Source organism: Anser brachyrhynchus (assembly GCF_964034855.1).
Source record: "Anser brachyrhynchus genome assembly, chromosome: 2".
Lineage (NCBI taxonomy): Eukaryota > Metazoa > Chordata > Aves > Anseriformes > Anatidae > Anser > Anser brachyrhynchus.
In genome coordinates, this window is record NC_137695.1 from 130,874,981 (window position 1) to 131,019,159 (window position 144,179).

Below are 144,179 nucleotides of genomic sequence, written 5' to 3' on the forward strand. Positions count from 1 at the left end.
CACCCATCTAGTTGGTCAAGGGAAACCAGCTGATGTGATTTTTTTGTACTTCAGCAAAGCTTTTGACACGGTTTCCCATAGGATCCTATTGGACAAAATGTCCACCACACAGCTAAACAAAACCATCATACAATGGGTGAGCAATTGGCTGATGAGCAGGGCTCAAAGGGTTGTGGTAAATGGGGCCACATCTGGCTGGCGGATGGTCACTAGTGGGGTCCCTCAAGGCTCCATTTTAGGGCCAGTCCTCTTCAGTGTTTTTATAAATGATTTGGATGTAGGACTAGAAGGTGTTTTGAGCAAATTTGCCGACGACACCAAACTTGGAGGAGTTGTGGACTCGGATGAGGGTGGAAAGGCCTTGCAGAGAGATCTGGACAGATTGGAGAGCTGGGCGAACACCAACCACATGAAGTTTAACAAAAGCAAGTGTCGGGTCCTGCACCTGGGACGGGGCAACCCTGGCTATACGTACAGACTGGGTGACGAGATGCTGGAGAGCAGCCCCGCAGAGAGGGATCTGGGGGTTGTGATTGACAGCAAGTTGAATATGAGCCAGCAGTGTGCCCTGGCAGCCAGGAGGGCCAACCGTATCCTGGAATGCATCAAATACGGCATTGCTAGTTGGTCAAGGGAAGTGATTGTCCTACTCTGCGCTGGTGCGGCCTCACCTTGAGTACTGTGTGCAGTTCTGGGCACCACAGTACAAAAAGGACATTAAACTGTTGGAGAGTGTCCAGAGGAGGGTGACGAAGATGGTGAAGGGCCTAGAGGGGAAGACGTATGAGGAGTGGCTGAGGTCACTGGGCCTGTTCAGCCTGGAGAAGAGGAGCCTGAGGGGGGACCTCATCGCAGTCTACAACTTCCTCGGGAGGGGGAGTGGAGAGGCAGGTGACCTATTCTCCGTTATCACCAGTGACAGGACCTGCGGGAACGGTGTGAAGCTGAGGCAGGGGAAGTTTAGGCTGGACATCAGGAAGAGGTTCTTCACCGAGAGGGTGGTCGCACATTGGAACAGTTTCCCCAGTGAAGTAGTCACTGCACCAAACCTGTCTGAATTTAAGAAGTGATTGGACTGTGCACTTAGTCACATGGTCTAAACTTTTGGGTAGACCTGTGTGATGCCATAAGTTGGACTAGATGATCCTTATGGGTCCCTTCCAACTCGGGATATTCTATGATTCTATGATTCTGTGATATGCAAGCATGGTACTTGACCAGAGCACCTTCACTAAAGTTGAAGTAGTTCACCTTCACATGGCTAGCAGTCTGTAATGGGGAAGATAAGGAAAATATAAAAATCTAATACTAAAATGTTTCCTAGAGATGGCAACACACCCTATTGATCAAGAATTATAGTACCTGCAGCACTGAAGATATTTGTTTGGTATCTGAGGAAGATCTCAAAGCACACTTTTACGTGGCAATCCTACATTTCATCTCCTTCAGAGATTTCTGTGAAGCTGAAGATCAGTGACCAGCTCCCACTGCAGTCATTGACAGACTAGCATGCAACCTTGAAATACCTGGAGAGGTCTCAATGGGCTCCAAGCAAAAGGATTAATTGGGATTTTCAGGATAAGTATCATTTTACCCTGATTAATTTCTGTAAATCCCTAAAGCGGGGCTACACTAAAGCCCACTTGAAGTCCAGGTGTACTTTGTATCAGAATATTACCAGGACTTAGCTATTGTCTGTATGGCAACACATACAGTTTTACATAGCCACTTACATGGAACAGGAGTCACCTCATCACTCACTGATAGTCATCGCTTTAGAATGTCGTATGGCAATGTTGTCTAAAGATGCATCTGAGGCCAGTGCAAACAACATTAATTGAAGACAAAACTTTCCATGGGCCAAAGCACTTACAACCCAAATAAATATGGTAATAAGAGGGGTGAGAAAGTTAATTTGATTAATATTGTCAAGTTCACATTAATTAACAAAGAAAGGACAGTAACCTATGTCTGAATATACACACAGTCCTCTAGGTGCTGTTGCCTGGTCCTGTTAGTCCACAGAGGATGTGAGTTGTTACAACATCTGAATTCCCACTTTCTGTTTGTTGGTACAAGCTCCTGCAACTCATGTCCTTAGTTAGGGAAGTTTCCTGGCTTAACCTGCTGCATACCAGCAACAGAGAATGTAATGATATCAAGTGTTCAGGAAATAAATGGATTAAATTTTTGCCTTAGTTCATGTGATGAGCCTTGGCAATTAAATCTTGAGCATAGTAGCTAAGTAAAATTCATTAGTTTTAAGCCACCAACACATTTACATTGACAGTTGTGCATAAACAGAGCTGATTTGCTAAGCTGTAGTAATTCTTTCTCTTCCAAATGGCTGTTCATAGCACTCTCACCTAACAAAAGCTTAACAACAAATATTAAAAAAAAATAATAATAATAATTAAATTTATTGGCAGTAACCTTTGACAGTAAGCTCATTCTCTGTTTTACTTGCTTATATGTCACATCCCTTCGGAACAAATACTCCAAATACCCATTGGTCAAACACACCAGATATGATATCTACCACTGGTGACCAGGATATGGATGCACTGTTCTTGTATTTAGCACCTGAGGTCGCAGTCAAGGTGTTGATCCTGCAGACAGCCAGAGGTACAGCAGAATAATAGTCAGGACAGGCGGGAGGCTGGAGACAGATTTGTGCCTGAAGCCACAGTCTTGAACTACGGCAGGACAGCCCCAGAGCAGTGGGTCAGCAATCTATCAAGGTGGGATTTGTCCCACATGGGAAAGTGACTCGTCATCACCAGGATGCTGATAGTGAAATATTTCTCAGGTTGCCTGAAAAAAAAATAACAACTTGCAAGGCTTCACTGATGTATCAGGTCTTCTGTCTGCTTTTGTCCACTTTTGTCCTGTGTAAAGTTAACACTGGAGATGGAAAGACAGGAGAAAGCCCCCAAAATAAAGAGAATGTATAGTCAATCCTAAGGGAAGACCTGTACCTCAGGTAGGTACAGAAAAATGTTGACTGTGAGGTATCCTAAGTTTCTTTCCCTGTGCTGACATGTAACTCACCCTTAACTTCCTGACACTTAAATTATACTTCTGAGGTCTTTTTCCCTTAAAAAGTAGAAACGGTAGCATTACTAGCTTGTTGTTATTTTTTTTAAGCTTTCCACAGTTTTTTAAACTTGGATACAGTCTCCAAACCAAGTCAGACATGAGCACAAACTTCGAGTACTCTCAGATTTAAAAAATTGCCAGCATACAATTGGACTCTTACTCCAAATTCAGAATTGCAAAATGAATGACCTGATTTTCTGAAGTTCTTACACACAGCAATTCCCACAGATATCAGCAAAAAACCTTAATTCAGAGTTTGACTTCAGTAGTTTGGAAATCAGGTCAGTTGTTCAGGTAGCTAAATATAGCTTTGTAAGAGTAGCGACAGCCTTTGTTTATTTTTGAAATGCTTAGATTCAGTGTTCTAAGCAGGTTATTGCTTCAGTTCATGCAAGAGTGTTTTGCAAAACTTAGGCCAGGATCCCAGTTTGGTAAGGAAACAAAGTCCAGAGGTATACAGACAGGGCTTCAGTCTTTTACACCAACTCATAGGTTCCTTGTCCACTTGTAGGAGGAATCTCCTACAACTTTTGCTCCAGTGACCCTGTAAATGACCCTGATAGTTTAACAACAGACTCTTCCCCAGCTGCTTCTTATTCTCCTTTTCAACTAATATTTCCTAAAACAGTGAATTAAGTAAATGGTAAATGGATGGCCAGATACAAGAAGCTCAGGCAAGTAGTACAGAGCCATAGTTACGTGTTAAAAAAAAAAAAAAAGCACAAGTGATGTAGAAATGATTAATTACGTGGTTTCAACTGTTTATAATGGTATAATGTACATAAACATAACAATAAATGGGAAGTGGCCGATTTTTCTCTATTTGTCTTCAGTTTTCCTAAAAATGATGTATGTTTGTGCATGTGTCTAATTTGCTGCCAGAAAATAGAGAGATTAACAGAGGAACAACTTTCATGTATAACAGACCTGGAATCACTAAGGGAAAACCCTCTAGAGGGACAACTAGATGTGAATCCCCACATTTTCAGGATGTATCCACTGCATATGAAATGGCACTGAAACTATATTTATTTTTAGGGTTCATTTTTTTGTTGCTTTATGTATGCTCAGCACAATAGATCCAACTACATGAGAAGTGATTTCTTACCCTTCACCCATAGCTCTCAAGTGAAAGATTTCTCGTCTCCCTGCTTTCAGCCTGGTGAAACCACCCAGCTTTACCCCTTCAAAACCAAATTTTTGTGCTTCTACCACTAATCTCCTTTCCATTTTAATCAATGAAATTAATGTTGGCAGCCTGAACAGTTTAACAGTGATGACACTGATACCACTGAAATGACTCCAAAACAGCTTTTTTTTTTTTAAAAAAAAAAAAAAAAACTTTCTCTGCACCTCAAGATATAAAGTAGGAAGGAAAAAAATATATAGTGAAGTTCTACATTTGTTTTTCCATTTACCTAAACCTTTCTTTGTAACAGTCTTCAAATTTTCCATCAGTTTAGAGGGGCTTCATCTCTAGCTAGGAGAATCCTGATTGCAGAGGGTAATTAGCATGACTGCCAACAGGTCAATAATCTGTTCCCTCCCCCATTCTTCCTGAAGTCAGCTTCTGTAAGATTTAGAATGCCTTTTAATGATCAGTTGAATATCCATAAATCTGTTGGTTTACTTCCTAGTATGCTCTACCAAGAAATGACATCCTGCAGCAAGTCAATTATTAGTACATGGAAATAGATCATTCCCCCACTGGCTAAAAGATGGCAAGCAACAATATCCTGGGTGACAAGTACAAGATGATGCTTAAGAACAGTTCCCATCTTTTGAGGAGGGAGGGGAGAAATCTACCCTTCTGTTTCTAACGGATCCATAAAAGCAGAAAGCAAATTTTGCTGTGTAACTACAATTACATGCACAGGAAACCGGAATCCAGGAGTTTCATTAATCTATTGAGAACTGAGAAACCCAGCATTCATTGTGGCCCAGTGAGGCAGACTGAACCCTTCAAAGCAGATTAGCACAACAGCAAATGACCAGTCTTTTCAGGTGCAAGAACAGGCAAAAGAGAAGAGAGCAATCATTTGTGCTGTCAAGATGTTGATACATCATGACCCACAAGTCTTAACAGATAGGTGACTTTCCACAGTCCTAGGAGCAATTTATCCAGCCGTGCACTCTGGTCTGGAGAAGTCAGGAGGAACCTGCTGGGGCCAGCTGATTGTGCAAAGGATCCTGGACACCTCAAGGGGACAGCGGCACTGGGTGGTCTCTTCCCACCGCATCTTCATCCCGCTCAGCCCCAGACATGTGCAAGAGCCACAGCGGTGAGGTACCAAGAGCCATAGGTGCTTCGGGAAGATCTCAGCTGTCAGCAGCCAGCCAGGCACTTCCCCAGCCTCCTCTTTGCTCCCCACAAACACCTTCCCCAGGGCCAGCTGCCTCCCATGTGCTGCAAGGGGAAGGGAGAAAATGAATGCCCTTTTTGCTTTTGCCTTTCTATACACCTCTATTATTTTTGTATTGTTTAGACTCCTCGGATGGTTTTCCAAGTGACCAGAGCAGAGGCAGAAACATACAGGATGCTGACAGCAGGGATGTTGTCATGGTGACAGAGGGGGGAGCCCTGGTGTTTGGAAACTCGCAGGCAGGTAATTAAAGATGCCCAGAAGCCAGGCACAAGTGTTTGATACCGCCCCGATACCCAAAGGCAAATTTCAAATGAAGATGAAACCTTCTACCCTATGCTCATAATTAATGCCTCTAATTCTGCTCTTAGGCACAGGGATTTGCACAGCCTTTGCATTTAACTGAGGGAAAGTAATGCTTTTAACAGAATACTGAATCATCATTTTCCTGTGCATTTCGTTATCTGTGTTTCTGTAGTGACATTTTGTAACCAAAATAAAATGCTGAGCTAGCCAGATGACCCAGTAATTGGTGACATCAAGTTTATTTGGCAGCCATTGTTCACAGTGTTAATATTCTGAAAATGTACCTGTCTATGCACAAAGATCTCTTTGTCTGATTCATACTAAGGTTATTGATCATATGGTTGAAAAAAATACAGATAGACAGACAGATAGAAATTACCTCCTTTCTCGGAGAAATAAAAAAGTGGTCTTGCTCTTTCACATATCAAATATATATGGTTCAATGTGACAAATGAAATTTTAAACTTGCTTCCCTCAGTGTTAGTAAGCATATAATTATACACAGTTATTTTATTTGCATTCATTATGTCCACATTAGTATCCATGTGAACTCACAGAGACAGATTTGTTGCTACAGGCAGAGCCCTGTACACTGCATGATTTGGTGACTCTGCAGTTTATCCCTTACTGCAAAATGTGTTCCAGGTACTGGGCTGTAATCATGCACACGAGCAGTTCTAGCAATACCTTTTTAGTGCAAGGAAAAGACTGAGAAAGTGATTTGAATATTAACTGGAGCAGTCATGTCTTCCTGCACTAGCAAGCAAACTAAAACAATAGGAAAGAGAGATATGAGCAAAAGCATATATCTTAAAGTGCTGCTAACTCTAAAACCCTGAAACCAAGACATGGTAAGTGTGGAGATGCCAGAAAATACTATAGCAATAGTAACACAAGATTAGATGCCCAGAGGTAAATATGAACCTTCATTTAAACATATATGAAGCACTTGCAAAATTGCCAAATTTCCAGCAATGATGCAGAATCTAAGGTTCTTGACAAAAAGAAAAAAAAAAAAAAAGAGAGAGAGAGAAAAAAAAAGAGCATGATTTCTTAGCATATGTTTGCAGGAAATGTTATTGTAGCTAGTCCAATAAAATAAGATTTGTTTAAAAATTCTGAGGAATCAGACCATATCAATATTATTTTGAAACATTAGAAAGTATAACATTTTGAAGAACTAAGGTGCACAAATAATCTTAATTCTGCCCTTGATCACTACTGTATGAAAACTGTTTTTCTGCTGGCTATTTACAGCCACCTTCACTTTCAGTGAGGACATTCATTCAGCTTAACACCTGGCAACCCACCTTGTTTCTGGACCTACATTTCTGTATCACAGACTTTCAGGGGAAGAAGACAGTGGCAGATTCTTCAATAGCAGCTACAACACTTAATGAAGGGGTAGAGTCTTATTACTGATGTCATTTGTTGCCATAGCTTCCCATATTAAAGCCAAAGAAACCATTAGAGCATCCTTCTACCAGAGGCCAAAGATTCTCATTCAATTATACCCATTCTGAGTGCAATAATTTGAGTTTAGCAAAAGCATATCTTCCCAAAAGCCATCCACATTCAATTTGAATGTGTGTGCTGTTTTTCATTTCAGTTTCTGAGGTTTTGACTTCCAGCCCCTGGTTCTTCTGCCCTTTTTCACCACACACACAACCCCTTGGATATTTTTGCCCCAGGAGGACATTTAGTCATCATAATCAAGTCCCTTCTTGATCTTTTTGATAACTGTCTGCTGTGTATCCTTGACAAGCAAGTAGCCTGGAAACAAAAAAATGATTCTGGACAACTTAGTTCTGCAGCATCCCCTTTGCAGAGCATCCACCTTGCATCCCTATAATACAATTTTTTGCTCATAAATTGACTCTCAAAATAAATAACAATCACTTCTGTCAAACAATGCTGCTTTCTTACCTCCCCATGCATGTCTATAATGCCTTTATATGCATCAGGGTGATTTTTAATCCCTCGGGAGTAAAAATCCCTCCCTCCCTCTCTTTCTGTTTCTGACATGGAAGTCATTTTAAAGACTGGCAAACAGAAGCACAAAGAGGACAAAAGCTTACCCTGTATCTCATACCAGACAATGACAGAACCCTGTAACCTAAATCTCCAGCAATGCATTAGCAGCCCTAATTCTGCTGGTTACTTCACCCACTGATAATTGTCTTCACCACACACACAGATGCTCATAACTTCATAGGTGAAAATATATAAGAAATGTTTGGTCTCAATTTTTTTCATGAAACTTCTTTTTAATTCCACATATGGCATTTGCCGATTCAGAGAGTGAAAATCTACTAAATGGAATTTTCTGCTTTCATTTTTTGATAGAGAGTATACTTATGAAGGTGAGAAACCATCCTGAACTAAAAGTAATAGTGGTCTGTTCTGCTTAAAGTGTGTACCAAACAAAATATAAAAGAGAAACACCTAACTCTACCAGAAAAAAAAAAAAAAAGAGAGAAAAAATCAGATATAAAACATCAACAGTGATTCCTGTCTGCTGTATTCCAAACACACCAGTCTCTCAGACCAACAGAAGGGCAATTTCCTACCAACAAGGTATCGATCTCCACATTGTATACACAAGCATGTCCTGGAGGTGTCAGATGGTGGATTTATAAACTCTGTAAACATTGGGAGCACAGATGTGCATTTAGTGAATCTTTTAAGTATTACAAGAGGCAGTATTACAGTCTCATGTTGTGTTTGAAATAAGCAGTCTGTGTTTCAAAAGTTTAGTGATTTAATTATTGCAGAGTCTCAATGTAAACACGCAAGAGTAAGTCAACTGACTTGTGGTTAAATCAGGCAAAACTGATTCATGACACAGACATAACCTAATACACTGAAGAGTGTGAGAAATAAAGTTGTGTTCTTTTCAGTGGAAAATTCCACTAACCTTGCATGTTCAAAGGCGCTTGTGCAGGCGTAACAGTGGCATAACAGTGGGGAGTATGTTAAACAGATAAGGGGGCAGTGGAAGGTCCCACTGTCCCAAAATAAGGAGGATAGCTAAAAGAAAACAAGACAAGCAGTGAAAAATCAGAGTAAAAATAAAAAATCGTGGGCCCTCCAGTCATGAGAGAGGAAGAAAAAAAAAAAAAAAAAGGAAAAGGAGAAATTAATGGTTGGTCAAATAAAATTGTACATATATGGTATGGAAGTAATAAGCGTCACATATTTTGTGAACCTCTAGTACTCAGTCAATGAGGAAACAGGGGAGGAAATAAGCGTTGGATAATAAGGAATATAGGTTAAGATACACTTTTGCTGTGTGTTCCTGCTTTCAGGATGCCCTCCATTGCAATCACAAATAAAAATGCTATTTCACTGAGATCCTCACCTGAGCCTGTGTTATTGGCTGCAGACTGTTTCTCACAAGAGCACACATCAAACTGAATTCTTGCTGCTTCAGAAAAAATAAATAATAATAATAAAGCAAGAACAGTGACATTCTACAGGCTATCAACTCATCACTTTCTATTCACTTTTTCAAAGTTAATGAAGATGTAATAGAAAACTGTGGGGTGGACAATTCTTAATAACTTAATAAGCATGGAATTCTTAATAACTGTTTAGCTGTTTACTATTAACAGTCATTTCCAAAGGATAAAGTGACTGACTCCTTAGCAAACATGATGTGAATCTGTCAGAACAATAAGAGCTAACAGTGTTACAGCATACCTAGGTTAGAGAAACCATTCATAATTTACCATCTGCAGCTGGTGTCTATCTCCCAGTGTTCTCATATAGATCCCACTGAATGCACCTTCACAGTGGTCATGAATTTTTCCTGACATTGTAATACATTCATAATGATGATATGGCAACTTCAGTCCTGGATTGGAATTCAGTGGCCTAAATTTAAGTGCCTAGTGTCATTTAAGATGCCACTAGGTATTCAATACAACAAAAAGAAGATAGCAGAGGATGGTGAGTCCTGCAGTAGATCCATTGCCCCCTCAATTGGGTCCTGGGATTCCCTAAGGAGTCTAAAATATTATTGAAACATTGTATTACTGCATTCGTACTTAAGGATTATGTAATCCTTAAAGGTTGGACTGGATGATTTTAGAGGTCTTTTCCAACTTAAATGATCCTATGAAATTCTATGAAAATAAATTCTACTCCAGGCACAACCCTTCCTTAAGTGCTTCTGACCCAGGGACTAAATTTAACCTTCAAAATTATAACAGTGAACATGAAAACCAATTCATTATCACCACAGAGCAATATACTCGACATATGTTCTCTGCTCAAAATGATCTAGGAAAATAATTTTCTCTCATGTTCTGTTTTCTTTTTTATTTGCAGGCTAAGAGGACTATCTTGCATGGAGTGATCTTGGGCTCTCCCACAATCAAATTCCATAATGGAGACAAGCTTACATTGCTAGGATTATGAGAGCAACTCCCCTGTGATTCAAATTCCAAGCAAAGGTGCATCTATACAACAGCGCACAGTTCTGTGGGGGATGTATATGTATGTGCTCATGCTCGCCTGCCTGCAAGTATATGAGAAAGCTTAGGGAAGGTTTAAGGAACTCTCTTCCCCTCTGATTTCTTGGATCTTTTTATCGATTGCTGCCAGAATGCTCCAGTTAAGATTCTGATCCCCCTACTTCGATTGAGCTGTACCTTATTAGTAGAGCAGTTCAATTTTCGCAGCACTCTGGTCCTTGGGGAAGAACAAGAACTGATCATTTTGCAGGTTCCTTCTGGTAGGGATATACAAAGAATGAAGAGGAAAAGCTTAGTGCCTCACTCACAGATGGATGGACATAAACCATCCTGTGCATTTTGCACTTACAGACAGTGTACTTGTCTAATCATACAAAGTGCATGTTTCTGCTTGTCAGATTTTAGTTTTGCTCATATATACAGGGAAGAAATGTCAGATGCATAGGAATTATTGTCAGACTTCTGTGGACTCCAAAGGTCTCAGAATATTACCTTCATAATGTCTACTCAATTTCTCTTGATTCTTTAAATATTCATTATTTACATAACCTCATCTAGCAGTTCCATGACTTTTTCCAAAATAAAACTAGTTTGCAAAACATCACGTGGGCACAAACCTTCCTGAATACCGCTACTATATTTAACTATGAACAGATGTTTGGTAAATCTTTACCTTTGTTTCAGTAACTGTTTTGCATCAATTTAAAGCCTACTAAAGGCTAAAAGCATTTCCAAGAATTTAAACCATGAATGGATTTACTAGTGATTTCCCTTGCCACCCATCGAATTATAGATTTTCTTTCTATGCATATTGCTAGATATTAGTCACTAAATAGATTAAAAGCTTTTCAGACCTGACATTACTATCTCAAAAGGTCAAATAAACCTAAAGACAGGTAGGTCTGAGTAAGGGAATCTGAACAGATGACAGCTTTGGTTAAAGACTCAAATATTGTATAACTATTCAGAAATAGTGGGTAAATGGTTATTATCCGTACAGATAAGACACATCTTACTTACACACATTCAGAATGAAACAGCAGGAGGTAACAGCAGTCTGAAAGAACAGGTCTTATGCCAGGAATAGTATACAGAAGCAGGGCACAGTGTGGATAATGAAGCTGCAGCTGATAGCACTCAGGATCTGGAGCACCCACTCTCCAGTAGCAGTGGAATGTTGTCCTTTGTTATGTAGGTGTTTTCATTTGCTTTATTTTCCCTCAGAGTTGTTGATCTCAAAACTCTAGGAGTTCAACTTACTTTTAAAAACAACATTGGAGATAATAAATAGAAATATCATCTCCTTAGTAAGAATTCTGATGAAAGAAAAATATAGGAGTTTATAATTGTGCCAAAACTGCCACGGTTTTATGTGTTTTACTACCCTCAGAGTTAACAAATATATATATATATCAACTATTCTCTTAGGTATTACCAGACTGTTTTAAAAAACGCAGTTAATGCCAGTAGAACACAGAACTTCTTATGGTTTGGAATTTATTGTGCTTCCATTATTTTTCAAACTTGGAATCAAATTTTAATCATTCTTATAATAATATATTTCTTCAATCACAAAGAGCAGAAAAGATCGCAATAATTTCTTTTGAATGTTCACCTTGTATATATATATAAAATGTGTGTTAAAGAAGCTCTAATCTCCTTTAGCAGATAATGTATTCAGAAAAAGGCATTATTCTAGAAAAATGTATATAACTATTTTCATCACACCTTGAAAATGTATCAGTTCTTCTGGCTCACTTATGCACCACAATAAAAAATAATAGAATCTTGGAGACTGTCAAATCTTAGATTAATAATAAATGAACATCAAATGATAAACAGAAGCTTTCACTCTTATATTGCTGAAGATTACTGCAAGATAAATACTAACAGGAAACTGAGCAATTTTAAACATACAGATTAATGGATATATTATTTACAACAGGCAAATGTATCTAAAATTCACACTAAACTAAAAGGACCGGGCATACGTTGAAAAATTAATGTGCTTTGGAATATGGTATATTTATATGCAAATATATATATCTATATTAATAGAAATTACATTTCAAGTTCTAGTTGCACAGATGTCCAGAGCATTCAGAGTTATGGTAAAGTGCACAAATACAACTTCTGATTTCTTGATGCTGCTGATGTAAAGAGATGTATGCTGAGTGGAAAGGGAAAAGTGGTGAATGTGTGACAAAGGTTGCAGCAGGAATAGTGCAATTATGTAAAACACTTTTCTCTTTCCAGGAAATGGGTTAATTTCTAGTTTATTCCTCTTCTTTCCAGTGGATTTTAATAACAGGACATGGGTGATAGTAGATTCAGCCAAGTGGTGGATTGACACAAGATAAGTAAGAAACTCTGCTACCAGCATGGTACAGAGCTGGAGCAGAAAATAGGAACACCACCCTGCCATGGCGTTAGATGATTAGGTAGAAGACGTAAAGTTGCAAGCAGAATTTTGTGGAGAAAATGAAACAACTCAAAACAGAATACGGTCAGAATAAAGACTTCTTGCATGACTTACTAGCCATAGCGACACTTACAGCATGACAGAAACCGTTAGAGTTTATCGTTCAGAAAATGGAGCAATCAAAATACCTATTGACACCACAATTGAATGCAGCCATACAGAGACATTTATGAGCCTTACCTAAAGAAGTCATGAAAACAGTGACAATAATAAGGACCTCAGGGTCCCCATACATAATCCATTATACCTCCCATTTTTGCATGTTTTCATAACTAGGAAAGCAGGCAGAAATGGGTGTATAGAAGTAGGTATTTGAGGGAGTATTTTCTTTGTTTAGAACATAAGTGAGACTACTTATATTACTTATGTAATATACCCGTACCAGTGGTACTGTCAAAAATCTGTTGAAAACGTCTCATCCTGAAAGAGATCAAAGGCTTACTGTGTTTAGTTTATTCATAAGACAAGCAGCTAGCTTGTGGTCTACAAATATTCACATGAGAAGACCTTTTTTTCATGACAGACCACTCTAATATAGCAAAACAAATTCACTGCAAGATTCCAAGGGTAGAAATAGACCCTGGATAAATGAGAACTATGGAAAATTATTGCATACTTTTAACAGCTACTTATATAGCTTAGCTTGTGGTTGCCTGATTCTTAGTATATAAATGAAAATGGATTTTTATGAAAGTAGGAAATAAAGATTAAGCAGACACCATGCTTACAAAATAAGTTAACAACTACAATTCTTTGCCCAGTGCATTGTGATCAGCATGTTTCTCTGGGCACTGAATACGTGAATCTAGCTAGGGACAAGTCTGTTCCATGCGAATTTTGAGTCCTCTTGTGGCATGCTGGCTGCACTCCATATTGCTGAGGAGATGTTGCTATATAATCTGCCACCATCCAAAGGAATGAGACTGCTGCGGAGGCATTTCACTAAACAGTATGTCACTTTGCTCTCTCTCTCTCTCTATGACCATATTTACAATGCACAATCCTAATGCTTTGATTTCTTTAGGGATGCTACCCCTCTTATTTAACACACACAGAAATACCATTTTAAATACTATGTGTAAATGTAAAGTACATATTCAAGAGAAGATATTTGCTTCAGAAGAATTGTAAATGCACTCCTGGACTTTTTACAGCAATGGTGGGCATTATTAGATTATAAAAATTGCCATACTGTTTGCATTCAGACTTCTGGATGCTTCTTTCTGCTGACAATTGAATCTAGGGAGGCGAAGCCTGGGGGTGGGGTGGAGGAATCCTGATATTAATGAATGTAAATTAAACAAATAATCGTAATTCCACTAAAGACTAGAGCATTAATTACTGTACTCCTAACTGAGCTAATCCTTCATTGCACAGGTAAAGTCCTTTCCCCATCCAGGAAAGGAAAAAAACTGGGAAAAGGAGTCACCTCTCTGACCTCCTCAGGCAAAAGCCTAGTCCTATAGACCACACTTTTCCTTGGCTCTCACATGAGAAAATTCTTATTACTCTATTTCAGGGTCCTCACAATCATCGTATTGTCATTTTGCTGCTATAAAGATGACAAAAGACCTGGCTAATTGACCCCTGGAAACTAGATATATTAATAGTGGCAACTCTTCTTTCCTGAACTGCACAGAAAAGAGAACCCACCTTCATCCAAATGTAAGGAAACTTGGCAAAGCTGGATTTCCTAACAGACCAGAGACAAAAGTAGGAAAAGTTTTGAAAGAAAAATGTGTTGCTGCAGGACTGTCAGTTCACCATATGAAAAACATTCAAACATTCCTTTGAATAAAAAGGAAATTTAAAACCAAAGACCAGGTGGTCTTTCTCTGATTGTTTTGGAAGCAATATCTCAGACTGCATTATGACCAAAATTAATGACGCATGACTGTAGTGTTTTCCAGTGTAACTCCTTTCCCAAATACAAACACTAATAGAAAATTGGTAACAAGTTCTTCAAGAAACTACCTTACTTTCTTCAGTATAGAGAAAAGTCAGAGAGAAAGAATAGGTGTCACTAATCCATCATTGTCAGTCATATTCCTTGAGCACTATGTTTTCAGAGCTGATGCTCAGCTATGCTTCTGAGATTTCTATCATTTTACCTCTCTTTCCTTGCCTTGTGTTGTTGCCCCTTACCCTTCATCTATCATTTGATTACGAGGCTCTATGGAATAAGCTATCAAATTCAATATGCCCAAAAAGGAGGACCAGAAAGAAAGGACAAAAAGGCTCTTACAATTCTGGCAGGAATTTCAAGTTCATCTTTCCTCAAGCCCTCATCTACTTCCCTCAGTGTCCACCACAAGACACAAAATATGAGGCAGACCACCACAATATAAATAATGTATATGAATTTTCAAACCGTCTTGCTATAAAGGTAAAAACTAAAAATCTCAACTGCTTTGCTGCCTACTCACTTTGTATCTTTTCCTCTGCTCCACCAATCCAAAACTTGGGAGAGCAGTTTTAACAAAGGAGGAATCACAACTTAAGTTGTCTGCATTTTGTTTTCATTTAATGCTTTTTATTAATTTAAATATGTGTGTACATTGTTAGGAGCTAGTGAAACCATTAGTGAAAATCAGAGCAACATTATCAAGCTTCTGTTAAGTGATTTACTGCACATTCTCTTCTGCCATCCTTGCTATATGCTTATTTTTATAATTATAGGTAAACAAGCTGGCTAGATTCTCCTTAAAAAAAAAAAAAAAAAAGTAAGGATTAAAAGGCCTCTGACAATGGCAACATTGTCTCTACTTTTTTCACCTTTAGTAGCATTAGGCCCCAATCTCCAATGCTTTCTGCATCAGAGATGTCAAGAGCAACCTTATCTCAGGGTCACTGCTGTGATCTTCATTGGCAAGACTTTGCAGCCTTCTCAGGCATTGTTAATGGAAAACTTTTATGAGGAATCTCCAAATGTCTTGCAAATATTTTTTAACCTCCAAGGCAGTCAGTGACACTGTATTATTGTCATTTCATAAATTGACAAGTTGAAATAATGAGAAGGTAAGTGACCTTCCTAAAGTTATAGTGGGAGCCAGAGGTACACTTACTTGTGTATTTTAAGTATCCTTGCCCTTCCCTAGTCACGGAAGTACACCTTGGCCCATCTGCAATTTTGGTGTCAAGGTGGTTCAGTGAACATTCAAATTACTGGAGTATTAAAGAAAAACTGGCATAAGCTACTGTGTTAGTGAGTTATGGGAAATTTGTTCAGGTTAGTACCAGTCCAGTCATACAACATTGCTTGTTATAGCCTGATGCTAGTAGAACGATTGATGTGTAGTGCCAATTATTTTTTGGCACAGACTCTTAGCTTTATGATAAAATTCCAGGCATTTGCAGAAAGAGAGTAAATCCACCTCTGTTTGTTCATATTCTTCAGTATCCAAACACTTGGAAATTGGAAAACAGAAACCTCTGCAAATGTCATGTGCTTTATAAACCTCAAAACCTTTTTTTCTACATGCTGCCTGCACACCCAGGCACTCACTGAATCTGGCACATCAGGAAGAATTCACTCAGGGGACTGTCTTGCTGATTTCTATCAGAAACCAAGGAAAGTAATTTTCCAGCAAAGCACATAAGATTCATACATTTCTTACCAATATTTGACTGAAGACAGTTTTGAAATAAAGGGAAGTATCCCCTTTTACTGAATAGCCAGCCAAGAAAGTGGTAGCCAGCCTCCCAACATAATCACCTTGTCACGCTGCTCTGCAGTGTATGGCCAGCCTTTGTTTCCTTTATTTGCCTGTTCATTACTTATCTGTGCTGAATATCAAAGCTTAGTGATTCACACCCATTTCTAATAAAGCCATGACAGAAGGGCCACAATCATTACTGCCGTCCCAGTATATGCAAATTTTCCTTTAGTTCAACTCCCCTTTCCACATCACTTGATCAAATTGGACATGTCTCTTGTGGATACTCAGACTCCCAACCAATTTATGAACATCAGCTGTTTCAGACACAGAGATATTCATTGTATTGTACCTAGCGTTTCACTCCCCTTTGCTAATAATAATGATCTGCTTTCTTGAGAGAGAGAGAGAGAGAAAGAAAGAAAAAGAAAGAAAAAGAAAGAAAGAAAGAAAGAAAGAAAGAAAGAAAGAAAGAAAGAAAGAAAGAAAGAAAGAAAGAAAAAGAAAATAAAAGAAAAGAATGGAAGAAAGGAAGAAAGGAAGAAAGGAAGAAAGGAAGAAAAAGAAAAGAAAAAGAAAGAAAGAAAGAAAGAAAGAAAGAAAGAAAGAAAGAAAGAAAGAAAGAAAGAAAGAAAGAAAGAAAGAAAGAGAAAGAAAGAAAGAAAGAAAGAAAGAAAGAAAGAAAGAAAGAAAGAAAGAAAGAAAGAAAGAAAGAAAGAAAGAAAGAAAGAAAGAAAGAAAGAAAGAAAGAAAGAAGAAAGAAAGAAAGAAAGAAAAAGAAAGAAAGAAAGAAAGAAAGAAAGAAAGAAAGAAAGAAAGAAAGAAAGAAAGAAAGAAAGAAAAAGAAAGAAAGAAAGAAAGAAAGAAAGAAAGAAAGAAAGAAAGAAAGAAAGAAAGAAAGAAAGAAAGAAAGAAAGAAAAAGAAAATAAAAGAAAGGAAGAAAGGAAGAAAGGAAGAAAAAGAAAAGAAAAAGAAAGAAAGAAAGAAAGAAAGAAAGAAAGAAAGAAAGAAGAAGAAAGAAAGAAAGAAAAAGAAAAAGAAAGAAAGAAAGAAAGAAGAAAGAAAGAAAGAAAGAAAGAAAGAAAGAAAGAAAGAAAGAAAGAAAGAAAGAAAGAAAGAAAGAAAGAAAGAAAGAAAGAAAGAAAAAGAAAGAAAGAAAAGAAAGGAAGAAAGGAAGAAAGGAAGAAAGGAAGAAAAAGAAAAGAAAAAGAAAGAAAGAAAGAAAGAGAAAGAAAAAAGAAAGAAAATTGACTGAACTGAGTCTTTTAAGAGTTTTAAAGATGGTAGATCTTGTTTCCATCTTTACTTCTGTAAATTATTATGCTGCAGCTACAAGAATACATATGCCATTATGACCTGCAGAGTTTCTCCAGGGATACAGTACAGAAGTGCTCTATCAGAAATGCAATCAATTCCAGAGATGACTGCTTCCTGCACGCTTCCAAGCTGCTGCTTTATAAAACAGCTCCCCATAAAAGGATCAGGAAATGCATGACATCGTTTAGCAACCAGTCATTAGAATTTAATGGAAGAGGATTAAAATACAAAAATGCCATGCTTGTAGACCTTCCCATACATTATCCCAGCCTTTGAGAAGAGGAATCGGTGTCATACTGGTAAAACCTTAACCCTTTCATCTGCCTTAGAGAGGGAAACTTCTCACAATCTAAGGAAAAGCTTTGTCATATTGGAATGAAAGTCAAATTAAAATCAAACCTCTGAACCAAAGCCAAATCAATAGTTAGGTTTTTCAGTTTTCTACAATCTCTCAATTTAGAAATTTCTGAGGAAAATGGAACTGTGTTTTCAAGTCTTTGTTTCTCCTCAATTGTCTTTGCACAGATGCAGTACCATGGCATTTCTTACATCTTAACAGTTTTCTCCTTTCTAGTTGCCTACATTAAAGTGTGCGCACTCCCTCCTGCATACACACTAGGTACAATGAGAACAAACAAAATAACCTCTGAAATTATGTTCCTACTGAGCTATTGTGAATACTTTTTTTCTTACTGAGAACACCTGGTGCATGGTATCATGTGCATTGATAATAAGTCTAACACAGCTTTTTCCTATGGCAAAGTATTTACAGCTATATGAGCAGGATGCTGGTGATGAAGCGATTCTTATCACAAACAAAAGATAAACATAAACAGTGGGAATATATCAAGCACTTGAGGCTCTGCTCTCTAAATCACCATCAAAATGTTCCGTGCATCTCCCTCCCCTCTGCAGGTTTTAAAACTGACAACTGCATTGTGCTGATAACCAATATCTGTATAAATGCTTTTCCGACTTTTTGTTAAATTGTACCCAAAAATAAGTTACAGACCATCTATCTTTAAAAAGAATATCACATATCTCTTAATGATTACATATTTCTTAACTGACAGGTCTTTTCGGTGTACTGAGCCAGAGGCCAGAGTGGAGATACGCTATTTTTTTGGCAACTTCTCTGTCCATCATGTTGCTTTCCTCTCCAGTTAAGCACAATTCAAACCACACAAGCAATTGGGAGCCAGAGCACTGCCCGGTGCCCATATGACCAGGTCCTTGGCAGAGCTACACAGTCGCATCTTGCCAACCCAGAGTCTGAAATCATTGCCAGCAGAGTACAGTTACAGGAATTCAGGGTCCTCAACCGCTAAGAAAAGGCATCTTGTAATGCTTTTGAAGTGGTGACTCATAAGGCTGGTATATTTACTGTTATTGGTCAGTTTAGTCACTCAGCTGTAATGAAAAGCATTCCCTGCAGCCATGTCACCCCAGGCTGTGACCTAATCACTCTCAGTACCCAAGGATGTGCCAGCCAGCCAGGAGAACCTGTCCTCCACTGCCTCCAAAGGTGGGTGTCAAGGACAGGCATCCATCTCTGGGAACAGCTGTCCTTCCACAACCAACACCTCCCTCAAGAAGAGCAGGTGGGAAGATTGTATTGCTGGAACCGTTGCACTGCAGCTGAAACAAAAAATTGAGGTTATGACTGCTTCTGACTGTTTAGATCAAGCAAGCTCCTTGTTCTTCTCAGAGCACAAAGCTTTAATTCATTGCTCGAAATCAATTGGTCTTTATTTGACTCAGAATTTGACAGTCCTCTTACGGCTTTGGCGCAGCACCACCTGGCATATCATTTCTCTAAGAAGAATGTTTCAAATCTTCTACCATGGCAATCAGGCATAGCACTCCTCGTCTCATAAATGTTGAATATGATGTTGCTCTTTATTGTTAAAAAATGTTTTGTTCAACACTGAAGTGGATTTATTCCACTTCTATACACAGATTTTCATACATATAATAATAAAAAAAAATACTATTTTTTCCATAAATGACATAAACACCAAGACTAATAAAACTTGGGGTCTCCCCAGTTGTCTTCCTTCCTCCTTTCCAACCACACGTTTAATCTTACACAGCTTTTCTATACACCCATGAAATTATGCAGTGTTGCAATGATAAAGCTTAAATCAAAGTGAACATAAAATATCAACAGGAAATTTTGTCTGCTTCAAATGAATACCCTTTATTGTTGCAGTCATTTAGAGTCTAGGTAGCCTGTGATGCTGAAAATCATCTAAATGACTCATTTAAAACTTTTTCTTCAGAAAAGAACACTTTAATTTAATGTGCATGGGTTTCTGAGAAACATTTATAATATGGAAATTGCAAGCACCAAGGTAAAATTCAAGTCTAATTGTCTATTCAAAGATCATTTTTAGTGCACTGCTAATGTACATAGGAACACAACATAACATGAGAACCATCACAGTAGCTCAAAGCAAAGGCCTATCTTGGTCAGTTTTCTGCATCTAGCAGCAGTCACAAGTGAAGGGAAGATAAAGAAAAGGGAGCATACCTGATCTATCTACAGTCTTCCAAGGAGAATTCTTGATTCTATTATGATTAGTAACCCAGTTAGTAAATGTTAGTAGAGCTCTCTTCGAAGTACCTTTCCAGTCTGCCTTCAGACTTATCTCAGCTTCCTCCATAAACAACATCCTTTGAGAAGGAGCTCTACAGGTCCATTGCATGTATGATGACGAACCGTATCCTTTTCTTTGTTTTGATTCTGATTGGTGTGTCAGCATCATACATAATTATCTAGGATCTGTGTCTGAAAAATAAAACCATCAGCTGATTCCTAGCATTCTTCTCCATGCCACTCAGAATCATGTTGACTTCTCTTAGACTTCCAATAAATCCTCTTTTTTGGGTTGAAGTATCTTAGTCCACCTCAGCTAAACCCATATTATAGTGTAGATAACAGAAGTGCGTTTGCAAAACAAACCTGTTGATGCAGAGTCCCTGGCATCCTCAGGCGACTTTTTTTTTTCAACTAGCATAAAATTGGTCCTGCAGATTGTATACCGATTGGCAGTTGGATTGCATTAGGCATGTTCCAGAACATCATCTGGTTTTGTTTCATCCAAAAGAAATCCAGTTCAGGTGCTCCAAGACCATCCTGTATTTGAAAGAAAGTTCAGTAAGTGAGGAAGATTTGAAGATTTATTTTAAAACCAAATGCCTGATCTGAACTACAGTGGATGTGTCCTATTTTTCCCTGAACAGAAGCTGTTCCATACCTCTGAGTTGTCCATATTGCCATTCTCTGAACCTTTTCCACTTTAAAGACATACTTTTGAAATGGGAGGACTGAAGCTGAACACAGTATTTAAGGTGTAGGCAAACCACAAATGTATTTGTTCCCATAATGATGTCTTCTGTTTTCTCTTCTATTCCTTTCCTAGTATTTCATAGCATTTGTTTACTTTCCAGACTGCTGCTAAGCACTAAATTGACATTTTCATGGTACTATCTATAATCTCAATCTTCCCAGTCTCACTCCTGAGTGGTAATGGTGTCTCAGAACACAATATTTTATATGTGAATTTAAAATTTCTCTTCCCTATATGCGTCACTTCACATTTACATATTGATCTGATTTTTAACACATAGAGATGAGATGTAAGAATGGATGGAAACATTGTGTGCAGTGGAAAAATCAATTAATTAGCTTGTTATGCCACCAAATATCATTTTGAGGCATGTAAACATTATTATATTAATTTACACATGATTATATAAATTTTTAGAGAGAGAAACCCACTTGGACAAGAAAAGTTAAATTAGGGGGAGGTTCTCACTACATTTATTTTAACTCTACATATTAAAAAAAAATTGCTACAGCTAGCAATTTTGTCCTTCCAGACAAAATAGAATTTGGAAACACAAGTATCACTGAAAGAACATATTATAACCTTGGGTTATCATATCAGGAAAGAGCATCCAAAAGTTAATTATGTTTCTGAACTGCTTGGCTGTTCCTCATCACTTGCCAGGAGTTACCTTTACAAGGACATTCAGGTGCTCCAAGTACCAGCATTCTCTGATAATAATAAAACAAGTTTAAATAAGCACAGCTAAGTTCCTCATCAAGACTCTTTTGACACTTAAATTGCTTAAAATCTCATAAATTTAGTAGAAAGCTGCTGAATTTTACCTCCTAAATATATAATACCAGTTGATGAGTTCTAGAAAGAGAGTTCGGGGGGGGGGGGGGGGGGGGGGGGGCAGGAATTAAAAATACATTTTAATTGTGATCTGACTTTTGTCAGGACATAACTGATTTTAGCTAGCCAGTACATCAGACTTTTTATGGAAACAGCTTACCTAGAAAAAGCTTGCATTTTAATTTTAGATTTTAAGTTACTTGGTCCAAAAACTTGTTTTGTAGCTTTTTTATTAAAAAAAAAAAAAAACTTTCTTAAGAAAAGCTTTTTCAATGATGATAGCTAATGACCATTCCAGAATCAGCATACAGACTCCTGAAAAGGAAGACATTATTTTGAAAATAACGAGATTAACTATACTTTATATTAATTATATTAGTTAATCTCGTTATTTTCAAAATATATTTTAAAAAAAAATCTGTTATATAAAATATTTGTATTATGTAATTGCAATGCATTACTTACATATATTGGAGTGAGGGTTGGTCTCTTTTCCTAAGCAACAAATGATAGGACAAGAGGAACCAGCCTCAAGTTGTGCCAGGAGAAGTTTAGATTGGATATTAGGAAAAAATTCTTCACTGGAAGGGTTGTGAGGTATTGGAACAGGCAGCTCAGGGAAGTAGTTGAGTCACCATCCCTGGAGGTATTCAGAAGACATGTAGCTGTGGTGCTTAGGGACATGGCTTAGTGTCAGACTTGGCAGTGCTAGGTTAACAATTGGACTTGATGATCTCAGAGAACATTTCCAACCTAAATGATTCCATGATTCTATAATTCTCTATATATGGCTTCTGGCTTTATACTCTTGGCATGCATTCAGGTTGCATTTTTTGCATTTCTGCAAAGTGAAGGCTGGAGAGCTTTTTGAAAATGAAAGTTTAGAGTTCCCTATACTCCAATATAGTCTTACAAAGCAGTCCTTTTTGAAGAGAATGGCCCCATGCTTGGCTCTTCCCAAGATGAGGAATTTTGCCATGTGTGATGAGAGATGAACTTTTGCACAGTGGACAAATTACCTTAAGACACACATCTAAAGCACAGCGTGATTTTGGTACATGTGTATATGAGCTTCCTTCTGACTATCAGAGACAAAGTCCTTCGCTTTTCAATTGAAAGTCTTATTTATCTTCATCTGTAATAAAGTGACTCCATATAAGCTCCTGAAACAAGATAGAACATAACCTTGACTTGCACAGGGAAGAAATCTTTTGGGCATCAGTGAAATTTTTGAACAAAATGAATTACTGGAGGAACCAAAATAATATTTCATTATCTCCTGAGTTTGTGCTGCACTCTCCCCTCCATCCTGGCTGACGTGCTACAGCAGGAGGGGGACTGAGCAGGACTACCACAGATCTGCTCAAGTGCTTTGCCCTGTGAACCGTTCAGGTACACCATTTCAAGCTGCTAGTACAGATGAAGTCACAGTAGGATAAAGACAACTACGCCAATACAGATTATAACCATAACCACGCCAAAATGAGCTAGAGACTGTAAAGGCATCTTTGTGTGAAGCTGAGAAGTCACCCTCAACAGTGAGTCAGTAACAACTTAACTATTGTGTCCTAAGCCTGGTAGGGTTAAAAGTCCTCAGAAACAGTGTGTACAAGTTCTGAAGGTCCAGGTGTGCATCCATATGTGAAGGCTTTCCTTTGAAGAAGCAGATCTGAGGAATTCCTTTGAGAAGGACCTTCTCCAAAAACTTTGTACTGTATGATTACTTCTTATCTGGAGAAGTTTGCTCTGTTATGATTTTCTATTTTTCCCTAAGAAAGCATGATTGACAGAAATCAGAGACCTCACTCATTCTGGAAGCCCTCTTCTTCTGATGGTCAGTATTTTCTTGTTCCAATATGCTTAGTGAAGATATTTTATAGCCCTAACTTTTAAATTAGAGTAGTGGTTAAAATAAATTGAATAAAAATTTCTTGATCATTTTCAGTGGTCAGTTGGTGTAACCCATTTAGCCAAATTACAAACAGAAAATATCAGAATTTTAGCAAGTTTGACAATTGACAAGTGTGTCCATGATTGTGCATAATACCCACAAGTTCAAAGATAGGTACAGTTAGTACCACTCAAGAGAATACATGAAAATAACATATGTTCGGGCCAATAATGTGATGGAGAATCCTCTTAAAAGATCTCTTGGCATGGAACTAAACCTGTTAAAGGAAGGATTTACTATACTCCATGGGTGTGCTTTGAAGAAGCTTCCACTGTATTCAATTACTATTGATTCATTAGGTACACGAACTGTACAGCTCTAATTAAAAACCTTTTTCTTTCCTGCTTTGAAACCAGCAGGGTTCCTTAAATAGATTTACTCTGAACTGGAAAAAAAAAAAATTAATTAGAAAAATACTAACCCAAATTCCCTGGCCTTCTTTGTGTCAATTTCTAAGTAACAAGTCATCATCTCCCTGGCTTTCCCTGAGCAGAAGCAGTGGATGATGTACTCTCCTAAGCTCTTTGATATCTTGGCTTCAGCATGAACATGCTTTGGTATGTCGCACAGGAATGCAGTGCTTGCTCACACAAACTGTCATTTCCATTTCTGACATGGAAAGAACACAGAGCTGGAAGTCCCAGGCAGAAAAAAAAAGGACATGGAAAAGGAGGAATGCTTTTATTTGACTATCCAGGCTTCTGACTCATTGACTTGGTGAACCTTTTCCAGCTCAGAGGAAGGCCTGACAAGGCACAGTGCTGAGAATGGATCTGGCTGGGGAGGGTGGGGATTGAAGGTCCTGCTGGGAAAGTGCATCACAAGGGCTAGGGAATAATTTGTCAGTGGTGAACTGTGCTGAGCTTTCTAGACCATGCTGTGGATGAAATCCAGCCCATACTGATGGCCCAGTACATTTCCTGTATAAAACCTGAGAGCTTTTTGAACTGCATAAAAGATTTCTTCTGATAAGGTTCTTTGCCCTCTGGTCCTTCCCCACAGTGCTGAAGAACTCAGATAGGCCTCCAGATGCCATATGCTTCAGCCAAGGCTTTGGCTGGCTGGACTGAGGTGAAATATGCCAATCTATCCCAGAAGGAGAGGGAAGTATATAGTTCACTACTTCATGATAAAAAGCCTGTCACCTGTGCTACTTAGGCTTTGATAGAAGCTCATGGAAATAATAGTCAGGAAAAGGTGTTTTAAATAGCTGATACCTTCCAGTTGCCTTGCAAATGTTAGCTAACCTAATACAGTAACAATCACCTCATCCCTTCAATGCCTTCTCATGTGTTAGTGGTTAGATTTCCTTGTGGCACATGCAAATCATACACATCATCACCATTCTCCAGAGCAATATTGCATCTAGGCCTTTATTGCAAATTTCACAGGTGTCAAAGTAGACATTGCACAGCAGAAGGCAAACATCACACCAGTTTACTCTCAGATCCCCTAGGGCATCCCCAGCCCTGCCTGTCTTCCTTGCACCTTGCCCATGTCCCAGGACCCTAGGTCAGCCCTGAGGCAGTCAGCCCCTGCCCCAGCAAGGCCTCAGCAGGGCCAGTCTTCAGCTCCCCATAGTTCTGCCCTGCCTAACCATGGGGCCCACCAGGCAGGGCCCATCAGCAGGCCCACAGCCCAGCCTGGCCTCAGACTTTCCCTGTACCAAGAGAGGTGTCCAATGCCCAGGGTTGGGGCTGCCCGTTGCCCCCAGATGCCCAGGCTGAGGTGGTGGGTTGGAATGGGTTGCCAGGCCCTGCCCTGATGCATCCCCATAGAGAGTCCTTGCCACTGGGCCCCGGGAGCCCCAGTGGTACTCACTGCACCATGACATTTTCACAACTTCAATTATTACTCTTTGCAGACTGTTGAAAGAGCTGTTACCATTCAATAGTAACAGGATTCTGGATTACATATTTCCGTAGGTATACAAAACAAGATATACGTGGAGTGGAATGGCTGAGAGAACTGGGATTGTTCAGTCTGGAGAAGAGGAAGTTGAGGGGAGACCTCATAGGTCTCTACAACTTCCTCAAAGTAGGTTGCAGTGAGGAGGATGTTGATCTCTTTTCTTAGGTGACAAGTGATAGGACATAAGAAAATGGCCTCAGGTAGTGCTAGGGGAGGTCTAGATTTGAAAAGAGGAAGAATTTCTCAATGGATTGGGTGCTCAAGCATTGCAACAGGCCACCCAGGGAAGTGGTGGAGTCCCAGTCCCTTTAAGCGTGTAAGAGACGTGTGGATGTAGCACTTAGGGACATGGTTTAATGGTGGGCTTGGTATAGTTGGATGACGGTTGGACTTGATCTAGAAGGTCTTTTCCAACCTAAATGATTCTAGGATTTTATGATTCTACAATTTTCTTTCTCAAGATACTTTTATGGAATAGAAAATAACACCTCTGATCTTTAACAAACCAATAAAATCCGATATCATATACGCCTGCATATTTGTTACTGAATTTAGTGTTTGTGTTTTTTTCTGGTTTTGTTTGTTTGTTTGTTTCCATAAAGGTTTCTTAGACTCAAATGACTTTAGATAATTTCCAATACAGATCTTTAGATCTGCTTTGTTTCTTTCAAAGTGTCTTCCTGCTATGTGAAGGAAATAATGTATTTCTTGGAGAAGAAAAACAAATATTTTTCTATGCCTGTTACATCCAATGCTGTAATTGTAACAAACTGCAGTTTTATCAAAGTCCTTCCACAGTGTCTATTTCTGCTCAGCTTGCACCAGGAATCCAAACCAATTTGCATTTGCATTTACAAATTAATAAACTTTCACCAATGGCTGCAGCTTTCATGAACTCTATGTACAATTCAGACAAATACTGGTCTACCGTCAGAACTGTTTTTTTTCTGCTTAACTATGTCATACTCTGTCAAGTGAACAGAAAGAGGAAGGCATTACTTTTGTAAATGTAACAAGAAAAATGTCAAGAGTCCCATTATTTTAAACTAAGATGGGAAGAGCAGAGGATAATGTATAGTAGAGACCAATCCAGCATGGAATGAACTCAGCAATGCACTGAATTTCATCAGCAATTTAGTGACTTTCATTTCATTTACCTGCATCAATAAGCACAGTTAATAAGACATAGACCCCTGCCATTCCTCTGAATGGCTGAAGCACTACATTATGCGGTAATATCATTTTCGCAATGCTAAAAGTATGCTATTTTCTTCATGTTGAGGATACTGTCTATATAGCTTAAAATATATTTGGGCAATAATTTAAACAATGCCACAAAGCCTACTCCCCCTCTCCTTCTTCAACAATTCCCTATGCTCACATTCTCTTCTCAGATGCTGGGGAAAGAGGGCAAACTTTTCAAAGGAGCTCTAAAGGCCATGATTTTCATTTTCATATAGGTCATTTTCAGTCTGAACACTTTCACTAGAAGCTGACTAAATCACTGCACAATTATTTGAAAATTCAGTACTTGGTTTCTTTCATTGCTTTATGGGGTTATAGAAAAAGTCTTAAAATTATGCATGGTCCAAAGGATATATTTAATCTTAACGAGCTTCATTTCTGCTAATTGCTAAAGCCAAAAGGAAGTCTGTCAAAGGCTAATAATTCCCCAGCATCTTCTGAGAGATGAATATACATTATCAAATAAGACTATGTATTACATTCGTCCTTTAGAGGGCATTCTGTGAATAGGGAATATGCTTTGGGTAACACCAAGGGTCAGATCTAGTCTGGTATATATTTCCATATTTCCACTTAACTCAATGAAAATGCATGAGTTCCACTGCTTATAGACATTACTCTTTGTCTTTAAATGTTTATTCTTAAAGCCTGAAGTAGCCTAAATCTTTTTAGATTGATCTATTTTTCTCCTCAATAAATTTCATGTGTAGCTTAAAACTGTTCCATTCTGCTTTATTCTTTACTATAAATTTAACTCATCTGATAAAGAAATAAAGCCATCCAAAGGGAATGGTTGTTGCTCACTGCCCCATAGCCTTCACCAGTAGGTATTGTTTCATATATGGCTTATCTCTTCCTAGATTTGGAGAAGTAGGTATATTTAAATGCAGAGCTCCAGACACCAAGTGTGTTCATCAGCTCTATGTAAATTAATTAATTTCAAGAGTTTTATCAGAATGCCATTCCACAAGAATAAAAGGTTATTTTGAAATGCAGGTGGTCTCTGGTTCACTCACAAAAAATAATGTTACTATCTAATAATGAAAAATATATATATATATATGTATATACACGCAGGTCCCTAGCACCCTACTAAACCTTTTGTTTAGTCCTTTGGTAGAGAAGATTTTGCCATGGATTTCCTGAATGTTGTTCTCATTGGCAATTTTACTGACATGGTTTTAGAAACTAGAAGTGTAAAGACAACTGGACTGGATACAAGTTCCAGCAATGCAAAGGACAGCAAAGCATGAAATATGAGATAAAACTTAAAGAATCAATCAGCTTAGATCAGGCAGATGTATAGACACTTGAAGAAGACAGTCAAAAATATATTGGGATAATGTGAAACACATGAGAGTATTTTTTTTAATTGAACAAAGATAGAAAAGGTATGGAAAGTTAAGGTTGATAAAAGAGAAGATGTAGTTGTATATCATCAAAGCTTTCTAACAAAAAGACCACAGAATTAAGAAAGACAGAATCTCCAAAGGCTCTTTAGCCAACCTTCATCCTCAAAGCAGGATCCAGACCTTTTTTGCAGTCACTTAAAACAGGTATGATGTTGGGTGCACAATTCCAACAGGAAAATCCAGAATAGACTTACTGTTAGCTCCCATTAATATGTTTTACCCCATGAAAATAAATGTATTCTTTGAATGCATTTGAATGACAAAAGTTGGTGTCAGTGGGTTGACTGATGGCATTAAAGATGCCATAAACACTCCCATATGAATTCCAGTACCAAATTGGAAAGGTTGCATACAGCTGAGTTGTTGGGCTGATGCAACCAAAGTTACCCATAACATTGACTGTGCAGTGATGACTTTGAGACATCGTTTGACATCATGACAAAGGGGAATTAAAAAGTTGAACTTTTGTGCATATTATGGGTTTCACAGAAAAGGCTGCATTGTCTTTTGTACCTTGAAAAGAAATCCAAAGCAAATTATTCACAGCATCAGCATCTCTATTTTCCCTGATCATTATAATTGTATATTGTGCTCAGAACCATACAAGATTTCTCTTGCAATATATTATTCTCACTGAAAAAAAAAAAAAACAAGCAAACAACAACAACAACAAAAAAGCAAACAAAAAAAAAACAAACAAGCAAAAAAAACCAACAGATAATAAGGACAGATTGCCATGAGAATAAATATAATCCTTTCTATTAGCAAAAGTCTAGTTTTGCATTTCTCAGAACTGCCAGGGCTTGGTAATTTTGACTTGCTAGCTTCCCAGCACATTCTGAACAGGTCTTTCATTGATCCCATTTTCTGCAATCCTTAAAAGTCAAATATTGCTAGTGCGGATAATTTTAAAATGCACATTGTGTGTCTAAAATCAATCTGATATCTATGGGACAGTGTAAGAACCCTCAGAGGCATCTAGGCTCTTTCAAACATATTTATTTTCCTAAAATCTCAAATAGCAACACAAGAAATAAAGCAGTGAACAGTTCCCAGTGACACTAATAGATGGCTGCTTCCTCTGAGAATCCAATTGATACACAAGGAAGCAATATATATATATATATTTATAGGGTTAAAAGATGCAAAGAGGGAGTAAACAAAAAACATAGGTATTCAGCAGTACCAAGACAAATTTCATATTCTACATGATCTGGGGAAAGTGAATTCAAAATTCACGTTTGCTTATATGTATGCATATGTATGTATCTGTCTGTGTTTCTGCAGGGCCTTCTGTGTGAGCCATGCCTCTCCCATTTACTCAGCATCTGATTTTTCCTCTCTGAGATTCTACGTATCATTACATACAATGGTTGAAATGTAGTTTGAGATTCTTGAGAAATGCCATCCATTTTTATTTAGTTATCTCTATGTTAGGTAAATGTTAAAATGTGTAAGTCACTTAACTTTTGCCTAAGCATGTCTGTACTTCTTGAGACTGTTTCTATGTCTTTTTAAGTAATATAAAATGCAAACTAGTCCAGTTTGATGGATGTTTCACTGTAAGCATATACAAACCTCTCCTAGAAACAAACTACAGAACAAGAGGACAAAGTAGAGTCTTTTGGGTTGGGATTTTTGTCATTTCTCTTTACTGTAAACTTACCTAAAGAACACCAAATGAAGCCCTGAGAGCAAAGATAGATGCCCTAGCATCAGAAAGAAGGCAGGTCTGAGTGTGCAGAAATGGAGAGCCTGATCTTAATAACAGAACTAATCATAGGCAGTGCACCATGCACGTTCTGAGAGATAAACATGAACGGACACATCCAGGCACCACAAAGAGCTGCCTAAACATACCCATCAGCAGCTGAAACAATAGTCCACCTCCCAGATAGAAAAATATCTGAGACATGCTGTCAGTCTGGAGATGATTGGCAAGACAGCTTCAGTCCTCAGTACTATTTCAGATGCAGCCCAGGTTCAGCCAGGTTCACTTTAAATTTAATTAGGATTATGGTAATATTAAGTTGCTGCCATAGGTAGCGATTAGACAGCAGTACAGAATCAGCCTTTGTGTGTGTCTCTCTCTAATTTTTATTACAAAGGGATGCATGTCTTCCCAAAATTAATGCACAAAATTAAAGTTGGATGATGCAAATCTGTCCTTTGGTTTCGTAGCAGCAACAAATGGTTACCTGAATATCTAGCAACATTCTTGATGACAACACTCCTAACACAGGACTGTATGACTGGCTCAAGTTCCTGTTTCCACATAAAATTCAGGAGCATACATAAATCCCATGAAGCCTTTCTCTGAATACTTTAACACTCTACAGAGTGACACTGGCCTCAGTACTTTTCATAGAGTCCACCCAGACCCTCTCATTGGGCAGAGTAGGTCTGCTGTGCATGGAGAAAAAGAGGGCCTCCAGTGCCAAAAGAAAGACTAATTGCTAGGAAGAAAGAGGTGAGGGGAGCCTGAGTTGGACTTCGGTAAAAGTACAGAAGAAAAAGTTCTATATAATACCATCCATCACGGTAATCCAGGCCATAAGTAATAATGTTTATGCTTTCACTCCCTAGCTCCATGTACAAGACCCATGATGGTAATGCTTCTCTTTCTTCCTCTGTCTTAGCAGAACAGCTGGTACTAGCATGTGATGATTATTCTTCTCATGAATCCATATCAGAGATGCTTTCCCTGCCAAACCCAGGGGAAATCCAAGTGCAATTCAATTAGTGAAAGCAAATGGGGTCACCTATCACCTGCAGCCTGATGGGATCATCTGACAGGGCACTGGAAACATCTGTGTACCCCAAAGCATCACACAGTTAAGATTGCATACAGGACAGTGAAATACTTGCCCCTGAGTAGTTCACAGATGGTTGAGAGGATCTTCCTTATTAATGAATTCAGACTTCACAACAACTTGCCTTGACAAAAGTTAACATTTAAAGATTCAAAGAGAGTAGCAAAAGAGGTTGTCTGAAATAATTTAGATAAATTATGTTCTTTAATTAATTTCAAGGTCCATTGAGCACAGTCCTATTAAATATAAAATCTGCACGTAAAAGGATAAACATTTCTAATGCATCTACTTAAGCAATACCAAAAGTCTGATACAAATTTAATTGTGGAAATCAAATAGTATCAGAGTTAGGACCTTGGTGTCTTTCCTCAGTGATATCCACATTCAGTTTTACTGTGTTCAATGAACAGAAATTTAAGAGAAAAAAATCTGAGCACTCTGAGGACAGAGTAAAATTTAAGATTCTATCTGTAACTGTGACTTTCTTTATTTTCAGTTGTATAAGCCAGCTTTCAGATTTGAACACACTGTCTTTTTTCAATGCTTCTCTCACAATATGACGGGAGGATTATGCCCAACTCTGCTCAGAGGGTGAGCCAGTCTCCATGACAATGATGAAGAGTGGTGGCCAGCATGCAGTTCAGTGTTGCTGATGTTCACATCTGCAGCACTCTCACTGGAAGAAGAATCTCTGCTTAACAACTGTTTGTAAAGAGATCTCCAAAAACATATATCCCTGAAATATCCAATGTAACAGTAAAATGGAGCCTTAAATGCACTGAGTAAATGCTGCTGATACATACATTATAATGGAGAAGTGTTATTAACAAGACATAGAGTACTTCAGAGAACATGGATGGACTTTGCTAGCTGGACAAGACAGAGTTTAATGAAGAGAGGCCCAAGGCTCTTGCATTTGTGGCATGAAATATTTAGAAAGTTACGACACAATAATCTTGATTTATGTAGTTGAGTTCTTGTAACAGTGAGAACGGGTGCTGGCACTTTAGAAATGAGGGGTGGACCATCAGAGCATCCCCAGCTCCAACATCTTCAGTCTTTACTCTGAGAAGAGAAGAAGATGATTCCTCTTAATGAGTTGTTGGAAAAATCTCCCAACCAGCCAAAGACACCAAAAACATCTGTAAATCATCTCTCACACTCAGAATAAACTGGTAGCAGTGAAGGCTGCATAACTCTGGTTTCTACCTGTTCCCCAGGCTACCTGGGGAGAAACCGTGCTGCCAGAGCAGCTTGCTAACTAAAGACAAATGAGTAAAAAAGAATAATTTGCTGAAGAATTTGCCTAGATTGTTAAAACCAGTGGGAAATGTTGCTTCAGAGAGATTCTGACAAGGAAAGCCACTTATGCAAAAGCATCAGATTTTTCTAGAGGAAATTTCATTTTCTGCTAGGAAAAAGAGATGCATTTTTCTGTCAGGAAAATCAAAATGATGGGTTTGTGATTGCCCACCTGGAGGGACCTTATCCATTACACTCTCTGCTCACAGGAAGAAAGAAAAGAGCCAAGAACAATCCCTCAGGAAGCTGCTATCTACTGCAGACATTGTTGTCCCCCATACAGATATTGATTAAGGCTCTAGGTTTTCTTTCACTCTATCTCACTTACCTAAGAGTTGTTTATTCTTAATATTATTATTATTATTTCACATAAATATTTTCTAGATATATAGGTAACATTTCATAAAATCTTAAAATCCATGCTGACTCAGTACAGTGACACCTTGCAGGAGAACAGCTTTAGGAAATGATCTACTATTACAGAAAACATAGCAAATTAGTTTCTACTGTGTGTCTTCCAGGGTCTGCTCAAAAGTCTCTAGCTACTGGGCAATGTACAAACTGCATTATTTCCACCCACATGGATCCACACCTATGTGAAAGCTTGATTTCCATATAAATTGCATGTGAAATAAAATGCTATCCCCAGAGTCTAGGAGGAGGTAAGTAAAAGAAAATGCTAATGAATGGTATCACTTGAGATAAAATTAAGGGGGGAAATGAAGGAAGACACTGTAGTTTATAAAAATATCCTGGAGATCACTAGACTTCTTTGCAAATCACTCTTCTTTGTAGAATTTCTCTTCTGTTCCTACATCAAGGTCCAGATTCTGATCCAAAACTTTACCTTCTTCCAAGAGTGATGCCCAATTCCCTGAACATTTATTTTGGCTCCATTGGGCATATTTGAGAGTAGGGTGGTACATAACTTACAAAAGTGTAGTAGAGTGTAACCTGTTTTCTGTGACTTCTTCTATAGCAAAATGATGACATGCTTGCTGCAAGGAAAACTATGTCAGCCATGACCTTAAATACTTAGCCTTTGAAACCAAATTTGAAGAAGAAGAAAATAGGTTGTGATGTTTATTCTTTTTAACTCTGTACATCCAGGAGAAAAACACATCCCAGTAGAGTCTGCGGAAGATATCACACCCTCATTTCAGATAGACAAATATACCTGTACCTCTATACCTCTGAGACACTCAGACTTGGTGATCTGAACCTAGAAAGAAAGAATTACAGTGACAGTCCCAGACATTAGTGTATTTGCCATCAAAGCTGCCTCTGCAGAAAGAATTGAGACAAATGGCAGAATGAAAGCTGCACAAGGCAAAAGGAACTGGGCATAAGGGAATTAAGAAGTAGCAAATAGCAAACATCTGCAAGAAAACTGCTGATTTGTAGCTGAACAACCTCTCTTATTAAGCCAGATGGTTTGTTAGCAAAAAGCATGGGTATATGCCAAAGCAGTTTTAACTCTGCAGTGAGCAACACCTGTACCTGGTGCTTCCAGGAGTTTTGCAGAGATACACAGCATTCTGGAGCTGTCACATAGTTCAATGTTAAGGCTGGCATCATGGCTCTGGATCATGGGTCTCTACTGCCAATTCTAGCCTGCAAATAGCACTGACCTGGATGGACCCTGAGAGATGAGGCAGCAGAATATTTTTAAAGGAATAGCACTTCTGCTGCTTTGTAGCAGCTTCTTGCTGTCCTTTGCTGTTACCCCTCCTTTTATGACCTCTTCCTACCACCCATCACCTTCCAGGGCAAAACCATTGTGTGGTTTTGCACATTACCCAATTTGTTTCTTTTTAATTTCATAATGCACCAGACATTCTCTTTTCATTTGTGCCTTAACCTTTCTCTGTGACACTTATATTAGCTATGAGCAATACTCTGTTATTCTAATGTCCAAGGCAGAGACTCTCTTACGTAAGAATATACCACATGCCAAGGCCAAATTTCCAGTTGCTCTATATCCACACTTCAGTCTTAACTGTGGGTGAATGATCATGTTTGAAAAACAGGGCCACACAGGCTTGTACAAATGCTCTATGATGTTATTTGTGCATTTACCTTACAGCAAGTCCAGACAGAGAGATTACTGCCCTCTTTCACCTCAAGAACATCAACATTGTAGGTTCTCTGTGAAAGGAAAACTCTGAGAATACCTAGGGTTTGTATCTCCAGAACTATCTCTGTAGGACACAGATGATAGCTCACACCATTGTCACTAAAAATGTTTTCTTACCACAGAAATAGCTCAGCCCATGCAGCCCTTTAAGGATCCTGGAAAGACATATTTGGTTGCCTTTTTCAGGCTTTCTGCCTCATGAGGTTGCCTGCCCAGTCATCTCTGACTTCTTTCCTTCTTGTCCATGGGGGCTTTTATGGGGTCTATATTTTCTCCTTCTCCCAGAGCTCCTCTTTCAGTTTGCGCCAGAGCTTTCCTTGCCCTTGCTGGAGGGGCTGCTTCAGTGGGCAATGATCCCCAAGAGGCTGATGAAAGAGACACTCGGTTCCACTAGGAGTACTATTAAGCATTAATATAGGTTTCCTAATTTCTCACTGCAACTTCTCCCCATGTTCCAAAAACATGGCAAAGCTCCTCTTTGCCAGGGAAAGAAATCTATGTTTGTGCCTTCCCAAGGCCATGTTCAAACGGAGAGAAAAGGAGCTCTAAAGTGAGGGAGGATGAAAGTAATTTATAGTTACAAGCCTTTATCCGGGATGATGGGGTACATAGTATCCATCAAAGACAAGTAATTGCTTAGTAGATCCTGAGTCAGGCTTGTTATTTCCCACCAGCTGGCAAGGACACCCTCACAATGGCTGAATATGCTTTCTCTCATACTGAGAGCTTTCTTCTTAAGACTAATATTATATTTAAAAGTATACTTACCATTATGTCAATATAATGCAGTTCCTTCACTTTGCTGGAGGCATCTGTCAGAAGTATTAAATGGCTTGGAATATCTGGCACTGTCAGCAGTGATGCTGTTGTCTTTCTTTACTCTGGAAATGGTAATACTGCTTCCAAGAACCAAGATACAAAATGCCCCAAAGTAGCTTAGCCAAACACAAAAATGCATTCATCTGTCTTCATTCTCCATTTGTGGTAGTCTGTCTGCATAATATCTGGACATTATTCCATCATGTGTTTATATGTCTCTTGCCTAAAAGAAGCCCGAAGGATAAAACTCACTTATAACCTGCACACACTGGCCAGGGGTTGCTCTCAATATTTATTCCTAATCAAATTCCAAATTCTGAAAAAAAAACCCTGATCACATGTACCTAGTCTTCCCATTGTTAGCTGAAAATCAGAGTGCCATTTAAATATGTCATTGTACATTCCAGAGAAATTGAATTCTGAAAAACAACTATATCCACTGAGCAGACAACATTATTCTTAACTCCCAGTGTGGAAAGGCCAGACGTCCTACTGCCTCAACTTCACCCTTCTGGTCAGATGGATATACTAAGGTCTCTTGATTAAAAACATGAAGACATGGTAAATTAGCAAATTTAGCTCTTCATCGAATATGTGTGAGGTTTGGAGTCACATTTACCTACCTGCAAGCCATCTGGGTTGGGACATCACTAGCCGTCTTTCTCCCAGGATATGGGATTCCTTTGTCATTTCCTGTTTTCACATCTCACTCAGCTCTTGTTGTTGACTAGCAGCTTCCTAGGTTTTGACCTTAATTGAAGGACAATTTTTTATTTTTTTTAAGTGTCTTGATGTGTTAATGGATGCATTTGCTTCATCCCTGAGAGGACATATCCCTTAACTTCTGTAACACATAATCTAAAAGCTTACACTGTTGTAATGTCCTTTGATTTCCTGTTTACACTTCCTCTGATATATTCTGTGATTAACCTCAGCTCAGGTTTACAGAGATAAAGTCTTACTTAAAAGCCTTGCTTTTTCTCTCTCACCATGGAAAACTATTTCTTGCATTTGTGACTCAACCAGGCTTCTGTTTCAAAGTATTTCACGTGGATCCTTGTCATCTTTCAAACAGCTTGGGCTACAGACTTGCCTCAGATACTTGAACTTTGTTGGAATTCTGTCCCCTGTTCGTTGACTGGTTTGATTTGATAGTATCATCAAATCATAGACCTTGTTCAGCCAAGGCCATCTGGAAATTTCCCTTCTTTCTCCTCACTCCAGTCTTAAAACATAAATATACTTGTTGGCTGCAGGCCATACAACCTTGCTGCAGCCTCCTAAGCAAAGAGGAGGGTGTTAATAAATGACCTAATGGTTATTGTCCAATTAAGAAGTGCTTTGTCATGTCCTCTGATATCTGACTGAAACACCTGCCCACTCATCAGTCTGTGCATGATGGGTTGACATTCTTGGCACATAAAGACCTGGATGCTCTTCAGAATGGCAGACACCTCTTTTATTAGGCATGATACACAGTTAGTGCATCAATCAGTAAACATTTCTTTGTGCAACCAAACTCAGAAAATCGCTTAGTTTTGTTATTCATATTTTGGGATAGCACACAGCATAATTCATCAGCACCTGTCTTCATCGTCACATATCTGACAACTGATTCACAGCTTTGAACACCTCAATACACACCTAAAGATAATCACTGGTAGCTGTCTTGTTATTGTTTCCCTGGCATCTCAAGCATGTTTATTCATGGGCCTCTGCCTGTCTTCCAATCACTTTGGCCCTGCTCTCATGCCAGTAGATCTGAGTCTGTGTCATCACCTGTATTTCTCATTGTCGTTATAGAATAATCATCTGTATTTCTATTCATTTTCACTAATCCTTGATCAAAACTGAAGTCACTGTCTAGAGCTGTCATAGCTTTCCAGCATCAACTTTTTCCAAGCCATTATACAGGCTGTCTTCTCCATTGTGAAGACTAACAGAAAAAAAAATCACACCACTATGGAAGAGCAGCTCTCTTTTTGTGCACTCCTCCATGATTATGATATTTCGACCACATCTGTATAATTTTGGCTCCTTTGCCCTCTTTTTCTCAGAAGCAGCACCGGTTCCTACCAGTGCTTCAGCTCCTCCAATACACTCTCCATTAGTGTCTTGCCACAATCTCAGGTCCATAGCTTTTCATTTCTGCTTCACTGAAGTCAAAAGCTGAAGTTGCTAGTTCTGTCCTGCTACTTGCTCATCAGGGAACAGAGCCAGGAGAGTAATTTCTCCTTAAAATGCCATGACTACTGGTGTGGGATTTTTCTGTCATCATATTTAGAAATATAGAATACCTGACGCAGCACGGCAGCTGACCACAACAGAAGCACTTTAAGGGTAAAGAAGCAAGGGAGATTGATGTAATCCTCTAGTCATACCTTAAGGCTCATGTTGCATCTTTAACCTTTGACTCTCTTGGAGATTTATGGAAAGAAAAAAAGAAAACCACTTTATATTATGTATTTTGATATATATTTTTTCTTAGGAGAGGATGGCACTAGGAAAAAAATACACACTAGGAATCTACAGTCTTGCATCTGCACAATCAACATTAGCAAAGACAATTCATCTACAGAGATAACATACAGTTATTTCCTCTATTTTAATTAACTATTTGCAACCACTGTGAAAAATACTTCATAATTTAACAAAATTAATTAGAATTTTGTGTATCAAAGCAAAGATAAATTCAATTGATTGAGAAACTCACCGTGACACAAGAAGATCTTACAGTAGCAAGCAGAGAGTTTAAGTAGTGAGTACCTAAGTATGCAGAACTAGGTATAGCTTGGTCAACAGTATGTTTGTCAATGGTACCCATTGGAACACAGAGCTGAGATCCTGCCAGGTCTATTACATACATATCTGTAAACTTGATTTCATTGTGTATGACAAATGACAAATATTTTCAGTAAAGTATCCTTCATATATACCTCTATTGCCCTTCCACAGCACAGTACAGCAATAAAGACTACTGGTAGCAGGTAATTTAGATATATGAAGCATTTACATTATACTGTGTAGTCAGACTATAACTAACTCTTCACTAGGATGCTAACATCCTTGATGCATTGATTGTACAATGTGGAAAAGAATAAACTGGAAAATGCCATTCATGTGCAGACAGGTGGAAATTGGCCCCTTGCAACTACTAGCTGAACTCTGCATATAAATACCCCCTCTGTTGTGTTTCCAGTTGCTAACTTGCCATATTTGAGTAGGTCACAAAAGCATACATATCAAAACTCAGAGGATTTAATAACCAAACCCACTAGCCTAACATGTCAGCAGCTATTCTCTATAGCAGGGCAACTTCTATTGGAAATTCAAGCACACATACGAAGACCTTTTTCAGTCTCTACCTGCAATAATATTTTTTTTCTGATAGCAGAAGTTGAGGCAACATTAAACTTTGCAAAGGATCACTTTCAGATGTAAAACTGGTTTTGTTCTTTAAACAATCTTAGAGTGAAAAACCAAAGATTCAAAGACTGGAGTCTATAACAATCAAATTCCATAGAATAAATAGGGACATAGCTTTCTCTTTAAATGTGCTGACAAGTCTAAGCAAATCACTTCACTTTTCAGTTTCACAGGTAAGCAAAACTAGCAAATCCATCTGAAAACAGCACTTGATTCCAAAAGTAGCTGGACAACTCTCACTGGTGCTGAGCCAGGTAAAATCTGAGTTCCTGAAAGGATTTGTCAATGAACTGGGAGATCTGTCCTTTTGTCTGATAAAACCAACAAGACTGACAAACAATACCTCTACTAACATAACAAACACGTATCACAACACGTTTTAGAGTGGAAGCAACATGCATATTTGGTATGTCTATCATATACTATATGCTTTTACCTATCTTTTTAAAAATATGTGTGAGGTAGAAATGGGATCGTTAGCATTGCTGAAGAACTGGAGCAATACAAAAGGTCAAGATATTACTGCCCAGTATTCTTCAAATCCTTTCTCTTTCTTCAAGACACTTAATAGGAATTTCAGCCATATTACCAAGTTCAAAGGACACTTTGCTATATGGTTTATCAAGTTTTCTTTTCCAGCAGACACCTTTCCATTTTTATTATGGCCTGGAGCATTGTATGAGGGTGAAATGACAGATGGTTTCACAGAATTATTTATGTTTTGATTGTGTGTTCCATAACCTGCAAAACCGGTTATGCTTTATCAAGATTTTTATATTTTGCACACAGAATTCAGAATAACTTCCTTGAACTTTCTCTTACTACTCAAATTTCATTCCTCTTATTGTTGAACTGCCACTGTTTGAGTCTGAGAATGGCTGTAAGAGAGTTGGTTTGGTGAGGCATGTCTTTGCACCTGTACTCAAGACATCACACTGTTGATCCCACACAGTTCACAGTAAAAAAAAATAAAAAATTATAATAAAAAAAATCTTGCTCAATTTCACCTACCTTGGAAAGACTTTTCTCATTACAATGTATTTCCTAGTTTATTAAAGAAAATATGTTTGATTGTCAGGTCTTTAGCATTTTTTAAATTTTCTGCGATATCAATGTTGTTCTTTCAAGTTTGTCAAAAATTTTCACTTGGAATGATTTTATATATGAGAAAACAACTAGAGGTGATAGGTAAAAAATTTCCTGAGTTAATTATTTACACATAAAGCAAAGCAAAGACATTAAGAATGTGTTATTTAAAAAAATAAAATGTTAAAACACTACTGTGTTCAAGAAAAAGACATGGCATGTCAATAATCCTGCCTTCTAGCCTAGGTCTTAGTGATTCCTTCATGTGTGGTTTTAGTCAAGTTGCTTGTGCCCTGTGGTGTGGAATTATTCCGTTTGGGTGCATTTGCAACACTCAGCAGTTCATTTGTTCTTTGTAAAGAGTTATGAGACCTAAATGTTGGTATTTGTGAAAATGGGCAAGAGCTAATAAACCCTAACCAATAGGCAAGATTGACTGAATTGCAAATTCTACAAAAAGTCCCCAGGGACTGTCAAACATATGAAGTGTTATGAGGAGATGCATCCTTTCATTTGGGGTCCTCAACTTTCCATCATATTCTACAGACAGTTTTGCTCCAAGATCAACACTAAAATTTCCATTTACAGATTTAAGGTTAAATAGACATTAAATAAAAAGCACAACTTATCAGTGGAGCTAGCACTGGATCTCCAGTTTGCTTTTAACCAGATAAATTTCCTAACTAAGACCGGAGAACCTAATTTTTCTGGAAACTCAGAAACAGCCCAGCAGTTTTATGAGGACCACCAACCACTTTGGATGTAGGTGCTGAGTGTCACTTTAGCCTATCAGTTATGTTTATGAATCATGTTCTGACTCTTTGAGAAAACTAAGGAAAAAAGAATAAGAGCAAGGTCCATAAAGGTACTTGAAAGCTTGGTTTCCTCATTTCTAAGATGTGTCTAGTGATCTATACTGTGTACTAATGCACTGCTGTGTCAGTGCTAACTATATCATTTTCTTGCTCATGCCACTTGCCAATGCACTGTTTTATGTGGTACATTGCCTATTTTGATATATTTCTCTGTAGAAACTGAGTCATTAGCTATTTGTACATACAGAGATCCAGAAACACTCTTGAAAGGATTTTGGTTCTTTGATTTCTTCAAATACTCCCTTTAAAAGAAAATTACATTTTTTTCCCCTGCACTCATCCAATCCTCTAAACGTTAAGTTACATATAATGTTTCCCACAGGGACTGAGGCATTAGTTGGTATTCAGGGGTTCCTAAAGCTGTTTCTTAGAGACGTGTTAATGGTAAAGTGGAGCTTCCTTGTCTCAGCCTCATATGTATGTACATTTATGTGCATGTGTACTCAGTTTACATGGCAAGTTTTGGTAGTGGGGAAGGCTACAGGGGTGGTCTCTGAGAAAAGATCATGAGCTGCCCCACGTTAGATAAGAGCCAGCTCCAGCTGGCTCTGATGGACTCACTGCTGGCCAAAGCTGAGCTATTGAGCAACACTGGTTGTGCCTCTGTGACAGCATATTTTAGAAAGGTCAAAAAGTGCTGCACAGCGTCTGCAAGTGAAGAGTGAGAAAACGTGAGAAAAAGAGAGAACCCTGCAGACACCGAAGTCAGTGCAGAAGGAGGGGGGTGATGTGAGCCAGAGCAGAAGTCCCTCTACAGCCTGTGGAGAGGCCCCTGGTAGAGCAGGCTGTCCCCCTGCAGTCCATGGCAGAGCAGATCTCCATGCTGCAGCCTGTGGAAGAGCCCACAGTGAAGCAAAAGGATGTGGTCTGGAAGAGGTTGCAGCCCATGGAGAGCCCCTCATGGGAGCAAGCTCCTGGCAGGAACTGCAGCTCACACAGAGGTGACCACACTGGAGCAGGTTTTTTGGCAGGAGCTGCAGCCTGTGGGGGACCCACACTGGAGTAGTCCATTCTTGAAGGATGGTGCCCCATGTAAAGAACCCATGCTGGAGCAGGTCTTGGAGAACTACACCCTTTGGGAAGGACCCACATTGTCAGTTCAAAAAGGACTGTATCCCATGGGACCCCTATCTGGAGCACGGGAAGAGTTTGAGGTGGAAGGATCAGCAGAGAGCAAGTGTTATGGACTGACCACAACCCTCAATCCCCATCCACTGTGCCGTTCAGAGGGGAGGAAGAGAGTCAGGAGTGAAGCTGAACATGGGAAGAAGTGGAGTAGGGAGAGGTGATTTAAATTCTGCTTTTGTTTCTCTCCATCCAACTCTTTTTTGAACCAGTAATAAATTAAATTATATTTTTGCCAAAGTCAAGTCTATTTTGCCCATGATGGCAACTGGTAAGCAATCTCCCCCGCCCTGTTGGGGGTGGGGAGTGAGAGAATGGCTCTGTGGGGGTCTGGTAGCTAGCCAAGGCTAACCCAACACAATATGCATGTACATATCCATACATATGTATATGTACAGAAGGAGAAAAAGAACATCCTATTTCATTAACAGTATGAAAATATAAAAGGGTAAGCACTTTCCTCTAAATCTGGCTTCACTTCAGAGCTGCAGCTCAAAGGGGCTATACCATTCCATTCTTCAGCTCCTCTCACTTTTCCCTGGCTTAGAGACACAGAAAGATAACTATAAGCCACCAACCCCTTCCTTCCATACACTTTCCATACATTTTCAATCAGTTCCTAGCTAATAGCAGTGAATCTTAGGAGGGTTCAAAGCAGGTTTGGACTTTGTTTTCTTGGGCAATAGATTCCTCCTTATTTCAGCAACTAATAGTAGTTATGGCAGCTATATAAACATTTATGTAACATACCATTTATACCATCACATAAAACCACCACCTTGCTGCTCTACTCTAGTTGTCTGGTTGTTTTTTTTCACTCCAGCAGAGGTGTGATTAACCAACCCCCTTAAGGTTTTGCATTGTGGAGAATATCTTTCCTGGGCAGTACTGCAAGCACAGGTGTCTCACCAAACCCTACTCTTTTGTTATCCATTTCTGGAACTTACAGGAGTTTCCCTCTGCCTTGGAGAGTTCGTGACGTGCAGGTGTTTTTCTACAATTGTTCACTTAGCCAAAATGTTTAGAAAAATTGTGATCTAATAGACATGATGGTCCTAAAGTAATGGGGTATACAGCAAGGCAAAATCAGATTTCCAACTCTTTATGCTCAAAATGTCTAAACCTCATCTCTGACCTGGCAGTTTACATGACCCCATCAGTGATAAAGCCAACATCTGGAGAAGTGGAAGGGCTCTGACTTCTTGGGAAGAATAGAGAGGGCTGCTGTCTCCCCACCCTCCCATGAGCTGTCAGCATCCACAGATACAGCTCCCAGCTGGTGACTGAGTCATTGCAAGACAGACATTGCCAGCTCCCGGAGAAAATGAAGACAGTGTTAGACAGAGGACTAACTCTGCCCATTTACATTACAAGCATCAGAAAACATGTGCATCAAAACAACTTTAAGTCCAAAGATTAAATGAAAGATTAGGCTCTGGAGATAATAAATTGCTCCAACAAACATAAGATCAATTGTTTCACAAAGCCAAAGATCATGTTTAGACAACATCAGCCAGTCAGTAATGGATCTGGGCTACTTTTCTATCCAAAGCAAGTGTGCTGCCCACATGCTCTTCTTTTCAGACACAGAAAGTTGCCATGATGCTAAAGGAGGGCATCCACCCAGAGCAGTAATCACAGCCTGCTGGAAATGTGCTCCTGAATGCATCACCACCAGCTGGCACTCCTGGGACTGTGTCAGCAGCACGCCCTGTACAGCAGCTCTGATGGGCTGCGGTACCTCAGATGTCCCCAAGACACTTACCATCAGACAAAGATGCTTTTTCAGGGAGTTACTCAGCTTTGGGAATCTCTTGAGCCTCAATGTCTTCTTAAGAGCTGGAATCTGAGTAGTCATCATACACCGTGGTGGCAAAGGTTAGTCAACCAGCAATACAAAAATAAATACATTTCAGTAAGTTAACTCACACATACAGACTCATCAGTCTGTAAATAGAAGACACCCAGCCAAAGTAACTGGAGATATCTCTGAGATATATCAGAGATTTATCTCTGGTCCTATAATATCACCCGGATAGCCACACTGCTTCATAGCTTTATTTATAGGAAATACTTCATAGCATTACAGGAATTTTCAGTTTCTGATATTATAATTCAATTCTCCCACATTTTGTCCTATTTTTCAAGCAACACTTCTGGGAAAGATAAGAAATAGAGGTATATTAAATTATTACAGGCATTCCTACAGGAAAAAAAAATGCCTATATATTTTCTGTATTGATAAATTAATAATTAATATAAGGTTTGTAAGCATTCAGGTGCAGTCTGCTCCTCTCAGATTTCTGGCACTAATAGTATGTCACACTACAGCACCAACATTAACCAAATTTACCAAAACAGTGTTGTCAGTTTAAACAAAACCAACTTTTTAACACCAGTTTTAGAGTTTGCCACAGGTTTCTAGTTTTCAGCTGAACTGGTTTGCAGGAATCTGTCCAAAATCGTGGTATTCTCTGATGAAATTACTAAAACATTCCATTTCAACTTTAACAATAATTTTCCATTATCTATAGGAATGTCAAAAGGGTGTGGATAATCAGAGCAAGAGTTGCAGAATATTTGGATTTGTGAAGAGTTCCAAAATATTGATCTTTCATCCAAAATTCTGAAATTTTAGCATCTCATATAAGGCAGGATTTCCGTGTTTTGACAATTCTACTGACCTGACATTTCTCAGATACTGCAGTCTCATGTAGTATATAGTCTCTGTGCTATATCATGCATTGGGCCCTAAAGAGTGTAATGTCTTTAAAACCATTTGCAAAATATCATTGCTCTTGTAAGATATGTTTAGAATGTTCCTTGTCAAAATTAAGTACTTCTACAAGCAGCTATGTGACTTAGCATATTAGAAGCTAGAAGTAATGATGTTATATGGGATCTTCTATCTGAGAATAGTAATAAAAGACTAGCAACACAATCAAAGAATAAGACCTAAGAAAAATTCTTTTAGGGGTGTTTATCATTATGGTACTGTGAATCGTCTTCATGCAGGGCTCCTTTCCATTTTAGAGATTAAATAAACATTACAGCATGTAGGCATTCTGTTCAGAATCAAGCATAAGCTTAAACCATTTAAGATCCCAAAAGGTCTGAATTCAGAAAAAATAATAATAATAATGCCATGACCTCCACAGAAATGTCTATGAATCCTACTTCTGGGTAAATTTGCTGGAGCTGACAGGTTAAATTTCCTGCTTTGTGACATAAGGCAGCAGAGGAATCCTTCTAACAGAGACATTCAGAAAAATTGTGCAGATGGAAACTGATGGTATTTACCTTCTACCTTTCCGCTGTGCCTCTCCTAGTGTAAGCAGGGACATAACCAGGGAGCTGGGAGACAACATAGCACAGAAATTAATTGCAAATTGCTTTCACGTACCATCAGTTTCGTGCCTTCTCACAACATCAGTGTGAAGCCTGGACACACACCAGTAGATCTCAGGTCCTGCATTTACACTTTTCTGGTAATAGACTATGACGTTACATTACATTAGAAATACTAGGAGCATTTTTCTTCTCTCTCTCTCACTCTTTCTCACTCTTTCTCTTTCTCTCTCTCTCTCTTTTTTTTTTTTTTTTCCTAAGTGAGAATATGGGAGCACTTGAAGCTGACCTATAAAGGTGGGGTTAATGAAAATCATGCAGATGGTGACTGTCAGAAGAATGGGTCGAGATTTGCATGCATCATAGTGGAGACACTGCATACATTTCCATAGCAGTAAGCAATGAATAATAGAATGTACAACTTTTATGATTTTATCATGTCATCATCTCCAATTTAATATTCTTTTTGGTGCATTATTTTTCTTGTCCACTGTGCTCCTTCCATCATTACTTAGTTCAAATGATGAGCCCTTCTCTACCTTTGGGAATTGTATTTATACTTTTTTTCCTTCGTGCTGCTAAATAAAAATATGCATAAAGAAGTAATCCCAGAAGTGATTAAAGTCATTCATATGTAAAGCAAATGGGGTAATATCAGGGGAGGACTACTAAGAACATCTCTGATTCTCACTGTTCAAGAACCTTGTTTTCATCTTTTTTTCCACCGTTGTGTCCCCAGAAAGCAAACTCACATGTGCCAGAATAAATGAAAAAAAAAAAAATAAAGGCTATTTGGTCAATCTTGGAAATTTGTTCTCCTTTGGGGATGGCAGTAATTTGTATTTTGTTATTTACCAGGCAGATGGACAGTCCTTGAGACAACTTGATTCCATAGCTGCTCAGTGCTAGCAGAAGTGCTATTAAGCCTGATCCTTCCACAATGACCCTTTCAAAAAATTTTGCCTTTCCTTTCAAAGCAAATGAGATCAGGCTTTACACTCAAGGTTAGTAATGCTCTTTTGCAATGGGAAGTATGGAGTTGGTGCATATACCAAGTGTTCTTCCAAACTATTGCAATTGCTTTCCTCTGATAGACTATAAAGCTGGGAGAATTACTTTTTCCCTGTTTTTACCATATTAGGTGATATATGAGACAATGAAGAAATAAATCGAAGTGTTTTTAATGCATATTTTCTGTGTTTATTTTTACCTCTAAAGTAATGTAGAAAACACCTGGGAATTGAGGGAGTTTTACAGAGTGGAGAATTCTTGTTCTTAGAATGAAAAAAAAACTAATAAGTTTGTTTGATCTGTTTAGAGTTTGATTGAAAGTGGAAGTGATTCTGTTTTCCTGATAACTGCCTGTCAGTTTTTGCCAGTTCTCTTCCAACAGTCATTGCAGAAAATGTATCCTAAACTCTGTTACCTACATTCGTTACCTTCTCTTTTGCCCTACAGGAAAAATTAATGATCCCAGCTTTGGGGTGTAGTCACTTAAAACTGTACCTACAACACTGTGATAATATTATTCTAGTTTACCATAGCACTAAGCAAAATTAAACACACACACTCAATGAACAAATATAGAATAAAACTAATGTCTACATACCCAGAACTCATCTACATTTAAAAAAATAATAAGAAGAATCACAGAATCACAGAATAGTCGGGGTTGGAAGGGACCTCTAAAGATCATCTAGTCCAACCCCCCACCATACAGGATCACCTAGAGCACGTTGCACAGGATGGCATCCCAGAAGGTTTTGAATATCTCCAGAGAAGGAGACTCCACAACCTCTCAGCCTGTTCTGGACAGCCTGTTCCAGTGCTCTGTCACCCTCACAGTAAAGAAGTACCCCCTCATATTCATATTAATTTCATATTCATATTAGTTTTCTAACTACAAAAAAATCTCTTGTTGCCTGTCTGTCTCCAGCAAGGATCACCTAAGAGTCAATAATATTGAATTATTAAACACCTAACCCTAACACCTGCTAATCTCTTAGCAGGATTCAGAGATTCAGTGTTCCTCTTTTGGCTTTACCTATGGAGTTCTTTCCAACATATTTTCTTCGGAGTTTACCTACTGGAGCAAATCTAAGCAGATCAAGGTAAATATTCAAATATTTTGAGTTAGACCAAAGCTAAAAACAACAAAGCTAAAAATAGCCTTACTGGATGGTTTCCAGTGACCTTCAGATGCCAGCTTAGTCTTCATTAACTTATTCTACCTCTTATTTTATTCTAACTACGTTAGGATACTGGTGTTGTGAACTGATGAACAAGCTATATTGAGACTAATTTATTTTAAATGAATCAAGCCTGTAATTTTGACAGCCTTCAGCAGAGGCTTAAACACTTATGACAGGTGCCAATTACAACAATAGCTGGGACTGAAGAGTAAAGAAAGAAAAGTAGGTAGAAAGAGAAATGATTAATACAGATTTTTATGAGGGACACTGAAGTGATTTGCCCATTAAAATTTCATCTTACCAAATTAATTTTGCTCAACCTTTCCAAAAGAGATGATTTAGACTTCTTATGTCAAAACAATATTTTTTCAGCATTTAAAAAGAAGAATAAAAGGAACTAAAAACTAAATCATTTGATGAAATGTTTATTTGACCTGCTTTTTTTATATTTGTTTGTTTAGTCAAAAACATCGTTAAAATTTTGTCAGTTATGGTTGACCTGAAATTACCTGTTCTTTCCCACGCTCATCCAATTTTTTAACTCAACTGAATTTAAAACAAACAAACAAACAAAAACCCATGATTTCTTACACAGATGTGGAATCATAGAATCATTTAGGATGGAAAAGACCTTCAAGATCAAGTCCAACCACCAACCTGACCTACTGAGTCCCCTCATTAAACCATGTCCCTTAGTTCCATGTCCACACATCTCGTAAGTACCTCCAGGGATAAGGACTCCACCACTTCCCTGGGCAGCCAGTTCCATGAAGAAATTCTTCCTCATATCCAACCTACACCTCCCCTGGTGCAACTAGAGATTGTTTCCTCATATCTTACCACTTGTCATCTGAGAAGAGACCAACTCCTTCCCTGCTGCAGCCTCCCTTCAGGTGGTTGTAGAGAGCTGTAGAGAGCATGTAAAAACCCTCAAAAGGCCAGGAGGCATAGCTCACACATTTGGAGGTACAGATAAAAGGCAGGCAGCAATTTGCCTATGTTACCCATTAGTTTGGAGGTAAAAGCCCATCTCCATATAAGAATGGGATGCACAGTCTTTCTCCAGCTTCTGCTGGCTGTCTGGATCCTGAGTTTGACCTTCTTGATTTGTCAGTACATGCCTCTCACCTCCATGATTCAGCTCATTCTCTCTTACACAGTATCCATTTCCACTGGTCAGGGTTTGGGGCAGGAGAGTAGGCAAGGAGAAAAAGGATTGCCATCCAGCATTTCTTAATGTACTGCTGAATAAAGAAGGGGCTGACCTTGCCTTTCTATGTAATTACTTACATGAAAAAGTGAAATCTGATGAAAAGAAATCACACGAAGAAATCTATAGTAGTTAAAACTCCATTTATGTTTTTTTTTCCCTAGATTAAGTAATAATATAAGCAGAAAATTGAGTATAATATTCACTTTTTTTCAAATTTAAAAATTCTCATTTGGGTTGGAATTTCACCCCAGATTGCTTGGCCAATGAACATATACCAATAGTTTTAACCTCAGTGTATATAATTTAACATCTTGACATTTAGTAACTCAGAAAAATTAATTAAAAGAGACGTAGATCCTGTAAAAATGAGCCTTACTAATACTAATATGTGCATTTACTGTCAGTGTTTTCCCTGACAGTATGGCAGGATGGAAGGCATGTAAGAAAAATTATCTAAATTCACCCAGTGCTGCACCCCTGCTAACAAGCTTTGCCAAGTCCTGGGGAATTTCTGCAATTCACTTTATCCAGTCCAGCCCCTGGTGAGAAATGCTATTGGGAACAACAGCCTCTATGACAGGAGGCAGGATAGCTCAGAAAATGCACTTAATTGAATAAATATCAATCTGTACTGCTTGAAGGTTTCTATATTCTCCCATAGAAATGAGGAGGACACAGGAAAAAACAAACAAACAAACAAAAATCATCAGGGATTGAGAGTAACAAGGAATTGGTCAGAAATAATGGTGGCAATACAGGACTAACGAGGAACAAAATCCCCTGTGCCATGTAGCCTCTCTGTAAAACGTGTTTTCTGGAAGTGGTTGTAGATCTGAAATGGTACACCTACTTTAGAGTTTCGGTTCCAGAGAGCTTCTAATAGCAAATTTATGTTATCCCTACCTACCTCACTTTCACTTGCACCACGGACTGGTTTTGGATCTGAAATTCTGAACCTGAACTGAAAAGAATTTGAATTTAATTATTTCTGGATGAGGCTAAGCAGGAAGGTATGCTCCAGAAGAGCACCTGAACCAAAATAATTATTGTTCTGCTCTCAGAAACATAATTTCAGTGCTTGCAACCAGAAGAACTAGTCCAAAGTAAAAACTCCTGAAATGCATTCCATGTGGACATCAGGAGCATTTCACTGCACAGACCCTGTTCCCTCTGGACCACAGTACTGACTAATGCAGGCATGTTAGCTAGTGTGGCAAGGGAAGCAGAAAGCTTTAGAGTCCCTCAGGTGTTTCATGTAAGTGTCTGAGCCATCTTGCAATCAGATTTCAAAGTCACTGAATATGCATTACAATGAATTCAATCGATCTATATTGTATACAGAAGTGCAACTGCAAAGTATTCTACAGACAATTTCTGTAAGTAATTTTTATGGCAATTTCCATTACAACTGCAAATAGAAACTTGCTCTTAATGTTTTCATAGCAGTCTCCCACTTGAGCTGTTATCATGAAATATGTTTTCTGTCTTGAAGTACTGAGGACAGCATAGCACAGATGGGATGGGTGATTTAAAATTATTTAGGAAATTGATCCTATTAGCAAATGGTTGACATGTTAAAAATTAGGAGAAAGGGTGACAAGATTATCTTACAAAAAGGATGCACAGGAAGTTGGATTACTTCTAATGAGATTTATTTGTGGGGTTTTTTTGTGTGTTTTTTTTTGGTTTTGCTTAGAATTTAAATTTAAAATAACATTAAAAATAAGACAATCAAATTTAATTATAGAGATGGTATTCTTTTTCCTGGTTTCTGTGTAACTTAGGCAGAGACCAAAGGGAGGTACCCAAAGTTTGCTCTGTACAGCATTTTATTAAACTGAAGTTGAAAATGTAGTTATTTATCTAATGATCAAATTAGTCATCATCCTGTTCCCAAAAGCATAATTTGTAAAGGAATTCTTAATAACACCTTTTGCTTTCTGATGTGACTCATGGCGTATGCTAGTTTAGACTACGGCTAGCAACATAACTAGCTGATTAAGCAAAGTGACTGTGGAGTGTGCACAGATCTGATGCATGTGATCTAAATAATGAAAAAAATTGTCTCTCCATGCAGGAACACTTCTTTAGCATATACCAAAATCAAAAAAAAAAAAAAAAGTGGTCCTGCTGTGGCAATGTTCCAGGAATGCAGCAATGGTTAACAATGGTTACAAAATGCACCTTGTACCTAGCACTGGCACAAAATAGGATTTCATATGAAGGTTCAATACAAATTCTTCTGAATCAGAAGAAAGCCTGGAGAAAAGACATAAACATACCTTATAGTACAGAAGGATAATTGCCTATGACACTATATCTTAGCAAAGGGTCACCATCCTTTGTGGGAACAAATAAATCATTAAAATTTTAATGCAATTGGCAGAAAAAGAAATCTCTCTTCCCTCACTTTACAGTCACCTTTCTTCTATGAAATCAAGCACTACAAACCCAACTATGCTATTCAAATAAACTGTAAAAGCTCATCTTTCTTTTAACTGATACGACAACTTAATTTTTATCATAAAAGTGAAGACATTGTGTTTTGAGGTTTTTTTTTTTTTTCCATTGAATATGTATTAAGTTCCCTGGAACTGATCAGAAAGAGTTTTCTACCCACTGACAAACTCCAATCCCATCTGATTGTGTTGCTGGAAAATTTCATATCAGGTATGATAAAGAAGACTATCTTTATATTTGCTTTCTCTGGTCCATCAGTAATAATGAACAAATGACCTCAATAACATATTACAGCCCTTCAGCAGTCGCAAGAGTTATTGTTTAAAAATAGAAAAATAAACTATTCTTAAGGGAATGGCCTCAAGTTGCACCAGGGGAGGTTCAGGTTAGAAATTAGGAGACATTTCTCCTCAGAAAGAGTAGTAAGGCATTGGAACGGGCTGCCCAGGGAGGTGGTGGGGTCACCGTCCCTGGGGGTGTTTAAGGAAATGTTGGACTAGGTACTTAGGGACTTGATTTATTGGGTGATATTGGTGGTAGGGGCATAGTTGGATCAGATGATCTTGGAGGTCTTTTCCAACCTTACTGATTCTCTGATTCTATGTTTTTCTTCTGCTTTGTTATTAAGAGTTCTGGAGAAATACACTCAAGATTTTCTGGTAACCCCACTTATCAATATTTGAAAATTACCATAGGGTTCTCATCTGGGGTGTTCATTTACTTCTACTGTTAACCTGAAAATACTGCATGTCTACTTATCAGTCCACATGATAAATAACCATTGTTTAGTCAACAATCTCTAAATAATCCTCACAACATTTCTGTGAGGTTTTGTTAATTCCATCTCAACACCAAAAATTAATCCAAGAAAAAAAAATGGATCAAGATCTCAAAAGACTCAGTAAAATTATAAGATGTAACCTCCTGGCACACACAGCTGTACATTTTTCTCCAGATTCCCAAGAGAAGACTAATTTCTGTCACCTCCTTCTTTGTCAAATGACAAATGAAGGTCCAAAGAGGACCTAAAATAATGAGTTTTCTATGGTGTTTTGGAAAAACTAGGCATTTTTCCTCCTGTTTGCCTATATAACTATGAAAAATTAACTTTCACTTATTGCTCTACACAAGAAGGCTAATATATTTATGGCAATGAGGAATGTTCTTTACGGCTGAAGAGGGTTTGGTGGGAAAAATGGAGCAAAACACGTCATTCCTGAAAGACCTTGGAGGGAAAGCAAAATCCTGAGGACGCCAAACTGACTTGAAGAGAAACAGGGCTAATTCACTGATGGTTTAGTAATTGTCAGTCTTCAGTGAAAGCCACAGAAAACCTTTAAAATCTCTATAAAAGGGGCCTGTTTTAAAGAGGCTGTCATTGCTGAAAGGAAAAATAATAGACTAATGGGACTAATTCTAAACCCAGCAGGTCTGGAGGTGAGTCCCCGCAGAATAGAAAGGGAAAGCAATCATGTCAGATGAAAGAGAACTTGTAAGGGAAAAATATTCTGCTGGGTACCATCAAGCCAATTGTGGACTAATGCACATCTCTCATTTCTGTCACTAATTTAAATAGGCTGAACATTCACTCACTGTTATTATGTTATCTTTTTAGCTGAAGGTCGAACATGTGGGCATTGAAAATTTACCATTTCTCCTCTACATGGAGAAAATGGTTGCCTCTATATTTGGTATGAAATATTGAACATTCTGGCTATAATGTTTACCAGGAACTAGATCTGAAGGATGTATCTGAGCAAAAGTTAGCAGAAAATGCTTTGGCTGAGTGGCAATAATCTCTATCCAATGTGTAAGGATGCACATCCACAAGGTAAGAAATGACATGTTACCTATTGCAGAGCTTTCCGCTATAGACATATGTGTATGGTAAGTGGTGCCATGGCTGTAACCACCAGTTAGCAGTTATTTTTATTGTGGCTCCTGTGATTATTTCTCATATAAAACTGTATGGTGGAAAACAACAGAAGTCTCTAAAAGGCTATTTTCATTTATTTATGGACTTGATGATGTAGACACTGGGAAAAAAAAAAAAAAAAAAAAAAAGCAGAGCTGTTAACAGGAAACCTAGCAATAATTCTGTAGCTTCAAAACAAGAATTCTCCTTCTTCTCCAGGTTTCTTACTGAATCATACAATACTTAAAATTGGAAGGAATTTAGGTCATCTAGGAAGACCTCCCAGAGAAGGGCCAACATACAGTTTAGGGAGGCTGCTCAGGGCCTTGTACAGCAAAATTTCAGCTGTCTCCAAGGATGGAAAATCTACAGCTTCTGTACGTAACTATTCCAGTATTTCCCACCCCTCATTGTGCAGAATTATTTTCTTTATACCTGCCTGGAATTTTTGATGATTTTATATTTGTTGTGGTTTAACTTCAACGGGCAGCTAAGCACCACGCAGCCACTTGCTCACTGCCCCTCAGTGAGGTGGAAAAGAGAATCAGAAAGACAATAATGAGAAAACTCTTGGGTTGAGATAAAGACAGTCCAGGAGGTAAAGCAAAAGCTGCACCTGCAACAGAAGCAAAATGAAGATATTTTTTTTCGCTACTTCCTATCGGCACACAAATGTTCAGCCATTTCCAGGAAAACAGAGCTAAACCTGAGTAATGGTTTCTTGGGAAGACAAATACCGTCCCTCCAAATGTCCTCCCTTCCTCCTTCTTTCCCCCAGCTTTCACTGGTGAGCATGATGTTGTATGGCACGGAATATCTCTTTTATCCATTTGGGTTGGATGTCCTGGCTGTGCCCCTCCCCTCCCCAACCTCTTGTGTACCCTCAGAATCCTCACTGGTGGGGCAGTAAGGGAAATAGTGAAGGTCTTGCTGTGTAAGCACTGTTCAGCAATAGCTGAGCCATTGGTGTTATTAACAATGTTTTCATTGCAAACCCAAAATATAGCACCATATGAACTACTATGAAGACAATTAACTCTGCCCCAATCAAAACTAATATGATACTGAAAGTAAAAATTCCCAAGTATGGCCTTTTCAGCATGACAAATAAAAAAAATTAAATAAATAAACTTGCAGTGCAACCTGGAATGCAGTAATACATAAGAGCATATGCTTTTCTATAAACAAAATTCAAGGACCCATAAGATTTCTGACTTATTACTCTGCCAATTTGAACAATGTGAGCAGAGATGACAGATCACAGCCTTCCATCCTGCTTTTTAAACTAAAAAAAAGCCTTTTCTTTGGATTCTTCCAAACGGGGGGGGTTGATGCACCCTGTTGCAGTTCTCTCTTCTAGATGGCACACACAGTATGCTTCATATGCACTCACCAAATGAAATTATTAAAATTATAATTATTTTTGTATGTATCCCAGTGCCTTTAAAAAAAAAAAAGTTCTGCTACATGCTGTGCAGCACAGAACAGGACAAGGCTTTCTGGCAAATTTTAACAGTAAAATGGAACACTCATTGGCATGTACTGGTCAAGGAAGAAGAGAAGAGGTAGGAGGACTTCAGACCTTCAGCTCCTGACTTCTGTCTCAGAACTGGCTATAGAAATTCCAGTCCCAGATGCACTGGGTAGACTTGCCATGGGGAGCTGGAGAAGGCTGCAGGGTGGTGTCTCCTCATCCCAGCAGCAAAAAGCAAAACAAGTCCACCTCCACATGCTGAGATCACCTTGCCCTTCCTCTCTCCTGCCACCTGGCCCGGTGCTGCGCTGACCTCAGAGCCAGACATCAACAGTGGACAAGCAAATAGACAAAAGAGTGGAGAGAGAGAAATTGGAGGAAGCCTTAGCACAAGTAAGTGCTACACAGCAAATAGTAAGTATTGGTGATGTAAGGAACATGCAGAAATGTCCTTCTCTACATGACTTGTTTTTCTAAGTAGCCATGCTCATGTTAAGTCAGCACTTAGAGTGACCACTTACAGATCAATGCACACAATGTCCTTGTGGCTTTTGCAGTCAAAAACCGTGAGTGATTCAGAGAGTACTGGAATAAAGTAACACAATCTTCTCCTTAGCTATAGATATTTCTGAATTAATTTCTGTTTGGATAAGAATGTATCTCTAAGTAAACTTTGACACATAAAAGTGCCAGTTAGGGTAAAACCATCACGGCCTTTGAGAAATAATTTAGATGATTACTCCACGGTTAAAAATGTAAACCATAAATACAGCCTGAAATAATATTCTTTAACTTTCAGTGTCTACCTTTTTTTTACATCTGTGTCTGCTAAAATGAAGGTCCCATTATCAAACTTTGGTTTCTTTTGTAAAACCACCTTGAAGTCATTTCTCTTTCTCCTCAGGGAGCTCAATGGATTAGTTGACCTTATTTTTTTAATAAGTGGGTCCTGTCCTTACAGCTGTTGATGTTTTCACCCCTTGATGTTTCCTCAAGGACATTTACATAATAGTTCACTTGAATTGTGCTTGTTACTCCAGCAGCTGAAGCAGGGCACACCATGGTAACAGGCCCACAATTATTTCTACCATCTCTGACAGCGCTACAGCAATCATTGCTAGGTGAATGGGATGAACGCTTTTACTGACAACGTCAGGGAGAAAACCTGGAAAATGATTGTATAAGCACTTATCATGCTCTTCCATCTTAAATTTAAATCCATCTGAGACAAAACATTAACAGCCAAATATTTGTGGTTTACTTCATTGTTAAAATTATATGAGTGTGTTAGATGTAATCTGTTTTTATCCCATAAAAAGAATGGTGCAATACAAGTCTAGGGATATAAAAGTGTAAAAACAGACATTTTCAAACTCAAAAATTGGTCTTTTTTTTTTTTCTTCTGTTTCTCTCTATCTCATTTGTAAATAAATGTTAATCTGAGAAACACTGCTGAATGAATCACAGAGGAGCAGGCTGCACCACCGCAGTTAAGGGATCAAGACTGATACCTGAATGACTAATTTTGAAAAATACAAGTTGCTCTTGACTGTTCTGAAAGGTGTCATATCCCTCAGCCAAAGCTGTGATGATCCTAGTTGGCTCCTATTGCTGTTATTGAATGTGTCTCACCCTCATTGTTTTCACACTACAGAATTTCCAAATTATCTCCTGGAGGTTTCAGATGAACTCCAAAATCCTAAGTGATACTCAGGGGGAAACACGGAATTTCATTTGCTTTGATACCAAGCAAAGGTCTTCAGGCACAAACCCCAGAGTTTCCTGAACTTGAGAGTAGCTTCCAGGAAAGTTGACTGAAATTAGAAATAAAAGCCTGTGCTAGTCTCACTTTTAGTTTCAGAAACAAGTCTAAGTAGTCCACAACCTCAATATCACAATGTTTTCACCTAAAAGTAAAATGTCCTTGTAAAAGTATAATCTTCAGTATAATCCCAGAGTAAATCTGTATGGAATTATATCTTCTAACTGCAGCTGGTCAGAATTGTCACATATGATTTTATAGTTATGTCATTCAGAAAGTCAACAAAATGGCTTTAAAAAACTCATCTGAGAAATCCATGAAGCCGCTAGGCACGACAATTATTTGTTTCCAATTCAATAGGATACAGGAAACAAACACAGGAGACCTGTAAAAATGGAGCCTAGCATCCATCTTGGGATGTTCGGTTGCTCGCTATTTGGGATGCTGCTGCCAAAGTATTTCTAACCCAAAATTATTCAGGAATCAGCTCGAGAAGCCTTGGCCAAGGAGGCCACTACCTCCAATTCCTACTAGGGATCAAATCAAGTCCTGAGGGCTGGCAAGTGAGCTCTTCAATTGTAGTGCATGAACTGTTGGGTAGCCAGGTCTGTCCTTATCCCTGACCCCTGCTGCCTATTACTGCTTGTTCACAGATTCCTGTTGGGGCTGCGTGTGTTTCCAGTTCTTCTGTAGAGGGCAGAAATGGCTTCACTCATGGGAGGCAAAGCGTACACGCCCACTGCTCACTGCTTTGACTCTTTTTCCCAGTATCAGCTGCCTGCAGGACTGAACCCAAGCTCATTCATGATGTACAATACTTTGGCTTAATGTTGGCACCCTAATGTGCAGAGGATTTATGGCACATGAGTGTGCATAGCCGAATCAGATTGTTATTCCAAGAAAATGGACCCAATCTCGTCCTGACAAAGCTAATGGTAATTTTCCTAATTAATGCATTGGGAGCGGTCCTCGGGAACTACACTGAAATGTAGTTTTCCATTAGCCTCCACAGGGCTGCAATTTTACAACGTGACAATTATTCAAATATCATTTTATTGCAAAATGAATAGTTTTAAGCTGTGTCATGGGTTTTGACATTCGATGAATTCATGATACATTTTTACTACATGTTCCTGCTCAGGTGTTAATGTGCAAAATCCCACAAATACAACAAAAAACAATAAAACTTTTGACTTAAGATATTAATTAAGTGATTAAACTGTCACACAAGATTTGTTTATATTTTGTAAATTAGTAGCTCAATCCTCACAATTTATAAGCAGTACAAATCATAAAACAAAAGGCTTGGTTCACTATAAAAACTGCTAAGCTTTTGCACAAGGCCAAAGCAGCCATGGAAAATTGATTTTCCACAGCTTGCTCAGTCTTGAATAGGCTCTGCATTGTGGATTTTTTTATCGAATGAAGCCAAAACTCATTATAGCTAAGACTTTAAGGAACAACGTATGTTTGTTCCATTATTTTTACTGTCATCAACATTACGTTTTAACTTGATATATTAAAGTGAGAAGAGTGCAAAAATATTTTTTTCATTTTATTACCTCGGTAAAAGAAGGGGACTATGCTAGACTGTATGCTAGAAAAATTATTATTCACTATTTCTCACAGGATAAGCAGTGGGTAAAGAGCAGGTGTAAGGTACAGTGAAGCATGACCTTTTGTACAGGGTACTATTAAGTACTGTAACTCATTATCACTGGATCTTAGGGCAGTCAACATATAAATAGAACTAGACAAATTCAGAGGTGCAAGATATCAGACACAGCATCCCAGGTGCTGTTTAAGCAACCTCTCAACCAGTGACTCCCAGAAGCTGGGAAGCCCTGAGCAACTAGGTCTCCCCTCAGAGCCCAGCCTTGCTTTGGGCAGCAGGCTGGACCAGAGACCTCCTGAGGTCCCTTCCAACCTGAATTGTGCTACTTCTCTATGGAAGGACTCTATACCTGCTCTTTTCTTACACTGTTAACATCCTGGCTGGTATCAGAAGCAAGTTAGAGGGCGGGCTACCTGGGCATTTGGTGTGAGTTGTTATGGAAGTTTTTACTCTGTGTTAGTAGCTAATATTGTGTCACCTGATCCAAGCTATATTAAAGTCAACAGTCTTCAGTAGCTTCTCTGATAACTGGATTGGCTTGGTTGATTTTGCCAGGATTATTGCAGAGAAATCCTTGAGCATACTGCACACACCTGACCAATAACAGTGCAGGGGCTGGGCAGCATGCATTTTAGAAGTAGTACAATTTATCCACCCAAAAAACACCGGCTGCTCACCCAGTTCTCAGCAGAGGTGTGATCTCATGGAGTCATAGCGCTTAAATCCAGAAATACCATCTGTGATCACCTAATCTGATCTACTTATCACAGGCCATTACTTTTGTACTGAGCTCAATAACTTTGTGTTTGACTTAAATACGTCTTCCAGAATGACATCCCGTCTTAATGTGAAAATGAGAGATGGGGAATCCATCTCTTCCCGTCATCATGTATTTCAATGATTAATCACTTGTTCTGTTAAAAATGGGCACAGAATTTCTAATTTGAATTTGGCTGATGAGAGCTTCCAGCTATTGCTTCTTTAGTACTCAGAATTTTCTTACTGTGAATATCCTCTTGCATTTTAATGAAGTCACCTCTGAGTCTTCTTTTTAATTCAGTAACATGCCATTTTTTTTATTTCTCATGGGATGAGTTATATTTTACAGCTCATAAATCATTTTGGTAGTTCTTTCCCTTGCTCTCTCAAATCTTTCAACGATTTCTAAAATATGAGTATGAACTGGATAAAATATTCGAGTTCTGTGCAGAGAAGTAAAACATCTCCATGCTCCTATTAGGAGATTTGTTCAACAACGGGCATCTTACTGCTGATTGCAGCATGCAAAATTGTTTCTTTTTGATGAAATAAAAGGATATAAGAAAAGTAATGGAGGGAAGGGAAGGGAAGGGAAGGGAAGGGAAGGGAAGGGAAGGGAAGGGAAGGGAAGGGAAGGGAAGGGAAGGGAAGGGAAGGGAAGGGAAGGGAAGGGAAGGGAAGGGAAGGGAAGGCAAGGCAAGGCAAGGCAAGGCAAGGCAAGGCAAGGCAAGGCAAGGCAAGGCAAGGCAAGGCAAGGCAAGGCAAGGCAAGGCAAGGCAAGGCAAGGCAAGGCAAGGCAAGGCAAGGCAAGGCAAGGCAAGGCAAGGCAAGGCAAGGCAAGGCAAGGCAAGGCAAGGCAAGGCAAGGCAAGGCAAGGAGAAAGATTTCTTGCTGTAGTATTGTCATAACAATACAATTCTTCACCACAACTAAAATTTTCAAGTAGTTAAGCCATTTTAATGTTAAAATTTCATTTTATGCTGTAGTCTTTTCTACTCCAGGGTCTATTCAAACCAAATTATTAGTTCCCAGAACTGTCTTAGACACAAGAGAGACTATTATCCCACAGCTGCAATGTTGAGATATATGACTACTGGGATAAAATAGGGCATGGGCTATACTCTGTTAGTTCAAACCCACTGAATTTAGCATATTGTTAGCTGAAAACTCTCACTTAAGAATCACTACTGGCATTATTGATATTTAATAATGTCAGTTTAAATGCATTACTGAATTGAAAAGTTGAGCTCTCCAAAATGTGCCTTATTTACTTTAGAAATTACTCCTTTTTTAGCAATGGAAATACGTGGTTTCTCAGAAGTGATGGATACTGCATTCCTTTTGCTGCTCAGGATTCTTATCATCCTTTTAGACAATTGAATTTCTTCCATTTGTAAAATCTATTACCAGAGGAAGGATTTCAAGTAAAATTCAATGACTGGAATCCAAACTGCTTTGGCAATATAGGAATACATCATTGATCCATACCAGTTCCTTGGAATACCATTTAAAATATTGTATTTACTTGGTTTTAGGAATTAGAACTTGAGCAATATCACAGGAAATCTCATGAGATATATAAATTCATTATATTCATAGAACAGATTTTGCTAAGATATTCTTCAGCTTGAACCAATAAGATGTTTTGATTTTTGGAAATGCTCTAAATAAATACAACAATATTATGTCAAAAGGCTGCAGAGAGACTACAGAAATCAATTACAAGCAGAATATCTCTACCCAAAGAAAAGATTTACTTTAAACCAGATGTGAAGCAGCATTTGCCATAATCTAAGTGCAAATATTAAACTGATGCTAGTAAATATAAAAATACTAATAAAAATTGTGACTTCATAAATAATTATTTGAATAATGACTAAGAGAAAGTAATAGGCCTTTCCAGACTTAAAAATTAATGAATGGATGACACTCTATTGATTGGAGCATTTACTGCACCTTCAATATGTCTAATTAATGAAACTGTTCACACAATTAAACATAGTGCTTAGCAGGATAACATTATGTCCCATTTTTTTGCAGACATCACCACATTCATATGTCTCCGTGCTCATGCAGTGTCCCACTGAGGAACTTACTCCCTATCCTAGCGAAGTCAGGGAGTGTTTCTCATTAACTTCTGGTATCTCATGCTTATCTAAATATCAATATAAAGCTACTTATGAGACACGTAAACTGCAGGATCTGATACTTGATGTAATAACACTGTTAAAATCAGATGTAAAAGAATACTTGGTAAATTTATTTTATCAGTTAACACTATAACTTTAGTGATGAAAATGTAGATGGTTACTTGGATAAATCAGATTGTTGTGTTTTGCAAATAACTTAAATTTTCATGTTAATATGATCCAATACGAATGTATAGATCCACATATAGGTAGTCCATGATAGCATAACAGAAAATAATGACCCACAAGGCAAAGAGTCTGAAAGGGGTCTGAAGGTCCCACTGGAAAAAATAGCATGAACTCTTAAGCGGTTCTAACATGGCAAGAAAAACTAATGCAATATTTGGACATGTTAAAGGAAAGGAAATGTGCAAAAGCAGAGGGACAGTTTTTGCCTCTTGATGAGATAATTTTAGATTCTTTAAACTACCTAAATTTTAAAGATGTTTAAAAAAGGACAGAAATGGAATAAGAAGACCCATAAAGCCCAGGCTAATCATAATGACTTAAAGCAAGAAACTAGAGGGGCCAGATCATCTTTGCTTTTCAGAAAAAGGACTAAGAGACTGGAAACTATAGCAGAAAAAGATGCAGAGAGAAAGAGAAGATGGAATCAGAAGGCAGAAAAATTCAACTTAGAAACTATACAATTTTTTTTTTTGTGACAATGAGTGGATTTTATATCTCTCAGTGCTTTCAGGTGAAGACTAGACACCTTCCTCAAAAGTGTTTAGGAAAATATGAGCCATTTTGTCAAATAGTTATTAGAGTGTAAGAGTAGCTCTGTGTACTTTTTCAATACATGAAAGAAATAGACTTAATTGAATATTCTGTTCTGTCCTCCTGCAAAGCTAAAAAGGTGAGTGGAGCAAAGATTTCAGCAAAAGGAGATCAAAGTTTTCTAGCTCAATGAATCCTAGTTCAAGGAATCCACTGTTAACCAAGCATCGAATAATGGAATTTGATCCTTGTCTGAGCATTCAGTCTATAAATCCAAGAAATTAAAGTTATGATCCCAAAAGTCTTATTGTTATATTTGTAGTGTCATCCTCATGAGCTTATATCAGATATGTATTGCAATAGTTTAATGAAACATCCTCAAAAGGAGATGAGGTTACAGTCAGTTTTCCTGTTTATATGAACTTCAGTTAACACCAAAATGTTACTTACACTTTAGACATGTTAGAATACCAAGGATAGCAAAAAGTCTTAGTTTAGCAGATGGATTTTTCACTGCAATCCATCAACCAAATGTAGTATTCTGCATTTCAAAATGTCACATGAGGAAATATCTCTTAATTCTGAAAGCTACCAGTCTTTGGAAACTGATATCCTATAGTAGTCCATAGAATACAACCATGGTTAGTACACATTCAGCTGCCACTGTAGATTCCAACCTGAATGCCCACCCTAGGAAGGGCATGCTTCACTCTCCAGCTTACAACTTCATTTGTTACTCAGGAACTTCTCTCAATCATCTCTCCTTTTCACCCTTCAGATAAAATCAGCCTTAAAGTACTGAGTGAAGCTGTAATCTGTAGGTTGACAACACTATGACCCATCTAGACTTTACTTGCCAGCTTCTCTGGAAGAAGAATATAACAAATCCACTGCAAGACCCTGGACTTCAAAGAACGTTTGAATAATTTGAACTCCATAGAAGAAAATCCTAAGGTTAAAAAAAGTATGAAAATGCACTCCTAGCCAGTCTCATTCAGCATTTGAACTTAAGTTTTATCCTAATGTGATTTGCCATATTTGGTTATTACAGGGGCTAGGTACCGTGGAATTGTTGATAAAGTAATGCAGCTCCCTCCCTCCCTCCCTCCCTCCCTCCCTCTCTATCTCTCTCTCTATCTATCTCTCTCTCTCTCTCCCACCCTTTTCTGGCTAAAGTTAGAGCCTTACTTGACTTGAATCTAATAGTATTTGACTGAAAAGGAAATCAGAAGTCAGACAAGAATTTTTCAGCCCTAGAAAAGATAAAAGTGAGTTACTGCTTTAATTGGCTGTTGAATTAGCTCATATGAATAATAGCTCACAGTCTTTTCAAGTTCTGTGGTTTAATAAGACTCCCTTTTACTTCTTTGTCTGAAGATTTACTGGAGAAGATTCATTCCTTCTGGACACAGTGATTACATTCAAACTCCACGTGAAAAAAAGAAAATGCTATGCAAAGCAAAAAGCATATGTAGTATAGGCTACTGGTAGCAGTAGTCTTTAACCACCTTCTTGAAGTAGCAAACACGAAGGTCTGTTTTAATTATGTTACAGGGCCATAACCAAAGGGGCTCTTCATTACATAGGACTGCACCACAGGGGTCTTGCAGAGCTGCACATAAAAATAAAAACAAGAAAATTCAAAATGGGACTGAACAGATATATGCTAGCCAGCAGAACCATCACCTATATGACAGAGCTGGAACTCAAGCAGTACATGGACTTTTGCAAGTTCAGAGCTGAACCAGCAAACATCCGAAGAAATGTTATGTTGTCCAAAAAGTGGATTCCTAGTGAGCCCTTTGCCTGCAGTACCCACAGGCAGATACTGCCAAAATACACTCTGAGTATGTCACCAACTGAAATGAAAGATTAACACAAAATGAAAGATTAATACAAAATGAAACATTTCTTTATTCCCTTTGAACAACTTTTGTTGTGACTTAGTAAGCCAGTAGCTTGCTACCTGCATTATCTCTTCCTATAAGGTCCTTTTCCTTGCAAGCAGTATCATTAAAGGTATTTATCTAGCCTCCAGCCATCTACAAGCTGTTAATGCTTTGCCTTCCATAGCATCAACTGAAGCACTGCCTAAGTAATATTTACCCTTAGAGTACCCAACTATACTACTTGGAGGCAGTGACTATGTAAAAGGCATACCGGGGAGCAAATTCCCGCAAGAGAAAAGAACCTTAAAAAAATCCATTACGTTCTACTCTCAGCACAAAGCACCCTCATGGACCCTACCCATTTCAAATAGGAGTATAGCCATTAAAGCACTTGTCATAAACCTGAAACTCCCTACTATACAAAACAAACAACCCCTCCCAAGGGACAGGAAAAGACACATGGGGCATCAGTATATTATTTAATCTCCCTCCTGGCAATCTCTCCTGTAGAAGGGTGATGATAATCTCTTGTGCCTATGTGTTTTGACACAATTTTTAATCACTATTTTTTCACAGGACCACTGCTTCGTTCACCAAACAGCTAATCAATATTTTGCTTTTACCTCATAACTCATTGTGTGGCCCATGCTTTGTTTACTGCCCATTATTCAATTGTGTTATGATGGAAGAATTATTAATTTCCTCCAGAGCTTCTCAATGGTGCTCATCACTTCAACATCTGAGTGCTGCAGAAATGCAAATTAATTTAGCTTCACAAAAATACATGGTGGCAAAGAAAAGGAAGCATTGCTGTCTAAAATAAAGGGAGTAGAGGCAGAGAAAAACTAAGCACAGAGGTATTCACTAATTTTACATGTCCTATCTGATGCATCAAAGATGCAATTTTAAAGTATTTAGCAATATTTCAAACACAGAAGTTGCAGCATCAGTCACAGGTGTGAGTGTTGAGCAAATTGGATTTGGGACTCTAACTATGATCATTAAAATTAGATAATTAGAAGCTATTAGACTATGGGAGGTTCCATATACAGAGATTGAAAAACAAACAAATAAATAAATAAAACACCAAACTGTTTTAAGTGGCTATATTAGCAATAGGCAGGAAAAGTCCTGTGCAACAGTGCACAGTTCAGTCACATGGCCTTCCTTTACCCTTCTTCATTCATTATCTACTTTTCAGCTCAAGCAATAAATGAGTCAGGAGTCATGCAGGCATCACCTGCCTTTCTTGCACAGCCCTACTGTGTCCCCTGAGCAGGTCCATCCTGCACAACACTTGAGCCAGAAATCCTGCATAAAAACAATATGTGATCACACATGTATCATAAGGGGACTGAATTAAGGTTGCCAAGCAACCACCTCCCCACATTATGCCACAAATCCTTGTCCTTCATCTTTTCAGCAAACAAATGCCAAGCCCTGTCTCACAGCCGTACTCTTTCCCTAGTCTGCTTCTGAGACCCTAATTAGCCATGGTCCCAAAGGCTTCCTCATTTCAGTTTCTTTGTCCAGCCAGTACCAGTCTTTTCTCATTACTCCAGTTGTTATTTTGCCTTTGTGTTCTTCATAGTTAACATTTAGTCCATCCTGTTTCCTATATCCCCGACCAGCTCTCAGTCCCAGGAGATGAGACAGATGCTGTTAAAAAAATAAAGAATCCTCAGTAAGGATAGAAACTTCAGAAATACTAGCTGTTAAGATTCTAGCATACATATCCAAAAACTGTATAAAGTACTTTTTTTGTTTATAAAACATTAAAATGTCACCAAGATTAAGAGGATTTTTGCAGTGAAAAGACAGTGAACCTCTCTACTACCAAAACAATAGCCTGACAGATTTCAGTTATATATTGCAGAATAGGGCATGCTAGACTGTTTAAAAAAAAAAAATCACCAGAATGAGCAGAACATTATCATATTGCTTAAAGTTTATACTCAAGAACAGCTAAGATGTCTCAGCTCATTTTTTTCAAACAAAAAAAATATTCAATGGACTTGCAATGCTGAAAATGTCAAATGAAGAAAATGAAGTCTAGCAAAGCTGTGAGCAAAAACAGTTGTTACTTGAAATTTCCTGTAAACTTTTTATGGGCTAAGAGCAAGACTATAAATAGAAAAGTTCTCCTACGCTTCATTCTCAAAGTTGTTTTCTGCTACTGTTTCTCTCCAAGTGTGGATTTCACACAAATGCAAATAATGTCTTCAGACTCTATTTTATCTATCTTCAACTTATTTCTTGCTTTACTGTCATTTGTTGTCTGTACTGCAATTAATCACTAAGTAAAAATTAATTTTAGTTGCAAAAACAATAGATGATGAGCTGATATCAGGAGCAGAATCCTTGCTTGAGAGCCAGCGATAACATAACAGTTCTCCTCCTAAAATGCACAAATCTATAGATATGTCTAACTAGATAGAGAAAAATGGTCTGTAATGTATTTGGAGCATCAAATGGTCTTCTCCAAGGGGTGTGAAACAAAAAGCATGATGAAATAGCTGGTAACCAAATTTTAGTCACCAAAAAGTAAAATAAATAAATGTGAGTTAAAATAAAGTCACCAAAAAGAATATCCCAAGAATAGCAAAAATAGCAAAAGAAAGTTAAAATAATTGTGTATGTGTCACCACAAACATCAGAGTAGACAGAACAAAGAGAATCTGGCCTTTGCAGCATAATTTATAGCCTATTGCTTTTTGCATGTAGCATTTTGCTGTCCAGAAAGACTACGATCAAGAAACAAAATCAGAAATGTGACAGTGTGCACCTCATTTCAAATGAAAGGGCCTTCTTGGAGGACACTTACAAACAAGGGTTTCTAGTCTTGGAATGATTTGTTATTCAGATCTGCTCAACATTGTCACTTTTGTTCCAGTAAAATTTCATTGTGAACCACTGAGGTACCATGGATGGCATTGTCACCCAATCATCTAATCTAACTCCTGCATCATCTGCTTGTCCACTGGGTTACATGAAACTCCTCCCATTTTAAAAGGAGAATTGGATCCTTACTTTAAAGAGTAAAGAATCCTCTGATTCTAGGATTGGAAGCATACTTAGCATCCTAGATCTAGAGATGAACATAATAGCTCTTAGTAGGACATATTATGCTTTAAATTGGATTTATTTTCTTAAAATAAGCAGAAGAAGATTGCTCTTTGTATAGTAAAGAGCTAGCCTGTGGAACTGACTGCCACAGGATATTGTGGAAAATAAAAGGCATATGGGTTCAGGCACACTGCATAAGCACTTAGAAAAAAAGAAATATCTTTAAAGGGTTGCTGAATAGGAAGATTGTGTCAGGCTCAAGAATACACTGAGAAAGGTCAATGGCTGAAATGACCTCTGGGAAAGAACTGCACGTGCTTGTCCAACTCTTGGCCTTCCCATAGCATTCACTTACAATTAGGAAAAATATGGAGAGGCTGGACTACTAGACTGTTCCTAACTGTGTAGAAACCATAGGAAACCACACTTGTAGAAACCAAATTGCATACACTTAAAAGCTGGGAGAATAACAGGAGTACTATCATAGAATCATGGAATCATAAAATGGTTTGTGTTGGAAGGCACCTTAAAGATCATTAGATCATTTAGTTCCAACACCCCAGCCATGGGCAGGGACACCTCCCACTGCACCAGGTTGCCCAAAGCCCCATCCAACCTGGTCTTGGACACTTCCAGGGATGGGGCGTTTGTCTTCAGAAGTGCTTCATCACTCTGATCATCCTCATGACCCTCCTCTGGACTCACTCTAATAGGTCCATGTCCTTTCTGTGCTGGGAGCCCCAGAGCTGAATGCAGCACTGCAGGTGGGGTCTCAAAAGTGCAGAGCAGACAGAGCAGAATCACCTCCCTTGACCTGCTGGCCATGCTGCTTTTGACATAGCCCAGGATACGTTTGGCTTTCTGGGCTTTAAGCACACATATATCATATATGTTTCATATATGTTTGCTCTCTGTTATTCCTCCTAACCCTGTGTTTATGGCTGCTCTTCCTAAAAAGTTTCCATTTTAGGAACAGCTCTTCCTTGAAAAAATAAATAAAGAAATAAATAAAGAAATAAAATTACCTGTAAACAGGAAACTACAGAAGAAAGAATTTAGTGAAGAGAAATGCAGAAGAATATGGAATTGGAAACATGAAGGCAGGCAAAAGTCCAAGGATTACAAATGTAAAAATAAGATGTCAGAGGGAGGCATCAAGCTAACAGCACTTCTGTGAGCACTCTGAAAATACACAGGTACTTGGGGAGGCTGCCCAGTGGTGGCCTACCTGGAGATGGGTCAGGATGAGAAGACTGAAATACCCCCACAGACATGGGATTTCCCTTCTGGTTATCTCCTTCAGGAGCTTTTGTTGACCAATTTGGCCAAGGCAAGAATGTCATTGACAAGAAGATCCTGTTATCCTGTGGGGACTTAGAAGGGGAGGATATACAACTTAAAGGCCTCTGGCATATGACCACTTGGTCTGATCCAACACAACAGCTCCCATGTTCTTGTGAACATGGTATCCTCATTCAGAATCACACAACTGGTTTCTACCTCAACCTCCACCATCTTCCCCCACAAGGTCTAGGGTGTTTTATGTATTTGCAGCACAGGACAGAGTCTAGGTGCAACCGAGTCACTCCCATCACACAGCCTTGTGCAGCTCTAGCTCACACCTCATGGACAAGGGCATCAAGGGAGACCTGATTATGTACAATCCCCATGTTAGCTTTAAGCCATTGCTTAGAGATTTCTAAGAAAGAAAAAAATCCACAAATACCGTAATACCATTATTCAGCTTTCCCACTGTGATTCTGAATGCTGCTGAAAGGAACACCATGTGCAGTCGTACAAGTATAAAAGCCTGCATGAAACCAGACTAACACTAAGGTATTCCAATGCATGGAATGAGCAGCAACTGAAATCACTAATGGCGACATTGTTTGCAGCTGGCTTATCGAGCCACTATCAAGCTATAACAAGATGATTTTTAGATGGGCTACGCCCAGCAAAAAAGCACAATTTCGGAAGTGGAGAAATGCTAGTAGAAATGTAACAGCATGTTGCCATTCATATGTTGCATAGGAAAATGAAAGGATAAGAAGAGCATAATTCAGAAAGGAAATGGTGACCATGGTTCATATGTGACATAGTTACACGTATGTATCAGTGCTTGCTCTTTCTCCCAGTGGACCCATCAGTACACAGATAATCTTTTTTTGTCTGCTTGATATGGTTTTTATAACATTCTGTAGGAATTAAAAAAAAAAAAAAGCCAAAGCGTTACAAAAATTACAAAATCACAGGTTTGTAGTCTCTCTCTATTTTCACATTAAAATATGTAGGGTTTAGTTGCTTACTGATATACACACTATGCTAATTTCTTCTAATCTATACTTAACCTGCTGTGAGGAATAAGTCTGGACAAAAGATTTTTTCACCCATGCTAGAAAAATATTCTCGCAAATGTTCTCATAAGAAAATCTTTATTGTCCCCATGCTTTCAAGGGCAGAGAGGACTGTGTCAAGGTTCTGTTTTATGAGAACAGAATGAAAATAAAATATCAAATAGTCCTCACCAAAGGACCACCATCCGTCTTGTTATGGATGTAGGGAGAATCTGGTGGAAAAACAGCATATGCGTACATAATTAAAAACTGTGTCATAATATTTATGCATAGGGGAGTAATTAAGGTTGCACAGGCACCATTCTTTTCGGACTTTTGAGAACTGCATTGTACAATCTCACTAGTGTCTGTCACCATAGGTTTGGGTGAGGTGTGAAAGCAATAGAGATGAAAAGAAGCTAATCGTGAACTAATTACTAATTAATTTACTAAAATTGCATAGATACAAAGAGAAATTACTTGGGAAGGCCTATAGAAGAAGTAGGAGCGACCAAAGCAAAAAATCAGCTGCTATAAGTAAGGTCCATTACATTTCCTAATAACAAAGGCTAAGTGTAAACAAGCCTCCGCAAAGTCAATAAGAGCTTAATTTCTCAAGTTATTTAAGTAAGATAAACAAGGCTGCACAGCCTCCCGGCCTATGCAGTAGCGAGGCACAAAGCACAGGCAGACAGCAAGAGATTCATGACCTACTCCCACCTCTGCTGTTTGTAGGTGCCAGTGCAAACAGTGTTTTCAATGCCAATGTAGTTCATTTACCTAGCAACAATAGCCTTCAAAGTGCTGCATAAACATTTCTCTTTCCAGCATCGCCTCCCTCTCTCCCTTGTCTCCTGAAGGGTGAAAATTAAGATTCTTTCTAGCAAATGAAGAAAAGAACAAATGAAAAAGAAAAAAAGGGAGGGGAAAAAAAAAAAAACTTTTCAATAATCTGGCCAACACCACTGAAGAAGACCCAGACATATCCCACTGCCATTTAGGAGCAGTTAAGGATTGCTGGTGCATCCTTACAGCCTGTACATCTGCAGACCCAGAGGCAGGGCTGGGCTACGAGTGCTTTTTAACGTCAACTGAAAGAAGGCCCAGGCTGTGAAAGAGCACAAGTCTTAGCAATGCTAGGACATGCTGGAGCTTAATTCTGTTCTCCTTTCCCATGAAACACAGCATTAACAGGTGACATGATGTATGGCCCATCTAATATCCATGCTCCCCTATACGCCACGGCTTTGACACGACAGTGATTGCCCGGCGATTTCTTGCACCACTTTCCGAGGGGGAGCGGCGAGCTGGTGGCAGGGGGGTGGTGGGACCGGATGATCTCGGAGGTCTTTTCCAACCTTTATGATTCAGGGATTGCCCCCCTCCCGGCCTCACAACCGAGGCGGGGGGCTCGGGGAAGGCTGCTGCCCTGCGGCGGGGCCGGGAGCCCTCCCGCTGCGCCTGCCGCGCCCCGCAGCTGCTTTCCCTGAAAAAAAAAAAAAAAAAAAAAAAAAAAAAAAAAAAGAAAAAAACGAAACGGGGAAGGCAGATGCCAGGGCGGCTTCGCTGCCTGCTGGGCGTGCCGGGTGCGGCGGCGGGGGATGGGGAGCCGAGCCGAGCTGCGTGATGGCAGCACCGCCCCGCTGCATCCCCATCCCCATCCCTATCCCCCTCCCCCCGCACCCCTCCCCGGGCCGAGCCGAGCCGGGCCCGGGCCCCGGTGCCGGGAAGGAGCTGGGCAGAGGCTGCGGGAGCCGGGCGGGGCCGGCAGGGCGCCCCCACACCCGCCCCGCCATGCGGCTGCCGCGCTGCGCTGGCGCAGGGCCGGCGGGGGGAGGAGATGGGGGAGGGGGGGGGTGGGGGGAGGAAGGCGCTGCCCTGCTGGGCTGCACCCCTGCCTGCCTCCGCCCGGCTGCCACATCACTGCAAATCCCTGCTCCGTCCCTCCTTGCTCCATCACTGCCCCAGCCCTGCTCCATCCCTTTCTACCCCATCCCTGCCCACCCCTTCTCCAGCCCTCCCCATCCCTGCTCCATCCCTCCCTGCCCCAGCTCTGCCCCAGCCCTACTCCATTCCTGCCCACCCCATCTCAATCTACCCCTGCTCCATCCCTCATTGCCCCATTGCTGCCCCACCCCGGTCCCTCCGTGCCCCATCCCTGCCCCATCCTTACTCCATCCTTCCTTGCTCCATTCCTGCCCCATCCCTGCCCCACCCTTGCCCCCTCCATGCTCCATCCCTGCCCCCTCTGTGCCCCTCCCTGCCCCCTTCCCCCTTTGCCTCCTTCCCTGCTCTCCTCCCCCCGCAGCCCGCCCCCTCCCCTCCTTTCCTTCCCTTCCCTTCCCCTCCTTCAGCACCGCGGGCAGCTCCCGGCCGCGCCTGCCCCGGGCGCTCCCAGCCCGCAGCCGCCCGAGCCGCGGGCGGGGGGGCTCTGGAGACACCCCCAACCCCTCGAGGCGTCTCCCTCCCGGCAGCCGGCCTCTGCTCCCCCCCGGGATAAGCCCCCCTCGCTGCAGGCAGCCCCGCGCAGCCACATCTCCGCCCTGCCGCGCACCCTTCCCACACCCGCAGCCTCCCCACAGAAAGGTTGTCTCGCTCCAAAGAGACAAGCCGTCCCCAGAGGACAGCTGTCCGCGGGGGCAGGGTGTGCCCAGGAAGGCAGATCACCCCCCAGGGCTGTCTCGTCCCCCTCCCGGCACGGCTCAACGAGCCAAAGCTGCCCCAGCGGGGAGCCGTGGCAGCACCTCCTGCGCTGCGCCCCACGCGCGGGTGAATCACAGCAGCGCTCTGGGCGCAGAGTGGGGATGCTTCCTTCCCCCAGCCCGTTTCCAGACCGTGCTGCTCTCGCTTAAAGGAAAAACCTAGTTCCTGCAATTCAGAAACGATCGATAGTGACTCAAAAGAGAAAGCTGGCCTCAGGCTCCAGGCCCTGCTTTACGCAAAGATGCTCTTACTGACCCTGAAGGAAGCTCGAAAAGAATAAACCTGTGTTACCTGTCCTGGGGAAGCACACGGAGAGGAAGAGCATCGCAGCTCGTGGTGGCACAGTGCACGGGCTGAGCAGCTGCAGATGGCACTGCTGGAGGAAGGAGAACGGTGCCAGTGCCCTGCCTGCTCCGGCAGGACACAGCTCCTCCCTGAGACCTCTCCCTGCTCACCACCTTTCTCACCCACCCCACAAAACAACCCCACAGGTAGCATCCTCCAAACTCTGAGCTGAAAATTCACCCGATGGCTGCCTCTCTGCCAGCAGCCTGGGAGTCTGTTATCACTGCACGCCTTTGAAAGTAAGGATGGTTTTCCTCTGGGAGAGGTGAATGAGCTCCAGTTGGGCAGTGTAGGACGAGATGGCCATGCAAGCATGGTGCATCGTCCTCGGGGCAGCACAGCCCCAGGCAGCGAGTCCTCTAGGCCAGCAACTGCTTCCAGCCCATGAGGTGTGCACATACATCCCTGCACTGCCATGTTTCTAGCAAGCATTTCAGATCACCACCCACATGTCTTAGCCATCAGTCATGTCACTGGCTTTCCTCTTGCCAGGGGTAGAGAATGCTTAAAATGAATGAAAAAGAATCCTTAAAATGGGTCCATCCCCTTTCGTGTAATAATCCTGTTAGGTCACATTCTGTGCTCTTCATCAAGTAAATCAGGCTCACAACTTCCCAACATACATCAGGGAAGTGGTTACTGGCACTGCTTTTCACATTTATCCTGCTTTGGGCTTCCCAGAGCCCTTCATGAGTGTGAGCAGGTCCAGCTGTCATTCCCCAGGTTTTGGCACGATGCGAGTTGTCCAGGGTTAGGTCTGGGCACTCTAGAATAAATATGCGGCATAAAACAATTGTATATGGTATCTGCATGCAATCGTAGGAAATGAGACGCAGAGGAAAAAGTAATCTGAGCAGCTGGTTTATGGATATGGTTTATTGAAATGGTTTATTGAAACCCTTTCCATTGGTGGTCTTTTTTTTTTCTTTTTTTTTCCTTTGGTCATATCTTTGGAATAAAACGTGTTAAAATGAATTTCTGCATGTTTCACAGGTAGCAACAGCAGCGCCTTCAACACCAATAGGCTTTTTTCATGTAAGACATAAAACGTTTGACATGGAATGTACTATTAAAGCCAGACCGAGGGGGGAGAGGCGTTCAAGGACTGATTTCCATTTCAAACTGCATTCTGGCACTTTGTACTCCAGCACCATTGGTGGATCAATATTTAATGCCCGGAGATTCTGGCTCTGCAGGAGTCATGTCAGGGGACCTCTAGAGCCAATCTGCTTGGGTAGAGGAGTGATAATTATTCATGGGCTCCTGCCTCTTGCTCCTTCTCTTGCACAGCCCCACTCTGCTGACTCAGTGCCTTATTCAGTCTTCTCTCCCTCTCTCCACTGCTGTAGCTGGACCCCTTTGCCTTCACCACCTCTGAGAGCCTGCACATCCCACCATGGCTAAAACAGCAATGGGTAAGAAACCGCATCTCTTTTCCTTCAGCCAGTACAACAGCCACTGCTCCTGGGAGCACTGCCTGCACCGGCAGCTCTTCTCAGTGGCCCTAAAGTTTAGAAAAATCAAGACGACGCTGAACATATTTTTATTTCTTTGATGGGAAAAAAAAAAAAAAAAGGGGGGGGGGGGGGTGAGAGGGGAGGGGACCCCGGGTCCCTTTTAACATCCTGAGATCGGATGAAATATTTACTGATGGGCGAGGTCGGCAGCGTGAGCGCAGCCTCATTTTTGGAACGGCTTTTCTTATTTTAAACATTAGTCTATCTCAAGGCACCAAAGATACAGAGGCAGATATATTTATTTAAAAAAAAAAAAAAAGGAAAAAAAAAAAAAGAGAAAAACGAGCCGGAAAGTTATCCCCGCCGTAAATACGCCTCCCACCGCCCCGCAGCCCCCCGCCGGGAGGGGCAGCGCTTCCCCCTTTTCGTTCCCAAACGAGCCTCGGACGGCGTGGGGGGGGAGGCAGTGGGGGAAATCTGGGGAAGGGGGGTCCCAGGGGAGAGGCACCCCGAGGGGGGACCGATGGGGGGGGGGCTGCGGGCGGGGGGCCGGGGGCTGCGGCGGGCACCTGCTGCGGAGCGCACTGCGGGCCGGCCGCGCCCAGCCCGGCGCCGGGGGCTGCGGGGGGGCGAGGAGGAGATGGAGCCGCCGCCTGCCCGCACCTGCAGTCTGCCGGGGGGGGGGGGGGGGGGGGATGGAGGGAAAAAATGGGGGGAGGGAAGTAGGTCACTGCATCGTCGCTAGCTGGTGTTTTCTAGCGGCTCCCACCCTGCTTTGGTTCTCTCTCCCAAGGGGCAGCTTGCGGGGCTGGGGCGATGTCGCGTGTAGGAGCCGGCAGCCCCCCCGCACGGCTCGATGCCCCCCCCCCCGAGCCGCGCCCTGCCGCCGCACCGCATCCCGCATCCTGCATCCCGCACCCCGCATCCCGGGAGCGGCCCCGGCCCCGGGAGGGCTCCAGCCCCCAGCCCCGCTGTGGCCGCCGGGCGTTGGTCCTGGCGGGGGGGGGGGGGGGGGGGGGAGGGGGGAAACGGGGGGGCCCGGCGCCAGCCCGGCTGCTGCTGCTGCCCCTTTGTTTGCGGGAGGCTGCTGAGATGGGTGGAGGAGCAGAAAATCGCAGGGGAGGGCGTGGGAGAGAGAGACGCAGAACAACCGTGGGGTCAAAAGCATCCAAACCCTGCTACTTCATGATTTTTTTTCCTTTTTTCTTTCTTTTTTTTTTCCTTCTTTTCTTTCTTTCTTTTTTTCTTCTTTTTTATTTCTTTTTTTTTTCTTTTTTCCCTTTTCCTTTCTTTTTTTTTTCTGTGTGGGGGGGTGGGTGGGTGTGGAATGAGGCAAACCCTACGCTTGTCGCGTTCAAATACAAGTTTCCACAATCATTCACCATTAAAGCCGTGCACACACGAAACACACAAAATGATGATGGAGTGCCCCACCGTGATTATGTTCCTTTCCCAAGAAACGATTCCCATTCCGTGCAGATGCTGTTACCACTCTTAACCGTGTTGCACGAAGTTGCACCGAATCCTCCTGGCGCTGGCTATAAGTGATGCATTGCACATTTATTTATCTGAATGCTGATCTTCCGCTCCCGAGGAATAATCGGTGGGGATTGAAAGCCTTTTACCCTGGCTGTGGCACCCCTGGGAAGGAGGCATGAGACAGCTGGATATGCAAATAGAGGAGAGGAGACAGGGCTGTGGGAGTCTGGCCAGCCCTGCAGTGCCGAGCACGCCGTCCCCTCCCCACTGCAGCAATCTGGTAATCGGTATTGATAATTTGTAGTCAGCTGGAGACTTATCGCTGCAGAAGGCCCTGCAAGGAATCCTGTCAGTGGGAAGGAAAGGGCTCTTCAGCCTTTGATTAATGATCTCGCAGCACACAAATATAAAGGTTTCTGCAGCAAGAGACATGGCGGAAATCATTAGATTTGCCCAGAGACTGGTTGGCTGTATGGCTCCCGTTTGCCTATTAATACCTGGTTAACCCGCTGCATAGGAAAGCAGTAAGAAGCAATATAACCACCTAGCTCAGATCTCTAAAAATGCTAATTGCAACAGCTTTCAATTAAAAAGGAAAAAACATCATTAAAAGCATCTTTTCTTTTTTAAACTCTCAAAGGTAAAGGCTTCCCTTTGCCATTTCTTTAACTTTATTCCTCCTTTCTGTATTTATTTTAGGGAGATTGTGGATCTAGGCAGCATATTAGAATAAGCTATTTCATCTCTATTTTGAGAATTTCTTCAGCAGAACAATTTTTATTGTCATGTAGAAGAACAGACTTGTTCTCAGTCATACACATTTCCAGCTACTGCTAAATAAGCTACATTTGCTTGGTACCTAAGCTTTACCCAATAGACGACTGAGAGAACTACACAGTGCCTGAATTTTTTTCCCTTTTGAGCACTGTAGTTTGCAAAGTGGCAATAAAGGCTAGGTCCTGCTGCCATCGGAGCCAACAGAACATTTCTAATTGGCTTAAGCTGGCCCACCATTATGTTTCTGGCCCCTCTCCAGCAAGGCACTTAAGCAGGTGTCTGAGTTTGAGCATGTGAACAGTCCCACTGGCTCTAGGCAGAAGTCTTCGCCTAACTCAGTTTAGGCAGATGCTAAATACCTTGATAAATCTGCTTTTATCTTCTGCCATAGAAAACAATTATATTTTTTTTAGTCTCTATTAAATAAAATCTTTTCAAGGAAAACTCAATTGATTTACATGGGAATTTAAACAGCTACAAGAACTTTCTTGTAAACCCTGACTGCTGATAAAGTTCTTTCTGTTTAATTTGCATAATATATGAATGATGCACATCATGCACAAGCATGCACATTTATGTGTTTTATTTTAAAGTTTCATGTAACATGACTGCAGAAAATCTGAAGGCTTTTAAATTGTACTCATCCCTTGACACCTTCTTCCAAATAAAATCTGGGTTATATGGATGGATTTATTCATACCTCATGCTTCCTACTGCACAAGCTGTGCCTTAGAGAATGTTAAATCAACTGCTTTTTTTTCGGGTGGGGTCACTGCAGACCAAATAGGCCATGTATGTGGTTGAATAAACTCTCCTAGGGTAAGTACATTGAAGTGTGAGGGTGAAGCAGGCAGTTGTGCCAATGGAACTAAAAAAGGTGTCTGAACCCATTATTCGAGAGTTTTCTTGTGGTGTTTAATTTAAAGACTATTTGTTCTGAAAACATGTTCAGACAATTACCATACAAAAGGTCTCAGTCCTGATTATGGTCCTTGTTTATTTTATAACAATTCATTTAACAGAAATACATGAGATTCATGTGAATAATGTGTTAAAGAAGTGTTTTAATTGAGATCTTGAGATTAGGATAACAGAATTTAGGCAGCCCCACCTAGCTTCTCAATAGCACTGATCAAACCGTTGTAAAAGTGCTTCAGAGTATTGTTCTGTTTTATCCTCGGCATTTTAGTTACACACTCATATCTAGATAGTTAGCTTGATGGATGCAATGTTATTGCTCAGTTTGTCTATTAATGGACTGCTACATTATTGTTTTATCTGGTATGTAAACATACATGTGAAGTCATAAACATGTGCATGATTGTTGATTTTAACTGGTTCAATTATTTTAATAACTAGCTTTTTTACTGCACAGAGCTAAGCATTTTGCCCTGATCTGCCACTACACTTAAACAATTGCTTTGTCTTTAACAATTTCACATTAGTAGTCATCTGGACGTCAATGGCAGAGACAAGCTTCAACTTAAACAACATATGGCAAAGTGCCAGGCTGCATTCAGACTCAACATCCTCCTTTCCATACTGTGCAGGTTTTAAGTGAAGGTTTTAATCATTTTTTTCCCCCTTTTATATAGAAAGGAACACAAATCATCACTGAATTATTATTAATTGTCAGAAAATCACATATTTGAATAGAGCAATAGGAAATTAAACTGCAAAGAAATGTAGACAATTCAGAAAAGAGAATTTGCTGTCTCATAATGTTGATTTGACTGAGACACGGCCATTCCAAATTTTGTCAGGGTGTGGAAGAAGAAACATTTCAATTAATCTATTGATCATTCTTTTGACAGTTTTGATCACTATGTTAATGTAAATTTACTAGTGAGTACAAGTCACTAGAGAACTCAAGGTTAATATTTACTTACATTCTTTCCCTGTTTTTAAGAAGTAGATTACTCTTCCTGCTACTGAAAATTCAGACAGTAATAATTTTGAAAACAGTCCATATGGTTAAGAATTTATATTGCCTCATAGCAGTTCTTTACTTACCCTGTGAAATGCAGAGGCAGGAGAGCAGAGCATCGTCTATTCCATCATCTTATGGAAGGCATCCCACAACATGCTGAGGAAATAAAAATAAAATTCAGCAGCTTGAATACTCCCAAAATGTTCTCTCACCTCTACCTCCATCACCTCTTGTCCAAATATAAGCTCCATCTAGTCTAAAGGCTTCCCTATTTAATAATGTATTCTTATAATTCATTCACATTGATTTTGTCAGCTTTTCCCTTAATTAATTAAGCCTGGAATCTTTTTTCATTTCTTTGGTATTTGGAACTATAATAACACGTTTCTCTAGATCACATTTCGCACACATTTTTTTACCATAATTATGCATGTAATCTAACAGCATGGTTACATTTTTCCCAGGTGACATTTATATTCATTTCTTTAGAAAAGAATTTTCCATTTTCAAATTAATACCATTAATTAAAAGACTGATTATAGCAGAGGGACTGGATGATCATATTCAGCAATACATTTAGGTGGCATTTTAGCCTTCAAAGACTGTGCAAAAATGAACTAATTAGTTTTCCTAAAAGCCTCCTGTGAGAAGTAGGCATTATCACGTACTCTGAAGCACAGAAATCAGAGGATTCCCAGGACAGGTAGGTCTGGGCAGTACTTGACCCATGTAGCATTTCCGTGTAGGTCTATTTGAACTGCCTTATTAGTTCATAGACAAAAGCAACAAGAGATATTCAGCGCTCCTGAGAAATAAATCAAGCCCTAGGTGTCTTAAACTAGGCATACTAAAATGGTGCCACTCCAAAAAATTGATGTAGTTGGAAAATTAACTCACTGAAATCTTTGTCAAATATTACACATCACTTTAGTTACCACTTGACCTCAGGGGACTGAAGGTGGCAACTAGTCACCAATTGTTGTGCTTGTAGGCAACATCTCAGCTGGAATTGAAGTCCTCCAACAAGCGTTTTCCTTAAACATGCTCCCCCCAGGCTTTATCTCTATTAAGTACATTTGTCTTTCAACTTGCATTATCAGGCCTCATTTTTTTTCCATCCTCGCACTCTCAGTAGCACACTGCTTTGAGGAGGAGCAAATAGGGCATCATGAAACAGCAGTGATCACTCACCACTGCAGTAACTACCTTCAAAAATCCAATGTTAATTGTCCATACCTTTATAAACAAAAGGTACTGTTGTCATCACTGCAATTGCAGAGAACGTCTTCTTCAGCAATACTATAAAATGGATGGTAGATGAACCAAATTCACAAAACAAGTCTTGCCGCCATGGAGTAATGGAGTTCAGTCACTGGCTTCAGCACAATCAGGGCTGGTCCTGAGCCCATGGGGAAGCAGAAATCTGGTAGACGATTTGGAGGAATGGCTGCTATTCAAGATTTTTCCTAGGGTGCACATAATCCTCAGGTGATGAATTCTGTGGATACTGTGGAGAGTGGATTCCAGTGTGATGCTAGAAGTGGGTCAGTCTGTCTGTGAGAAGCAGCCAGCAGTTCTACCTGGGAGGCCCTTCTCGATTCTGAAAGGTGCTGGGCACCCATATCTACAGTGAAGGCAGTGTCTGTTACTCTAGTGGCTCAGCACTTTTCAAAAACTGGAAGAATATATCTTGGAGATCTCAGCATGCACAGACCTCCATCCTCAACCAATGGAAAAAAAAAAAAAAAAAAGCTTAATGCAGAAGTGCTGGCCCCTAGGGAACAAAATATTCAAGACATCACGTGTCTGAGCAATATCCAACATACAAAGCTTCTCTCTAATTATTTCATTTTCTTCCACTTACTATGTTTTTCCTGTCTGATAATACATAATTTAACAAAAGACATGAATTTAAGATCTTTCAGCAGGATGTACAGTTAAACTGATGCACAGCATCTACATGAAATATTAGGCATTGCTACACATTTATAAACATTATTTTCTGTATGTTTGTAAGTTTGTCTAATCCAAACTGTTCATTAAAAATTATAATTTGTACACTCATTCAAATACACAAAACCCATCATTGTTGTAACAGTTATTATGCGGAGACATTTTGATCCTTCACACATTAGATTCTGAATTACAAACCAGGACAGTTGGGTTTTGTCGTTGTTGTTTTTTTTTTTTCATTTTTTTTTTTTTATTCCCATTTCTGCCTATGAAAGTTTTTTTAGTTTAGGGAAGTGACTGAGGACATTTAGTAAACCTCTAGGGCACCTGCAGTGGGATACAGGTGTGACTACATCTACACAAAAGGTGGGGAGAGGTCAGCACCTCTGGCTGTGGTCAAGGTCTTCCCAGAGTGATTGCAATCATCACCATCACCTAGAGGAAATACAAGGGGGTGAATGTTGAGGCATAAACCTTCCCTCAGGCACTTCCCCTGCAGCTCCTGAAAGCCCTACTTCAGACTTCTCTCCTCCATCACCACAGGAGCAAAAAGGTGGCAATGGGTCCACTCCTCTCCCTTGGCCAAACAGCTGGTGGTTGGTCTCCAAGTGTGGCACTGGGACTTGGTGGCCCTAGTCCTTGTGTGTCCACCCTCCCTGGAGAACGCCGGAGCCACCAAGTTGCAGCCCTTACTGCCATCCCATGGGAGCAGCTTCACACTGGAGAGAGAACAAGAGGGCAAACAGACTGGGGCATGAGCCCCACCTAGTACTTGGGAAGCCCTGGCTTATGGAACAATAGATGAATTGTGCACACTACGGCCAGGGGATAAAAAATAGAAACAGTTGTGGGAGCAGAAAACAAAACATGAGTTTCTTTGGGTGGTAATTAGGACCCTTCAGCTTGAACCCCCTAATTTTTCAATGAGGTTGAACCCATATCTGTCATTTCCCAATCCAATGTGCTCACCGTAGACAGATGTATCAAAGGGCAGCAGTAAGACAGCCAACAATGTGTCTCCTCAGTAGCATTTTAAAAGAAAGCAGTGGTTGCCCCTGCTTTTATGATGAACCCTGTCCTATCCATGTGGGCCACATTTTGAGAAAACAGGCTGAATAGATTTTCTCAAAGGGTAACAGCTACATTTGAAGAACACCCAATTCCCAATATTAGGGGATTAAACATATCAAACCTGAGGCACTCTTGCTTGCATACACAAAAAAATAAATAAATAAAAGTGGCATCTACAATGCACAACCAATTAGAAGAGCACAAATTACAGTATTTATGGGTTTTAGCAACAAAGAGGTCACTTTCTGCAGCTTTGCAAAAAGTTGCAGAATCCACATTTTGGATTTAGAAGCCAGAATTTTTCTTAAAATATCAGTATAGGCATCTAGCTCCTATATTGGATTTATCTCTTACACATTTTATGACTTGCTTTATCTTAATTAACAGGAGAAAAATCTTATATAATTAGTTCAGCATTGTGTTGTGAAGTTATGTTCCACAATGTATAGAGATGTATAACAATGCTCTTATGTTCTAGAATTTGCAAAAATCCATACTGATTGGATCAGGAGATGGAGCAACTTACCTTCTAAAGCTGTATTAGCTTTCTGTGCTGTTCATGTACTTCTTATAATCCTTAGGAAATTATTAGGTAAAGAAAAATGATGTGTATATTTTATACTGATTTGCATAGAAATCTACAAATTGAGTAGTAAGCTTAAGCTAAGGTATGCTTTACCATAAGCTATGCTAAGATACTTTTTAACGTTTAAGTTTTTTTACATTTAAATATATTCCCTAGTCACAGAGTTACTATGGAGCTAAAACTTCCAATCTTAATACTATTTCTGATCCTTTCTAAAGTTATTGAAAACAATAATATTTTTTCCATAGTTTTCTTATATTCACATGTTCAGATTCATCCTCTTGTTTCAGCTATGATGACACGTGATGTGATTTCACCAGCAAGGTTCCCTGAAATGTCTAAAATTTTTAGGGTTATTATTTTTTCATCCCAAAAGATTGTAGAGACCACATCCAGGTCAAAGATTCACAAAAATTTTGACCTATATTTTGTCTACGATAGTGTAGTAAAAATTAAAATTTGTAGTTTACCAGTATTTTTGTACTGCAAGTCCTCCCAGCCGCCTGAGTGGAGCTGCAAGGAACCTTTGCGTGCTCCCAGGAAATCTTTTAAATTAAAACAGAATGCACAAATCAAGCTCTATTATTTTTAAAGACGTATTTTTGAAGTGAAATTCACTTCTGTAATCAGTATTATTAGGCTTTATTAAATATCACATTTAACCTTTCAGATATATTTGCTTTTTTACATCATTCATATGTGAAAAGAAAGAGTAATTGATGTCACTCAGTAGTCATGTTTATAGTTGCTTGAATACACAGCCTTTATTTCCAGGTACTGACATTTATTCAATTTGTTAAGTAGGTGCAATACAAAAGACTATTTCTAAGATAATACCTTTTCTATCCATTTAGATATTTTTGATACTGTCAAGATTGCAGTCAAGTAGCTTTCAATATTATATTTGTAGATAGGAAAGAAGCCCATACTCATGGCTGTTTAAAAAATAAACATGCAGTAGTTATCAGTAAAACACTTATTCTCAATGCAAATAACTTACTGCTGGGAAAACAATGTTCTAACTCTAAACATGATTATTTTTTAAGTAGAATACCTATAACGACCTCTTAAGACAAATAACAGTAAGATATTCATTTTAATCTGTATAGAGGATTCAAGTTCTTCCCTTCTGAAGTGCATCCACTTTTTTTTTTTTCAGTAGAGTATCAAGAGGTGCAACAGTGTAAAGACTTTCACCTTCTAGTGGTGGAAGGCCTGAAAAACAGGATTAAATATGACAGAGATACTTTCCAGTGCTCTGCAAAATTCTCATTATCAGCTGGTGTAGATCACCTATGCTGTTCTGCAGTTCTTGGCTCTTCTGGTATCCCAGTCTCTTCTGCATGAAAAAAGTGACCAGTATTCTCAAGAAGGATAAAAAAAAAAAATACAATAATAAGAATTGAACCACATAATTGAACTGAACCACAGCACAAAACTCAAGCTATTTAGAGAAGCAAACTGGAGCAATCTACAATACAAAAGTTACAAAATTAAATTTAATATATTTCTACTTAGCTATATGGTATATAATTTCCTAGAATAAAGCAAAAATTAAGGAAAAGTATCCTTGAAATGGAATACTGGATCAGACATACCTCAGTCTGTCCCTGAGCTGCTGCTCTAACATTTTGAGTCTTTTAGTGCTATTTATACTTCAGACAAAAGTCTGAGCTAGCCTTCAAGAAGATTTCTATTTCTGATTTCCCACCTCTGAACTTCCTTACGAGCATCTTGCCATCCAAAACACAGTTTTCCATCTGCTCTGTCCCCCCCACCTACTGACTTCCAGTCCCAATCCATCTCCTTGGTGCAGTTTTCCTCATTTTCTTAACCCAATCTATTTATCCACTGCAGAATATCACCTTCATTCTTGGTCATTTTTTAATCATCCCATTCCTTAACCAACTTTACCCCCCCCCCTTTTTTTTATTTATCTGCTGTCTAAAATTTCTTTCACCATCTAGACTCAACTCTCATCCCTACACGCAACCCTTAGTAATCCTCCAATAATCCTCCACACTTCTGAGGGGCCAGAAAGGGAGGAATTGACACCATGGGATAGTTGTTTTCTCTTGTTTTTCCAATTTCCAGAACCCTTCAGCACAGCAAGCAGGAGAAGCAGTGTTTGAAACATTGCTCTCAGCCCATGTGAAATCAGTCACGTCCAGCACGAAGTGTCCTCAGAGAAATTGGCTGAAAAGCTTGGACATGACTCTCCTCGCCATGGGTGAAGCCTGTAATCAGATATTTCAATGACATTCCACAGCCAGGCCTGGGCAGATTTTTCAATGGTGGAGTGATTTCCTGGCACAGAGCTCTACAGCCCGTCAAACAAATGCAATAAGCATTTGTTCAGTTTATTATGTACAATCTCTGTATTTTTCCCTAGTCATCTCCCCAGAAATAGTGAAACAAATTTTGCTAAAATTTTCCCCAAACTCAGCAAGAGGTGACCCTCCAGCCAACAAAAATATTGACCAAATTGTTATAATTTATCAAAGAGATACTCAGTGGAAGGAGGACTCATGCTTTCTAATTCAGTGGAGGAAAAAAAAGTGGCAGTAGATGGGAAATAGCAACTGCTCACTGTGGCGTATGGGCTGTACATCTGAGTGGATAAGATGAGTGAAGGTCAGGAACATCGATTGTGCTAGAATTAGGTCTGATACCAATGTAAATCTACGGTAATAGACCCCTGTTGATTTATGTATGATGAACCCATTTTTTCCCCTTTAAATCTCCAGAAGCAGCAGCTTAGGAAGGAAACATCTCCTTTATTATTTTGAAAAGTCATATAAGAGCCAGCTACACTAATAAAGGAGAATTTGATTATACAGGAAAAGAGACTTTTTAATACAGGAAAAGGAATTTGATTATACAATAAAAGAGAAAAAGCAGGCCATTATAAGTTGACATTTGGATATCTCCAGCTCCTGCTACTTTTAGGATGTACTGAAAAATGTGACAGCCTGTCCAGTTGTGGAAGCTTGATAAGGCTGATAAGGTTACAAAGGACAAGCAGAACGACACAGAAGAGGCTCTGATTTGCCTTTAATGACAGGCTGTTGATGCTGGGATATGCTGGTGCACAGTGTCCTGAAAATCTAGTTATTGGAAGCAAAAAAACTCCCTTACTGTAAATGAGCCAGGCACCCTTCCACCAGTGCCCCACAGAAATCAATAGAGCATCTCAGCAGGGATTCACTCCAGATGTGGTTAATATAGCAGCTGAGAGGTGCCTCTGAATTCATCAGCTCTTCTGTGTAAAGGGAGACCAGTACTGCAGGAAAATAGAGACAGACTGGTAGACAGACTGCTACAGAGAGATAAATAGACTGACAGAACAAATGAGCTCTAGATACCTATATCTTCAGTAATATTTCATAAATGGAAAAAAATCACTAAACTTAAAAACAGTATAAAAATGGGAAGGAGAAAAGAGATACAAAAAACTGTGGTTGATCATGAAAGACTTAATTCAGAGCAGTCATGTTATTAAAACCCATATAACTTATTGTAGCTTATAAATTTATGCATTTATTTTAGTTCTTCAAAAATCAGCGTGTTTCTATTATGTAAATCTGAGCAAAGCTACTTAAAACACAGGTGGCTTCATCTAACCGGTGGTTCTTGTTCTAGTTTTTTATTGTGTTTATTTTAACAAAAATGTCTCACCAACAATTGCTCTCTCTCAGGCAATTTAATCAATTCTGAATAATATGCCAATTTAGTTGTACCATCAGCATGGTTTCAAAGAAGAGGCTGTCATTCCTTTTTTTTTTTTCATTCACTTTACACATCTTCTGATTAAAGTACTCAATAATATTTATAATCTATGCCTAACAGATAAATTTTAGCGATATGCTGCTGAGTGGTATCATTATTTTCTTAATTTAGGCAATCAAATATTTGAATATATGTATAAAGACATGACAGGATACAATAGTAAAAGTGTAAATCAGTTCATTAGTAATAATAACTGCATAGATAGTTTAGTCATGCAGAAAAGTCTGAAAGCCACAGAATAATAGACATTTTACAAGTAGATCAAAAATTTCATCTTAGCCCCTCAGAAAGCATCTACTGGGTAAAACTTAAGCGTACCAAATTCAAAGAGAACTTTTTAATCAACTTGAAAAAAAGCTGGAATTTCATCCACAAATGATCTGATCGCTAGTAAAACATGGTATTTATCAGCTGAAGTTCGGGACTGATGATAACTTCAAACTGTTGTAATTCATTTTACTGGGAGTTAGGATGCATTCCTGACAGTAGAATGTTACAGAACATGGACCATATCTTCTAGAGAGGCTTATAGAGGACCACTTATAAATGGCTACAGCTCAGTGGTTGAACTTTACTGTAGTATATTTGCATAGCATCTTTTTTTTGTTTGTTTTGTTTTGTTTTCTCAGACTAAGAAAGGATGTGACAAACTGGAAAATGCTTGTCATCTAACAGGAGTCAAGGTTGCTGAAGACTTCATCCATCACTTTGCAGGAGTCACTTCATTGTTGACACTGCCCAAATCAATTTTACTAATAAAGGCAAAGCATGTCCAATCAAATAAATCTCTAAGATTTATTGTATGGACTGGATTTCATTTTAAGGTTGGCCTAGATAAATGCTTTTAATTGTGGTGAGTTCTGGTTAAAATAGGCACATTTCTATTTGCATGCTCTATTTCCAATATGATGTAGTGATTTCACTCAATAACAAGTCTTGCAGAGAACTTGTATTCCTTGTGTTGTGTGAGTTAACATTCACTGATGCTCAGACTGCTGTTTTATATGCAGTAGTTCCAGGAATTAAATAATCACTTAAACTCCACAAGCTCCCTTAAATTCCCAGTGACACAAAGCCTTTTAAAAATAAAAATAAAAAATAAATAAATTACAATTATGTCTTTATTTTATCTATTCGCTTATTTTTTAAATTGACCCCATCTGTTCTGTATGGCTTATTGCTTGCAAACCTGAAAGGGTACTTGAATCACTGCATTTCAAAAAGAGGTAGGATGATTGGAGAAGTGGCCTCTGGTGATAATTACACCTAAAGGCCAGTAGCTGAATGGGCTGGTGTCTCTTTTGTGCTACCATGGCAAGGTGATCTTGCAACACGGCAAAAGGAAACCATGAGTTTTTTTGACATGAAAGAAGGTAGGATGGAGGCCAGTGAGGAAATGTTTGGCTGGGGGAACAACCAAAGAATGAGCCTAACGGATTTAGTCCAATAATGTACTGGGGATGAGCTCACCAAAAGCCTGCAGCTAATGTACAAATCCAGAATGATAGCAATAGTGCAGAGGTTCAGTGAGATATGATGCATTTTTATTGGGATAGCAAGAATTAAAATATGTGAATAAAAAGGAGGAAGGGAGCTGGTGTTGTAAGGTGGTAGCAACCCTTACCTCCCGCAATGACACAGGGTGTAAAGGCGAGCGTACTGTGGGAACTGAACCACGGTTCTGGTTGTAGGGACATCCAGAGGTCATCTAGCCTGTCCTGCTGCTTGAAGCAGGGCCATCGCCACTTTGTCTGGCCAACTTCTGAAAGCTTCCGTGGATGATATCATAAATTCCCAAGACACAATTTGTGGCTGCTGATCCTTCTTGCTATCTGGCACTACCTGGGGAAGGTGCAGGTGTGACTGTAATTTCATTGATCTTCCCCCTAGCTCTAAGCAGCTAGTATATCTATTTACATCCCGTAGAATATGCTTTGCCCAGCTAAACAAAACTGGTCCCCTCCACCAGCCTTCACAGGCTACATGCTCAGGTCCCTCACCTTCCTGGCAACCCTTCACTGGGCCCTCTCCTGTTTGTTCATGTTCCTCTTAAACTGGGGGTCCAAATGGTGAACCCGGCCTCCTATACTGTTCATTCACACACTTCTCTTCTTCTGGCCGCCCTCCCCTCTCCAATTCCCTCAGCTGATCCCTTTCAAGGATTGGTGGAAGAAAGAGCAAAAAAGCTCTTCAATGTGAGACTTTTAGTACTGAATTAATTTCTCTAAATAAATAATAATAATAAGTCACTCCTCCAGTATCCTTTCATATTTTATGCTTAGGCTTCATCTTTCAACATTGGCAGGTAGAGTTTTATGTGGCCACATACTGAAACATCATCTGAAATCTCACTTGGGCATTTGTAGGATTTCTTAAGACTGTGTAGAAGACTAACAGAAAACTACCCTACGCTCTTCAATGCTGTGAAAATATATTTTCACTGTGAACATATTGATGGTTGAAATGTCTATGAGTTGCCCCAATTTCTAGACTTGAGAATCTTCCAAAAGATACTTTTTTAGTCAACCTGCTGCCCACTCATTGTAAGATAATGCCAAATGAAAAGATGAGTAATACAGAAACTGCTTTGTATCAACAGGGTTGATCAGGGAGTTGCTGTCATCTTAACTTACTCTGTGCAGTGCTTTCAAAGACCTTCAAAACCTCAAGACATTATTATTGGACCAAAACATTTCTCCAAAGATTAACATACCTTGGTTATGTTTTCTACATGGAGAGACTTTCTTAATTCAGGTTTTAAATTTGTCTAAACTCAGAAATTCGTCTCTTTGGAATATCCTATAATGAAAATACAGCCCATTGCTCCCACATATACCCAATCAAAAACTCTCACATTGTTATAAATACATTTGAAAGAAAGGGATTTAAGCCATATGATATAAAGCATTCATAAAGCAGAGCATCAAGACATCTGCACCAGAGTTGTCGTTATCACACCTGCATGGGTTTAAAGCAAAAATCTTCAGAATTACATGTTATAACTACAAGCTCTAATGTTAAGGAGCTTTATATAAAGACTCAAAACTCATTTGCTTAGGGCTCATTTTGTTCTGGCACTCAAATTCAAAATACTGTGTTAATTAACACAATTATAATATGTATGTCATTGTATTATTGTAAAGATAGGAGCCCTTCATTTTTACATAATCTTCTTATATATGCCATTTGGAATTGTGTACAGAAATAACTAATGCCTTTGTTCACACAGAGGAGACATCCTTATTTTAAAATGTAGCACAAAATTAAAATTCCATTCAAAATCCAGAAGAATGGATTTTTCAGACTGTCTCCTTTCATTGTCTTTTGCATTTTGATATTTAGCCGGTAGTCATGGCAGCTCATGAGTGATTGTGTAGCACAAAGATGCAGTTACACATGTTTGGCTTTGGGTTAAGTAGATTAAACACATGTAGATTGCTCAAAATCAACCAATAAACTTAAGTAAAAAAGCTTTATATAAATACATGTAACGTATATGTATACAGGTATGTGTGACCTAAATAATAAATGCTTCTATTTGTTTCTTTCAGACTCTATAAAATAGGTTTTCTAGCCTATGGGACCAGGTTTGTTTGAGAGGTATCTTACACATCCCTCACAGCAGCATATTGTTTCTAAAATGGATTCTCCCAGTAATTATAGCGTGAAAATAATTGCAATATGTTCTGCACTCACTGAAATGACTCAGCAAGCAAGGAATACATTTAATTACTGGAATATAAAGATCAAGAGTCCATCCTAACTGCAAATTATAATTGTATTTATCCCATATAATATAAACACTAATTTCTACTTAGCTGACTTGCCCTCAGTATTGTCTTTGCCTAAAACAAACAAATGCACCTTGCAATTTAATTTGCAAATCATTTTCCGGGCTTTAAGTTATGACTAATTAATATTTTCACTTTCATTAGTTCAAAGAACAGTTTTTAAAATATTGGAAGACATCAAGGATCTCTGCACTTTGGAGTGGCACAAAGTGTGTGTTAATGAGGATTGTGGTTACAACTCCTATGTGAGTTATTTAAAAATAAGTAAAAAGTATCTGACTTACAGTTCTGGAAAAAAAAAATAATCATGTAAATCTGATTCCAAATAAAATGCAAGGACCAGACTCTTTGTTAATGGAAACTGGCACAGAGCAATGTGGTTCTGTTCACTTGATGGAGGCACTCTACTTTACAACAGTTAAATTATGAAAAGAGAAAAAGATGGATTCCTTAGCCATTCTTCCTTAATTGTCTGCTTTGCAGAAGTATCTTGAGCCATTTCTTTGCTTGATGTTGTATCAATGGCTTTCTTCCAGAACCTGGGGGTAATTCTGCTAAAAGTTGCTCTATCCAGAAGCCCACTGTGACTCAGAACAATTTGACTGCAATCTGAGTCCAGAGATGTGGAGAAAGGAGGGAGCATATAATAACATAGCTGAAATAATATCAGCACATGTCCAGAAAGAATCTACTGTGTCAGGATGACAAGAAGCAGTAGCAAAACTCTTATTTCAGTTGTGAGATGAAAAATATGCCAGGATTCTGTCATGGCTCTCTAGCTATAATATTCACAGCCAATACAGAATAAAATGTCAGCCAAAGTTAGTGGATGATGCAAGGCCAGGTGATGAAAGACCAGGAAGAGTTTGTTGAGCCTGCATAAAGGGATCGCAGTGACACAAAATCCAGTCACTGGAAGTCTCTGTAGAGGTCATTATGAAAAATCAAATACATGCAGCTGTTCCAAACACACATACATGGCCGAGTCTGAGATTCAGAAAAAATCCGGTGCTGGAAGCCAACTCTGTCACATGCTGCTCTACTAACCCAGTCTTATTGCTAAAATAGAACCTGCAGCACAATTCATACCTTGAGAGACATTGTTTGATCATAGCAGGCTGATCATAACTAACCGGTTACAGCTCTGTTTCATCTATTTTGATTTGCATCCTCACTCAAGAGGCTGTTTCACCAGCTAGCACCTCTATTGCTTGCACCATTCTCAGTGAGACAACCTGGGCCAACAGAGGTGTCACTCACACAGAAATCAGGAGACCTGGGTTCTCCATGAAGCCTTCCTACAGACTAAGTCTGTGACCCGAGGCAATTTTTGTCACCTCTGGGTTGTTTCACCCCCAGTGTTCTCTCCCTGGCTTTCTCTCTTACGCTGGAAGGTCTTTGGCACAGGGTGTTCGCATCTGACGTGTTTGTACAGAAAGTAGTGCAGATCCCAGCTGGACCCCTGCGTGCTCCTGCAATACAATAATGAGATGACCTTAAGAGCGTGCTGGGAGACAGCAACCACCTCCAATAGTCTGGTCCCTGACCACGGGGTGCTCCAGGGGAAACTAGTGTGCTCAAAAGGACTCAAAATTGCACCTCCCACCCAGCGCCGAGGTCACCAGCAAGCAAAAAGTTGTAGGCACACTTCTGTTGTGGTGACTGGTACCTGCATGCCAGGTCTGTCAGGGAAAAGCAGGCTGGCTGTAGGTTCTGGGACTTGTGTCCTTCCGAGCTCTAGCTCTGTCCACCCCACACCTCACTTGTTTGTTATCTACTAGGAAGTCCCATCTCCTTTCCAAGTAGTTATCATAGTTACCTGGTGCTCTGGCCACCATTGTGGACCCAGGACCGAGTCAAGCACCACAGCTTGGCACCCAGGAAGCAGCACGGTTTGGGGGAAGCCACTTCTGAGGGAAGGATCATAAATATGTGGGGGTCTCCTGCTACAGGGAACTCCTGACTGTTATAGCAGGTTAGTACAGGCGTTAGCCCCCATCTCAGAAATGTTGAGACAAGATAACCTGTGTACAGCGGTGCTGAGATAGGTGTGTTGAGGCCTTCTGCTTCTCTGGCTTTTATACTTGAACATTAGCATTCCTTCAAACATAGCTTTTAGCCTATGTGGAGACTAAGATTCAGGTTCGGTGCTGCTTACCAGGGGGGATCTTCAAAGCTATGTCAGTAGAAAGTTTGGGGTGAAATGTCTGACTTTTTAAGCCACTTTATATGTAACCTGTCAGAGAAGTAAAGGATTCTAATGTCTCTAATGTGCTGGCAAAAGAGTGTGTAACACTTCAGGCATACAAGGCAAACGAAATACTTTACACGGTGAGCATTAAATCATGCAAAGCAAATCCATGCATTCAAAAATTCCAGGGCTTAAGGTTTTGATCCTTAAATCATTCATGTAAGTCTCCGAGTGAGAACTTGGTCAATAGGGATTTACCCTGAGAACAGGAATATTAATGATAGGATCAGACTCAGGCTGATACATGTAGTATCATTACTACTATTGCCAGTAGTCTTAAATGAAAAGTAAAATTGAAGATTTTTCTGTAAGACATGACATAGCAAAAATTTCTACAGTACCGTCAGATCTGTGGAATTTATTTATTTATTTGCATCCTGGCAGAAGTTCCCTGCACTGCAGTCGGGGTTCAGAAAAATGGTTTTTCTTATAGTCTCACCAGTGAGAATTACATACATTGAAATAATACAAAATAGTTAGTTCACTTCTTAACATTCTGACATCAGAAAATAAAGTGAACAGACGTTTGAATCCAATCACACTCATTAAGTAAAAAACATAGCCATGGCATCTGGAGTAGTCCATTTTAATCCAAAAGCATAGTCATGATCAGTGATTAAATTGTAAATTTGGGCGCAGTTTTCAGCTTGACTTGTGCCACCCTGCAATCTGCATGTTGACAAGGTGCCTGTGTTTGCATCTACACACCAGCATGTGCAAGAAAATCAGTACTGGGCGGTCTTTGCATAAGCAAATAGTTGCTTGTGTATTCCTTTGTGTGGGTTTTCCAGTCAGATACTGTGCTGTCACCTGAGCTGTGCTGTAGAAAGGGCATACAAAGGCTTGCATTTGATGGTAGCTTTCATGGTACAATTTGACACAACCTTAATAAGCAGGTGAAGGGTCAGATCTGTCACTCGCATCGTTTGTCTTACGAAGAATTCGTGCTACAATATTCTCAGTCACCACAAAGTAGATTAGATCTGTCCAAGTTCTTTCTTTCTGGACTTACGGTAGGAAAGATTAGAGCTAGTGTTCACAAAGGAATCTCAGTAATTCACAATTTGTTTTCCTTGTTCTGTTTCTTGTTTCCTTTTCATGGTACCTGCTTCCTCTGTGGTATAGATACTGACATATCATAAAATTCAGGGGCAGGCGGCATGACCAAAACTTTATATTTGTCACAATATTAAACTGCTTTGCAGTACATGAAGTATGTAATTTTAAAGACTTGGTTACAAAAGAATGGACACATTTATGATCAGAAGTGATAATAACATCAATTAAATGTTGGGGGTTTTTTGTATGTTTTTTGTGGGTTTTTTTGTTTGTTTGTTTTTAATCAATAGAGATTAATCAAAATTATATTCTAAAAGACAACAAGGAAAAAAAAAAAAGAAAAGAAAAGAAAAGAAAAGAAAACAACAAAGGGTGAATGAAATGCAGGCCAGCTATACAAGGTTGTCTTTATAGGGTTGTCTTGGTTTACTTCTGTTAAATATCAATTACAGTTATGATCATATAACACCGTTTCACTTAACATAAAAGAACATAGTACATTACTAAAGTGGTTTACCAAAATAAAGTAAAATTACTGGCCAACAGTGTGCCTTCTGGTGTTCATGAAAGGATGTGGCTGTTCATGAATTAAAGTGTTGCTTTGACAAACCAAAAACTCTATCACTTCAAAGGGAACATTAACAAAGTGAAATTTGTAGCAAACTGCTTTGTCAGTAACACCCTTAAGAAATCAGCGCAGAAGATGGCTGTGGTAGGTCTTCTGTACCTTGCATTCCATGCCTCATCAAATCACATTTCTTACTCTTACAGTCTCTTCCAAATCAAAAAGACAAAGCAGAATTTCAGTGACTATAATTCATCACAGCAAGCTGACTGTCTCCCAGGCAAGGGAACGGGGCTGAGTCATGCTATGGGTTGCACATTTTGACCATGGGCATTGTGCCAGCTCCTGCTTCCTTCCAGGTGTGCAGAACCTCAAGAATTAGTTAGCTGGTGGGACTTCAAGTTTCAAAAATCTATAACATTTTGTTATATGCAGACTGGATTCAGTAAAGGAAAATGAATCAACAGATTTGCATTCATCAGATGTTAATTATAAGTAACATTTACACTATCTCTCTGCTTTCATGTGTTAAAAATAGTCTTGATTATGAATAATGGACTCTGCTGTGACAGAGCAATCTGTCCTAACCGTGCTTTGCCAAGGAACAAAATGTGACAAAAATTGCCCATGGCCCGTCAGTCAGGACAGATTTTCATGTTACAGTGTAAACTGTAAAAAATTCCTTATAGCTATTTGATAACAGATAAGAGCAGACAGGGTGGTTTCACCAGCATATTCCCTAATCTCCCTACTTCTCTCAGCAGCAGGTAACTGGTTGCTGACTTCTAATAGCAGCCATAGCACTCTCCCCTGTTAGTTTCAATCAATGGGCAAGTGAGCTGAAGGACTGGCAGTGGACAAATTTTCTGTCATTAGTGAAGGAGTATGGAATGCATCTGAATAAGTGCATTGTTTGAGATCAGGAGAGCAATTTTGAAGTGAATCATCAGAACATCCCAGCTGACCATGCTTTGGTCTACACTGCAGAGCAATCTCAAAGCCCACAAACTGGTTTAGTTGAGAGGTGAAGAAAACTAGAAGGTGTCCTTTAGTAGTACTACTGTGCTGCAGGAGCTAATGGTTGGTCAGAACATGAGATATATTCTAAAGAAAATACACACAGCATGGGGATGGAGTACGCAGAAGTGTGTCCTTCCACAGATCCTATCCTGCCACATGCTTTGCTGCTTGCTCATGTAGATGTAGTACTTGAAATCCTCTGGGAGATCTTACCTAGATTAGCAAGTAGAGAGCCCTCAAAAAAAAAAAAAAAAGAGCATCAAAACATTCACAAGTTCTAAAAACTGCTGTTATATATTACGCCAGAAGTTTCAGGAGGTGGTGATATTAGCTTAAAGCTGTGATATTAAGATACACTGGGGACTCATTCAGGGAAAAAACGTGCAATCTTGAGTTTCAAGCCAATCTGAGATTCTTCTCTGAAGCTGTCAAAGGTTTTACGGGTATTAGGTAATATTTTATTTCCAAGCCTTTTCAGCAGCTATGGATGTGAGGAATTCACTTCTTTAAAAAAAAAAAAAAAAAAAAAAAAAAAAGATGTTCTGAAATAATACACAACTTAGAATTTAAGGAGATCTGTAAATAATAGGATATTCATAGCAAAACCACGAGCATTGTTAACACCAAAATACCTTTTGGTATTACAACCTTCTGAAAGGGTTGTTAGGCATTGGAATGGGCTGCCCAGGGAGGTGGTTGAGTCGCCATCCCTGGAGGTCTTTAAAAGACGTTTAGATGTAGCCCTTAGTGATATGGTTTAGTGGAGGACTTGTTAGTGTTAGGGCAGAGGTTGGACTAGATGATCTTGGAGGTCTCTTCCAACCTAGATGATTCTGTGATTCTGTGATTCTGTGATTCTGTGACCTTCTGATTTTTAGCAAAAATTAGTGTTCTGGGATCTTGCCCAACTTTAAATCATTTAATGCATCTAAACATTTAAGTCTTGCTGCCTGTAACTGAGAAGATGATGTTGCTGTCTTTTGTCAACATTGTTCTTCCCTAGTAATTTCCCTATCAAAGCTTTTGTATTATTACGATTACCATCATTTACTTTCCTTCATTTAACTTGCACAGTTAATGCAATGATATGTACCCTACATGACTGCACAAGGAGCTATATAATTAGGAAGCCAGTTGAAACACATTTGGAAAATGAGTTTGGAAAAGTTTATTTGAAAAATAAATTTTGTTGCAATCACTGATTCTCTTTAAGGGTTTTTAAATGCTCCACTATAAACCAGAGCATTTTTGTGCCTACTTCATTTAACACCATAAATCCTGTGCAGATTACATAAATGTTGTGATGTTGGCTTTCTAATTTTTTAACATAAAAAGAATTCTTTTAGGGAGAACATGTTTCTATGGCTAAAATACTAGCTGTACGGGGTTTGGGAAACCAGGGTTCTCTCCCTGTTCAGCCACAAACTCCCTGTGGGACACTGGCCAATAACTCTAGTTAGATCACCATCTACAGGCACCTACGTAGTTGTCAATGGGCTAATAATACAGCTTTTTCTTTAATGCATGGCATTTTAAGGAAAGGACAGATGAGTAATGCATGGCTTCTGATATTTAAAGCTGCTAAGTAAAGCTGTTCTTTGTCTGGTCATGGGGGGGAAGTCTTCACACCACTGATGCTGGACACCTGCAGAGGTGTGTAGGTCTTCAATTCCTCTGAGGCCCTCAGACCTCAATTCTCCAACAGGCAAAACACTATCAGCACTGCAGGAGTAGAATACATTAAACACTCTCCCTGAGACAGAACAGGTCTCCTTTTCCATGTTTTCCCATGTCATCCATGTGGTGCTTGGTTTCCAGGGTTGCAGTAGCCTCCAGAACTTGCTGTGAGTGTTCAAGCCAGGTTCTAAGTGTGGCTGAAGGACTTTCTAGGACAAATAGAGACTAAATCAATACCATGAAAAAAAGAAATGTAATGCTTGCAAAGCATGGAAAATCATCCTAATTCTGTCAGTAGCCAGAATGAAATAAGACAATAATTTCACCAGTGTGCTTTCAGTGCAGCTATTGTATTGAAAGGAAGGAGAGCTGAGCATTTTCTTATCTTTCTCCAGCCATGTTTTGCAGATGATAAGCTGGCAGAACAGACATCCTTGTCTGATTGTTTAAATGCTGCTAGAAAACAACACGTATTCAATGTCAAGCAAAGATAAAAAATAATGACAAGGACCCCCTAGGACACCTCTTTCCATGCCTCTTTCTATAAAGATGTTTCAAGCTATGTGTTGTAGCAGTGATTCATCATACCTTTTACAAGAATGTTTAGCTTTCAGCTTGTGCCATCAATGGCCATGTCTTTGATAGGCAACTTGAAGTCTGTTTTCTGTATGTTTACTAGCCCCTTATGCAGGGCCTCATGTGCTCCCACTCCACAAACTCTCTGCTGAAAAAGATGCAGTTTTGGCGGTGTGGGCAGCTGGCTGGACAAGCCCTCCTCCAAGGACAGTCTGGACGACCACGCCTGTGTGCTTAGAATTACATATGCAGTTAAAAGTTTTGTTGAATTAAGGCTTAAATGGTTAGGCATTTCATTATGTTTGACTACCAACAGATATCAGTTTGATGTCTTTGACTCTTCAGAGGATTTTTAAGTTATTTCTTGCAATTTAGTACTTACGTTTCAAAAACAAACAAACAAAACAAAAAATGTGAAGTCCAAGCTTCCTTGGCAACCTTAGCTCAGAGAAAGCAAAGCCTTCAGTATACTCTTGGTCTGAGGTGCTGTCTTTCTCTTGTGGTATCTATAAAGCTGTATGTCCTTTGGGTGGGTTATTTAGTGTCCATGATTGCCCATGCAAAGCTTCATTAGCTAAATTAATCATGTGCTGGCAGTTAGAAATCCATTCCTAAACTGATGTATCATTCAAATATCACCATTCTTAGCAGTACCCTAGGGTTCTCGAACCCTCATCAACCTCAGGGGCCTTTCTGAGGAAAAATTAAATATATATATATATTAAAAGACTCTAAAGCAGCCACAAGAAAGACTGAATGACAATATCGTATGTATCCAGTATCTGAAGATAAAAGGGCTCTCTGATTTTCATTTAGTAACAAGAAGGATTAATTTGGTCTAGTCTGTTAAGTACAATGCTTTCAGCCCAAATTATATTCAAGCCATATTTTCACATGCTGGCAGAAAATGTGTGTCTGCCTCTGTAGATATGATTTTGATAGCAGCAATAATCTGTGTATGCCAAGGTCAATTTTGAAGCAGCCCCCCGACATATATACTTTATGCTGTGTGTGCAGTGGCTTGCGTGATGACTAAAGAGGACTTGGGAGAGCTGGCTGTGGTCTGGGCTCTGTCATTGACCTGCCAAGCAACCAGATACAAGACTATTTTCCAATTAATAAGCTGAAATGTTAGTAATTAGGAAGGGCAAATGTAGAACCTCATGTAATGGCTAGATATTGATATCACCATTTCTAGAACAATTCATCCTCAGTATATCACTGGGGCCTATAGTAATTACTGGGCTACAAACTAACAGTAAAGTACAAGCATATTTATTGCATCAGCTGATATACACTATACCTGAGTATGGAAGCAAAGTATTTTGGCCAGCAAGTGAGGAAAGAAAAGCTTATTTGTCTCAAGGACTTACACATATTAAGGATATTATCCTAAGGATTTTATAAATGTATTCTCATTTCTGGATTTAATTTTAATTATCTGGATGACATTTTCATTTGTAACAGATAATGTCTTTAGCATCTGCCTATGGCAATACATGGGCAGTGTTTCTGTTCTCAATTGCATTTGGGTACATCATAGAATTTTGTAAGAGCTTCATTTCTCTGCACCTGCCAGGAGATAGTGGGGTCATGGCACTCTTCCAATACTAAATACATTGCCTAGTAGCCAGACTCACTTTCTATAAACCAAAGATGACTGTATTCATTTTAGCTGAGGTTGAGGTCATGCAGGAGATCAGAAGCAGTCTCTGCAATAATGAGGATCTCATATTTGATGTGATAAAGACTCCATGTCCAGAAGAAATAGCTGAAAGTAAATATTCTAGATAAATCTGCCAGGTGCATGATCAATCAGATTTTCTGGTCACTAGTCTGTCATCCCAGTTAGAGGCTCACTAAGGAGAAATTGGGGAAATTAATTATGCTAATAAGGTCTCTCATTTCAGCTTACAAGGAAAAGATGAAGGAGCTGTCCATGCTGTCTCTGATCTGCTCCTGTTTTTATCCTGAACCTCGCAACATGAACATCTATAAATATGATGGTGAGTAACTTTCATTGGAAATCATCCTGCAGGTCAGATAATGTGCTAATGCTAGGAAACGACTCAGATAACCATCCTGGTACCTAATGTTAGGCAGTCGATACTTTGCTGATTTAACAATTCATTTGCTGATCTTGGCTGTTGTTTTCTATTAATTGTGTATTACCTGTGATTCTCAATATTGGTCCTAATAGCAACTAACTAAATTTTTAAAGCCCTTTCACAGTGAACTGTATTTTTTCCCAGTACCCTGAGAAATACTTCCCATTTGAGAATTACAGATCTTCACAGCTGACATAATTCCCAAGGAAATGAAGAAAAGATGAAAGCATGCTTAAAAAATTAATCAGCTTGGGCACTGCTCGCATGGGGCGTGAAATGACACAGAACGCCAGTAAGCTTCCAAAACTGCTGTAAATTTTTATTTTTATAAGATTAGGGTATAATTAAACTATTGTAGATAAAATGGGATGTTCTTCTGAGAACAGTTTTCAGCCCATAATCTGCTATTTCATTTTAAATGTCCAATGCAAAGATGCTAAATCTTTTGTCTGTACTTCTGATCCTACATTAATGTCAGTGCTGCTTCTCTCCTTGATACCACCAAAGTATTGAAAGACTTACCATTTCTCACTTTATCATACAGACATGGAAGTTAAACAGATCAACAAACGTGCCTCGGGCCAGGCTTTTGAACTGATCCTAAAGCCGCCATCCCCGGTCTCAGAAGCACCACGAACTTTAGCTTCTCCAAAGAAGAAAGAACTCTCTCTTGAGGAGATCCAGAAGAAGCTGGAGGCTGCAGAGGAGAGGAGAAAGGTATTTTGCCTTAATAAAATACTAGTAATTACACCAGACATTGTACAGGATAACAGCCATGTCTCCTATCCATTGCCATCATTGTTTTGCATTACCATCACTGAACCACAGTATGTTTGCATGGACAAAAGATATTAACGTGTTTAAAGAAACAAATTAGTTTATTTTCTTTCAGCAGCTTGCAAACAAACCTGACTGATTTGGATGCTTGGGAAGCATGTGTCATTAAAATACTGATAGCTTTGGACAAGAAGCCTGAGATGCAGATAGTACATGGGACAGCCTGAACAGCAAAAAGCTCTCTGCTCTCCTTTCACGTCTGTCAGACCAAATCAGGGGTCCCTGGGAGAGTCCGTGGAGCCATTACAGTGGTGTGTGGTGAAAAGTGAATCCCCTGAAGTCAGTAAATCTGGTTTGCTGACATTTGCTTAAAACCTGGCCCTTATTTTTGACTTGCAATGAAACCAGACTATTCTGTATCTCACTGATTTGAACAATTTAGTCATTCAAATGTTGCACATTAACACTATCGCTTCTGTCTTTACGTGTGTCAAAGTATTCACTTCAGCAGAAGGACATGTCTATATGTGAAAGGCACATGCATATGCAGTAGCACCTGCCCAGAAGTATGAGCCTTCACACACCCAAATGATGATATGCTTGAAAGACTCAATCTGTGAAGTACCTCTGTACTGAGTGCAAATACTCAAGTAAAGATTTGGACACAGAATGAAATGGCAGCAATTAAGAAGCCTGATATTATGCATACACTTAGCGGGAAATATAGATTGAATGTCCCAGACATTTCAGTTCATTGATTTCATTACTGTTCATTTCTTCCTAAAGGAGAGCTCATTATGCCATAAACTAGTAATCAGTGATGGTAGTACAGACACCTGCCGTTTCTTCCCCTTAATACTATATTCATTTTGAATGAACATATAACTGAGTTATTTTAATAGATTAAATATTCCATATTGGCAATGCAGCAGAAATTGCAAGGAAAGGAACCAAGGAGTGAGCAGAAAGCCTCATTACATCATTGTTTAAATCCTTGGTGCTCACACATCCCAACTATCACCTGCAGTTCTGGTCTAAAAAAAGCGTATAGTGCAGAGAAAGGTAAAAAGCAACCAGAGCATAAGAAGATAAATTAAACAGTCCACTTCTCAGCTTGGAGACAGACAACAGATGGAAGATAAAATTCTATAAAGTCATGAATAGTAAATGAGAAGATAAATAGGAACAATTATATTCTGTTTCATGCAGTCCAAAGGGGAAGAAACACTCAATGAAATTAGATAACAATTTCAAAGCAGAGAGAGGGAATTACCTTTGCATGTATTGTTTAATCAAGTTTTTGTGTTTGTTAACAGGCTATTTGGATGTTATTAAAATACTAATTATTTCAAAAAGCAAATAAAAAAAATGGTAGAGCAGTACCTTGCAGAACATGATTATACAGATGCAACCTTTGGCTCAGAAAATACCTAACCTGATGGAAACTAGGAAGATAGATGTATGTAGGAAAAAATTAGGCAGATTTGCTCAGCTTCGTATACACTTCCCCTAAGAATCTTCCACTCTCTGCTGCTAGACAAATCAGGCAGATATTTTCTGAGATCCAACATGGCAGTTGTTATCATACTTTTCTGTCTATGTACAGCAGCTATCTGGCATAACCGTTCCAGATCGTGTCCTTCCAGCACAGTTCTAATTAAAATCAAGTATAACTAATTGATGAGAATGGCCTTTTTTGAAACACTACTAACTGATTTCACACTTTTTAGGAATTAGGCCCTGCTCTGTCAATTAAGCAGTGTTTTCTTTAATAGAGTTTAAAACTCATGAGAACATCTACAGTAATACATGCACTCCAGCAGCCTCCTGCTTATGCTGTCTCGTGTTCATCATTCTTGTTTATTTCCTCATATGTTTTTACAGGGCTGCTTCCTTTTCTCCCCCTTTTTTCTACCTCAGTTGGCAGTCACTGAGATCTCATACTCTCAGACCAAACTGAGAGTTTCACCTGAGACATTTTTTCCTTTTGCACCACACAGCAAGACCATTTGAGCTAGTTACAGACTTGTCCTTTCTGTTTATAGAATCCTCTTTGTAGTGTGTCATTATTATCCCATTACTTTTTTGGCATGTGTGCACTATATTTTCTCATCTTGATAGATAATCAGAAAGATCTCGTCATCACTTCCATTTAAGAAATTAGTGCACAGTGACATTGGAAGCAGCAGAATTTAATTTCTTAAGGAACTTTTGGCATTTATCAAATTTTACCCATTGGTTTTGAATATTCAGCTACAATTGCACTGGATATACAGATTTCAAAAGCCGTATGTTGAATTATGTATATTTATTGCTTATATTCAACTTGCATAACAATGAAACTCTAAAGGGAGGAACAGTTTTGTAGACTTTGAAATGAAGGAGAGAAACTGTATGTAATGAAAACCTCCTAATGGCTTTGTATTGGCGTGAAATTAAATCAGGTCAGTCCCTAGTGCTTAGCACCACAACAAATGATGGAGAACAATCATCTTTTTTAACTTTTGTGTTTCTCATTATGGAGTTAAAGCTATATGAGTTGTTAATACTGTAAAATCATATAATCAAATAGTCACAGAATCATCTAGATTGGAAAAGACCGTCAAGATCATCGTCTAACCATCAATTTGACCTACCAAGTCCCATCACCAAACCATGTCCCTCAGTGCCACATCCATACGTCTCTTACATACTTCCAGGGATGGGGATTCCACCACTGCCCTGGGCAGCCTGTTCCAATGCTTGAGCACCCTTTCCATGAAAAAATTCTTCCTAATGTCCAATCTAAACCTCCCCTGGCACAACTTGAGGCGGTTGCATTGTGTCCTATTACTTGTCACCTGGGAAAAGAGACCAACACACTCCTGGCTGCAGCCTCCCTTCGGGTAATTATGGGCAGTGATGGGCCCTCAGCCAGACTCAGCCTTCTCCAGGCTGAAAAACCCCAGTTCCCTCAGTCACTCCTCCTAAGTCTTGTTTTCTAGTGCCTTCACCAGCTTTGTTGCCCTTCTCTGCACACCCTTGAGCACCTCCACATGCTTCTTGTAGCGAGGGGCCCAAAACTGAAGACAGTTTTCAAGGTGTGACCTGTGACCTCACCAGAGCTGAGTACAGGGGGACAATCATCTCCCTGGTCCTGCTGGCCACACTCTTTCTGATGCAGGCCAGGACGCCATTGGCCTTCTTGGCCACCTGGACACACTGCTGGCTGACGTTCAGCTGGTATTGACCAGCAGCCCACAGCAAGACAAGGGCCCCTGTGCAGCCTTATAGCTTGGCAAAGCTTGCTGTGCTCCCTCAGTGGGCAGCTGGCCTGGGGCATCTCTGCCTGCCAGCAACAGGGCCGCACTCTGCATTGGGCTGCATCACCCAACCCGCTGCCTCTAAGCTGGCACTACTGCCTGCTGGAGGCACTTCTTCGTACTCTTGATCCCCTCTCTCTTTACACATTGTGTCCTGGTTCCAGTTAGGACAGAGTTAATTTTCCCTCATAGTAGCCACGTGTGCTTTACCACACAGCAAACCACCAGGAGGCTCTTAGGTGAAAAGGCTTCACCAAGGTGGGAAGATGTTGAAGCCGCAGGACAAATGCTCTCTCCTAGAAACCGCTCTGGGTTTTGATATTCCTCTGTCAAAAAAAAAAAAAAAAAAAAAAAAAGGAACTTTCTTTGTTCTTTTGTTCTTCCAACTATTCCTCTCCTTGGTTTCCTGTCAAATTGTAAGTGAGCAGGCCAGGACAGATGACAGGCACTGCCCACAGTGTCTGCCTCCTGTCTTGCCCATCTACTCTTTCTGTTACTCTTGGCTGGTGGCTGGGCTTCTGGAGAGATGAAAAACAGAATGAGGTGCTTTTATATGAAAAGATCCACCAATATATGTGGAATCGCAGCTAGAACCAGGCATTTCTGCCCCATTTTGGTTTTCTATACATAGTGTTTCTGTACATCATGCTTCACCCCTAATGTTGACAAAAGACGTCTAAAACTGCATCCCTCCCCTTGCATCCCTCCAACATGCCTTGCTTACCCCATGGGTCAGAACCATGAGAGCTGCCATATTATGTCAGTTCAGGAAGAGAAAGTGAACTTTCTTGTCTCACAATACAAATAAGCTCTTTTTTATTATTTATTTTTATTTTTTTTCCTCCTTGGATTCTTAGTAGGCCTGACACAAAGCTCCCTGGCGGATTTGAAAAAAGGAAAACAAAAAAGATTCTTATCTAAATTTTGCACCATCTGGTTTCAGTAGCAGTGGGACTATGGTTCCAGCTCACAGATGTCTTTGGCTTTTCTGCAAAATGGCCATTTTTCTCCTTTGCTCTCTAATCTCATAGAGCAGGGACACCCCCCTCTTCTTCTTGTCTCTTTAAACTGTCATTGCTCTGGGAGAGGAACTGTCTCTCCCTTTGTGTTTGCACACTGCCTGGGACAGTGAGCCCTCACAACAGCTAGAATAAGTGCTAATAAATAATAATACACCCCAATGAGGAATATGATGTAAAAACAAATAGATGGAGGAAGCCAGTGCTATGAGTAAGGTCTAACTTGGGCCCATTCCCTTGCTTTATATGGAAAGAAAAATCCCAGTTCCATCCCTGAAAACATCACTTCTTCAACGTACGACTTCCTTCTGATTAATAACTAGGCATTTATATGTTTTCAATTGCATGGCAGTTGGAGCTTTTAATCCTGCCCTGTAGTATCTCTTAAGTACACAATACACTGAAGAATACCAAAGTTATCTCAGCTTCTGCAGAACAATTTAATTTAAAATAAAGCCAGAGAGTGAATAAATGTATTAGAATAGTGGAACTCTCATGACTGGTAGTGTGTCTCACACATCTTAGTAACCAAGATTGTCAAGGGAATGGGTTCAAGCTGAGATTCCCAGTTTAAAAGTTTTCTGAGGCCATTCCTTGCTTTAAGAGTAATCCTTCATCTCTGCATAAAAGATTTCAATATCTGGAGCTATGCATCAAAGAAAAAACAGATAAATGTGAGAAAATAAGAGCACCTGTTATTCAGATAAGTGGAATTTTCTTCCTGTGAGTAATAATAATAATAATAATTGGGGAGGACTTGGTAGTGTTAGGTCAGAGGTTGGACTAGGTGATCTTGGAGATCTCTTCCAACCTAGATGATTCTGTGATTCTGTAAAATATTAATAATAATAATAATAATAATTTTTAAAAAACATCTCTAAATAGAATTTCTGTAAATAATTTTTCTATTAAAGTGAGCTCTAAGTTTTCTGCATCTATCTCTGGCCAGCTAAGCATGAGATACAGATTTCTTTGTGAAGCACTCATCTCTGGAAACTGGGGGTGCAAAAGATCCTTTAGAAAAATGACATGAATTTCTTAAGGAGCTGGCCTACATTATCCATCTTTTTAGCACAGAAGTACATTTCTGAGAGCAAAAGTATCTGTACCAGGAATATCTAACTACATTTTTATTCCTCTACACCTAGCATTAGAGGCTGCAGCTGTAGCTGCATTGATTAAACCATTTAATATTTAAGAGGTCTTCTGAATATTCCCCACTAAGTATTCTTTTTTTCCCTTCTCCACCATTTTATACTGTTCTCTCCTTATTAATCTTCACCTCCCATTCCCTTTCCAGCTTTTTTTCCCTCATTTTCTCATAACTATGCAAGAAGCGTTTATTGTAAACCATTTACAAGTATATTAGAAAATGGACTATCAAGGATTTGAGAATACCCTTTCCAGCACTTTAATACAATGTTGAAAAATAAACTTGGAATAAAAACTTCCTGTGTATGTTGAAATCCTGTGTCAAGACTGTCCAAACACAGTGGCTAAAAGCCAACACCAACAAAGGGAGTTCATTAATCCCAGCCACACTAGGTATCAGAGGTCATTCATTTTGGCAATTTCTGGATGCATAGTAGACTTTGAACAGGCTGGGTGGCCAACTTATTTTGCCAAATGTGTTTGAAACAGAAAATCATTCAACAATCCAGTACAAAAACACACTGACTATATTCCAAAATCATCACAAGGGGATTTCAAAAATGATCTGAACACAATCAAACAGGCAGACTCACAGCTGGTGTAAATGTCATTAGAAGGGGGACATCAGTTTAAATGAGACTCTACCCCTTCGATGGTTTGTGATGGGGAGGGGAGTCCTTTATTTTGAACCATTTCTGGGTACCCCAAACTTTTTGAAGGATGAAAATGAATGCCTTTTAAGGAATATCATAAAGGAAAATCATATTAGGAACGTGCAGTCAGTTCCCGTGGCCTGGCTTAGCTTTCCTTCAGACTCTTACCAGTGCCAATGCAATTTGCATCCAGAAAATATCGAATTACCATATAAGCATTTTCTTCCTTATCAGGCACTAGTGACTAAATTACTTTTGAATGCATCATCTGCCAGTGTGGCCTCTAGAACTGTGTGTACTTTGATATGTAACTCTAATTTTTCACAATTCTCATGGACTTATGATAATAGGAAGTAGTTCCAGAAGGCAAAGGGTTTCAATAGAAGAAAACAAATCCTGACAAACAGGTGAGTGCCCCAAAGACCCACAGGCATTTTGACACCTCCCACTGAAAGCCAATGTTCTTTTCAAAAATGCTACTTAGAGGCATAGTCCAAAGCTTGCTTTTTATTATAGCATCTCCATGGGATACATCCATGGACATGTCTACTGTCCAAATCTCAAAATGCTTGATTGTATATAAACACCTTATACCAAGGTATGTTTAAACACCTTGAAATGTTAGCCTTTCAAACCAAAACACTTCTTTAATGTTTCATGGGAAAGGACATGAAGATTAGTATTATATTATCTTTTCTATTCAAACTCCCAATAGAAAGGAAAGTATTTTTTTAGATTATCAAAGGTACTTTTAAATCACTTAAGTGTATGTTCACGAAATTCAGATCAGCAGCCAAAATTTCATGATGATAACTTTTCTAAAAGTGAAAAAAAGATTGCAATTAAAGACTAAATTAAAGAGAAAATGCAGAAAAACTTCACAAGCACTAGTCAAACTGAGACACACAGGTTGGTCCAAAGACAGTCCAACAGGATGAAGATGTTCAATTATTTAATTTTTACATTTTACAAAATCTTTCAAAAGAACTTTTTTCGATTTTGAAACAGCATATATTTAAAGAAATGTTAAACATTGAGGGCCTGAAATAAAGCATTTTTCTTTAAAATAAGCCTTTTATCATGCAATTATTAAAATTATTGATATTTTTGTTAAGCATGCTTTTTAATGAGTTTTGAGTTAGGCTACACCTTCTTTGCCAAGGTGCCTTTCCCTTTGGCTCATTCTCCTTCCATTCTCTGCCAGAGAAACTCCCTCAGCTCTTCTTGCCTGTGCCTGTCTGGGGACTTTCTGTTCCCATTTGCAACATCCTTTAGCCTGCACAACATTAATTTTGTCTGATGGAAAGATCTGAAAAGTACTTGCTCTACTACTAGCTGTTCAGCATGTGCTATAGTAGTAAAAGCAACAAAGATCTTTCTAAGGTACCATCCAGTTCAGTAGACCACTCCCATCATCAAGTGCTCCAAGGGTCATAGGTTGAGAAAGGAGCCTGAAACTGTGACCAGGATGGAGGTGAAAGCAAATATAGTAAGTGGCCGAGATTAACAAAAGTTGCATTTATCTCTGATCTCAAGCAAGCCATTGCAGCCTTTCAAACCAATATATGTTTTATTCCAGTGTCTTCATGAAAGGTGGTCTGGCTGGTTTCTGCACCATTTTCTACAATCTGCTTAATTTGCCTTGTCATTACATCTGCCTGTATATGTATCTTACCTTTGTTAAAATGTTTTCTCTTCCTCTCTTGATCTTCTACATGTAAGAGAACTGCAGCTTTTTTCACTTCATTAAAAGCCACACGATATAATTTAATAGGATTCATTACTGCTAATTGTAGTTGTTGGTTAAAACCCTTAATTTAGGCCTTAAACTAATTCATTTTTATGGTTAACAATGGCAACAGTGTATTGTTATCTGCACTGAAATATACACTTATCTTCCTGGAGCCATATTTCATTCCATGATTTCTGTTTGCCTCTCATGCTCCCTCTAATTTATTTTATCCAAGAGCATACGATGTTGTTTATCATTTCCAAATAACCCCTCTGAAACATACTGTCTTTTCTGCTAGACTTGCCTGGAGGATGGGCCCAGTGCTGCAAGTTCCTTGGCTTCCCTCCTAGGATTAGTGGTTCCATGTTAGTAATTTGATTTAAAAAACAATAACACAGCTTGTGCTTCTGCGTTCACAAAGAATAGCACACTGTTGTGCATAGGCTGAATGTGCTTAATTCCTACCTCCACTTTTCATCTTCCTGGTAGAATTTAAACTTTAAACTAACAATAGCTTTTTTTGATATTTTCTATAAAGTAAAATCTTTTTTTTTTTTCTTTCATAATTACTGAGATGAAGTGAAACATAAATATCATGGGGAAAAACATTGTCTGATTTGGTTCTGTTTATCTTTCACAGTGGTAAACTTCAAAGCCTGTTATTAACAATTCATGCACACTGAAGGACTGTCCAACCTGGGTAAAAAATGTGCCTCTCCTCCTTTTTAACACTGTACCCTTCAGCCTCCATCCCAGATCTCTGCAAATAAAATGCTCTTATCTAAAAGATCACAGCTCTGAGAGGTTAAGCAACCACTGCAGTAGCTGAGGGCAGCATTTCTCAATAACAGCATTTCTCATTAACAAAACTGCTTCAGAGACTTCTCTGCTGCTGCATAAGTCATATTCTCCACATTTAGCCAGTGCCTCTAAGCCCCTGTTATTGACACTAATCCGGTTTATATACAGAAGTGATCTTTCCAAACTGCACCTGTAACAACAAAGGAACAAACTTTACGCAGTTTCCAAACACTGTGAAGAGCCCTGTGGGGGTTATTTTACTCCTTGTGGGTGTTTGAGACACTTATTTCAGCCACATGTCTCTCTGTTTCCAGTCCCAGGAGGCCCAGGTGCTGAAACATCTGGCTGAGAAGAGAGAACATGAGCGAGAAGTGCTTCAAAAGGCTTTGGAGGAGAACAACAACTTCAGCAAAATGGCAGAGGAAAAGCTGATACTGAAAATGGAACAGATCAAAGAAAACCGTGAAGCTAATTTAGCTGCTCTTATTGAACGTCTTCAAGAAAAGGTAACTGCACCATCACTCCTCACCTAGACTAGAGGAGAAAATCCAACCAATATTTTGAAGAGAGGTAGTGGATAGCTCTTTCCTCTGTTGCAAAACTTGAGTTATATTTAAATCAGAGCCCCTGATGCCTATCTAAACCACTTTTGAAAAATCACAGAATGGTTGAGGCTGGAAGGGACCTCTGGAGTCCATGTGGTCCAAACCTCCTGCCCAAGCAGGGACACCCAGAGTGGGCTGCACAGGACCACATCCAGGTGACTTCTGAAGATCTCCAAGGAGGAGACAACCTCTCTAGGCAACCTGTGCCAGTGGTCCATCACCCGCACAGCACAGAAGTACTTCCTGGTGTTGAGGGAATCTCTTGTGCTCTAGTTTGTTCCCATTGCCTCTTGTCCTGGCCCTGGGCACCACGGAAAAGTGCTCAGCTCTGTCCTCTTTCCATCCTCCCTTCAGGTATTGATATCCATTAATAAGATCCCCCCCCAGCCTTCTCTTCTCCAGGGTGAACAGTCCCAGTTCTCTCAGGTTTTTGTTGAGGAGAGGTGCTCCAGTCCCTTCATCATCTTAGATGCCCTTTGCTGGACTCTCTGCAATACGTCTGTGTCTCTCTGGTTCTGGGGAGCCCAGAAGCGGACACAGTGCTCCAGGTGTGGCCTCACCAGTGCTGAGTAGAGCAGAAGATTTACCTCCCTTGGCCTGCTGGCAATACTTTGGCTAATCTAGACCAGAATACTGTCATCTTTCTTACCAGCAAGGGCACACTGTTGACTCATGTTCAACTTGCTGTCCACTAGGACCTCTATGTCCTTATCTGCAAAGCTGCTATCCAGACTGTCATGGTGAAATGTGTATTAAAAACTCAGCTGTCCCCTGCTTCTGTTCTTAATCTTGGTTTGGGACCTTTGTGCTAGCCAACATTCACATATTCTTAGAGTTATGAAGACAAAGGTTCATCAAGAAAAGGAGAAAGCAAGCCAAACAAAGGTTGATTTTCTAGCTTTTAAGAAAGTGCTGTAAACAAATTAAAGGTCACTTGTGTTTAGATTTTGGTCTTTAAGAAAGGTCAGTGACCAAATCAAACAGTTGTCCCGTGGACATATAGTTCTTGACTTCCCAGAAGGGAACAGGGAAAAAATAAGCAAAAAAGTCTTTCCTATATATTAAAAGGGGCCTATTCTTCCATAAGTCTTGCAACAAAAAGAGAGTAAGTTTTCTTTTGAAGATCTTTGAAAAATCCAGAGGAATTTCCTTTAAGAATCCAGTAAATCACAAACCCCACAGTGCCCTTCTCCAAAACAGCCCTCCTAAACAAGAAAGAGAAACATTAAAATTAAGATTTAGAAATGTTAAGAAAAAAAATAATTTACACTTGTTTCTCTCAACAATGAATTTCTAATATGTTAGTAAATGGTTTAACAAAAAGAAAATAGCTCTCAGACATTTCCAATGAGATGGAACAGCACCTGGTTTCCTTTGGTGATAACAAAAGTCTCATAAAGTAAGTAAGAAATAATAGTTTCCCAAAGATTGATGTTATAAGTGAACTGGGTAACTCTGGAGTTTAAGGACTGTACTCAGATTATTTGACATTTTTGTAGTAGATGAGTTTGCAGGCACATATCCCAAAGTTTATGAGAACAAACAGAAAAGCCAATTAGTCATCCTTAAGGTCCAAAAGAAAATAGGATGGACAGCTGGACATTCTCAGTCCTATGTTATTGTTAACAGACTCCTAAGCCCCTTTTCCTCTGAAATATGATGGCAAATGTGCATGAAATCCAAAGAAGGCTTCTGAACAAAGATGTCGATAACTCACTTGGGAATATTTTTACAGACCAGAAATTAAAAATTTTATGCCTATAGTTTTGCCAACACAAAAGCCAACTCTGACTACGCAGGAAAAGATGAAGCGAGATAACTTCAAGAGTGACCAAGAATTGTGGATGACCCAAGGCTGTGGTGTTTAGAAGCTCCTACAGTGAAAGATAACTTTGTATACTGCAGTTAACAGGAGTCCTGAGAAACAAGTCCCTTAGAAAATCTAGCATTCAAAATTATGGAGTTTATAAGAACCTGTGATTTACAGATTCAGTTGATACAATAAGCTGTCTTGGCCTGTGATCCATAGTTCATTTTGACCAATCCCCATAAAAGATCCCCTAATGTACAAAAAGATCCCCTAATGTACAAAAATACCTAGGAAGTGCCATAAACAGAAGACAGCTAGAGATAATTTTGCTTCTATAGCTACCTTATGACTTGTCATTTAGTTGTCTAATGTGTTGGGTCTTTTTCCAGTAGTCAGACATGAGAGGTAAAAGTCTGATAGTTTGACAGTCAGAAAGAGATAGGCATAATCCAAAAGCCCCAAACCCCACAAGCTGCCAAAAATAATACAGTATTATAAACACCCTGAGTGGAACATTCTTAACATTTAACAGATGTTGTTCCTGACCACAGTCCCATTTCCACAGAATTATCTGAATATACAGTGGCTCTAATAAATCTAAATTAATTGTGGCTGTTTTTCTAAAATGCAACATGGCTGTAACTTGGCAGAAGGGGCTAGCATTGACTTACAGTAAAAACTCCCCTTTTCCATCACAGTAGGAGTAAGAATGGAGAGGACAGCTAACCTCATTGTTCAGTCTAAGGACATTATAACAGAACAGAGCATAATAGAATAGAATGAAATAGTTCAGTTCAGTTCAGCTCAGTTGGAAGTGACCTTCAAAGATCATTGAGTCCAAATACCTAACCTCTTCAGAGCTAACCAAAAACTAGAACATGTTATTGAGGGCATTGTCCAAGAACACTGACAGGCGTGGGGCATCAACCACCTCTTTAGGAAGCCTGTTCCAGTGTTTGATCACCCTCATGGTAAAGAAACTGTTCTTAATGTCCAGTCTGAATCTCCCTGGTGCAGCTTTGTGCCTGTGTTCCTGCACATCTGTCATCTATTACCAGGGAAAAGAGACTGGCATCTCCCTCTCCACTTCCCCTCCTCAGGAAGCTGCAGAGAACAATGAGGTCACCTCTTAGCCTTCTTTTCTCCCAACCAGACAAACCAAGACTCCTCAGCCTCTCCTCATAGGAAATGCCTTCCAGCCCTTGTACCAGATGTTCAAAACACTCAGATTGACCCTTCTTGGCAGAACTACAATCTGGGACCTTTTATTTGTGGCTCCTAGATAACATAGGAGCTGTCACTTCTTCTGCATACAGCATGCAAGCAATTAATTCAAGACCTTAATTCATCCTTCCCTCTATTTAGTTCAGTATCTAGGAATTCAAAGAGGAAATGTGAGCACATGGCATATTTCATGTTGCATGCAGTACCTCTCTATGCAGGCCCTTAAAATGAATCTTTCTGAGGTGCTGAGAACTATAAGGCCGTATAATATAAAAAACTGGGTTCCAGAGCATAAACAGAATGTAAGCACTGAACATGCCTTGGGCTGGGCTGGTAGGTGACACCTCTCCTGAGCTGCATCCTCTAAAGATGGTTGTGCTGTGAAACAAGTTTTGCACAGGCGTCAAATGCACAACCTAAATGTGTTAGCATCAGGATCCTCCGAGGCAGGCAGAATGAGAAAGAGGTTTGATTTTTCCCTTCTTGATGTTTTCCAGGAGAGGCATGCTGCAGAGGTCCGTAGAAACAAGGAGCTCCAGGTGGAACTGTCTGGCTGAAAACAGCAATGGTGGATGTGACCCATCCCCACCATTAGTAAACTCCCCCTGCCTATATTATTATGGATCATGCGATATCAGTATGGGAAATGTATGACATGGTTTAAAAAAAAAAATCAAGAACTCAATAAAAAACTTTAAAAAAAGAAACAAAAAATAAAAACAAAACAATGCGGTCTCTTTGCAGAATGATTTGCTTGATGTTTAAAAAACTTGGATCTTATTTTGTAAATACTTACATTTTTGTTAAAAAATACAAGTATTGCATTATGCAAGTTATTTCATAATCTTACATGTCCTGTAACAGGCTTCTGATGTTGTCTATTTCCACTCGGTTGAATTTGCTGGGTCTGTTCATTTGAAGCACCTCACGTCTAACTCCATTCCCTGCGACTTTCATTCCCACCCACCACGAGGTCAGTAGTAGTTCTATGGTGCTAGAGACCAGTCATTGCCTGATAACCTAGACTGCTTTGCCATCGATAAGCTTTGTTGAAACAGTGACTAGATCACAGGTATCGTGACTTCACATTCAGCTGTCCGAGACAAAAGGCTCTTAAAATGTAGTTTCTTTAAATGCAACTTGTGCTACAGGACTCTGTAGCGTGCTGTTTGACCGAGGTTAAATCACCGTGTGCAGTACTTGCTGCTTCTGCTTCCGAGGCAAGAGGCAACAAATACAGCTTTGCAACTGAACAAAAGCAAGTGGTATCAGTTTGAGGTGAACTTGAAAGGCACATTGTAACCATCCAGCTATGACAAATTCTAAATGATGCCAAACAGCCATACAAATGCTAATTGTAAAGTGAGCTTAATTCACCACTTGAAAATTTATTAATGGAGCAGATAATAGATAGCATCAAATGGCTTTATTTGTAGATGCCATGATCTATGATACTTCTCTGATGCTACCATAGTACGTGTGTAACAGTAAAAGAGGCTACCAAATATTTCACCAGGAACCCATGAGCCAGTTGTTACCTTTTTTTGTTTTTGTTTTTGACACTGCTGACTTCCATTCATCATGACCTTTACTCTTCAGTGTTAGCCAACCCTACCTAGTGACGGACATCTAGGACTAAAGAGGGCTGAAGCAGCAGGAATGACTAGACAGGGTGCTCGTGCCAAGTACAGTATCACGAAACCTAACACATCATCCCCAAAATACCTGCAGTTTTGAAGTTGTCCCTACCCCCCTGGAGGTTGCTGCCTGCATATTCTACTCTTCATTAGTGCTATTTTCCTGTATGTCATTGTGAGCAAGCTGTGATTAATAAAGAATTGGGGTTCTGTGAACTGAAAAAGGGCTTGTCTCTTCTCTCGCTCCATTACTTCTGACATGTGCCCATATGAGGTGAAAGCCTAATGAAGTCATAAAAGCATGGAAATTAGATTTAAATAAGACCTATTAATAAATCAAGCCTATTTCTTTGCTGATACAGGACCGACCCCTGCTATGTGTTTTCAGTGCTTAGGCTGGTTATTTTTAAAGATTACCATATAAACTGAGCCTATGAATGTGACCTCTAGCACTGGGATTATTAAAAAAGAACTAGCTACACACACATGCACATGCACCCTTAATCCTAACTCAATATTGGGAAAAAAAAAATCAGGAAAGAAAATTTAATAATGTATCCTTGGGCATATACATCAATAACTGCGTCAAGATTCTGGATGTTAACACACTGATTTTCAGGGTGAAAGTTCATTTATAGGAAAAACATCAGATTTCTAGGAAAGCTGAAGAGCTGAGATATAAAAATGGTTCTGATCTCATTTACAGCGGTTCAAAAGGTGATCGAGAATTACACCTAGGATTAGTTTTCTGATTTAAAGTGATAAAAGTGGCATCGTTTGCTCTTTCAGAGAGATGGGCCAAAAGTTCCAGATCTGCAACAGTCGGTTTCTGACCCATGCAGCCTGTTTTAATCTGGAGCCAAGTTATGTCCCTGGAAGTCCTGGCCTGCAGTCAACAAGCTGCAGAAGCTCATCCAGGCACAGGGCTGCAAGGTCAGCTCTGTGCACAATGGGCTGTAACATGGCATGAGAGGCACAATCCAACGTTTTTATGGCAAGTTGGTTTCATTGCCTAAACTCCTTGTCTTTCTGGCAAAATTACTAGAATTAAACCTGGCAGGGAACTCAGAGAGCAAACTTTGAAACTGGATGACACGAGCCTCAGTGCTGCCAAGTCTTCAAAGTTTGCATTTTGCTTTAAGCCCCAATGAAAAGAGTCATTCAGTCAAGATTATATCTCTATTTGAGGTCCCAGATTTTGGGTTGAGGTCTCCTGGATTTGGGTTTCATTTCCAAATGACAAATCACTTACAGAGTTCTCCCTGTCCATTGACATAACAAGACCTGGTTGTTTTAGGCCCTTTTCTTGTTTGTCCTGCTGGCTGCACTTGCTAAGGCAACAGGCCAAGGACAAACCTCTGGTGCTGGGCCCTCTCAGCCTCCACAAACAAGGGTGTCCCATCCAGTGTGTCAGCTGGCAGGCTCCATGGCACATGCCCTCCCCAGAACCAGACCTGGGCATTGCCTTGTAGATGTCTCTCCATGGCTACCAAATCTGCACCAGAGAAATGAATGAAGAAGAAGGCCGTGTGGCCTCAGTAGGTCAGTGTCAGAGCTGGTGTTTTGATCCTGTTGGGTTTACTTGGATATTTTAATAGTTCTTGGGTGTAGAATTCATTTTATTAAAGTATAAATATATTCTAAAAGCCTTTGGCTAATACCCTGCATTACCATTTGGCTACTTGAAATACCTCAGATTATTTTTTTTTTTTAATTCAGTGGCAAGTAGCATGCTCAGGATTTAAAAAAAAATAATAATAATAAAAAATAAAAAATTTAGTCTGCTTCTTTGATTAACTGTAGAAGCCCAGCTGCATGCTGTGAGCTTAGAGCAGCTGGTGCTGCAGTGGGGACCATTTTCTGCAGGCTGCCTGAAGCCTCCCTGTGGACAGGAGGGAGCCTGGAGCGCTGGCACTGCGCAGAGCAGATGCTCCCTCCTCCCTCTGAGGTTTGGGATGGCTCAGCTGCTGGGCAGAGCTGGCAGCCCAGTGAAAAAGGCAGTTTTGACCTGTGGCATCTGCATGTCCCCACACTGCCTCCAAAATGAGGTTAGGGCTCTGTTTTTTGTTAATCCATCAGTCACATCAAGGCTGGATGAGTACTCAGACAGGAATGTTGCAAACCTGTCACAAGTTCATGTGGTCTACTGAAGCCACAAAATTTATGCTCATACAAACTCAAATATTTCCAAAGTCAGGAGGTTTGGATGTAGGGTGCACACATACACAGAGCTGACCACTTTTTAGCAAGCCTTTCAGAAGGGTGTGATCGGCGTAGGAAAGAGCTTTATTCCTGACACCTTAAGCCATACAGAAAAGTGCTTCTCTCTCTTCTCCCAGAAGAAGAGGGATATGGCTTAAAACCTACGCTTAGGGCAGCATGGACACCTACCTTATCCAACTGTTTTCAGATACCATCATGTCAAACGAAATCCTCTCATTAGTTTTTTTGGTGGAGGGAGAAGAAGACTGCATGGGAAGCAGCAGGACCGCCCTGCACCTTGCAGCACATGCCACGTGCTGAGCACGTCTCAGCGGTGGATGGAGCCAGCACTTCACAATGCTGAAGGGCTCTCGCTGGGCAATGGGAGAATTATAGAGAAAATTCCCTGTGCACCAGGGGTGGTGCCGCAGGTGGTGCCGCAGTGACGGTAGTGCAACAGTGCCATGCAGTGGTCGGTTTTAAGAACGGAGATAATCTCTAAATACAAGGGGTTGCAAGGCTTTCCTCTGAAGGATCCCCATTACATCTGCTGCACAGCTCACACTAGGTCTTTATGTAAGGTAAATGGTGGCTCTGAAATCTGGAGACTGGGCCCAGATATTTTCAGATTTAATTCCAGTGTGAGTGACATGGCCACGGGTTGCTGTAAAACAAAAAAAAAAAGGGTTGACTTTTTTGTGTGAATTACAATACCATCGTCAGAAACTTGTGACTGTGAGAGTATCTACATTTCTGCAGCTTCAAATATGTCTAGAAAGCAACAGGCAATATTCAGCAGCCCACTAAATTGGTACTGGGGAGGTGATAAAAGCAACTTCAGAAATATAGGGAACAGCAAGAAAAGGTAACATCAAAAACCACCATCAGATCAGAGGCTAAATGACCCATGAAAGAGCTCAGAGAGAAGAAAGAGGATGGTCACCCTTAGATCTGTCACCCTTCAAAAACACTGAACTCTTTTTTTCCCTCTCTAAATACTGGCAACCAGGGCACAAGACAGAGGACCCTGAAACCCAGCCTGCAGTAAGCACGCAAATATAACGCAAAGCTCTGTGAGCTGCAGAAACACGAGTCTGCTATAGACTCCCCATGGATCTTGTAAATTTCTCTGATGTACAAGAAAACACCTGTGCTTTGAGCTTTCATAACTTCAGTGTTATGCTGATAGCATCTGAGCTTTAAATCTTCCTCTGGGAAAATTAAGGGAGGTTCTTTTTTCTATGCAAATGTCCACAAAGACTGTAGTCATGCATATATTTTATAATTTACTTAGGGAAACATCCACTTCCATCAAGCCTACAGTGGGATGTCAGCTTCCCTTTTTTTGGGTACCAGTAAATGGATGCTGGAAAATGTCTTCCTACTGTAACAGGTTGGCTTTGGTCAAATGGGCCCCAGAAAAGGAAGCTCTTGAGCAGCTCCTGAAGAAGGAGGACATGAAAGACTATCCAAGATACATACCAGGAAATTATGACATAAGGAGATAATGATGTAAGGAAACAGCTGAGCTACAACTTAAATTTCTCTTATCTATTATATGTGCAACAGATTGTTAAACAAACCGTGGAATACAACTATTCCATAATAAAATACTTTTTTGAAACATTAACTCTTCAAATATGCAATTTGCCAAGGAGTCTTTTAGACGATGATTTCCATAGGGTCACAAGTTCATAATAATCACTGTACAATGAATGTACAACTACCTGTGACCAGAAGAGGGCAAACTCTGATTATTTAACATGCAGCTGTGGGCGGTGAGTTTTATTTTGAAAAACTGGCTGTGCATTATTGTGCTTTAGGACACCATGAAGATTGATGCTGTATTATTTGCCCTAAAATCTGGATTTGAGTGTGTATGTTGGAATAGAATGGGATAATATAAATAATATAGAAGATGTTGTATATAACGTGTTTTATATATAACATAACTCCTTTAAAGCTGAATTTAGAGCAGCTTAGGAAAGGGTGATGAAGAAGCGACCAGACTCAACAACTGCACTGTTTTACACTTCCCCCTTTGCAAATGATGAAAAACTGGTGGAGCACAATGCCATATAAACAGCTTTCAATCAACCATGAACATATTACTCAGACTACAGATTATCCCTGCCATAGGTATTATTTTGGGAGCAGTGCCAGATAAATGCATGTCTTCTGCCTCCAGGGACAGGTTTAGGAGCGGCAGAGCTACTTGCTCACGAAACACAGCCTGCGCCTGAATTAACAGTCTCTGTTAGACTTTAGACGTCCCCATGAGGGGCCAGCTCAGTTTTCCTTGTGTTGTGCTCCCAGGGCACCCTACCGATGCTGGAGGGAGCCTGACTCAGCCCAGGTTGGTCTGATAGCTGGAGTCCCTGCACCTGACCACAGCCTGCAGCAGAGCTGGAGGGGAACGAGAAGACATCCCCTGGGCGCTGCAGGGAAGGAGGAGGCTCTGGCTGCCACCTGGAGACAGTGGAAAAAGTGGCTGCAGCACCCAAGCTGGGGGGTGTACGGACAAAACTGGGGGTGCTGCTTCTGCTATGAGCTCATGATAACTTCAGAAGGCAGGCAGGCATCTCTGTTCTCTGAGGAGGGTACCTCCACAGCTTTGATACATCTCATCAGCAAACCAAGCTGGACATTTCAATATGAAAATTAGAGTCATTCTCCCTTATTATTTCCCATTATTTTTATTGTTAGCCATCGTGGTCTGTCTCTCCATATCAAGACCACAGACCTTTTTGGTTTTTTTCTTTCAAAACTACATATCTGTGGATGAGCAGGAGAAAAGAGTTAAATATAAAAGAGCCACACAAAATCATTCTTCCCTACCTGGTCATTTTAACAAGGAGTTGATAAGTTTGACATCTTTACTCTGAGCTCTGGAATATGCAAAGCAGTACAGTGTTGCTGGGCACCTTTTTGGCCAGTGCAAGGTGCTGCTCTGCCTGTCGGGTCACAGGCAAGGCCCCATGCTCCCACCTGCACACAGCCGTGTTGTTTGGTCCCTGCGAGAGTTCACTAAGAGACGTGGGCTGTTTGCTCCATTTGGCCTCCGTGCCGAGGCATGTTTAATGCTCACAGATGTAGCAAGCAGTCTTGGCTAAGGAAAGTCCTTTGCATTGCCCAAGGCAGCTGCTGGCTCTTGCAGCACATGTGTGAGGATGCATCCAAACAGCCCCAAGCTCCCTGGCCTGGGCTCAGAGCTGGCTGAGCTCAGCTTGCAAACAGGAGCTCCCCAGCCAAGCAGTGCCATGCTGGGAGTCCCAGGACATGCCAGTGCAAGCACTCGGCTGCTGTAGCGCAATTCATGGGCTCCAGCTCACAGCTGGCTCTGCGCAGCCACTGTGGAGGGCAGGCAGGGACACCACGGCTGCACCGATGGAGCCTAGGCAGGGCTGGCACTTCGTCTTGCACCAAGCTCTGTTGTTTTTGTTGTTGTTGTTCCTTTTCCCCAGAGCAGAAGAGAGGGTGTCCTTCCAGTCAAGACCTACTCGGTCATGGCTGGTGGGTGGTGACAGATGCTCACAGGCAAGTATAAGAACAAGACAGGCTCATGGCAGTTCTTCTCCAGCTTCCAACAATATGCATCTCTGAAGCCGCCTGAGCAAGAATTATGTAGTACATTTAACATCCCTGATGGATATTTTCTTTTGTTAATATGACTAATCACTTTTTGAGGCCTGTGCAAACTCATGGTGCTGATAACAACCCATGAACTCGCATTCGTGGTTGTGTGGGCCCCAGGGGTTTGATTTCACCTGGTAGTGGTGCCTGCTACCTGACACATCTTTGAGAATCTCATCAGTTTTTTTCAAGAGCGAGAAAAAGAGAGAGACAGAGACATAAGCAGACAGAAAACTTTGAAATTGTTGTCATGGAAGGGGAGTTTCCTGGACAAAATTCTTCCTTCAGACCAGCAGCACCCCCAGCTCTCTGAACCCAGCTCACCCACCCCCTGCTCAAACACCAGTACGAAGGCAGAGTCGTTCCTCAAAAGTACAGCTTGGCTGCCTGTATGCTACCAAATCATCCTATTTCCTCCCAGCGTAAGCACTCTTGGGTGTAGGTTTGTTTTAACAGATGTGCTCCGCAGTACTCCACAACAGCCGTGCAGATGTGCCTTGCTGGCCTGCACAAGCCAGCTCCTGTTCTTGGCAAACACCAGCCCAGAGTAATCCTGCCCCCGAGGAGCAGGCCTCTCTCCACCTGGGGTTTCAGAAGTGGAGTGCCTCTTCTTGCTCACTGAAAATGGATACCCATGTGCACTGTCTGTTTTCCAAGTGTCTGGCTTAGGGTGAAGACCTGCCCCATGGGAGTCCTCCTGGCTGGCACAGGCCACCCAGACATGCTACTGCTTGCTACTGAAAGCCCAGAGCACCGTCCCAGGTTACAAGGAAAACTGGATTTTTTTTCCCCCTAAGTTTTAATACTGGAAAAAATCATCTCTTTTTATTTGTACCCATAAAATACACAGAACATTTTGTCTTTTTCCCTTTTTACTCCTTTCACAGAGAAATTAGATTTTTCTTCTTTCAGAGGAAAATAATTCCCTACACTGTAAAGGGATTCCTGTTTTCCTCTTGTCCTTTAACACATGGTAACATGCAATCAGATAGTATTTTACCTGTAGCCTTCTTCTGATTCTCCAGGCAAAGAGAACAAGGCAAGGAGTTTCTAAAGCACAGATAATTGCTTCCAAGGGAATAAAGCGCATAGGCATAGCCTGTATCTCTCCCTTTTTCCCACCACATTTCAGACCATTTTCCAATTGGCATAAAGGTGGGACAAAAGCAAGACCTCAGCTAGGTATTTCAGCTTGGTGGTAGAGCTCTGTGTGCATTCTGTAGCTCTAAAGTCCTGTGCCCAGCATACCCAGTTAGCAGTAACTGAATGACGTACGGATCTGGAGTGTAAATAAAACAAATTATTAAAAAAGAAACACACTGTGTTTCCAAGCAGTATATGGATTTATGCTGAATGTAGTATTGAGTTTTGCCTCCTTGCAGTGGAAATCAAACACAAATACTCTGATACTGGATCCCGGAATAGCGATACACATAAACTTAATCTTTGTGTAACATGGGAAAACATGATCTTTCTCCTTATTCTGCTCAGATTTATTCATTATTCTGGTATTAACAATTACTTATTTTCTTTCCACTAGCCTTTTATTAGAAGCTATAGTTGACTGAAAGCACAGGAAATCTTTTGCACAGTGCGTGTTATCTCGTTAGGAAAAAGGCTTAAAAAATGCTCTCACATCTTTGCATTACTATGACAACAGTAATGTTCTTCAAATGAAAGAAAAAAGAAAGCAAGCAGAAATGAAATATGAAATAATCTCCATTACACTTGGCTAGACAAGGACTGGCTGAAAATACAGTTACAAGTAGCTAGAGCAGTTGTAGTTTTATTCAGCTGCTTGTCTCAGAGAAAGACTATGAATGTGAGGTATCAAAATGCCTAGAGAAGAGTTGGAACCACTCCATAACTTTCACAGAATCAGGTAAGAGTCATGAATCTTACCGTCTTGATGGTCGATTCTGAGAAAATGTCTGGAGATGGAGATAAATCACACCAAAGAAGCAATAGACTTTGGGAATACGAAAGCAAATGTGTATGTGGGTGATACTATGAATATTCATGTTATTCATTGCATTGCATGAGGTAGCTGCTACCTGTCAATAAAGGTAACCATGTCAGTAACTACAGTTATTTTATTACATCTAAATATAAAATGACCCTACTATGAAATTACAAATGTGGCATGTTTAATAGCAAGTGTTGCAATCGGCCTGCTACTGGACAAAGCATTAACTACATAACTTCACAGACTTTGGGTACGATAAGTCACTGAAAAAAAAAACAATCCTTGAAGCATTAGCAACTACTTACAGTGTCATAAAATTATTTTAACATAATCATCAAAAAAGACACAGGAAAAAACACCCTCTGACAAGGGACCCATCAGGAGCATTCTTCATGCAGAAGAGGAGAAACAGCCTCTAGTCCTGCACAGAAACAACCTGCTCGTGAACCAGAGGCCACCTGCAAGGCACAGAATGGCCACTGCTGCAGGCCAGATGGATAGCAGCTTGGGTGAAGATGTCCTGCATTCAGGTAGCTGCCATCACACAGGTCACCAATAACGTTTTAAACTTTCCTTGGAAAATCAGTGGAAGCACGGACGCTGTTCCTATAAAGAGTATTAGATTCTAGGCAACTTATAGCAGAAAATAAAGCTTCACTAATTTTGTCTTTTCACCCACATTTTGGATGACTCACATACTTCCTACCTTAGTTAGGTAGGACTCTCTCATGACCCAAGTCCTCCAGACAACTCTCTGACTTGCCCACATAAGCTACTCACCCTCTGAGTAAGCTCATGCATGCACTGTGCTTCATTTTGTACAGCAGTCAAAAGAGAATGAGAATCTACGAACTTCTCAAGGGCTAATGAATGTCTTAGAAAGGACCCCCTCTTACTACAAACTGTTTAATGTCTTCTGGAATAAGAGTTCTCCTGTGGCAATGGTAGGGAAAGATATGCAAAGACAGTTTCTAAAATATGTCTGTTTCACCCCATATTAGCTACTTTGTCCATCATACCATAAAATAAGATAATACTTACAAGCCCTGACAAAAACACTGTGTGGCAAATATAGGTCATTCTTTGGGATTTGTATGAGAGGATAAAGCAACATAAATAACAAGGTAGCACATCGTTTTGAGTGTTTGGACCTCATAAATTCATGTGCACCTCTTGAAACAGTGCAGTGCTTACCCTGTGAAAACCTGTTTAAGTCACAAACAAGGAATTGCGCAGAATGCAGCACTTGTTGTCAAACTGGAGATGTGTTTTACTTTTTGAAGAATTAACTTTGCCTCTCAAAAAACAGATGTGGATCTGCAAAATTACTTAAGGATAAGTTTCTTTCCTTTTCTTTCCCGTTAATCACAATCTGATTACATAGCAATTATTGTAGTTAAACCTGGACCCTTTTCATGGATGCTTCAAAGAGGAATGTATGGATTATAGTGAAATGACTGTGGCATTATGAACATGTAAGGAATGTTTTAATTGGACATTGTTAATAACTGCTGCAAATGTTTTGTATGATGTTAGCATTATTTGGTCTTGATCATTCATGTTTTCATCCCTAAGAGAATACTGAATTAATTTTTGGTGTTGAAACAGTATCTCAGTTTTTATTATTCCAAGAAAAACTGGTAGTGTTTTAACACCCAGAAATAAATATGTCCTCAGAGGAAAATAATTTTAGTTATAGTTTTAAACCTTTGTATTTTGACAGTAACTTAAAACAAAGAAACAAACACAATTTAAAATTAACTGGAAACATAGAAAAGAACAAAATAATATTTAAGAGGTGTGGTCGTTCATTTGATCTTTTCATGGCTAGTAAAGGATCTGACCTTAATATTCACTAATATCAACCCGAATTTGTTCCTTAATCTTAGTAAATTATGAATCAAGCTCCAAATATGCCATTCAGGATCTCACAGTTGAAAAGCTGAGTCACTGTGAAAGGGAAACGTTTAGAGTCTCTAGAGTAAATAAAATAGGGCACATGCTATGGCATTGCAGATAACATCTTTTTATCTAGATGCTACCTCGTAACATGCCCTAAAATAGGAAGTATATTGCTGCTAATCTGGAACTGTGCTAAACCTAAAGTCAAGGAGATGATGTATGGGTTGTATTTAGGAATCTGTGGAGATGACGGAAAAGATTACTTATCACTATTTTAATCCGTCCACAAAAAACATAAAAAAATAAAAATAAAAATCCATGTTTAGCAGAGTTTCTTTATCAGCCCTGTTGGAGAGATTTGCAAATGACTCACCTGAAGAACCTTGATGCCGATTTGTTTTGTGATGTATATTTTCAAGCGTGCCCCCAGTGGCCCAGCACTCAGAGCGTTTGATGGAACCAGAAGAAAGTGCTGGGAGCAGCAGAGCTCAGCAGTGACCCCACATCGCTTAGGATTACTTAGGATTCTGGCAGAATAACCGAGGGAGGGTAGGAGCTGAAAGAGAGAACTCGATTCGTGCCAGTGCTAAAAAATGACTGACCTTTGAACAGTAAATCCACTGGTAGTTATATGTACTGGCACAGGCCTGAAGTAAGGATAACAATAAATGATGCCTGGTGATGACAGCTAAAGCCAGAGCCCTAAAGCATGTATCTCCCGAACAGAGCCAAGCAAATCATGAGCCTGTGCCTCTGATCAAAGGCCACCAAGAAAGTGCTGCAGCATTCCTTGGCAAGTTCGGGAGATCCCATGGCTATTTTTGACCACTACCATGTGGTGGCCAGCCAATATAGTTTGTGGATGGACAGATGATCACCTCTTGTTGCCAAAAAGCCTTAAGAGATTTGCAAACCTTCTCTTAAAGAGAGAAACCACAGCATTTCTAAGCTCTCTCCCCAGCAGTCACATCTCAGTGCAGGTTGAGCTGTGAAACAGTGTCCAGCAGGTGATGGGGCAAAGCCATCCACGCACCCAGAAGAAGGATCCTGTCAAGGCCGTGAAGGTGCCTTTGGCATGGATGAAGTCCAGTTCTGAGCACAGACATGCTGTTTTGCAGTGTCTCAGGCAACCATGAAAACATAAATTTGAGGGGTGCTTTAGGGAGAGCTGAAGCCCCTTTGAGTAACACTCTTCTGTCAGCAGAAAATCAATTGTGTGGAAATTGTGCCAGCTGAGCATCCCTCTTAGCATTCTGAAACATAATGTCACGTAGGAGGATGCCAGAGAAGTAGTGAGAAAACAAAAGAAACTGCAAGACAGGGCCTTGCAAGTCTCCAGTGGAAATGGTTTTCATATCGAATGACATAAGTGTCAAACATGAGTCACTGCTGCCATTTCTGCCTGCCCAAAAGAGGGAAATGTATACTCTGTGGTCAAGGCAGAGCGGGATAGGATGATAGATATTATGCAGTTGGACGCCAGTGCAAACGAGCTGCTGGGGCTCAATAAAGGTGTCTGTCTATAAGGCACATCACATTTCCATAGCACCCCATGAAGGACTGGAAACAGAGTCTCATAGCCAGTGTGAGTTTACCAACATTTCAGGGACAGAAAGCAATAGTCACGGAAAGCTCTCCTGAAGCACTGCCCACACTCGGTAGCTGTGGTGATTAATACCAGGCTGTTGTTTTAAAAAACAGGATTGGAACAAGAAAAATGTAGTTCTACTTCATTTTCCTTTTTAATTCGTTGCCAAGTGCAGGTTATGACTGACAGTTTGATGCAAAGAAAAGTTTAGATTGGGGTGTTATTATCTAGACATAAAAAAGATGAAGGAGAAGCACCTGCAGAAGTGTGTACATGTAATACGTGCCTTTTCTTTTTGGGAGCATGGTCTTACACAAAGTTGGCTGCTTAAACTACGAGCACAGTCGGCCGGTCCTCAGCCATTACAATATTTTTAGCAAGACTCCACCAGTTTACAAACACCAAGAACCTGGCTGATTTTCTGCCTTGGAATCCCACTTTGTTGTCTGTGAGATTTGCCTTCGGTTTACTCAAGTTCAGTGTACTTCAGTAACTCAGTCAACAGAGGGAAGTAGATGGCAAACATTCCCTCCCAGGACGATGCCTTACTTTCTGTCAGTTTGGTGATACGAAAGCCAGCACTGATGCAAATCTTCCAGCCAGCACTTCTGTGCTTTGCCATCAGGTTTCCACTCTAGTCAAGGCATCACTACCTCTTAAAATTCAAAGTGGCATGACTCTTTCTCCACACCAGTAGTGTACATGGTTCAAATCATGCCTCACTTCTTCAATGATTCATCCAGAATGAAGCATCTGTTAGGGGAAAAAAAAAAAAGAAAAAAAAAAGTCATACTGATCCTTCCCTGCTCCTCTGGACACCTTAGAGGCAAGTGTGTCTTTAACCTTTAAGTTCACACAGTGTCATCCCCTGTGTGTCACGCACAGGCTGTGTTATCTCTGAGATTATAAGAGAAAGTTCAGGGGCCAGGAGGGAGGATTTGCAGGGATGCCCACAACTGCTGTTACTTTTTATGTATGCTTGCTCGTAAGCCAGCAGGGCTCTGCTAATTCAGTGCGTTTGCCATGATTTACTTTTCAGACTGGCCTTTGCAGAAAAATATTCCCATTCTTAATTAATTCAAACCTGATAATGGTGACTATTTCACCAGCAGAAACATAGCCTCTCATTTGGAAAAAAGCATTTGCAGGAGCATAGCATTCTTGCTCCACAGAGTTGCCAGTACAGCTCTGGGACAGAAAGACGCTTTCCAACACTAGATTACTTTCTGGAAGGGAAATTTCCCTGCTCAGTTATATAATAATTGTTTTGCAGTTTTGACCACGTAACACTTGATCTCACAGGTCTTAGGAAGAAAAGGCATTCTTGGACTGCTACAAGAATCTCGCCTCCACAAAAACAGCAGGGCGAAACTTCCAATTATTATGGGTTGTGCCAAGACTCTGCACAGGTTTTTTTTTTGGTTTGTTTTGGGTTTTTAAGGAAATCCTCTTTCCCTGGTGCCCTATGTGTTAGAACTGAGCTCAGCCACAGTTGCTGGCCTTAGAGAGGGACAGGAAGGAAAACCAAACAGAGCCAGCCCCCTGTGCCTCAACCTGCAGAAAGCCACTGAGACTTCAGGAGACAATACATGCTATAAAGTCCTTTTTTGGAACAAAAGCACTCTCGTTGCACTCTCCTTCTCTGTTAAATCAACAGAGTTGTAAAAGTTATTTCTATAGAAGCCTATTTTTTCTCTCTCTCATAAAATTGTATGCAAGTGTTACCCAAACAGCTCCACTGCTATTGTAGAGCCAACACCCCCGCCCCCAAATGGCGCTACTTTGCTCCCATGGGCCACCCAAATAAACACAGCAATTGCTCTGCTGCCTCACAGGCTTCCTCCTCCAGTCTTGTGAAAGCCAGAGCATAAACCAAAACTGTTCCAGAGACACTAATCTGTACTGTGTTTTCTGTATACTCCCTAAGGAAAGACATAATTGACATAGTTTTGTATGTCCTCCAGAAAAGAGTTTTCCTTCCTACCCAAAAGAGATTCAGCCTTTCTCTCTTTACTGAAGATCCCTAAACAGGTCTCCTGTATAAATTACATCTTTTGTCCTGACGCTATCATGAGGGGCCATTTGCCCAAGTTTATAAGGGCTCTTTGTTCACTTCTTGAATAGGTTCTTGCCATCGCTGCAAGATACAGATTGGCCATTTGAGGCAACTGAGCCATGTGTAGGCACAAATGCTTTGCCAAAGCATCTAGCTGTTTATCTAGTGCTACATATTTCTGATTATTGCTGGTATCTGGCAGTAGAGCTAGAGAGGCAGCAGAAGGGAAACAAGCAATTAGTCAGGAAAAATAAATGCTAAAACAGTACTGCTTATATCCAGAGAATATAGTAAGAGCACAGACGTGTCTGCAGCAGGTCAGGCTCCAGGCCACCTTGTGCAAAAGGAGAGCTGTTTTACTGCCAGCTTCTCATCTGGATAATTATGTTCATTTTGTAAATAGAGGCAACCCCAGTCTTAATAAGGGTCCAGTCCGAGCTATAGTGATCCTACCTCACATGTCCCCCACTTCTCATGTCCAAGTTTCTGATGAATCACATAGGGCTGCTAACCACCATTTCTAGCAAATGAGAAGTATTGAGGGGAGCCTCCTCTCCCTTCAAGCACGAACTTTTCCTCAACCTTATCCTCTTTCCACAGTCCCAACCAGTTTCCTTTCATGTCTTTAACTCCTTCCCAAAGCTGCACTGTAACTGTGGACTCCACCTCCTTGACATTTTTTCACTGCAAGGTTTCCCATTGGGATCCCGCCTTGCACCTCATGTTCCTACCATGACGCAGTCGCACACTGGCAATCTGTGCCATCCTAACAGAGCCTTCAGCTGTGCATCCTGCACCATCACCCCCACACAGAGCTCCTTAGACAGATATTTTCCTTCCCTCCAGACCCACTTTGCTCTAGGTCTGGTCCACATGAAGATAACCCTCATATGTCACCAATTACCCCTTCCAGCTGAAGGGGTCTAAGTAGAAAATCCAAGACCTTCAGCCCTACTAATGTATCGTATGCATGATGATCTGAGCCCTCTTTTGGGAAGCTGTGCCTTCAAATAATTTTTTTAAGACCTAGCACATAATACAAAGATGAGGATGTTAAAAACACAGTGTTGAGTTGTGAAGTCAAATACACAAAAATGCATCTAAGGGAGTGTTAATTTTGCCTAAGAACTCTGTTTCATTCCAACTACAGGCTGGATTTTCTTTCATCAGGGAGTAGTGAAGGGGTCTAGTTATTGCTGAAATAGATGAAGGTGTTTGGAGACTTTGGAGTGTGAAATACAGAAATACAGCCCACTCTGTTAAGGGGATTGAAGCGAGCTGGGGGAACTGGATTCTTTTATTCCTTCCATTTGCGTAAGTGGTTTGGGATACTAGGAAAAGGCTTTCTAAAGGTTGCTGGTGTTCTTCATTGCCTAGAACTCTGACATGGGAACTAACTCAGTCTGATGTGAAGAAGTACTCATCATCCATGGCTTCCAGAAAGTCAAAAGCCATTGTGCTTTGAGTCCAGGAAATCTTGCTTAAGTGCTGAAAGAAGAAAAAGAAAAAAAAAAAAAAAGACAACAGGTCCATGCACCTCAGCCAAGCACTTCAACTAGCTGTTTTGTTTTCACCTTTCTGAGTCCCAGAACTACACCTCCACAGGACATTGCAAAGATCACCTGACTCTGGAGGAGCGAATAAAACACTGCTGAAACTGAAAAGCCTTGGTGATAGGGAGAAGGAGGATTAATAAGAAAAATCCCCTTTTTAGTCAGATTTAAATATAAAAAAGTGTCTGAAATTTTCTGCTGTGCCCTACCTGGTCCCCTCAAATACAATTCGTTCTGCAACTTCTGCAGTCGTTCAACAAAGTGGGACTAGATGCTGAGTATGGGCTGCGTATACAAATTTGTCTTCATTATCTCTCACTGTTCCCTAGGATTAACAGCATTGTTGCAACAGTTTGTCTGCTGCAAATGAGTGAGGAGCAGATACTGTCACCAGAAAATTAAATACGAGGTGGCACTAGCCCCTGGCAAAGTCTTCTTTAGCCTTTTGCAGTCAGAAGCTTCAGACATAGTTATTAAAGGAACCTTGTTTGGGGTGTGTCAAATGCAATCTCATAAAAATCTCCCTTCTGATGGGAGTTTGGGGATATAAAAGTTAATGCAATGCAGATAGCTGAGCTGAATAGGCTGTGTCCCAACAGACTTTGGTATAAAAGTATTTCATTATATAAAGCTTGAATCACAGCTTTCTCAGCAACTGTTTGATACAGACTGGGTTTCTATTTCATGGAAGGCAATGAAAATAATATGGAGGAAAGGCTGCACTTCCTAGCATAGGAACTGGCAATAAGAGGGGATTCTTTTTCTTTCTTCTTTTTTTTTTTTCACTTGAAAGCATACAGCCAAAATGAAAGCTAATGAACAATTTCATTACAGCTCCCTTTTTGCTTAAAAAATGCATAAAGTCAGACTGTCTGGCTAGCACATTATGAGGATATTAATGCTGTGTAAAACAGAAAAAAAGAAAAGCAGGGATTTTTCTAACCGGAAACCTGATGCGTCACTCCTTCAGCTTTGTCCCTGGGGGCAGACCATGGGAATTCCCAGTATTGGGCCCCTGTGGCTCTCGGCCAGCTCTGTCACTGAAGCTGTGCTTTCAGCCTGCGATGTTGCTGTGCTGCCGGGGCGGAAAATGAGGCCTCGGTTTGTTAACGGGCAAGATGAGGGCATTCCTGAGGGGCTGCACAGGGAGTCCCACAGACCTCTGTCAGCACCGTGGAAAAGCAGGGAGCCTTCTTCCTTCCCAGAGAGGAGATAAAAACTGGACAAATGTTGCCTAAACCAACAACAACCCACAGATTTTTATAGCTCTGTAACAGATTTTGCTTGAACTTCTTTCAGTGCATGTCTGGCTTGCGGCTGGCTGGGCCAAGGGGAGTATGTGGGGTTTCAAACCTCTCTTTCGCAACAGGCGAGGGAGTGACAGCAACTTGGCCTCAGATCTGCAATCACGCCTGTCGGTGCGCTTGTTTGATTTGGTGCCCCAAGTCTTGGGACACAGCGGTCCAGCCCCTGGCTTCAGGTTGGGGCTGCACCTGCCTCTTGCTCAACTCATATGGGTTGATGTGGTGAAAAAACACACACTGTGTAGTCATAACTGCAGTACCTCGGAACCAAAATGTAAGGGAAGGGTCTGTTTTCCAAAGAGCTGCTCTTCTGCATGCCCTTTACAACACCGCTGACTGATGCATCTTACCCCCTTCCCCACCAAATGTGAAGGGTATTTGTTTTTGTCCAGCAGGTATGCACACCCTTCACATCCCCATCAATGCAAATTCTTAAGAGGGTAAAGTTTAATCATTCTTATTCCTCGTGCTGCATTTGGGAAGAAAAAGAGTACTTTTGTCATTGTATGCTCCAAAAAACAAGTCTCTAAGGAGCCCAAACTTCCTGTTACCAATGCCTTAAACTTTGCCCCACCTTTGTGAAGCACAAGCAACTCATGGAAGAATGTCATCCACTCTAACAATTGATTTTCTTCTGTACGATAACGTCAGACCTTTTAAATAAAAGGCTGACCCGTCTCCTTCTAAAATAATTCGTCTGTTTTATGGAGTGTTGTTCTGATTATATACAATTCCCACAAGAAGGGAAGTACCTTTAAAATAAGGACTATTCAGTACTAGTACAGGATTTCCTCTTGTTGTTGATAATTTCCTCTTAACAGAAGACGCAATGAATCCCAGAGAAATTCAAAGGGGCAATCTACAGACAGTTAGGCATCGACATTATACAGGGAACATTGTTCAATCAAATTGATGTTTCCCTTATGAAGTAAAAAATAGATCTGCCTGCTGTGTAGCATGTGAAAGAGTTCCTACAGCACCCACTTCAGTTCCCTTCGCTACTTTTTCAAATCACCATAAAATCCCACAAGATTTTACATAACCATCACTGAACAACAATAGATGACAATTATTTTCATTTCATCTTTTGATATTGAAATTCAGTCCCTGAAATGGCCTCTCTGATAAAGAAGACAGGCTTGGTGATAATAGGAACCAGTATTACAAAGTTATTATCTGCACTATAAATAGCCTACATATAATGCAAAGCAAGTCGGGAATTCTTGGTGCTCTCTGCTAGAAGTAGAGAGAAGTGGCTCCATACTCACTTTCACTAGGTCTAGGTTTTCTCTACCAGAACATGCACCTGCCCTATTCATTTCATGGTGAAGGAGACCTCACACCTATGTCAATGACTAACACACGCCCCAAAACAATGTACCAAAATTCGGGAGCTAAGCAGCTACGACTGAGAAATTCATGGAAATGGCTGCCAGTCATTCGGAGATTACATCAGTTATCCCGATATATCAAATTCTCCATCATGTTGGGCCACAAGCCCCCTCTCATTCACAGGCCACACTTTAATTCCTTCACCCCCTGATGCTCATTTGACCAGGCTGTACAAACACAACCAGCAAATCATGCTGCGATGCATTCTTGCAGTAGATCACCCAAGCCCTGATTCCTCCCTAGCTGGGGAGATGACTCATCAGAGTAGACGAAGATATCCACACATATTTGTTCCATCACCTTACTGTTTTTAAATTATGTGCCTCAATTTTTGTGTGTTGCTCATCTGGTTCTGGCTGACTGAGCAAAACTGAGATTTACTAAGATTATTGCCTTCCCCTTTCCAAATCATTTACGTACTTGCATACAGCTTATTTTGTCATTTGACGACAGTTATTTCCGTATCTTTGCAACAGGCAATGCAAACAATGCAACTCTTCATTCATCTGCTCACAACCTTAGCTTTCCTCTGATCCACATTAGCCTTCCTTCCTGCTCTTTGCCATTCTCTTCACAGAGCTGTTCCACCAACTTTTCTGCTCCAACATCCTTTCTTCTGTGAAAGCAGGGCAAGACGGAGAAATGCACGCGCCACCAGCATTTAACCCATTACTACTGTCTGTTCCTGGATATTACAGCTTACCTTGGGGCCCATACAAGCTGCCTGGAAAACTCCAGGAAGACTTCCCAACGCAGAGAGAAGAGAGTGGTCTGCAGAGGTTTCCCCGTGCTGAGGCTGCCCTGACAAGCAGAAGCATGGCAGATATGCAGAACTGGCTCCAGCTATCTCCTCTTCTTTTCCAGGAGGCTTCTCCTGAAGAAAGAAGCCTGATAAAAGCCTCTGAAAAGGTCCAAGCAATGGAACGTGGTTAAGGGCTCTCAAAGCAGGGCAGAATGCCCCTAGTGCTCAGATGTTTTGAGCACTTAGAGAAGCCCCATGTGCATCATAGAGCTGTGTTACACGATATATTGAAGAACAAGACACAGCTGGAAGAGAACCTCTGTCTATGAACTCTGGGGTCCTGGGAAGGCTTGGGCAGGCTGCAGACAGCATGGGTCAAAACAAGGCAGTTTGGTCAACTGCTTCATGCTGTATGATTAATTAGTAGAATTTGCTGAAGAAAAAATTACATGGGATGAGGTGGAATAAGAGAGAACAACGTGAAATACCCAAGTACTTCCTTAATAAAGGCTTTCTCCAGATGAATTCTTCAGACTCCCAAAAGACACCTTCAAATTTCGGTATCTTGCTTGGCACCGGCATTTCAACATTTATTACTGCAGTCAAGCTACTATATTGCAAGCATGAGTCAGTGCCTGCATCTTCTGGCCCCAGAAGAAAGGGCCTGTTCTCATTTTTATTTATAAGCTGGGCAAGTGGAAGGAGAGGCATTCGGTTACTGGCAAAGCATGCGCTGCTCTACGGGGCCAGGTAGACCGGTTAATACATGGGCACGCTCACACCTCGTGTGCTGAGTCACCTGGCAAGCACCACAGCCCGTCTCTGCAACCTTTCATGTAAGGCCTCAGAAAAGGGCTTTGTAAATCGTTTTTGTTGCCTTCCAGCACAAAGCCAATGACCTGCACATTATTCACTGCAGGCTTCAGCTCAGTGTGGAGTATATTGTGATCCAAACCGGGAGTTTCTGGCAAGAAATGCTTGTGAATAGGCACACAATATAAAACAGGAAGAAGGGTTTCAGTTTATCTGCGCTCACTTGGGCTTGTTTGTTTCTCGGAAAAACGTGGGCTTCCCACCACTAAGTAATAGTCTGGAAAGGCTCCTGTCACCTGGGGACTCGCATGCTGATGTGTGAGTGAAGAGGGCAATAGTCAGGATTCATGTATTTTATCATGATCCTAATAAACTGTGTCACGCTGCGAGTGTAAGGCGGGAGCGCTGAACAGAAACAGGCCTAAGAACTAGTGACAGCTTCTTTCCAAAAGCAAAAAATATCACTTTGATGAGCTATTCCTTTACGCCAAATCAGAGTGGATTTCCAAAGGTTTGTATCTGGTTTTATGCAGTATTTCCAGCTTCTTAAATTTATCCTGCACTTGAATCCAGCTTCCTCAAGAAAGGAAGACAATATTTGCTTATATAAAATACCATGTCGTCTTACATCCCACACAAAATGCTAGCCTGAGGATTTCCGGACAGACAGGGTTCATCCAAAGAGATTTAAGGTAGTTGGGGGTCATGGGATCAACTCACATCTGCATTTCCTTTCTTCTCCACTACCTCTCTGGTTAAGCTTTTGCTCCTGAATTGCCTTTTTTTTTTTTTTTGCACTAGGGTAAACAAGTAAATATTTTGGGCTCAGGAGCTATCCGCTGCCTATGGGAGCAAGCTTATCTTGCCTTTCTCAGTCTGTCTGCAGAAAGCTAGCATTCTACAGGAAATAAAAATAGCAGAATGTCTCAGAACTGCAGTTTTTGAGAAACAACAGCATTTGTCATTTAAACAGAAAATTTCCAGCTACCACTGTCTCCTGAAGAAAGGAGAACAAGCAATGCCATTGCTTTTTCCCTGCTGACAAAACGGATATCATTAAGCGATTGCCAAGCATGAAATACTGAGTTAGCAGCACAAGTTGCTGTATAGCCCTGGACTTGTTTTTTTCAGTCTCTAAAAGTTAACATAGTTTTACTGCACAAGTTCAGTAAGATTGGTACTTGTCTTTAATACTTTTGCCATTGGGAATGGAAAGAGAAGACTGCATGTGGATAAACACCAGCAGCTAAACATTTATTGTGATCTGCTTCTGAACTTTGCTCAAGATTAGGACAGTGGGACAGACATAGTTATAGGGGTCTTCCTAAATAAAAGAGCCAGCTATTTAGAAGCAGGCAAAGTCATCTGAATGTCAGTGAAATAACCATTAAAAAGCTGAGAAGCATTGCCATTTATTAGAAGATCTAAAGTATAGTTGCATGCACTATAGCAATCTTCTACGCTGGAGTTGTTAATTTAATATAAAAGCCTATTAGGGACAGGGCAGAGCATAATTAAACAGGAGACAATACACACCGCGAAGAGGAAACTAGATTTGGAATTTTACAGCCTCTTGTTTCGTGTTTATACACGAAATACTATTTGCTATAATCTCTCCTCAATAATACCTATGTATTTCTAGCTGCCACAGTGTTCTGCATTTGTCCCAGGCAGCCTGGGACGGAAGGTAGAACAAGGATACACACCCGAATAACCTCCCACTCTTTCCAGCCTCATGGCAATCCTTCCGAGAAAGCCTAGCCCTCTCTCAGCCTCTCGTCAACGCCACTCCTTAATTGGCCCGAGAGCCCCTCTTTAAACAAAGCTCTCTTCTCCCACAGGGCCGAGCTCTTTCTGCTATTTTCTGGCAGAGCTAAATCCAGAGGAGGATACAGCGTGTACCAACACAAGTGTACTACAAATTCAAATGCACAGGAAAGAAGCGAGGTACTTCCAGGAGTTGTTGTTCCCCAGGTAGCGATTTGCAGGTAGGATGGATCCATCCACTCACGCCTCTTTCAAGGAGAAAACCTTCCGTCTGCGTTTAGGGCTGTCTGGTTGTTGCTTCAAAAAAGCAGCACACCATGCTGGTAACACTGCTCAGTGACAAACACAGGACCTGTCAGAGATTGTGGGTACATCTGAACACAACTAGGCTGCCAAGTACAGACCTGTGTTACAGAGCTACAGGACAATTAAAGATTTCATGAGTTTGACCAGAAAGGCCTCCACGTTGGTAAAGATGATCGCTTTTTAATATTAAGATGAAGCAGTAAGAATATTTATTGCTGTGCAGCTTCAGCCTCCTCTTTAGCAGTAACCCAGGTCTCCTCACCCTCTGCCCGCACACGGCCATGCAGGTGGAAGTAACACACAAAACGCATCCTTAACTTTCACTCCCTGGGCTGTTACTCTGAGGCACAGTGGCTCTTTATGCTACACTCAGCTAGTGTAGGTTATACACCGTAATACACGAGCGAGGAAAAAGTAAACACATATACCCACAGAGACACTCAATAGCAACTCTTCAACATTGCCCGTGATAGCAGAGGCACAGAATTGTCCACTGATATATATGTATCAGACAAACATGTCATTTAAAATACTTTGTTCTTTCTCCTTTATTTAGCCACAACACAAATACAAGAGCAGTCAAACTCAGTCCAGTGGAACTCACTAGATAAACCTGTTCAGATTAAGATTCTCAGGAAAACAAAATACACACACACACACACACTCACACACACAAAAATGCAGCAGCGCCCTTACAAAATGAGGAGTGGCACTGAACTGCACCTAAAAGTAAAATACAACCAAAAAAAAAAAAAAACCACCAGTTAGGATACATTTGTTAAGCAATAAGGTTGGGCACTGAACAGGTTCCCACTGTACGATCCCATTGGCTATTTAAATACCAGCATAACTTTTTTCAGGTGCGAATTTGGAGCTCACAGAGGGAAAGAGCCTGATTTCAGTTACCCAAGAACACAGGGTAACAGAACAATCGCTCCACTGTAACTCAGAGCAGAATCTGGCCCTGTAAAATGAATATGCATGTGACCTGCTCTGGCTGGAAGACTACCGTGGGTGACAATTTTTTTTTTCCCCTTCACATCTCCCGCAACGAAACCCACCACCAGTGTAGTTTGTAATTTCACTTTTGCACCCTCCACATTTCAGAGTTTGCTCTAAAGCACATGCTGCTCTTTTGGGTGGAAGAACTAATGTAGTGATTCTGTGATGCAAATAAATGTCCACTAGGGACTAGAATAAGACCACCGAATATACCAAATCACTGCAGAACAAATAGAAATCGGGCTCTTAGATAAAGCTGGTCAAGCTGGTCCATCTGATTTGTCAACGCTTTGTTCAGAAATATAAGACTCCAATATAGTTTACAAAAAGAGTAATTCGTTACAGAACATCTCAATGTCAAAATACTAACAAAAACACAGCTTGTTAAGGCTGAGAAGAGTGGTCTTGGTAAAATTAATAACTAAACTAAGCTGTTGCTAACAATAACAGGTGATATCTCTTCATAAAAAGGCGGTCTGATGTACTCAGGAAAAATGGAACATTGGAAACAAGCTGTTTACAAAAGTGATTTAAATGCTCAGAACAGATCTAACACAAGTGTTAACATCCACTATTGTAATTTTATTTTCGGATAACTTCAGCAACTATTTAAAAAAAAAAAAAAAGCTAATACAAAAATGTAGAAAACAAACAAAAAAAATCCAAAGAGACGGTTTTTAGACAAACTTATTTAAGTTGAAGCTGTACCTTTGTCCCAGTTATTAAAAACTTCAATTTTAAGCGTGGCACAACCCAGCTCAGCTAGGTTTGCAGGCTTCCCCACCCTTACTAAAGGGTTAGTCCTTAGAAGGCTCCGATCTCAGTCCCCCACGGTCTGTACGGTTTGCCGAGGTTCGCTGACTGCGTTGGTGCAGACGGGCTCAGCATGTTGGGAGACAGCAGATGGAACGAGCCAAAGGAAAAGGGGAACGCAGACAGAGATGCCATGGAGGAGAGAAGAGGAGGAGACAGTTTGGTCGTGGATGTGACCACGGGGAGCACTGGTCCGACGCTGCCATTTGGGGGCACTCTGAGTGAGGAAGTTTCAGCGTGTGGGGCGGCGATTCTGCTCTGGTGATGCGGTTCTGTGGAAGACGCCGTAGTACTGGTGTTACCATGCCCGTTTTGAGGCAGCAGCAACGGGTGAGATATATGAGGGTGATGTCCAAAGGCACTGCCCCAAGGAATGTGTCCAATGCCAGCGTGTGCGCTGCTCGCCGCTTCCCGCTGAGAGGCGTAGTTATTGAGATGAGACACGAGTCGAACCCGCAGAGGGTCAGAGGCATCCAGACCCTCTATAATACTAAGGTATCGAGCTACTTCAGCCAGGCATTCTCGAAACCCTAAGCTCCGGTAGTCCATAGCCAAAGCATGAGCATCAAAATAACCTATGAGAAAAGAATGGAGTCTTAAGATGCTGTTTTCTAGTCCTTGTCTACACGTTGCCTCCCCACTCCACCCTGCCCTATGAAGCATATTTCACTTGGATGTGGTTAGTATTCCCAACCATAGATTAGCTGCCAAACTCCTTTCTATTTCTTTTTGTTGTTGCTTTTGTTTTTAGGGGGGGGCTAACAACCTTTTCTTTCATATCTGTGCTGTGATGCTGCAAGTCCCAAGACCGGTCATAGACTGCCATTTTTAAACTGAAATTGCATGCTACCACTGGGAGGAAAGTACTTTTGTTCTTTTCACGTCTCCCAGTGCAAGCAAAACCACAGCACAGTAGAATTCGTTAGAAACACAAGTCCCAGCTTAGAGAGGGTATTTTTGCAGGCAAGTCATTTATTCGCTGCAAAGCACATTTCACCATTTTTGCTCATTTTCTGCACTACTCGTTGAAAGCTGTATTTTTTCCAGCTTCTGCTCTGAAATTTCAGAATGCTAGGGAAACAAACATTTGACAACAGCAAGAAATATGTGTTTTCTGAGTTGCCAACAGTTCGCCTCACAGGGCTGACATGTTGCTAGACTTGCAACTGTTCTCCCCTAGAACAAGCCGAAGCTAGTGCTGTAAAACGTTTGGGCTGTAAATCTTCCCAAGAAGAAGAAAGCCCTAAAGCCCTGGCAAAACCCGACAGACTTCCCATCCACTTTCCCCAGGAGCTCCTGCACGCTCGGGGCCGCGCTCCTCCCGTGGCCGGCTGTCAGCACAGACACCGTACCTTTCCCTCCCGCCGTGTGCAGCATTTTCAGGTGGTCGACGGTCATCTGCAGGATCTCCGCCTTCTCCAGCTTGGCCGATCCCTAGGAGGGAAGGGGGAGCGGGAAACTTTCCAGGCAGGGCCGGGGACGCCCGAGCCCTTCCCGGAGCGGCTCGGGGAGGGCAGCCCGGGGCCGGGCCGGGAACCACCGACCTGCTTCTCGAAGGCGCTGGGCACCAGCCTCCTCAGCTCCGACAGGCTGTTGTTGATGCGGTCGCGGCGGCGCTTCTCGATGATCTGCGGGGCAGAGCGGCGGGGGTGAGGGGCTGCGGGGAGGGGGCAGCCCGTCCCGCCGGCGGGCGCTCCTCCCTCACTCCCTCCATCCCTCACTCACCCCTCGGCGCCTCTTCCTGGCCAGGATCTGCGAGGTGGCGGACGGCGACACGGAGCCCGGCGGCGAGCCCGGCGTCCTGCGGGGAGCGGCGGGGCTGAGCGGCGGGGGCAGAGGGCAGGGGGGGAGAGCGGGCAGCGCAGGACAGGGACCCCCCCCCACACACGGCCCCCCTCCTTCCCTCCTCACCCGTTCTCATCCGCGCTCTCCTTCTCCACCTCGACGGCCTCGTCCAGCTCCTCGCTGTCGGACGAGCTGGACTCGGGGTGCGCCCGCTTCATGGCGGCGGCGGCGGCGGGGCGAGGGCGGCCGCTGGGCAGGCGGCGGGCGGCGCGCGGCACGAGGGCGCGCGGCAGCAGGGGGCCCGGCGCGCGCCCCGCGCCCGTCTCCCCCATGGCGGCCCCGCGCCGCGCCCCTCGAGCCGCCGCGGGCGGGACGCGGCCAGCAGCAGCAGCAGCAGCAGCAGCAGCAGGAGCAGCAGGAGCAGTAGGAGCAGCACCAGCAGTAGGAGCAGCACCAGCAGCAGCTGCAGCCGCCGCCCGCCGCCACGCGCGGCCCCCGCCTCACCCATTGGCCGCCGCCGCGCCGCGCTCGGCCAATAGCCGCCCGCCCCAGCCGCCGCGGCACCGCCCACGCGGCGCGCGGCCGTGGGAAAGCTGCGGCGCGGCGTCGGTGGCGTCGTGGTGCGGTGTCGGGGTGCGGTGTCGGGGTGTCGGGGTGTCGGGGTGTCGGGGCGTGCATGGAGGCCGTAGATGAAGGCCCACCGGGCCTGGGTGTGTTCCCCGCACGCAGCCGCTGCCTCCTGTTGCGTCAAGCTGAGGGGCAGGCAGAAAGGGGACAATAATAAAAATAATAAAACAATAAAAGTAATAAAAGATAGTACTAAATAATAAAAAAAATAAAAAATAAAAATAGTACTAAATAATAAAAAATAAATAATAAATAAAAATAGTACTAAATAATAAAAAATAGTGAGTAATGATATTACTAACAAGCACAGGTGAAATGGGGCCATGCGGTTTGAGGCAGTTTCATCACAGTTGGGTTTTCACGCACACGAAGCCTTTCCAGCAGGGCCCTTTATCAAAGCTGGTCCCCTCGAGTGTCACGGCCGAAGGGCGGGAGGTGCCCGGTGTCACAGCAAAGAGCCACGAGCCCCTGGGACAGCATCCTTCAGCCTCCCAGCTGTTGAGGTCGAAGTCAGCACACGCTTGCTGCACATTTCAGGCAGCTGCCCGTATTTTTACCGAGCACCTCTTCTGGGAAGGGAGAAGGGAGCAAGGACTGGGCTACAGGCAGTAAGAGCTGCAGCTAAGAAGCCCAGAGCAGTGCTGCAGCTGCCTGTAAGCAGCTAACAGGGGGTGGTAGAAATATTCTGTTCCCACACTGCATTTTTCATAAGTCTGTCTGTTCTGCGGTGCTGTGTAATTAAGCTTGTGTCAGCACTTGCAGTGCATCCACCTTTCCAGCCTGTGTGTTTTTGCTGGAAAACAGCTGTCTGCACCTCTCGCTCACTTTCGCAGGACCAGAAGCAGGTCCCTGGCAGGCGCCGTGACATTTCCGCCTCTTTGGCTTGCAGACAGTGCACCTGACATCTCCCATCCAGGTGCGTGTAACCCCTTCCTGACACAGGGAAAAAATGTGGTAGCCGAAATTACCTGGCAGCAAGCACACGTCGCTTATGCATGGGGTCTGACCTCCAGGTCCCAGCAGTCGCCTCCTGCAGCTCAGCCCACCTACAGCTCCCCGAAGCACTGGGGCCAGGCCCCCCAGGGATGCTCTGGGAGCTTTTTGCAGGCACTGCCTTCCCCAGGCAACCTGCAGAAGCCGTCAGGGAGAGCGTGGCTGCGGCTCGGAGGCAATAACTGCAGTTGGCTGTCAGCTGCCAGGGGAAGATAAGAAATGTTTGCCCGTCTGTTTGTTTCGATCTTTCCGTCCGGCACGAGGAGGAACAGCAGCACGAACAGCTTTCAATTACCTTGTGCCTCTGTGATACTGGGCAGGGCCCAGTGCTCAGAGTTGGTCTAATTGTTAACCGTGGCCCAAAGGGCAGTTTTATTAGCCAGAAATTGCTAACGTGTAGAGACAGCACCGTCATGCACCTCTCACACCTCTGCCTGGAGCGGTCAGGAGGGCAGACAGGAGAGCAGCCTTTTGCATGCCCAAGGCTGAGGGAATTAAAAGGAGAGTGTGCACGGGAAGGGCACGTCTGAAAGAGACTCATCTTGTACCTCACCGATGCCTCCGCAGCACTGGGGCGATGGGCTCAGAAGGCAGCAGCCTTCCCTCGCAGTGCTCCCCAGCGTGCCGTGCCGTGCCGTGCCAGGCTGTGCCATACCGTGCCATACTGTGTCATGCCGCAGTCGGTCTGCCACCTCCCCGGACATTGTGCCCACAGCTGCACCCCTCGGCCTTCCTCTCACATGCACTGAGGCCCTTGGCTCCCCTCACGCTTCCCCACCAGGGCCAAGCACTGCAGTGATGAAGTCTGCCCTCAGCCTCCTCTTCTCCAGACTGAACAACCCCGATTCCCCCAGTCACTCCTCGTAAGTCTTGTTTTCTAGTGCCTTCACCAGCTTTGTTGCCCTTCTCTGCACACCCTTCAGCACCTCCACATCCTTGTAGCGAGGGCCCCAACCTGACCAAGATGCTGGAGGTGTGGCCTCACCAGTGCGGCGCACAGCACCTGTTGGACACAACCGTCCCTCAGAAGGGGGTGACCTTATTTTTCTGTGTGCACCCCCCCCATTCTTCATCCCTGTGTGCCTCCTAAGTTGATTTCAGGACTGGCCCAAGTCACACTGAACAGGAGCTGCTTGTCGCTGCTGCAGGCTTCCCTCCGGTGGGGACCCGCCGCCGCCGCCCCCTGCTCTGCTGCATGCACTAAATTAACTCCGGTCCCCTCCCTCCCGGCCTGCTCTCCCAAGGCAGCAAGTGCTTTGAAGAGTAATCCCATCAACCTGTCATCCCCGCCCGGAAACTCGCCGTTTCTGTGGTTACGGTGCCCAATTCAACCAGTGGCTCTGGCACTCACATTGCCGCCCCCCATGCCCCCCAGCACGTACCGAGCTGCGGCGTCAGCCCTGCAGGCAAGAAGTTGCTGCTCCAGCTCCGGTGATGTTCCTTACTGGCTTCTTGCTGAACTTGTGTGGCTTGTCCGTGCCACCGACACGGCTCAGGGCCGTGTCACAGGTCACATGGAACTGCCTGCCAAGTTGTTGGAAACAGCAGAAGAGTTTTTCAGGTTTTTTTGCGTGGTCTGTGAACAGCACTCCAAGTGCGAGGGTGTTTTCTCGGGAGCTGGCTGCCGACGTTCACACCTGCACATCTCTGAGGCCCGGGCACTCACACAGAGACGTGGCTGGGGAGCTCTCGCCGTGCTGGCCCCACGCAGCATGCAGCTGCTGGGCTCTGGGAATGCATTTCTGCCTTCGGGCTGGCCAAGGACGGGGATAACTTCCACACCAAAGCCCCTACTGTAAGCCGAGTGCCTCGGCTGCACCGCTTGTGCTGCAGCACTGGTCTCAGCTCCCACTTTTGGGGAGCTGTGTATAGTGATGAGTGAGCAAGGCTGTCAGTTGTCACACTGTCAGCTTCTCGGCAGCAGCAGAGCTCCGTTAGTCTTCTGGACAGCCCTGAACCGTGCAGGTAGTCTTTGCTTTCACCTGAGGAGGTTCCAGCTCATCTCCAGAACCAGACCTGGGACGTAACTGTACACAAGGCCGATCTGCGAGCACACACTGAAGCCACCCAGGCAGAGCTACCTTTTACTCAGTCAGCCCTCTGGCTGAGGTGGGGGCAGGCAGATTGGCTATTTTACTGCCCAGTTTCCTTTCCAATCAGTCCAACCCCTTTTCTCTTTCCATGCAAGCCTTCCTCTGAGTGAAGGTGCTTACAGGCTGCAGCTGCTTCCACTGGACCTCCCTTCTCCCGCTCCCAAAGCACAGCCTGCCCTGTGCCCTGCAGGAAGCCAAGCTTCTCCAGGAGGAACAACACCAGGTTGCAGAAGATGCTGAAGTGGGCAGAGTACGTTGGTGGGGAGGGGAAAATGCTGGTTTCATTTGCAGCCACCTTCTTAATTACAGGAAAATGCCATAGTGTCCATGAGTGTAAGAGTGTACCTTGGATGTAAAATAGCACAAGGAATTCAATCATGTGCTGTTGGCAGGACAGCTTCTATCAGCGTTGCCAAATTGTAAGGGGGTCAATGGCCACAGATATGTGGCAGCTACAGGCACCTTCCCACCAGGGGGGAAATTTACCATAGCTGGGCAGTTTATTTATCCCTGGCTTCATTCCTCAAAGTCACACAGTATAGCTTCCACCAGATATCATACAGTAAAACCATGTTTTTCTTTTTGCTGACCTTTTTCAACCAAGTCTTCTGTAGTTTGCCAAAACAGTTTTCTTCTGCTCCTGCAGTACTTTTCCTGTAATCGGACCAAGAAATAATAATACAGAAACTTGTTCTTATTTCCTGCTGTCAAAATCCTAGCAGTCCACCAAGGAACAATCTGACAAGCCAGGTTTTCCTGTGCAGTTTTGCAACTTCAATGTTTTAAGAGTCGTGACCAAAACATGCTTCATGTGGTACACTGATGGTTGGAGAGGGAGGACCTGCTCCAAAGAGAGAGTCTAAGTCCTGCTTTGAGTTTTCTTTGTCAGTAAGATGCAGCTTTGAGAAAAATGTGTGCGCTATTTTTTCTTGCTAAGAAGCATAGGATGGAAAACAACTCCCAGACCTTCTGTTCCACTGTGCAAAGTGTTGTGTGAAAGTATGCTCTTTAAAAAGGGAAACGTGACTTTTTGGCAAATAGAAACAACCATTTTTCTTAACAATTTTTCTCGAACTAAATTTCATCATGGAAAAAGAAAAATGAAAGTTGAGCATGCCCCGCAGCTGTCAGTAAATACAGTTTGGAATAAAGCAAATCAAAGCAACAATTTATTGCTTTTGAAGGTACCAGCTATTAAAAGCTTTGATGACCACTGCACAGACAAGTTAAATAAGTGCTGCACATTACCTATCTGACGTAGCGAGCACTGGCTCCTGGAAAAGCATCTTTATTTTCTCTCAGGGGATACCTTGCATTCACCTCACACCTTTCTGCCGCAGCATTTCCCTGCTGTCCTGCAGCCACCAGCCACCTGAGCACAAGTTCAATGTGGGGAAGCAGCCACCACGTAGGGCACCCCCGGACCTCAGCGTAATGAGCTGTGGGGGGATGTTTAGCATGTGTGAACAGAGTGAGAAAATGCCAGGGAGTTTTAATTGCCACAGAGCAGTCAGGATTTTGGCTGAGGTTTTATCTGGGAGATCCTGGCAAAGCAACCTCATTTGTCTACTTTAGATAACTTAAAGACTAAGCCTGACTAGTTTGGATGTGAAACCTTATTCCGTATAGGCTGCATATTTGAATGTTGCTGCCTAGACCACTAAACCCTCTCCTCTGGGGAGGAGATCAAAATCAAATCCCATCATCAGTTGTCTCTTCTACTGCATTATGGAATACCAGGATAAAAATAAGCAACAGAAGAAAAGTGCCGCCTTGGTTCTGCCAAAACAAGGTTAGACACTGAACCTACTTTCTGCTAAGGAAACTTTTGTTTCTTAAATGATCTAAATGTGTATCAGCATCTTTTTTTTTTTTTTTAATCCAAACTGAGGGATGATAAAGCAGTTAATTCTGAGATTCAAGCACATTTTGAAAGTGCTATTCTGAAGTAACAAAATAGCAATGGCCTGCATAGGCACTGAGGGTATTTTCCTGTGAGATGCCTTCTTTCAGTCTTGCTCACAGTGCTTTGAAACTGCAGCATTCCTACGGGCTTCAGAGAATTCAGGACTTGGGGATGCTGCAGAGCTGACCAGCATATCTGTGCAGAATGAATGCCCTGTGCAGATCCACTGTTCTCAGAGTGACCTTCATTTCGTCTGCTCTTAAGGAAGAAAAATTATTCCGAGAGAAATAGTTTTTATTCCACAGTAGCACTCATCTGAAAGATTTATTCCAGAAAAACTCAGTTGTGCTGGAACAGGAGCTATCAAAGCAGCATTGCTGAATAGCTCTGACAGTAATTTCCCATGCATACCCAGGCCTTTCTTTTGATTCATGCTGATGTAGCTGCGATAAAACTCCCTTGTGTTTACTTGTTACAAAACAAAATCACCAGCACATGGCTCTCGGTGCATAACAGCCCCAGCACCGCGACGCCGCGATGATGACCTCTGCATGAACACCTCCGCAGCCGTGTTAATAAGGGTGCTCCGAAGCAAGTGCAAACAGTCACACACTCTTAATGCTTAAACCACAGCAAATGTGTTTAATCCCACACAATAGCTCCGTTATAATACGTCTTAAAGCTGTGGTCTGCAGGGGAAGTGGTGACCACTTCTCACATATATAACGTATACCAAGCATATTCAGCTTGGCACGAAGACAAGAAGCTGGAAGTGTCACGCTGGAGCCGAGCCCCCTGACAGCATGAGACATGTGCTTGTAAGCTGTCTCAAGGAGGATATTTGATTGCCCTCTTTCTTCTTCTGCCTCTCTCCCAACAAAAGCGCCGTGACCTCCCCCATGACCTGGCAAGTGCTGAAATTCCCCAAACACATTTTTCTGTTGTGCCCCAACGCTGAACA

At 40.9% G+C, this 144,179-nt stretch overlaps 2 protein-coding genes and 2 long non-coding RNA genes across 4 annotated transcripts; 1 reads left to right on the forward strand and 3 right to left on the reverse strand.

Moving 5' to 3' along the window:
* Positions 1-4,985: 4,985 nt before the first annotated feature.
* Positions 4,986-12,166, reverse strand: LOC308189415. The gene is made up of 3 exons (XR_013946351.1): positions 11,267-12,166; positions 10,424-10,503; positions 4,986-5,506 (listed from the first exon to the last, which is right to left on the reverse strand). It is a non-coding gene; the product is annotated as an uncharacterized lncRNA (long non-coding RNA).
* A 6,667-nt stretch (positions 12,167-18,833) lies between these two features.
* Positions 18,834-36,690, reverse strand: LOC308189414. The gene is made up of 4 exons (XR_013946350.1): positions 36,103-36,690; positions 35,429-35,702; positions 22,909-23,052; positions 18,834-20,841 (listed from the first exon to the last, which is right to left on the reverse strand). It is a non-coding gene; the product is annotated as an uncharacterized lncRNA (long non-coding RNA).
* A 36,366-nt stretch (positions 36,691-73,056) lies between these two features.
* On the forward strand, positions 73,057-112,999 carry STMN2 (stathmin 2). The gene is made up of 5 exons (XM_080579869.1): positions 73,057-73,389; positions 97,866-97,961; positions 98,608-98,780; positions 107,814-108,005; positions 111,636-112,999. The coding sequence occupies exons 1-5, from the start codon at positions 73,371-73,373 to the stop codon at positions 111,693-111,695; spliced, it is 540 nt and encodes a 179-aa protein (XP_080435995.1). The 5' UTR covers positions 73,057-73,370; the 3' UTR covers positions 111,696-112,999.
* A 21,520-nt stretch (positions 113,000-134,519) lies between these two features.
* HEY1 (hes related family bHLH transcription factor with YRPW motif 1) lies at positions 134,520-138,065 on the reverse strand. Its single transcript, XM_080578749.1, has 5 exons — positions 137,726-138,065; positions 137,540-137,615; positions 137,359-137,442; positions 137,167-137,248; positions 134,520-136,389 (listed from the first exon to the last, which is right to left on the reverse strand). Exons 1-5 carry the CDS (start codon positions 137,929-137,931, stop codon positions 135,806-135,808), a joined length of 1,032 nt encoding a protein of 343 aa, XP_080434875.1. The 5' UTR covers positions 137,932-138,065; the 3' UTR covers positions 134,520-135,805.
* Between the last annotated feature and the right edge of the window lie 6,114 nt (positions 138,066-144,179).

Coding starts and splice junctions, on each gene's coding strand:
- STMN2 (XM_080579869.1), top strand. Junction 97,962..98,607: donor GAACATCTATAAATATGATG/GTGAGTAACTTT, acceptor TTTATCATACAG/ACATGGAAGTTAAACAGATC. Junction 98,781..107,813: donor CTGCAGAGGAGAGGAGAAAG/GTATTTTGCCTT, acceptor CTCTGTTTCCAG/TCCCAGGAGGCCCAGGTGCT.
- HEY1 (XM_080578749.1), bottom strand. CDS start 137,931: ATGGGGGAGACGGGCGCGGGGCGCGCGCCGGGCCCCCTGCTGCCGCGC. Junction 137,443..137,539: donor CCAGGAAGAGGCGCCGAGGG/GTGAGTGAGGGA, acceptor TCTGCCCCGCAG/ATCATCGAGAAGCGCCGCCG. Junction 137,249..137,358: donor CCAGCGCCTTCGAGAAGCAG/GTCGGTGGTTCC, acceptor CTTCCCTCCTAG/GGATCGGCCAAGCTGGAGAA.